We start from the raw sequence: 111,125 nt of genomic DNA on the forward strand, positions 1-111,125 counted from the left end.
GCAGTGCGGGCAGATAGCTCTCTCGCATGCATGCTCCGCTCCAAGACAGACAACGCACAAACTGTGTGTATCACTACCCGTAATGTATTGCGGACAGGGAGTAACACACCGCTGCCTTCCTTCGCCCTTTTGAATGTGCTTAGACTTATCTCGTGCTTTTGATATTTCAAGGGACAAACAACCCTAAATAAGACTCACAAATGAATATGGATCTGACACACACACAGAGGGCTTGCTGAATTACAGAAGGCTAAATGCCGGCTTTGCTACAAGTGCTTTTAAGCTTCTTGGTCTCTGACGTCACCCGCCTATGACATCTCGTCCATCCATTGGTCTGATTACACATGTGATTCAGAGCCGGTCATGCTGGAGGCGTTCCCAAAGCGTTCTCCGATGCAGCTCGAGTTCCTGCAGAGGAAATATATATATATATATATATATATATATATATATATATATATATATATATATATATATATATATATATATATAATCTGTCATGATGTCTTGTTAGAGTCATGGCAACAGGATTTAGTGGGTGGAAAATGAGATCTGACATTTATAATTTCATCTATTTAGTGCTTTATGCACTGCATGGAAATACAAAAATATAGATATATCACAATATAAATATACATTTATATTGCATATACACACAAATACTTTCTGAAAAAGAAAAAGAAAAAACAAAAGCTGTTATTACAGCAGTACCAGTTCAAAAGGTATTAGTATGTACCATTTAGATACTAATATGTAGTACAGTATGTTTTCAATACATGTGAAATAATGCAGTTAATATATTCATCATTAATAATAAAATATATTTTCATTTTGTAAGGGATTATTATTCTTGCTATTTTTTTTTGCCATCTCTGCTCATCTCTGTAGAAGCAGCGATCGTCAGATATGAGGTTGTGATGTTATAGTCAGCGAGGTGCCTGTTTAATAGAGTCAGCCGGATGGGCAGGACGCCAGCGGGAAAAACTCTGTCTGTGGAAGCTCAGGCCATTATAGCAGCAGCCTCTAAATGCCTGCTTATATTTAGCACCTACACAGATATAAGCTGTGGAAAGTCTCTGGCCGTTTGCTTTATTTCTTTGAAATTATTTGGCTAGGCTCATATTTATCTTCATACCCCAAATGCCTTGCAATAAAGGCCTTTGAATGATTTTCTTTGTCATATTATTTTATATCTTATTATTTAAAATATTTTACACAAATATACTGTAGGTCTCATTAGTATTTAAAGTGGTCATAGGATGCGATTTAAATTTTTCCTTTATCTTTGGAGTGTTACAAGCTCATGGTGCGTAAAGAAGATCTGTAAAGTTGCAAAGACTAAAGTCTCAAACCCAAAGAGATATTCTTTATAAAAGTTAAGAGTCAACCACACCCTCTTAAAACGCCTCGTTCTAACATGCCCCACATGTCTACATCACGATGTGGGAAGATTTGCATAACACCGTCCAAATGTTCACGCAAAAAAAGAAGGCATAACTTTTATTCTTGCTGTTAGCGCTGGTGCCATGTTGTGTTGTTTTCGCAGTGAAAGCAGACTACTACTTTGTTTGGCCTTCCAAAAGAGGACACAACTAGAAATCAGTGGTTAAGTTGTATTTACAACACTGTTCCAGAACAGTTCAACCCAAATATTTAGTGTGCAGCACATTTTATCGAGGACTGTTTCCTGATCCTGGGAGAGGCTACAATGCCGGCTGTTTTGACTCACAGTCTATACGTACATTTTCATATATTAAAGAATTTGCCACTGATGATTCAAACGCGAGTTTTGAGCAGTGTAGAGTAGTGCTTGTTGTTTGTCATTTCTCCAATCACAAATGCAGATATGGTTTTATATTTACGTAGCGCGATGCAACGCAACTCGTAAAAACACAGTATAAGTCATTATAATTCATAATTATGTCCCCACTAGCTCTTTTGTAATGGGATTTTTTGGTTTAGTCTCGTCGCACGGGAGTTCTGACAGGGACCAATCTGACCAATCAGAGCACACCTTGCTTTTAAGAATGATGGGCTTTGTAAATATCGACGTGTTTCAGAAAGGCGGGGCACAGAGGAGAAACAATAATGTACAGTATGTGAAAGATAATGTGTTTGTTGAACCTTAAACCACATAAACACATTTCATTACACCAAATACACCAAATAATGTTCTTTTCAGCAACATCATGTGACTCCTTTAAACAAGTAAATAAAAAAAACACTTTATATGGTCAGGGTACTAAGTGAGGTCTGGAACTCAGCAGTGTTATATATTTGTTATACATATTTGTTTGTTACAAATAAATTCAGTGTTTGTATATACAGTGTGTGTGTGTATATATATTTAATATATATTTAAGTAAATCAATAAATAAGAAACTTTGGTAACTTTGATCCTGATATTGAGTCAGGTTCTTTTCCTTCCGAGTCAGTTGCTGGTTGGAGAAACGTAGTAGCAGTGTATAATGTACACAGCTTCTGCATCTGAAGCGGTTTTGTGTTTGAGCGTGAGCTGATTTCAGGGGAATACGACGGACCCTCTGTGTGTTTCACTAGCATACATAAATCACCCTCACCGCAGTCAAGCCTCTCTCTCTCTGTTATGACTCTCTCTTTGTTATGGTTCAAGCCTCCGTTTGCTCTATTCTCTGAGGATTATCAGAACCAAACTGAATTGAACGCAGCTCAGCGGTATAATAAGGCATTCAGCTGGCCGGCCTGACACTTGGCGTGTAATTAAGGGCCTGGTGTTGCCGTTTGATGCCAAATGAAAGAAAATGGCCTCGCTCTCTCCCGCTGATTGCTGCCTGGCATCTTTCACCTGAATTTCCCGGCCCTCCCGCCATTGTGCAGACGATTGCGAGTATGTGGGTAATTGCATTGTGAGTGAATGACGGCTCCCGTGGACTGCGTGGCACCGCGTCACTGCTCAGGAAAAAGTACTGCAGTACACACAGGCATCGTGGTGTGCGACTTTTACAGTCAAAATAAGATTGACTTTAAGAGAATCAACACTGAGGGGGCTGATTATAAATGCTGTTTTTGAACAATTTGCAAGAACAGGATGCAATGCAAATGTGCTCCAGTGGAAATGTGCAAGAGTTAAAGCATCATTGGCTCACATTTGCTGTTCTGGGGTGTGTTTCTCAAAAGCATTGTTAGACAGCTATGGTCGTAAGCTCTATCATTACTAACGGAGTTCAACGATACAGTGTTACCCAAAACCACAGAGCGCAATAGCTGGATTCCGGATGTCAAAACTCCATTCATTTTCTCCATAGGGAAGTTGATCTTTAAAGATAACTTACAGACCCCTAAAGACAGACCTACTGTGAGCTCTGAGGTTGTTAATCAATAGTATGTGCTTTTGTTGAAGCCATCTGTTTATGTTATTTCAACTTTTTTTTTTTTTTGTAAATAAACATTTAAATGCAGAATCCATGGTTAAAAACTACATTACCCATGAAAATCCAACCAATCAGCGAGTCATGGTGAGCAAATTGCACATATAACATAATCGAGTAACCATTGAATGAAATTGTAATGTAGAAAGACTTAAACAGTATATTCTTGTAAAACATACTGAAACCTCAAAAAATCATTTTACAGTGTATTGAGGTAAAAGCTAAGTATAACTACAAATGATTATTTAATCTTTATACACTGTAGAATGTGGTGCAGTTGGAACCTTAAATAGCCATTTTTTTTCTCTTTTTTTTTGGTAAAAATGTATGTATTTAGGTTGAGTCAGTGATGGTAAATACTAATTTGGATTATAAAACCATAATTTATAACATTTATAATAAATGTTTACTTTTTTTTTTTTTTTGTGTAAAATTTCCATTACATTTTTATAATTTCAGTAATTTCCTTGACTTTTCCAGGTCTAGAAATCATAATTTTAAAATTTACTGAACTTTCCAGGCTTTGATGACTGTGGGAATCCTATTTAAACCAATGTTTTAGGCCTTCTGAAGAAAAACAAACCTATTGTGCGATACATTTCAGCAAAGGGATTCCCAAAGTATTATTCGAAAACAGCTTCTAATTAAGACAATTTCTACATGCCCCGTTTACACGGTATGATTTAGACAGACAATGTTTCCTTACATCCTCACATCAAAGAAACTCAGGTGTCTTAACAAATAAGACCCCCTAAATGCTGCTTCTTTAAACACTTTCCTCCCAGATAAAAAGTGTGCTTTCTCTGTGTGCTTATTATTATGTGTGTGTGTTGGTGTGTATGCATGCATGTGTGTATGTGTGTGTGTGTGTGTGTGTGTGTGTCAAGTCAAGTCAAGTCACCTTTATTTATATAGCGCTTTATACAAAACAGATTGTGTCAAAGCAATTGAACAGCATTAATTAGGAAAACAGTGTCAATAATGCAAAATGACAGTTAAAGGCAGTTCATCATTAAATTCAGTGATGTCATCATTCAGCTCAGTTCAGTTTAAATAGTATCTGTGCAATCATTTGCAGTCAAGTCAACGATATCGCTGTAAATGAAGTGTCCCGAACTAAGCAAGCCAGAGGCGACAGCGGCGAGGAACCAAAACTCCATCGGTGACAGAATGGAGAATAAACTTTGGGAGAAACCAGGCTCATTGGGGGGGCCAGTTCTCCTCTGGCCAGATGAAACCAGCAGTTCTGTTCCAGGCTGCAGCAAATTCAGATTGTGCAGAAGAATCATCTGTTTCCTGTGGTCTTGTCCCGGTAGTCGTCTGAGACAGGGTCTTTACTGGGTATCTGGGGCTCATCTAGTAGTCCTGTTCAGTTACGTACAGGTCAGACAGTCTAAATAACAAAATAATCAGAGAAAGAGATAACATAATGCTGAAAAAAGAGAAAAAAAAATCAGTTCTAGCCAGTAGTATGTCATGTTTACGTCGCTTCCATCATTTTATACTATTGCTGTCCAATACTGTATAAGAACCTGAACGAGTGAATGAAAACAAGTCCGTGAATTTAGACACTGTGTTCACCAGAAGGGCTGCAGCTTTTGCATAGTTTGTGCAGTTTGATGGTTAGTAATATTTCAAGATGTTTCACTTAATATTCCAATACTTTACTTTTTGGACTGAAGAAACTTAGGTTTAAACTGGATTATCCATGAAAAATGTGAACACACAAAGAAGTGCACTTCAAATATGCACTTATGTAACAGAAAAAAAGTAAAATGTTGTAAAAGTTGTAATATAATCTCCTAATACACTTTACAGTAGAGTACACAGGGCATACTTAAGTGCATACTGTAGAGCATGTCATTTTGGGCTCACATTTGTGTGATTCAACTAAAATTCATGTCATTCCAACCTAACAAGCGGGGATACACACAGTCTGTGCGTGGTCTGCTTGGGAGCGAAGCATGCTGAGTAGGTTCTTGAGGGAGCCGACTGTCCGCATTGCGAACGTATGCCAATGCGGACGCTTCACTCCCGGAAGGCTCTATTTCGCCAGCGTTCCCCGTGGGTCTGGCCCTGCTTCTTCCGAGGCAGAGTGGCAGCTGCACTCGTGGGGTTCACAGGTAGATCTGACAGAGGGAACGGAGACGGGCGAGTCTCTATCTCCTTCCTCATCTGCCAGATCTGGCGCCCAAACTCTGGGATCAGAAGCCCACTCCATGGTTTCTTCCTCCTGGGAGAGGGATCGACACTTTGCCTGTCTTCCTCCGAGGATGTTGATGTGGAGAGTGTCAAAGAGGATTCGCCACCTCAATTGCCCCAGTACGAGGAGCTCTTGGAGGTGGTAACTTGCGCGGTGGCCAAGCTTAACATCGACTGGGCCACCGAGAAACAATTTGAACCACAGAAAAGCAAGCCTGATGAATGCTTTCTGCGATCTCCAGATCGTGGAATCGGCCATTCTCAGGCCGCCTCTTCATCCCCAATTCTGATTATTACGGCAATGTGGCAGGGATGGAAGAGCGTGGTTACAGAGCGATGCGACGGGTTGAATAGACACTTGCAAGCTACCTGTCCCCCTGGGCTGCATCATCTCTGAAGGCTCCGGTGCTGCCTCCAAGCCACTTAGAACAACTTCGGCTTTGGTGGGCAAAGGGTATGCGGCAGCGGGTCAGGCTGGTGCATGTCTGCACACAATGGTTGTGTTACAAGCGTAACAAGCCGACCTGCTAAAAGAGCTTGACGAGGGAGAGGAGATCAAGTCCGATAACATCTCAGAGCTAAGGCGGACCACAGGAAGTGAATACCCTATTAAGGAAGGAGGCCATCGAGGTGGTCCCTCCTCACAAGAGGGAATTCGGGTTTTACAGCCGGTATTTCATAGTCCCAAAGAAGGATGCATCCGATCATAAATCTGCATCAGCTGAATCGCTCAGTCATGCGACTGAAGTTCAAGATGTTCACCATCAATCATGTTATACGCATACTTCCATAGCCGCGTTTCCACTGCAGGAACTTTACCCAGGAACTAGGGACTTTGGGCTGGTACTCGGTTTGTTTCCACCGCAGGAACCAGGATCTAAATAAAGTTCTGGGTAAAAAAAATGCCCCTCAGAAAGTCCCTGCTGGCGAGGTAGTACTTTTTCAAAGTTCCGGAACTTTTGGGGGTGGGACTTGGGTGCTAAACATGCTGATTGGTTGAGTTCACACAGCATTGTGATTTCAACCACCATTTATTCGGATAATTTTCAAAATATTACTGTTATTATGTCATGAAATGTTATTTTAAAAGTATTTCAGGTGAGAATATAGCTGCTTAAAACTCAAATCTGTGGTTTATTTATAGAGACAGCGCCTATTTAAAAATGTGTTTCGTCGATTTCGGAGGCGGTTAGCTCCACGCGATCAGCGGGAGCTCAGTGATCATGTATCTGTGGAGAGCAGCCTCACCTTAGCTAGTCTTTCTGATATGAGCCACTGGCTCTGATGTCTCTTTAGTGGTTATACATAAAATATAATTCGTTTTGAGTAAATCTAACAGGTAATCTTTGGTCTGTATTCAACTTATCTATATGTTAAAATGAAAATGAAAAAGGCAAATTGAAATAATATTTTGTTTCATTGTAATGGCTGTATATATACACATTTCCCTGAACTAAGCACATTTCTGCGGCTATTATTATCTTCAAATGAAAACAAAAGGAGGCAGTGGTATTTGATATCCTATTTCGTTTTATTGTAAATATACATTGAGGAAAATTGCAGTAGCCAAGGTGAGCTGACTGATGTTATCAAGTACAATGCTGTTTGCAGAATTACTGGATTTGCGTCGTTGTGGACATCACACTCCCGAGTCGAATGCGCAAAGTCTGAACTACCGAGGATGCAAGTCCAAAATTTGCTCACTTTGTATTGAGAAATGTGTGCAGACCTACGTCACCAGATTATTTGCCTAATCTTCCCGGTACTTGGAAACGCAAGACCGGGGGGTGGAAACACAGTTCCTGGGGCAAATGTTCCGGGTAATTTTTCGGTTGGAAAGCAACAGCACTCTCACCCTGCACGTTTACAAAGTGTGTGGATGCTGCTCTGGCTCCACTGCGACTCCAGGGCATCCGCATGTTAAATTGTATAGGAGGGTGGTTGGTTTTAGTTATGTCGTTGTTGAAGGCGTTTGGGAGCTTGAGACTGAATGCCAAAAAAAGTGTGCTTTCTGCATTACAGAGGACCACTTATCTAGGCGTGGTGTGGGATTCGACCACGATGAATGGCACATTTGTCCCCTGATCATATCGAGTCGATCTTCACGTCAGTCAAGAGAAGGCCAGTCACTCACTGTTAAGCAGTTTCAGAGATTGCTGGGTCTAATGGCAGCTGCGACCAATGTGATACCTTTTGGCCTGCTGTACATGAGACCCCTACAGTGGTGGCTCAAGACCAAGGGATTTTCCCCGAGGGGGAGTCCACTTCGAAATATCAAGGTCACGCAGCGATGCCTCCGTGCCTTAGACATGTGTAAGAAACCTTGATTCTTGAATCAGGGCCTGGTTCTGGGAGCTCTTTGTTGCTGTGTAACGCTAGCGACGGACGCGTCCCTCACTGGCTTGGGTGTGGTCATGAGTGGCCACCCTGCCCACGGTCTGTGGAGTGGACACCACCTGACATGGCATATCAACTGTCTTGAGATGCTGGCCATGTGTCGAGCATTAAAACACTTCCTCCCAGACCTAAAAGGTCACCATGTGTTGGTGCGCACCGACAACACATCAGTGGTCTCTTACATCAACCACCAGGGAGGTCTGCGTTCGCGACCCTTGTACAAGCTGGCACACCAGATCCTTGTGTGGTCCCAGGACAAACTCCTCTCACTCAGAGCAGTATATATTCCTGGACATCTCAATGTGGGAGCAGACGTCCTGTCGAGAAAGGGACTGAGGCCCGGGAAATGGATGCTTCACCCCGAGGTGGTGAAGCAGATATGGAGAATATTTGGCCAGGCTCAGGTGGACATTTTGTGACTCAGGAGACATCGCAATGTCCACTCTGGTTCTCTCTAGTTCATCCAGCTCCCCTGGGACTGGATGCTATGGTGCAGACTTGGCCAAGGACGCCGGGACGGGGTTCGGCTGTTATTAGTAGCCCCGTATTGGCCGGGCCAAGTATGGTTCTCAGGTCTGATCTTGCTCCTCGATGGCTCTCCATGGGAGATTCCAGTCAGTACGATAATTCACCCCCACCCGGAGTTGTGGAAACTGTGGGTGTGGCCCCTGAGGGGGCACAACTCATAGCATCCGGTCTCTCAACCGAGGTTGTTGAGACCACCCTCCTATCCAGAGCTCCCTCAACGAGGAAACTGTACACCATGAGGTGAAAACTCTTCACCTCATAGTGCAGAGACCGCCAGCTCAACCCAGCTAACTGCCCAGTTGGTACAGTTCTGGAGTTTTTACAAGCCAGGTTCTCTGCAGGGTTGTACTGCTCATGTGCTATGGTCCTCCCAAAAGGGGACTTCCTGCAACTAACCAGACCCTTAGCCAGTGGATAGTTGAGGCTATCAACCTAGCCTATGAGTCCTTTGACCTCGCCGATGGGAGTCAGGGCTCACTCCAAAAGGGGTATGGTGGCCTCCAAGGCCTTCTTAGCAGGTGTATCGATGCAGGACATCTGCAGCGCTGCGGGATGGTCCACGCCCTCCACTTTTGTGAGGTTCTATGACCTTGTCTCGAAGCCATGCTCCCAGCACCCCTGCTAGCACTTGCTTCTCTCCTTGAAGCTGATGCCAGCTGTGCTTTTATAGCTTCCTGGTCATTTACATCTCCCCACCCATGACGTCACGCCCTTCCATGATGTCACGCCCTTCCATTGGACAGATTGCACACGATATTCAGAGTCGCTCATGCTAAAGCCGTTCCCCCATAGCGTTCGACGCTCAGTATGTTTCAGGTCTTCTAAGCCTGAAGACATGATAATCGGTCACTTGACTCCTCTGCAATGCTAAGCTTGTTTTGTGTTATAGTAGTCATGTTTCTCACCCATTTCTGTCGGTGTTCTGCAGTGAAGTCACTACGGAAATATACTGTCTTTGTTGGCATAGAGTGACAATGGTTTTCTTTACAGATTATTTTCTTCATTCAGACTAAGAAGTTTGTGATTAAGAGGACACTTGTTTCTTTGATCGACACTAGTATTGCAGTTCTGTTTTTTTTTTTGTTTTTTTTTTACCGTTTTAGATATTTTTCATTTCAAAGACATTCATTTCACTGTTTTGTTCACTTATAATGGATATTAGCCTGATTCTGAATCTGATGGTTTTCTAGTTTATTTATTTTATTATTATTATTATTATTATTATTATTATTATTATTATTATTTTGTCAAATTCTGCATTCCACAAGTCTCAATTAGATATTTTCCCATTAGCCAAATCCTTGATTAGTTAGTGGACTCCACACCTCACTGGAATAAATGACATTTGGCTCATTAACTCATATGTGCATTCAAATTCTAATTGGAATTCCTAAAGGCATTTGTTTTGTTTTGTTTTTTAGCTTAGAAATTGTGCTCTCAGATCACTGAGGTTGTATTTGCAATTGATTATAAGGAAAATTATGTAGTATGATTGCTTATGAATGTTTTTTATTGATTGTTTATTTAATATGACAGTATTTATCATTCATTAATTCATTAATTCATTAATTCATTCGTTTCTTTGTTATATTACAACATTTTACAAAACAAAAGTATGCTTTTTTAAAGATTTTTTATTTTATTTTTTAAAGGAGACTTTTTTTGAAGAAAATTAATACTTTAATTCAGTAAGGATGCATTCAGTTGATCAAAAGTGACAGTAAAGACTATCCATATTTATTACAAAATAATTTACATTTACATTTAATCATTTAGCAGACGCTTTTATCCAAAGCGACTTACAAATGAGAACAGTAGAAACAATCAGATCAACGAGAAAACTGACAGTAAAGACTATCAAGTCTAGTTTCTAGTACAGAACAATAATTTTTGGAATATATAGAAAATAATAAGAAAAAGAAAAAATAATAATAATAGTTGGTTAATGCAGCTAATAACAACAATATATCTCTTTTTCTTTTTTCCACAAAATATTTATCATATTCCACAAATAAATAATAATTAATAAAACATAATGATAATAATAATAACATATAAATTTCCACAAAAATCTTGAGCTGCAACAAATCAGCATTTTATTGAGAAGCGTTTTCTTGAGCTGCAAATCAGCACATTTGACACGGCTGAAAATTCAGCTTTGATCACGGGAATAAACTAGATTTTAAAATTACAATAGAAAACAGTTCATTGTAATAATATTTCAAAATTTTACTGATTTTACTGTATTTTCTATCAAATAAATGTATCCTTGGTGAGCAGTAGAGACTCCAAAATCTCAAACTTGAGCCCGGAAGCCAAATATTTTGCTACATTGTTGATTCTCATAGAAAGCATTATCCAATTTCACCCTGAAATATAAGAAACAATATCATTATTTTATTTGAGAAAATGTTTTTCAATGAAGAGCTTAATTTTTTCTGTGTGTGTTTTTAGAGGGTTTTGACAGAGGAGCACTGGCAGAGAGCCCTGCAGCTCTGATATTAAGCGTGCTCTCAGGCTCCCGGAGGGGCCCTTCATTGTCCCACCACACTCCACTGCAGCACCACTAACACATCATTTGTTACCGCCTGCTTCACTGGTTTTAATTAGTGTCTCTGAATGCAGCCGCACAACAGAGGCTCGAAAAATCAAACACCACTGCTCCAAATTTGTTTGTATCTGCTCCAGTTTCACCACGCAAGTTCCTCCCTTCACACAGCCAAATACACAAGAGCTGTTTGAGCTTCTCATCTTCCCTTAAAATATTTCCTCTGTCAATATCATACTGTCTGCTTCACAACCTGGCAAACGACATGTTTTGTAGCAAACACAATGAAGAAGTTATATTTAATGTGCCTATCCCTTCTGATACAGAAAATGTAACGTAAGACAGCAATAGTGGGTGATTTGTGAAGTAATGAGATCTCATTACCTCATGTGGTCTATAATCATTTCCATTTATGTTGTGAACAAAAATATGAATCATATGGAACATCTTTCTTTTTTTAGTGGTTGTTTCTTTAAATAAATCCTATTAAAAACTGTAAGCGATCCTGATTGGAAAAACAGCATGAATGTGAAATAAAAGCAGTTCCTCCCTCTCAGCTGCGGTTTATTTCTCTTTAAATCAGAGCTGACAAAAATCCGTCATATTCTATATGAAGTGGGGAAATATATCTAATAAGCTAAAGAAAAATCCAAATTTACCATTGATTTTTCTTTTATTTATGGTAACTTGAAGCTTAGAGTGAGAAATGTATGTGGGGAAGATATTAAAACTGCTACGCTGCTGCATGCTTCCCAGTGTAAATTATGATTTGCATGCTCATTTATGTCTATAATTACAAGTTTCTATCTTTTTTTTGTTTTTGAGAATGTGATTTTGGAGGTGTTGTGGTGTCTTATCAGTCGTCTAACATAGAGGGCCGTGGGGCAAACAGAGGTCTGAACCAAAGAGTGATTACACCGGCAATTACATCAGGTACCACTTCACGTTATCTGTCTTTCTTTCTGTCTACACAGAGACGCCTACAGTACTTGATCTCATAGAATGCATAAACACAATCAAGTGTGTATTTTTGCTATTAGCAGACTTGAACACACCCCTTATCTGCCATTGGTTGGGCTAACAGATAGTCCTGCCCTACACTCACACCATTGGTTGAGTCACTGTTGCTGTTTTGAGCTGATCTAGACATGAACAAATCAACATTTTGAAATGAATGTTTTGTGCTACAACACCATTATGTTACATGTTTCAGGAAGACAACTTACCAATGACTTTTTTTACACATCAAGCTATCCACTTTATTTTTAATGCAATAGTGGGGGAAGCCATTTGTAACTTGAATATTTAAGGCCTCCTGTGTCATTTGATTCCACTGATTTTACTTTACCAGTTATTTTACAAAAATAGTCTGTTCTGCTTCTTGATGTTATTCAAATAATTTATAATTTATGTCATAATCATAAATGCTTCAGTTTGTAGTGCAAATACTTTTATCCTATCCTTTGTTATTAATAGTTATTTATCAGTAGTCACTAATGAATCGTAAGTTTTGCTCATTCACTGAAAATACAAAAATGAAAATATGCTAGAAACGTCTTCACCCTCAGGCCATCCTAGATGTAGATGAGTTTGTTTCTTCATCAGATTTGTAGAAATGCAGCATTGCATCAGTGTCTCAGTAATGGATGCTCTGCAGTGAATGGGTGCCGTCAGAATGAGAGTCCAAACAGCTGATAAAAACATCATAATAATCCACAAGTGATCCACTCCACTCTAGTCCAGCAGTTAACATCTGGAGAAAACCAAAGCTGCGTGTTTGCAAGAAAACAAATCAATAATTTTATTTTTAAAGGAATTAATAATCCATAATAACACCTTCTCCAGTTAAAAAGTGGTCTCATCTGAGTTAAGAGAGAAATCTGTACAGATTAAGCACTGTTTAACAAGCCAAAACAGTCCAAAACAGCTATAAACAAATATGTGGGTGGATTTCGATGTGAGAGGACAACAGGAGATTGACTATTTTTTACTGTGTTATAATGGATTATGGGCATGTATTTTGCTCAGAAGTAATGTTAAAATGCCTTAATGATTTGTTTATTACAAACATGTAGCTTTTCAAGTTACAAGACATTAACTGCTGGACTGGAGTGGTGTGGATTACTTGTGGATTATTTTGATGTTTTTATCAGCTGTTTGGACTCTCATTATGACGGCACCCATCCACTGCAGAGGATCCACTGCTGAGACACTGATGCAATGCTACATTTTTCCAAATCTGATGAAGAAACAAACTCATCTATGTTTTGGATTCTCCAAATCTGATGAAGAAACAAACTCATCTATGTTTTGGATGAAACTTAGTATTTTAACATAAAAAAAAGCACACTCTACTGTCGTTAATATATGGGCTTACGTTACAAATAAAAGTTTTTATTAAAACGTTGATTGTATTTGTGGCTCTCCGCAGATGGAGGTGGATGTAGCAGAGGAGAAGCGCCATTGCACACGCTCAAAAGGTATTCTCCTTTCCATCACTTACACATAACACACAGATGTAATGTGGCGATACGGTCAGACCGGCCTTTTGTCTGAGTGATAATCTAATCTTCCTCTGCCCTTTCAACTGACCTCTCACGTTCTCTGTCTTCTGTCTCTCTCTGTGCTTCTTCACAGTTCCCCTGGAGCCAGCCATACAAGAGTTGTTCAGGTCAGTGTTTTTACAGACTGAATCACACACACACACACACACACACACACACACACTTTCTCTGTCACACACACACACACACACACACTCACACACACACACACACACACACACACACACACAGACTCGAGCCCACAGGCTGGCAAAGAGGTCTTTACCTGGATAATGGCTGCCAATAAGCAGTGTTGAGATCACGCTTTCCTCTTCTCCTATTTTCTTTCCATCTGTCATATCCGTTTGGGTGATGATAAAATAGTGTCCCTTTGCTAAGCTGCAACTATTTCTCTCTACAATGACATATGGCCAGTTTCTTTCAGAGCCAAGTAATACAATAATTCAATACACACTCTTTTACAAACTTGAAGGTTGTTCTAGACTGATGTGACACTCTGCAGCATTTTCTCAAAATTATGTGAGAACTTTACACCCCTGGTTAGCATAAATTAACATGAATAAATATATTGGGTGCATATTGCCTACTATTATTTGTTTATAGAGCTGGAAAGGCTGGAATTTGGCAGCATATTTTTGCATTAAATTATGGATGCATCTTCTTTGTAGTATCAGAACTTCTCCAATCACTTGGCATCCTAAAAACGATAAGGCTCAACCTCAGTGTTTGGCGTGTCTCATGTCACATGTCTCGCGTGATTTTCTAAGTACAGTATATTCATGCAAACATAATCTGTTATACCTTAAGTGAATGTTTGGGAGACGTTTTTGGGGAAAACATCGGATGTGTAACATTTTATTAGATCCGTGCATTACACTATGTCTTAATATATAGGCCGTCTGTCGCATTAATGTTAATCAAATGATAGAAGACAAGAGGGAATCACTCGCTGCTCTCGATTGAACTGCTTTCGTAGTTTTAAGCAATTTATTTGTATTGAACACACTTAAATGATTTTTACATTTTACTATTTGCTTTTCTGACTTGAATGCTTTTGTTTAGATGTAAAATTATAAAAGTAATAGCCTACAATATACACTTGCTTCTTTCTTATATTTGTTCTTTTTTTGCAACAGTTCTCATTTATAACAACAAAGATAAAATAAAAAATAGCTATACTGTGATTATTAATTTAGTAATAATTGTTAATAAGAGAAGTGGGGGAAAGATGTAATGTTTGTAGGTGGTTTTGCTTTGGAACCTTTAGAAAATTTTAAAACAGTTTTTCTCTGAATTGACTTTGCTGACTCTATCGACTTCAAACAGGTGTAGCTCATTCATTTTTCATCCGATTTCAACAAATCATACATCAATTTGAAGGTATTTTAATGTTATAATGGAAAATGTAAATAACTCATTTTTGAAAATATGCTCATTGTGACTCATTTTACCAGTACAGGTCACAAATGATTTTATTCATATAATTACCTTGAATCAACTTTTTGTGTACCAACAAAACTATTTTGTGAGTTAAGTAAATTAAATAAAAATAAAAAAATGTTTTTTAAGGTAACAAATGCAGGTTGTTGTTTTTTTTTTCAGAGTGCAGCTTTACTGACTGCATATTTTTGTATTTATTTTTTTAAGTAGGCCTACACAACAGAAAATTTGATGCATATTTATTAAAAAAAAGAAAAAAAGAAAGACATGACAATAAACATTAAGCACTTTCAAAGTTGTTTTTGACTTGACAATGATTTTTAGTTTTTATTTTACGTGAAAATTTTACTTTAATATTATAGCTAGTTTAGCTTTTTATATTTTTGGGCTAAAATATTAAACTATTCCGAATACCTGCAGGGGAATAACTAATGTCAGAGTTTTCAGTGTATAAAAAAAAAAAAAAAAATAAAAAAAAATCTAGTTTTTATTAGTTTCAGCTTCTAAAAATGTCTTCATAATTGGAAAAGTCATAGAATCGAACCTTTTCATACAGTATTTTTAGTGTCTGTTGTCTGAATCATACCTGACTTCAGTATCTTACAGCTAGTTTGATTGTCACTGGACGTTTGATGGACAGCTGGTTCTCTGCTGTATTGATTGGCATATCGGAGAAGAAAGCCTGGGAATGAAAGGTGGCAAAAAAAGATGGAGGTGAAGATTGCATTACTGTGCACCTGCTCCCTCTCTTTGATGTCGCCTCCACCAGCAGCTTAAAGCAGATAATTAAAGATAAATAAAACAACAGTTCAGTCATTACTATCAGCCCCTCTCTCTCTCTATCTTTCTCTTTCACGCTTCAGATAATTTCTTCTAGAGCTGGTGGCTTCTCATTTGCATGCTTATCGAAGTGTTTTGACTATCCAACGGGAGCTGCAGTGCTAAGGTGGGATCATTAATATGTTAATTAGTCCTTTTGACACTTTGCTTAAGCATGTGTACAATGTGCTCCTCATCCGTGACTTCAGTCACATACTCGCTGGATGTGCGCACACTCCCTAAACCCATTCGCCTCTGTTTTATTGCCAATATAAATACTTACAACAGGCAGAAAAGCAACTAATCAAGCGGCCACTTGTGGGCTAATGGTCCAGCCTACAAAAAATATTGTAATTAGTCTAATTCTGTATTGCTTATATATTTAGGTCTTTTTGTTGGGGAGTAGCCAACTAAAAGCAGTGACACTAGTACCTGAAAGGGATAGTTCAGCCAAAAATGAACATTTGGTGTTCAAAAGAATGATTTCCGCTAGTGAACCTCTTGAGGCCAGGGAGCAAGGTCACTCGCACAGCTCTTAGAGTTACACACGCATGACTTGCAGGTCAGGGATGCCTTAAATAGCTGCAAATATTGCTGGCGAGTAAACAGACTTTCCTTGAATGGGACTTTAGAAAAGCAGCCAAACATTGGAGCTCACGTGATCATTCTGCTGTGAGATCAAGTTTCAGTGCAATGGAGAAGTTTTTCTGAGAGATGTATCTGTTCTGTTCTATCTGCCTACATACATTAGAAAACTATTCTGAGTTTGATTAATGCACTGGTAATCATTTATTCTGTTCATGATTTCCACTGCTGCAGTTTAAATACAAATGATATCCCTTCCAGGAAATTTTTGCTTACTTTTATTCAAAAAATATGTATTAAATGGATCAAAAGAGGCAAAAATGCATGTATAATGTTACTACAGATTTCTATTTCAAATAAGTGCTGTTCTTTTGAACTTTTTGTTTATTTGTGAATCCTGAAAAAATTACATGTATCAAGGTTTCCACAAAAAATATTCAGCAGCACACCTGTTTTTAACACTGATAATAATCAGAGATGTTCCTTGAGCAGCATATCAGCATATTAGAATGATTTCTGAAGATCATGTGACACTGAAGACTGGAGTAATGATGCTGAAAATTCCGCTTTTATCACAGAAATAAATAACATTTTAACAGATATTCAAAATGGTGCAGTTCTTTTTGATCATATAAATGTAGCCTTGGTGAGAATATGAGACTTCTTTAAAGACATTCATAAAAATGTACTAATTATCCCCATTTTATATATATATAGTATACTGGCAAAACATCCCATTTGTGATCAGATTGTCAAAATCTATGGTAATTTGTGCAGGTCTTTAAGGATCGCTCGTAAGGACAACCAACAGACAGCATGAAGGGCAACCAGCAAGCAACACAATGATCACAGTTTAGCACTGTGTATCTTACACATTTGTGCTGTACTTCCAAGCAGCTATAAAAGGGGCCATTAGAAACACGTAACACATATTTGACAAAGGCTCGCAGTGATCTAAACTCTCAGGTCTCCACTCAGACTCACAGTCCGCCTACTCAGGTTCTAGATTACTAGCTTCTCTTCCCCCATGTTCAGTTTACTCCCGGCTGAATGACTGACACAGCTTTGCTCTTGTAGCAGGCAATCAGTGCAGCCGTTTGAGGTGGCTGTGGAATTACAGGAGCCTGCAGACAAACGGCTCGTCTAGCAGACCTTTGGCTCTGTGATAAGATGAATGAGGAACTGATCTAAACTGAGAGGTGGGGGTGCTTACAGAAACAGGTAGTGATCATGAGGGAGATTAGTTACACCCTCCTGCCTGGCCCGACCCCAAAACCCACCTCATGTTCCTCATGAGAACAGACATGCAATTATACAGGCGGCGTGTAACCATGGTGACACAAAAATCTCCAATAATTGTGTGCAGAGTGATTGGCTTTCCTTCTTAACGAGATTCAAATCTGCATGCAAGTATAGATTCTTAAGAAGCAACACCACATTTATTTATATACATTTGTAGGTGAATTTTATGAAATATGTCAAGGTAACATTTCATGCCAAAATCAAGAAAATAAATTATATTTTTTATATTTTTATATTTACAGTAATTTTATACCTATTTTTATAATAATATTTTATACATTGTAACAATGCATTGCTGCCATAAAGCAAAAATGTATGCAATTTTACTGTAGTATAGTACGTAAAAATAACTATTACACAATGGAAATATAGTGGTAAAAAAACATTCAAAACATAAATAACTGCATTTATTAATGATTTAAAAACAATTTTGAGTAGAAAAATTGCTTAATTGTCATTAAAGTAATATCACGTAAAATTAATATTTAAGACTTTCAACTTAATGGTCTTAAAATAGAGACGATTTTCTAAAATAATAGATAACTTTCATTCATGTTTCATGAGAAGAAGGACAGGGATTTGTATTAGGTTTGGGATTTGAACCCCTCACTTAATATTTCACACCAAAATCCAAAATCGAGAAAAAGAAAATTATGCTTTATTAAAGAGAATATAGCCTATTTTATACTCAAAATATTGTGCATTGCAACATCACACTGGTACCATCAAGCAAAAATAAATAAATAAATATTTTAATTTTATTTTTACTGCAATACAGCAAAAATATAGTATTACACTAATAGACATTATTATGCCCCCCCCCCCAATAAATAAATAAATAAACAAAACAAATCAAAACAAAGAACATTGTAATATTGGTACCATAAAGCAAAATTGTATTTATTTTTACTGCAATTAAAAACATGAATGCTACACTAATGAAAATGTAGTGATAATTTAATTTAATGATAAAATAAAATGAAATAAAATAAAATATGCATTAAAGGGTAATTATTTAGTATATTATTAGTAGTATTAGTATTAATTTGCTTAAATGTCATGAACATAATGTCACAATGCAGAAACAAAGAACACACACACACACACACACACACACACACACACACACACACACATTTTAACATTATTTATTTATTTATTTATTTATTTATTATTATTATTATGTTGGGGTGAAATGTGACCTAGACATGTTGAATTTTTATTGGAAAAAGCACAGGAATTAGGATTAGGTTTAGGATTTGAACTGAGCAGCTGAAATTACAGGAATCACAATTCTCCTGTCTGGAGTTTCTGATGAAGACGGGGCAAGAAGACATTACACACCAACACACGAGACTAACACACATTATTCAGCGTTGATGGCGACCTCTCGCTAATGCACTCACACACATGCAAATAACTACAGCAACGTGTGACATCAATGTTTTGAGTGACATTTAGTATCTGGGTTGCACAAGATGCTCCATAAAAGAGTCATGAGCAAATCTGTGAAAGTTGAATAATTCATGTAGCGAGAGGTAAAAACAAAGCACTGCTGTTATTATTTGTTAATAAGATACCACAGCTAATGAGGGAGCCGCTGTTTACAGCCTGCCTTTGCTTTTTTAGGCAGTCTTTCAGAGAGCCAGAGTCGACTTTAAAGGAATTATTTTGCTTTATATAAGCACTGTTCCAAACCCTAGAGAGATGTCTACCTAGTCCTAGACAGTATATTAAGGCATTATGGACAGTAGGATATGAGGTATTTCTACTTGATATATCTGACTATTAATCATAATTCAGCTATTTCCTAACGTCTGGGAAGATAATTTACACTGCAATGCAGTGTTTTTATGTTTTCAGACATTTTATTGCATGTTAATTTAAAAAAAAAAAAGTTTAATTTTCAGGCTAGACCAGCCAGTGCACATGCGCAGATCTAAGCACACGTCTCAAAACACTGACTGTTTCTACAGAAACCGGGACTTCTAACGGCAGCTGCAATGGCGTGCTGACTTTATTGATTAGCAATTGGCTCTTTCATTCAGTAGGCGGGGCTTTGTTTGATAGAACGGCCATGTTGAGTGTTGCATTTTTCCCCATTCAAAACTATACGAGTGACACGTCCTGGGTATTCTATAGTCTTTGTTAATAAACAGAACTATGTACGTCTTGTGGAAGAACATTGTAGCCAGAACTACTTCTATCTGTTTATTAGGGGTTTAACGATACAAGTATTTGTATTGAACCATTCAGTACGAGGCTTTAGGTACGCATTACAAACCAAACGATTCGTTGGACTAATCCTATTACATATGGAAAATAAAAGAACTTAAAGTGTGTGAAATATAATGCTCTCAGTGCCACTGCGCTCAACAAGGCAGTCCGAACGATGTGACAGGTAGTGTGCTGATAGCTATCGATTACTTATTGATTTCTGATGTTTTCTAAAGCATGATAGGGACAAGGGCAATGAAGAAATACTTTTTGTGACAAAAGTCAGAACTCCTGTTATGGTGTAGATTTTTGAGCTCCACTCTAGTCATAAAATAATCTATTACTTTTCCTATATAATTTGTAATGTGTAAAACAGTGGTAAAATATCTATTTAGAAGTCTTAGACCTTTCCAATGATATTGTCATGATTTGATTAGGATGTATTTGCATTATAGTAAATGAAACTTAGGCGTCCCACTGGAGGGACTGGTGACAGAGGTAAAAATATACTGACGTAAAATGTAATACCAAAAAACACACAACAGTTGAAGTTATGATCAAGTACTTTACACATGCTTTAGTATAATAATCAATGTATCAAATTAAGTGTACTTTTTAAAGTACAAGAAGACATTCCCCCAGATTCTGGCATCCAAGTTGGATCTACGACATTAAGTGGCTATTTATTGCACTTTTCCATATCTATACAGTGTAGAATAACTTAAACAGAACGCAGAATTTGGCAAAATCCCATTTTGTAGGATAGCTGACGTGTTTTCTTACCAAACCAGAACCAATATCATCTTTACATCTGCATCTTCTATGTAGCTGTGACTTTTTGAATAACGGAGTGTCAGCCCATATTATAAATATCCCACTATACTGTCATTTATGGCTCATCTGCTGTTATATAAACTCATACGTAAACTAGCCAATGATGGATTGATACTCTACCCAACTGCCTGAACACAAAGTAATTATGGGAACAGTAAATAGATTATCGATATTACTTATATAGTGTGTGCTAGCAAAGCATTGGTGAAGGGGATAAGCAGAGCAAAACCAGATTAGGGCTGAATAATGTGTGTAGCTGAATAACTGCATAAATACTCTGTTGCAGTATTGATGTAAGGCAGATATGGGTGTGAGAAATCAGGTGCCTTATGCACAGACACAGCTTTCTGGGCAAATTTTATTGGTCAAGGTATTGACTGTTGTTGGAAAGGTCACTTAATGGATATTTAGACGTGATGCAGTGCTAATACTATGTATTTTGGATGTATACCATGTTAGTACCCTACTAGGCAAAGAACTTTGGAGGACAATGTAAATAGCAGGGTTAGGGTTAGGGTTATTTATGTATTTATTTTTGTGTTTTGTTTTAGTACTTTATTTTGCAGTCCTGTTCTGCATGTACATACTATGTTCTGACTATAGTGATTACAGTAATATGGTAATAACTAGACTGTAACTCTGAACCTTGAAGTCTGTAGTTACCTTATGTTACTCAGTGTTTTCTTGGTAAGTACACTCAAAAATAAATTATAAAAAATGTTGTATTAAGTAAAGTTTTTTTTGTTTTTGTTTTATTACACATTTAAGAACTGAGTAATATTAACTACATACTACTGTATATGGTTAGTGTTAGGGTTTGGCTTAGGGTCACTTGCATGTAATTATGCTTAATTAAGTGTTATTATAATAGTAAGTACAAGGACACCTTAAATAAAGTGTTACCAAAAATGCTATTTCATTCCTTCTACTTTACGTTAAATTCAGCATGCATACCAACATGCGCCATGTGTAACATTAAAACTCATTCAAAGCTGTATTTAGTGTCGCTGATATACTGTTATAGTTTTTATTAGTTTAAGTTTTTTAGTTGTTGTTAAAATTTTAGTAATTTTTTTTTTTTTTTAAATTTTTGCAATGTTTATGTATTTTTTTTGTATTGTTTTAATTATTTTAGTGTAACAAGTTAAACTAACTTAAACTAAAACAAAATTTTTTCCCCCCATGGCAACTAGGTGAAATAATATGTTACATTTTTATTTCACTTATTTTATTTGATGTAACAATTTATATATATATATATATATATATATATATATATATATATATATATATATATATATATATATATATATATATATATATATTATTTTTATTAACACTTTTAATTTGTTTTTATATTTATATTTAAAGTTTTTGTTTACATTTTTGTGAAGTTTTAGTAACTTTTAATTTGAAGTTTTGTATTATCTCTCAACATCATTTTATTAGTTTGTAGTTGAAGTTTTATTTTAATTTTTTTTTTTTTTTTTTTTTTTTTTTATAATGTCAAGTTATAAGTTATATAAATTATAAGTTGTATAAAATAGTTATATAAATATAAAAGTTATACAGTTTTTTCGCCCTTGGCAACTAGCTGAAATTATATGTTACATTTTTATTAGTTATTTTATTCAAGTGCAATTGTATAGCTTTAGTTTTTAGTAATATTTCAAATTAAATATTACTAAATAATATTTAGTAATAAGTCGGGGAAGTCATAATACATCCTTTTGTGTGAGACTTTGAGCTTTGTAACTCTGCAGATCTTTTATGCGCAAATAGCTACATTACACACTAAAGAAAAGGAAAAATAGAAATCGCATCATATGACCCCTTTAACTAAAAAAAATAAAATAAAATCAAACCATAAAAACATTTATGCTTGTGATATAATTAACGTTAAAGGGATACTCCACCCCAAAATTAAAATTTTGTCATTAATCACTTACCCCCATGTCATTCCAAACCTGTGAAAGCTTCTTTTGTCTTTGGAACACAATTTAAGATATTTTGGATGAAAACTGGGAGGCTTGTGACTGTCCCATTGACTGCCAAGTAAGTTACACTATCAAGGTCCAGAAAAGTATGAAAGACATCTTTAGAATAGCAGAGGCAGCGTACACTCTTCTGTGTCAGCCGTGCTGCACAGATGCGTTGTTTTCTTTCAAATCAAAGCATAAATATGGGTAGAAAACGTATCCTTGTGGCGCGGCTGACACAGAAGAGTGTACACTGCTTGTGTTCAGCTCATATTCTCCAAAATGGCGCTCAGCTGATGTGGAGAGACACAGAAGAGACAAATTGTTGAATAAAGTTGTTATTGTTGTTTTCCTTTGTGTACAAAAAGTATTATCGTTGCTTCATAATGTTACGGTTAAGCCACTAATGAGAAATGGACTATTCTGACGATGCTTTTCATACTTTCCTGGACCTTGACAGTGTAACTTACATGGCAGTCTATGTGACAGTCACAAGCCTCCCTGTTTTCATCCAAAATATCTTAAATTGTGTTTCGAAGATGAACAAAGATTTTACGGGTTTGGAACGACATGGGGGTAAGTGATTAATGACAAAAAAAAAATCTTTTTGGGGTGGAGTATCCCTTTAACGTTAATTATATCACAAGTATAAATGTTTTTATGGTTTGAATTTTTTATTTTTTATTTTTTTTTAGTTAAAGGGGTCATATGATGCAATTTCTATTTTTCCTTCTTTAGTGTGTTATGTAGCTATTTGTGAATGTATAAGATCTGCAGAGTTACAAAGAAAAAAAGTTCAAAGTCTCCCACGAAAGGGTCCTATCTAAAAGAAAAGGCTGATCCAGACTGGGCTAGGATGATGTGGATTAGGATAAAATGGCTCGTTTTTACATAACGATGTGTGTATATTTGAGTATTTGAAAATATTTGTTCACGCAAAGAAAGAAGGCGTGGTTTCAGGAAGCGCAGTAATGTTGATGCAGCCATGTCAGGGAGACGCTGTGTGTATCTGTGCCAAAGCAAAAGCACTTTATTTGGCCTCCCAAAAGTAGATGCAATGAGGAATCATTGATTAAGATTTATTTACAACAGAACAGCACAATCCATTGCAATGCATTTTATGGACGAGAGTTTTGTGAACATAGAGTAGCCTACAATGCTGGCTGTGCAAAGGCTATTTCTAAAAAAAAATAAAAATAAAAAGGGTCAATTCTGACTTTGCTATGACAATCTGGCACTTATTCTGAATCAGCTACTGTAAGTATGTTTTCTTTGCTATTGACTGTTCAAATAAAGAGTTTTGCGCATTGAAGAGTATCACGTTGTGTGTGTGTGTGCGTGAGAGAGAGACAGTATCACTCAGAGTGGAGTCAGCTTTCTTAACCGTCCGTGGCTTGTGTACTGCAAACACATACGAGCTTCATCACTGTGTCTGTCACACAGCTCTGTTTCCCTTTTGGGCTTGAATTGATTGAAAAACTAAGGACATTATTTACTGTCTTAACATTTATGTTGAAAGCTGAAGCTCACGATTATGGAAAGGGGCGTTATATTTCCGACGCATGCTTATGGTGTTCGGCCAATCACGATGCACTGGGTCAGCTGGCCATTCAGAGCAGACTGTGCTTGTCAGAAAAGAGGGGCTTTGTAGAAAACGACACATTTGAGAGAGGCGGGGCATAGGGGACCTACAATAATGTACAGTATTTGAAAAATAATGTGTTTTTGAACATTAAAGCATGTCAACATATTCTGTTACACCAAATACACCAAATAATGATCTTTAAAATAGCATCATGTGACTCCTTTAACTGTAATAACCCTGAATTGAAGTCAGTGGCGTGGCCCAGCACGTTCCCTGTTTGCTGGGTGCTCATGTGGCTAATCGTATTTCTGATGGACATTAGTGATTGTTTTATTGCAGGTCATTCTTTCTGAGCTGTTATTTAATTGTAGCTGTTGCTTTTTGTTATTTCTTTCTTTATTTACACAATTGTTGTTCTTTTTTCCTTGAGAGCATGAATATGGGTCCTTCTCATTTCCATAGCTGCAGCTGGGCTCAAATAATTGCCTTTTCTTGGCACGAGCGTGTTTGGGAGCTGAAGTAGAGCATTTTCCTCCTCCTTTGGATTCCGTGGATGGTCTCAGGGTTGTATTATTCATACCTTGACAGATAGCACTCGCTAAAAGCATTGGCACGCGGCCAGGCTGGCAGGGCGGGATTTCAGGTGGACAGGCGGACAGACTGGCACGATAGCCAAACACTGGACATTTCTAGCTGTGGCAGAAAGAAAGAATAAGCGTGAAAGAGAGAGACAGGACTTCCTAATGAACGCTGGGAGCAAGTTGGACTGACAAGCTGGCGCATCGTCACCCAAGCCCTCAATCTTAGCACACTATCAATAGAGCTAGTCAAGCAGCACTGCCTGGTGAGGTACATTAATCACTCGCAGCCCCTCCTGTGCTATCACAGCCCGACACTGCAAACCACATTTCCATATTTAATGGAGGCTTAATTTGATTGAATGACTGCATAGAGGAAACCAAATTGCATAGGGAGGTCTACCAACAATAGGCAGTGTGCGACGTCTAATCAAGTGCTATTGTCAGATACCTGCAATGGGGTCCACTTCACATGGTGCCCAAATGTGCCATACTTTCAAGGGAAGGCCACATTGTACCTTTCTGATTTCAATGCTTTTTTCATTTTCTGGGTTCATTTTGAAAATGTATTCATTTATATGTCTAGGCCTAAATTTGGAGATTTCAAATAAAAATTCAATTCACTTGGATTGCAGAGTTTTAGCATAGATAAGCTAGTAAACTTAAATACACAATAACCGGGTTTATATTTTTATCATTAAAATCCAATTTGTTTGAGTGTTTTAATATTGCTTGTTCCACAGATCTAAATCATATTCATGCTTTTAAACAGAGTTAATGTAATAGATTTAACAGTAAACAGATTTATGCTGATTCTAAGTAATTTCAATAAATGCATTTTGAAAATATGATTATTTAACAAACAGATGAACATGAACAATGTCATTTTTAATTTGAATTTATTTACATTTTATTTATTTGTTTGTTTTGCAATCTTACCCATTTCATTTATGTGTGACTGACAAATATGCATCAAATTGAAATGTGTTCAGTTTATTAGCAGATGGACTATTCTGATGATGTTTTTCATACTTTCCTGGACCTTGACACTGTTATTTATTTGGCAGTCTATGGGACAGTCACAAGCCTCCCTGTTTTCATCCAAAATATCTTAAATTGTGTTCCGAAGACGAACAAAGCTTTTACGGGTTTGGAACGACATGGGGTTAAGTGAATAATGACAAAATGTTCATTTTGGGATGGAGTATCCCTTTAATGAAATCTTGTTTGTGTATGACTGACTTTTAAAAAAGTTTATGATGTTTAAAACTATACAGTCAAATGGTTAGAAATTTCATTTCAAACACATAAATCTTAAATTTAGGCCTAAATATTAAGTGGGGTTTGTCAACCCCAGGGGTTCATCAGTTGAAAAGCTAATAATTATTTAAACCAAAACCCTTTGTTTACTTGCATGTCATATGTTTGTACAAATTTTAAATCTCAAGGGACTTTGCTTAAATACTTTGGGTCAAATGGGTTTAGTTAATAAATGAGATGATCCCTGAATGCATTGCAGTGAGCTCATTTAAGACATTCATGCAATATATTAGACATAGACAACCTATTTTATAGAACTTATTTTATTTTATACATTTTGTTGTTTTCTGTTATTGATAAGGTATGTTATGGTATATGGAACATTCTGCATTATTTTCATTTAGCAGTTATAGACCCACATGTTACTAGTTGCCTTCATTGTTGAAGCAGCAAATATGATTTTCTAAATTAAGCTATACAATTTATGTTGCTTAGTGATTAATCACCTGTCTTGATTAGTCAAAGTTTATAAGTTCAAATGCAGATGGTGGTGATTAAACACTAAATGGTGATTTATTACCACTGTGCCTCTGAGGTACCTTTACCTTGTTTTTGTGTAAATACATTGTATTTAGTAACAGTAATCCACAGGAATCAAATTTAAGCACATATTTTTAAACATAATAATATCATTAATACAACTGGGCACATATAGTTAAAAATAAGCAATTAATTTAAACAAAAGGCCAATGGGCAGAATTCCCATGAGCTGGTGTTTATTTAAATATCTGGTTTAGTCATGAAACTCTAGCCATCTAGCCCCTAGATACGTCCTTTGTACGATCTGCTTGCAATCAATTTATTTACAACAGGGCACAAGCTGATTTGGCTCATCAGAATCAGCAGCCAATAAGACTGCTTGTTCAACATTTAAATCTTCTGGTTTCAGTGTGTTTGCTGTAAGCGGATCCCCTTTTTGGGGGTTAAGTTTTTGGTGTGTGTGGATAGCATCGTCAGAATTGGATCTCCACCTGTCTGGGTCAGTTTTATGATGGGATTTATTATTCCCTTTCATGCAGCAGCATCTTAGACCAAATGCATTGTCATATCCATTAACACACTAAAACTATACCAAGAATTGAACCATGTTATGAGAACACTTGGTATTCATATACACCATCCCATGGGCACCAGATAGTAAATGCAAGTGTGTTCACAATGCTTTTGGGGCCATGTGTACACTGATGTATTACACCACACGAGATGTTTCCTGTGTGCAGGTGCAACTGTTTTCAAGAGTCGATACCCAAATGAGAATGAACAAATTTCCATTTTTGTTGAAAACCTTTATGCTGTCTTTATGCAGTTTCTAGTGGACAGCCAATGTGCTGCAGTTCATAGAGAGGTGAGTATGATAAAGTGCTTTTAGGTGCATTCAGCCAGGTTGGTTGCTGTATGAACGTCTTTCACCTTCATTGACCTTAACCATTCTCTGCAAGCTGTTTTAATGGTAGAGAAGTATGGATAAATACGCTCAATATGGGAACACTCAAGCTCTTTCTTTTGGCTTTTGTGTTTGAGTCATTTTGTAGCAGAATTTTGTTAGACCTAATGTGCTTCTCTCTACCTCTCTGCCTCTCTCCATCCTTCTGTATTCCAATCACTCCTGCTGGCTTCCTCGTTGTCTGCCTGCCAAGATGGCAAATCCCACTTGGATTTGAGCCGGAGATCACCATGGCGACGGCACTCTTGCCGCTCGCACATATAGATCGCAGTGTAGTGGCACAGCGAGAGATGCTTTTATACCAGCAGTCAGAACATGCACGAATTTCACAAATCTTTCATTCTAACGTCCTGGCTCCATTCTCATCACATCAAACATGCAGAGATATGCATATAATGCCAATGACCTGCTGAAGCTGAAATAGTCGGCGTTTAATTACAAAGCATGTGAATTTATGAAGCTCATTGTAAGTTAGAATCCTTCAGGTACACTTGCTGTGTCTCCTTTCACTATAATATATTGTGTGATCTTCATTTAGAGCTTTTTCTTCAGTATTAAATGAATCAAAGAAGTCCTAACGGTGGAATTGATGCACTGAAAAAAATGGCTGAATTGTTACACCCCTACAAATTTGTCTATTATAGTATAATACACATTGCTTTTTTGTTATATTTCAAAGGGCCTGTATGCACACATACTTAATGTGCTTACTTTCAGGTTGCTTGATGCAATAAACAATCTTTGTTTACCTTTTTCTAACCCAAGACACATCAGGATCATTTACTAGACATTATCATATGAATTCCCTTACAAATAGAGCCATTAGGTTCAATTAGATTCATTAATCAAACTGAATCAAATCTTATTGTGAACTGCACTGCATCAAATCAAATTGTTGAAATTCCAAATATTTTTTTCCAGAATTGAATCGAAAACTATGAATTGAAATGATTCTCTTTCTACCAAAAAAATCACACCCCTGCAAATTATACATCATCATAATGCTTTAATAGACTTGTTCATACTCTTCTGAGAGTAACATTTGCACTTTTTTTTCTCAAAAACATGTCCTAACTTTGTAATTCACTTGTGTTTAAGGTAGAATGTACAATCAGCCTTCATATTTGCAAAATAAACCACAACAGGGTGTTTAGAATGCCGGTGCAACATTGAGAAGTTGGTTTGGTTTTGCAATAATAACCAGCTGACTGTACATTATGCCTTACACATTTGAGCAGAGAATGATGCGATTGACTTGAGTCAAGTATTCCTGACAGCTGTGTAATAAGAAATATAACAGGATCCTGTCGTTCTCACAGTTCATCCCACATTGACTGCATTTGTTAGAAAGAATACCATGCTGCAACATTTATTATAACTGTCAGTTTAGTTCTCAGGCTGTTCGGGGCATCTTTGAAGGCCGCATGCGCAGCAAGGACTAAATTTCTCCATACATGACTGACATGAATGGAATAAGACAGACGGGTTATAACCTGTCGCACTACTAGCGCTCTCAGCCTCCACCCTCCACTCTTTCTGTCTGTCTGACCGCTCACACCAGGCCTGTGGGGAACAGCACCTGATTTATTTGGAAGGCAGTCAGACAGGATGAGTGGCATTTTAATGTGCTTTTGCGATGTTTGGTCACAAGCACTATTGATCACGGCACGGAGGAGTCATCCCTGAAGAGCTTGATGTCAGCCCTGGAAAGAGTTGCCGGTCATGGTCTCCCAAATGAAATAGTGCCCTGTTGGAAGGGTCAGCCCAATAAACGTACATTCTAGGGAGATGGAACCTGTCAATCGGCTAGACGGCTATCAGATGGACACTGGTTAATTTGGACCTGACCTGAGTTGTGCTGTCTGTCTATGTGACAAAACTGGCTAAACTGTGGTGGGGAGTCAAGATATACGTGGTGGGGTTTATGGCACTTTGGAAAGGCTATTTGAATGGATGGATTGATGGATGGATATATAGGTGATTGATGGATGTACAGACAGTTGGTTAAAAAGATGATAGATGGATGGACGGGTGACCAGTCAGATGGATGAAAGAAGATTGATGGATGGATGGATGAATTTAAAGATGATAGATGAGTGGATGGATATATAGAAAGAGGACTGATGGACTGATGGATGGATGAATGGATAGAAAGATGTATGTATTGATGTACTGTATGTATTGATGGATGGATGAATGGGTGGGTGGGTGATCAGTTGGATGGAAAGAAGATTGATGAAGGCATGGATGGATTGATGGATGGATGGATGGATGGACTCAAAGATGACTGATGGACAGATGGATAGATGAACTGATATAAAGAATATTAATGGATGCATCGATGGATGGATTGAAAGGTGACTTGATGGATGGATGATGGATAGAAAGATGACTGATGGACGTATGGGAAGATGGAAATGGGTGGGTGGGTGGATGGATGGATGGATGGATAGAAAGATGAATGGAAGGATGGATTGAAAGATGACTAATGGATAGATGTATGTATTGATGTATGTATTAATGGATGGGTGGATGGGTTGTTGGGTGGGTGGGTGGCCAGTTGGATGGAAAGAAGATTGATGGATGCATGCATGGATGGATGGATGGATGGATGACTGAAAGATGACTGATGATAGATGATGGATGAACGGATAGAAAGAAGATTATTGGGTGCATGGGTGGATGGATAGAAAGATGAATGGAAGGATGGATAGAAATATGACTGATGGATAGATGTATGTATTGATGTATGTATTGATGGATGGATGGATGAATGGATTGAAAGGTGACTGGATGGATGGATGGATGATGGATAGAAAGATGACTGATGGACGAAAGGAAAGATGACTGAAGGATGGATGGATGGGTGGGTGGATGGATGGACAGAAATATGAATGGAAGGATGGACTGAAAGATGAAAAATGGATAGATGTATGTACTGATGTATGTATTGATGGATGGGTTGGTGGGTGGGTGGGTGGGTGTTCAGTTGGATGCAAAGAAGACTGATGGATGCATGGATGGATGGATGGATGAATGAATAGATAGATAGATAGATAGATAGATAGATAGATAGATAGATAGATAGATAGATAGATGACTGATGGATGGGTGGGTGGACAGTTGGATGGATGGAAAGAAGATGAATGGATGGATGGATTGAAAAAGGACTGATGGATCAGTAAATTTAAAGTGATGTGTGAAGATTTTTATCAGTAAATCAGGCTACTACAGGACAACTATGTCATTATCAATAAGTGACCAATGTAACCTGATCACATTTTCTCTTGTTTTTTCTTGCCATAACAAACATTTTTTCTAAACACAGTTAAAGCAGTCAGAGACAGTGTTAATTTCGTTAACGAAGACGACGAAAAGTATTCGTTAACGAACATTTATTTCTGTGACTAAGATGAGACATTGACAAGCTAAAACTAATATCTGATGACGAAATTATGACAAAATTTATGACGCATCTTCGTTAACTAGACGAGACGGGACTATAATGTTATTTGAGGACTATCAGACATTCAAAATACATCCTATATGCTATGTCCTTCAAAATGTGTGTCCCTGTCATTGGATTGCAATCGGATAAGGGATCTATCCATATCTAGTCTCTGTATAGCAGTGGATGGAGAGGCTACCAAAACGCAAACTAGCGATCTGAAACAATGGCCTCAGCACCCGAAGGGGTGGGCATAAGGTGACCAGACGTCCCGATTAACTTAAAGTTAGTGAAGGCGGGATAGGCGGAATTGTGCTGATAGAAGTGCTCTATCTATTTCTCTCTCTCTCTCTCTCTCTCTCTCTCTCACGCACGCTCCAGCGCGATCAGTTCTCAGCGCTCATATACACACACAGCAGTCCAAATTTCTATCCTGTAGAGTCTCACGTAAAAACAGTCGGTTATGGATTAAGCGAACGTAAACAGGTGGGTGAAAACTGAACGTGTGTCAGTATTACATGCATGCCTTCCGTCTTAAAGGGACAGCATTCCTAATTAAATACCTATCTGTCATTAATTTTAATCAACAAAAGATTAAATGTATACATTAAGTAAACCTATTGTATCTGAAAAATGAGTTTAATTTGTATCTCTATTGTATTTGTCTTATTGTGTTTTTTTAAATATATATATACAGTATATATTAAATTTTTATAAGTTGCTCCTTTTTCACTGCTGTTAGAGGGATAGTTCACGAAAAAATTAAAATTATCATAATTTATTCAAGTTTTTCCAACTGTAATCCTTGATTCAAATTTCTCATAAGCTTAATTGATTTGGTCTAAAGAGAGAAGAATTAATGATTATTTTAGTTTGAAGACTACATATAAAATAGCTACCAAAATAAATTTTGGTAAATGCAGTTTGGCTAAAACTAATGACTTAAACTAATGACTAAAAGTTGACAAAAATGCAATGACCTTTTGTCCACTAAAACTAGACTAAAACTATGAAAGACTCAAATGACTAAAATGTGACTAATGTTAAGAATATTAAGCATTTTTTTCTCAAGATAAAGACTAAGACTAAATCAAAAATGCCTGCCAAAATTAACACTGATCAGAGAAAAACTTCTTTAAAAAAGATGACTGATGGATGGATTGAAAGATGACTGGGTGGATGGACAGAATTAACAGTGGACGACTGTTGTGTGTGTTTTGAGATAGAGTGGTGGACAGTTGCATGAATGGAAAGATGATTGATGGATGAATGGATAGAATGATGGTCAGTAGATTTTAATAGCATATTGACTGTTTATTAGTACTTATATTATAAGCATATATTCTGCATGACCATATTCTACATCCCTAATTCTACCCAATACCTGAATTTAAAAACTTCCTTACTAACTATTAATGAGCAGCAAATTAGGAGTTTAAGGCAAAAAAAAAAAAAAAAAAAAAAAAAAAACCTTCCTTAATGGTTTGTTAATAGCAAGAATTGGATTTTAAAATAAAGTTTGACCAAAAATGAACATTCTTTTATTATTTACTCAACCTCAAGTTTTTCCAAACATTTATGGGTTTGTATGAGTTCCAACATTCTTCAAAATATCTTCTTTTGTGTTCAGCAGAAGAAAGGAACTCATACAGGTTAGGAACAAAATGAGGGTAAGTAAATGATGACAGAATTTTTATTTTTGGGCAAGCTATCCCTTTAAAGGTAATGTGTTGTTGCTCACTCTCCTTGGCTCAAATGAAAAGAACTCATGTCTGCGGGTCTGAACACTGGATCAATACACTGATTATTGGATGATAAAATCACCTGCTCCTGCTGCTGGCTGGATCAATAAAATATAAATTTGCTGAAGGTATAAAATGCAATTAATCACATATTAATCTCACAGCTGCAAGGTGTTGTGTGTGTAACCTATGTGTGTACAGAACTGCTAAAGTTGACAGGGCATTTGTGATTTAATGCAGAGCCTGGACAATGCAATCCTAAGAGGACAAGAATTTAACACAAACTATTGTATAGTTTGGTTAGTCATCCAAATACTGCATTATTATCCAGTATTGTTCTACTGTATTTTGCATTATTTATCATGATGTGAATTGCTACCTATTAGATATCAGATTTATTTAATTTGTTAGTAGTCCTGCCGTTATTTTTGTGACTTTACTATCTTACACCTTTGCATGTTTATAACACTTTGGCAGGTGATTTGCTATGTCATAGAGATGCTGATTTTTCACTTGAAGCCAAAAACATTGTATGAACTTCCGATACTGACTCTATATGTTTGGGAAGGTTACTTTGGGAATGTAATATGTTACAGATTACAAGTTACCCTATTTGAAATTAAGTAAGAAGTGTAACTATTTTAATTACTTTATTATTAAAGTAATGTAACTGATTATATTTGATAATTTTTGGATAACTTTTACTTTTTTTGCTATGATACTGTTTGTGAAATCAAATTATTGCATAGTTATGACAGGAGACACTGGCATTTAACAATGCCTAGGAAAAAAAACTGTTAATTTAAAAAATAAATAAAAAAATAAAGCATATATTATCACATAAGTTACTGAATAATAATAACTTATTCAGTAATCAATCTGTGTGTGTTTGTGTTTAATAACTTAAGGGGACAATCAAATCTGTGTGTGAAAATATTCAGATGTAATCATCCTTTGTAATCGTTAACATTTTCATAAGTAACTAATTTAATTACACTTTGTTTTCTTAGTAACTGTAACATATCACAATTGTATTTATTTTGTAATTAAATTATGTAATTCCATTACATGTAACTAGTTACTCCCCCAACACTGAGATTATAATACTATTTACAGCTGCCCATGAAGCCTAGCTGAAACTCAATTTCCATTTCCATACACACATGCAGCAGACTGGAACAGTTGACCAATCAGAGCAGATTAGAAAGGCGGGATTTAAAGAGAAATTAACTAAAACAGAGCATTTCAGTCAGAAGATGAAAAAAGTGCTGCAGGATGAGTAAAAAATAATGTATATTTTGAGCTTTAAATCATGTAAATGTGTTCTAGCAGACCCCAGAAATAAAAATTTGAACTGAGCATAATGTGGGTACTTTCAATACTGTGCAGTTATGTCTTGTGGTTTTGTAAAATATGGTGTCTACCCTGACTAAGGTCTATTGATTGTTCCACTTGTGTAACCCATAAATGATTTGGCATGCAGCCTGCTGTATTTGTCCCAATTCAGAACTCCTTCAGCCTGTGCGGAGTAGATGATGAAGCCTGGTCTGGAGCGCAATGAACTGTACTAAACCACAGCAAATCGCAAGCCAGTTTGTTAATTGCCTTTTTCTTATCTCTCCATGTCCAGTGTGTATGGCTGTCCTGTCGCCAAGAAGAGAAAACCCCTGGACACTCATGCCCTGGAGCCCTCGCCCAAGAGGAAGGTCTTTCTTACAGTCGTAGAGCAGCCGTCAATGGAGAAATGCTACAAAACGCACAAAATGGAGGAGATGGATGAAAAAGAGGAGGAAGAGGAGGAGGAGCAGGAGGAGGAGGAGGAAGACGAAGAGGAACCGGAGGAGGAGTATACTGACAACGAGGACCAATATGATCAGGACGAGGTAGAAGTGATTAATGGAGAAGAGGAAGAGGTGGAGCAGGAAGAAGAGGAAGTGGTGGAGGAGGAAGAGGAAGAAGAAGTAGAAAGAGAGGGGGAGGATGATGAAGATGACGTGGAGGAAGATGAGCAAGAGGATGAGGAGCAAATTCAAGAAATAGGTGAGAGTCTGAATAAATCCACGAAAGATGGACTTTTGATTTATTATGCAGGCTTATTGGTTCATATACACTGATAAAATATTAACATCTAAATTAACCAAATGAATATCAAAACTATTATTTAGTATCAATGAATCAGTCTTAAATCCATTCATTTGTACCAGCAAAACTCATTTTTTTTGTTATTTTTTTGTGATGTAAATTTGATTATGATTTAATTATGATATGGAGATTCAGAGGGCCCAAACTGAGCAAAAATATGCATTTTGATGTAGATGTTGATATGCTGATCATGCATTATATATTTTTTTGTATGATTATTGTTTTATGTTTTTTAATATATTTGTATATTGATTGATTTACATTACTGCATTATATATTTTATAGCAAAAAAAAAGTAACATGAAATTCTGATAATTTGTAATGTTAATCAATCTTTATACCAATATATGTAAATCTAAATTTATACCAATATATGTAAAAAAAATATTAATTAGTATTATGATTGTATGATGAAATGACAAATGTTCCTCAAAAGCCAGATTATCATATATGAGACTCATATTTAAACATGATTTTTTCTAAAATGATTATCAAGTAAGGCTAAGTTGCTTTGGTTCAGTAAGTGTTCATCTTGCAATATTTCTAACAATATAAACTATTCTCACATTTACTTTATGAAATTAGTAAACATTTCACAGCAAAAAGACACATGAAGCATGAGCTACAATTGTACTAAATTGTACCTTTTACTTGAAGGCATGTAGTAGATTGTATACAACATGTTTAACAGCAAAGTTTTTATCATGTTGATTTAGACCATAGAAATTTGCATATCACATATAATACAGTAGGCTTTAAAAGGTTAATCCGGCACCAGAATGTTTTATTTTTGGGTTTAGAAACAAAACCAGAGCTGAATGTGAAGTGAGTATTTCAGCCTCCAGAGGGGTAGAGGAGGTAATTTGGCAGTTAGGCATATTTGGAAGAAGGTCACCGTAATTTGAGGTGCAGTTGGATGATTTTGCTGTGACCTTCAGCACGGTCTCAGTATCAGGCTAAAAACAGCCGTCTCAAAACAGAGGTGCTCAGTTCATCGACACACACAGCCTACTGAAGGTGAGCTTTGAAGTGCAGCGCTCAAATATTACCAACAGTCTGATTGTTTCAAAAAGTTACAAAACTTTAAGGAAACTTGTTTAGTTAAATATATATGTTTCCATTATTTAAACTGAACAACAAATAGGTTCTTAAACTAATACCCCGAATCTAAAAGCTGTGTGTGGTTACAGTTTTGCAGAGAGTATTACCGTATTTATTGCTACTAATCTTAACATGCACATACATCGTTGCAGCCATAACACAGTAAGTGTCGAATTCATATTCTCAATAATATGTTTAAAACATTCAAGATTATCATTTCAACAGAAAGATTAAAATTAAACAATATATTTAAAATATTCACGAAAATATCAAATTAAGGATTTTAATTTTAGAAGAAAGTTCTGGTAATATAATGTGTGCATGCTTTGTATTATTATTATTATTAAAGCAATAAGCCCCGTGAAGCCGTGGTTTACAGTGAATTTATAACAGCTAAGGGGCGTTGTTAGGCATGCAGAGTCACTAAAACCCTCTTAGCTGTCATAAAGTAAGTGTTGGTTTTGGGTTAATTTTTAATATTTATTTTTCGTTGTTAGGCATGCAGTGTATGAAGTAAGATTTCACAAAATAAAACAGAGCAAATAAAGTGTAATGATACTAATAAAAACAATATTCTTCCACCGAACAATGTAGTTCCTCAGAATCAGTCGTGGTTGCAACAAAGTGGTTGCCAAGCAACAGACAAACATAAGCAAAGGTTTAACAGCTTTGAACGTGGCTCAGCCAATCAGAATCAAGGACCGGAACTATCCGTTTTGTAATATTTCTTTACAAATGATCCCATTATCTTGTGTGCAATTACTGTTCAGCCTTGCTGTTTTCAGTGTTATATGGTGGTAACTGCTAAACTAAATGTCATTATCACTCAATCAATATTGTTGAGAAAATGTTTTAAGAAATCTATAAAGAAAAGTACAGTTATATATTACATTATTACAGTATTACAGCCATTCTTGTATATCTAGCATCCATGTTGTCTGATTCATGAGACAACAACAAATGTTTCAGTATTCAGTGGGTCGATTCTGGTGGTCTGTGGATGTCTGCTAAATCAGAGAGTAGGCGTGAGATGTGTCTCAGACATGTCTCATCCACTTCAGACAGCTCAGCCAGCCGCACAAGGCAGGACAACGCTCTGCAATCAGACCTGACAGAGCCTTCTAGTCTAATTAACAATCAAACTCCCACATGTATTGGCATTAACCCTGTTTTCTGTGCTGTGTTTTCTTACCTAAGATATTGGCTTTGTCTCAAAACCTAGTGAGCTGACTGCATGAGCAGTTGTCGACAGCGTGTAAATTGAATTTGAACCTTATAAGTAACTGATTTGGCTCTTCACAGGCATAGCTTCATTAACATCATCACATGCTGCAGTTTGCACTTGACTAACATTCTATTGTAAGCATGAAGCTAAGCTAATGACATTAGCACACTTAAATATTGTGAAAATAATTAGATGAAATTAATATGCATCTTCTATTGACACTTTTGAATCTGCAAAAAAAAAAAAAAAAGGTTATGTTATTCATCAGCTCTTCAGAACACAAAAGTGTCATTATTCAGTTAAATTGAGTTCAGTGTTGATTCGGTTCAGTTCATTTACAGTGCCAATGTTGCAAAGCTCATCAGTTATGAAACAACTGAAACCGTAAAGCAGTTCTTCAGAAGACAATAGTTTTTATACAGCTCAATTCAGTTCAATGTTGATTCAATTAATTTCAATAACAGTTTCACAATTTCTGAGTTTGGAATGCAAACATAAAAGTTTGATTATACAACCAGCCTATCATTATTACAAAGTAAACTTTAAAAGTAACTTAAAAAATCATTTTGCAATAATGACCAGCTGATTTTACACTATGCCTGGTTTTATACCTACAAAACCTTTATGAAATATTGATTGGGCTATTATGTTGTTGATTTAATATAAATTTTAACTTAATTATATTACAATATGTTCAATATCACACAGGAGTGCTTATGTTTTGAAAGTCAGCATGGGACATGTAATCTAAGATTGGTTGATATTTAGGTACAGTAAATGTTTATTTATTTATTTAATTATTCTGTAAATCTTATTGTCCCTATTTTAAGTTCCATGCATCTCTTTCTTTCATATTGAGTCATGGTTCTTCTGAGTTTTAGTTCTTAATCAAGTATTGTCAGTGCATGGACAGTCTATACCAAGAATGTTTGGGTTTCACACTAGATATTTTGCTGCAAAACAAGTCAATCAAAGTTTGTTTGATTAGTGTGAAAGCTTTTTTTATACTTGGTTTTGCACTGAGGACACCTTTAAATGGCATCTTGGTTATGGTCATGTGTAAAATTTGCATCACAACAATCAGATCTAATTAGAGTGTTTCTTTATTCATCACGCATCTTGCTGTGCATCCACGGCAGGTTTTGTAATGTGGAAAACTTTATGTGTTATATTTTTTATGGTCATGTAAAAAAAAAAAAAAAATTTTGAGAAAAAAATATGTTTTGAGAGGGAAGTGAACAACTTTACCTCATTACAATATTAAAATAATAATGGACTTAATAGAAATTGCATCACTGGATATTACTTATTAATATTTCTACAGTAACACAGATGTCAAATATTAAATGTTCAGTTACTTGCAACTTATAGTCTTTCACTGTTAAAACGGAAGCATTGCGTTGACTTCTATGAACAGTAAAGCCCATCTTGATTCGATTGGCCTTATCAAACAGTTTGACATTGATGATTGCTGTTAGACTGTTGAACTGGACCAACCTAAAAATATAACTCTGTCATCCTAAAAACAAAAAGAGCAGCAACAAGAATAGAAAATATTGAGAGGGACAATCAGGCCATTTCTAATTTATGGGGGGAACAATGTTAAATCATACAGACTTAAAACTAAATCAAAGAATGAACAGGTGGTATGTTATTTTGAATGAAATCAGACCAAAAAAAATTTTTTTTTAGGAGCTCAGAACAACTTTCTAGAAAAGTTCTGCTCTGGCTTGTCACCTTCGAACTCCCATAGGTCTGTGATGATGATGCAATAGGTAGGTGTGGCTCTGGGGCTCCGCCCTCTTTGACATGGAAATCTCCTCTGGTTCATTTCCTTTGTTCAGTTTGTTGAGGTCAGATGTTACTCACTGGGGAGCCGCTTTATAGTATAAACAACAGACAATAACTTGAATATATCTGAGCCTTGAGGTGCTTATGGCCAGCGGCATAGCCATCATTTCAGAAGTGAGGGGGACAGAAATGTTATATATATATATATATATATATATATATAAAAATATATATATATATATTTTTTTTTAAATATATAAAACATTACAGCATAACATTTCTGTAATCTACTGCATATACCAGTCAACAGTTTTTGAACAGTAAGATTTTTAATATTTTATATAGAAGTCTCTGCTGCTCACCAAGCCTGCATTTATTTGATCCAAAGTACAGCAAAAGTAGTAATGTTGTGAAATATTTTTTGCTATTTAAAATAACTGCTTTCTATTTGAATATACTGTATTTTTAAATGTAATTGATTGCTGTGATCAAAGCTGAATTTTCAGCATCATTACTCCAGTCTTTAGTGTCACATCCTTCAGAAATCATTCTAATATGCCGATATTCTGCTCAAGAAACCTTTTTTAATTATTCTTATTATTGATATTTAAAACATTTTTTTTCAGGATTCTTTGATGAATAGAAAGATCCAAAGATCAGCATTTATGTGAAATAAAAAGCTTTTGTAACATAATACACTATACCATTCGAAAGCTTAGAGTCATTATATTTTGAAAAAAAAAAAATTCTATTTCAGATAAATGCTGTTTTTCTGAACTTTCTATTCATCAAAGAAACATGGAAAAAAAATGTACTCAGATGTTTTCAACATCATCATAATAATAAATGTTTTTTTTTTTAGCAGCAAGTCAGAATATCAGCATGATTTCTGAAGGATCATGTGACTGGAGTAATGATGCTAAAAATGTAGCTTTGAAATCACAATAAATTACATTTTAGAATATATTCAAATAGAAACGTTTTTTTTTTTTTTAAATACTAAAAATATTTCAAAATTGTTTTGCTGTACTTTGGATCAAATAAATTCAGGCTTGGTGAACAGAAGAGACTTTAAAAAACATGAACAATCTTACTGTTCAAAAACTTTTGACTGGTAGTGTATAGGCAACTTTATTTTTTCTCTAATTTCTTGCTTTTCATTGGCTTAAATAGATAACTGCTGGACAATAATCAATAATAATCAATAATAATGATTTGTTAATGTTTATATACTACTACAAACACTTTATTATCACATAATAAGGCAGAATAGTTCCTATACGGTAATAAATGCTATGTAAATTAGCACTGGATTATTCATATACTTTATTTATTAGTTGGAGATGACTTGAAAAACACAAATAAACCATATGTTGTCATATGTTTAATGTCTTCATGTTTCCAAACGTTTCTGTTTTTCTGTGAAGACAATTGTTTTCATACAGCCATAGCTGGATGCTGTTGTCCATTTCCTGGTTTGACTTTCTGCGCGAGAGCACCCTCCGGCTTTAAGTATGAATGAAACACACACTGCATGAGTGTTTAGCGCTCCGTGATGTTCATCTCGCCTTATTCTGGGTCCAAATAAAATATCAGGTCATGTGCAGACTATCTTGTCTCTTTGAGTTTAAATCAATATTTATACACACCAGCTCTTGAAAACCTCTATGTGAACACACTTGCCCGAAAATGTGTGGGGGACGAATTTACGTGATGTTAAAAGTGCATCCCCTGTGTAATCTACGCCCCTGCTTATGGCCATGATACAAGGATGGTTCAGAGTCAAACAAGTGGTTGAGAATGGAATTAAACTTTGTGTTGGATAACGCAGTTGAACCAAGAGTTATCTGTTGAGCTGCTACAGCTGGTATAACATCATCTGTTTGTCTTTCACAGAGAGTGACCATATGAATTGCAGTCCCAGCAGAACAAGCCCCTCCATGGAGAAGGACAACAACAACAATGATGAATATGACAACTACGATGAACTGGTGGCCAAATCTCTGCTTAACCTGGGCAAGATCGCAGAGGACGCCGCTTATCGGGCCATGACCGAGTCCGAGATGAACAGCAACTCTTCAAACAGTGCAGAAGAGGAGGAAGAGGAGGAGGAAGAGGAAGAAGAAGAAGATGAAGAAGATGAGGATGAGGAGGGCTCAAGGAAAGGTGAACTGAGTCTAGACGTCAACAGTGATGTGGTAAGGGAGACTGTGGACTCTCTAAAGCTCCTGGCACAGGGTCACGGAGTCACGCTCTCAGAAAACCTCCATGAAAAGCCATTTCATGATGATGGGAGTGAGAACACGGACTGCGATTTAATCGGAAATGGATCCATGGGTAATGGACTCAGTGGTAAACCCACCACTAATGGTCAGATGGCAGAGAAAAGTGATGAGGAAGTTTGTCTGAGCAGTTTGGAGTGTCTTCGCAACCAGTGCTTTGATTTGGCACGCAAGCTAAGTGAGACCAAACCAGCCGAGAGGCTCATCAATAACCAGCAGGTAGGGATGACTGGTTTTGAATTATTTACGTTAACCCAACTAACTGGGAATGTTTCAGAGCTTTGGGGAATGTTCTGGCATGGGTCTCTTTTTTTTTTACTAACAAGCGTTCTTCCAGTAACATTAATAGAGCGCTTTGTTATCTGGTCTTTCATAAAGTTCCAAAAAATTTCTTTATGTATCATCCAAGTGACGTTTTTTCTGAAATGTTTTTATTTAGATGTTCTAACTACCAACTACTTTACCATGTTAAGAGAACATTCAAAATTAATGTTTCCATAATGAGTTTATTTTTACATGCACAAATAGCATTGTTACAGACCGTGATGTGTTTCGTTTGTGCTTACTCTTGTAGTGTTGCCATGTTCACCTTTTATAAGCGTCTTTAGGCTTGTTGTTTGGACTATTCTCATAAAGTGAGCCACTGTATGGAGCTTATAAGGTGGCCAGCTGCGGCTTGTGATTTTATTTTATTTAATTTATTAAATACAGCATTTTTTAAGGTTTATTTTGGGCTTGTTTTTCCTTGCAACATCTGGCAACACAGCCTTTTTAGGCCCTGTGGGCTGGTGAGTGAGTGCAACTGTGGAACGAGACAGACCTGTGTTGAAATATGCAAACAAGTAAAAATTTTAATTCTTAAAGATTGAATGTGGTTGTCACTCCTGTAAATTGCAGCATCTATGTGGCCATTTCCTTTTTAAATTTAAATAAAAGCAATGTACAGACTGTAAAATTTCAGAAATGACAGTCAGCCACATTTAAATACAGGAGTGAGTCCCCTAAATTATCTTTTTCTTGTGTGTACAGAACAGAACTCACTCGCAAAATTGATTGACATCACAGCAACATTCTGGCGTCTTGCGTGTTTGCTATATTTGACCAAATTAATATTACAGGGACCAAAGACTCTTATGTTTGCCATTAACTAAACCACCACCGACAAAAGCGTTGTGTTTTATTTACATTTGAAAGGCTACTCAGCAAAGTACTTTCTTTCACTGTTGCCATGTCCACTTATTATAAATGTCTTTGGACTTGGCTCATACAGCAATCTTGTTTATGGGGTTATTAAAGTCTTATTTCCAATATAAAGCATTTATTTGTTTATTATGGGCTTGTTCTTATTTACTGTTTTTTTTTGTAACAAGATCTGGCAACACAAATGAGTCAAGGCTTTTACCTCATTCTCCGCATTCTCTTGTTTTTTCTCTGCACAGAACAGAGACACATCTCTGATGCATGTTTAAATACATCAATACATGCATCATTTTTGTAAATGGGGTTCAATTCAAGATTCAAGATTTTTATTTGTCACATAGATTGTTATATGGAGAGCATATGACCAGCAGTGAAATGTAAGTCAGGTCCGCACCATGGACAGTGCAATTATTAAAGAATACAAACACAAGAAAATTATATATAAATATGGTATGGAAAAAGTAAGATAAAAAAAAAAGAATAAAATAAAATTCTTATAAAATAAAATGTGCAGGATATTATACTGTAGACTTAATAAATATTAAGTGTTAATATTTATTATTAATGTTGCCACTACCTTAAATTTTCAGGAGCTACACTGTGTTCAATTTACCTCGGAATTCAGATACCGGAGTTGAGAATGATGTCACACAAGTCGTAAAACCAAGATGGACGAGTCCAACTGATTGCAATACCAGTAATTTTGCGAACACATAAAAAGCTGTATTTTGCACAAACATATTGAAATATCATGTCCACAGAAGTGGCAATAAAAATATATATTACTAGTGTTTCACTCATGTTGATGTGCTGAGCCGCCATGTTGGATTCTGAAATCAGGGTTGTTGCAGTTAGTCCAACTTGAGATGTTCCAATAAAAAGTTCCTCTGAGAATTGGAATTTCCGATTTTTAATTTGGTTATAGAATGCGAGTGCCGCTTGTATAAACTGTGTGTACAGAACTGGATCACATGACTAAAATGAATTGACAACCAAATTTAGCTGCAGTGTATACGTGGCATGTAATTACTTTTAAACAGATTAAACAAATTACTTTTAAAACAAATTACTTTTTTTATTACTTTTGAACAGATACAGAAAAATTCATTGGTCAAAAATCTTACTGTCAGTTACCAGTTTACCAGTTAATTAAAGTATATGCATCCCTACCAGGAGATTCATCAGGTTTATCAAGAGGCCCAGCAGCAGCAGCAGCAGCAGCATCCGAGTCCTGAGGAGTCCAACGTCCTCGAGCGGAATTACTCTGACATGGTCAACCTGATGAAGCTTGAGGAGCAGCTCAGCCCATGCTCCAAGACTTTCTCCAGCTGTGCCGCAGACCACAGGGGCTTCCAGGACTGCGATGAAGACACCACCTCCGTCACGTCGGACCGCTCAGAGGACGTTTTCGACATGACCAAAGGCAACCTGTCACTGCTGGAGAAGGCCATAGCGCTGGAAACGGAGCGGACCAAAGCTTTGCGGGAAAAAATGGCTTCTGAAGCAGTCAGGAGAGATAGACTGCATGTGCATGAGGATGGTTTGAGGCACAGATATGTGGAGGAGCGGAAGGCGCGTCTGCACCATGATGGCCTAAAGAAGCCCTACTACCTTAAAGGTAATCTCATATTACATAACACACAACCAGCACTTGAAATGATTTGTCTGTATTTCTTTGCTCTTAGAGGGGATCCCGTACTGACCCTGAGACAAGCTTTCTCAAACATCTCCATGCCTGCAGTGCAAACAGCAGTGGCTTAATGTTGTTCAAACAGGCCTGCACGGCCACATCACAGGCCAAGCTTGTCAGGCATAAGTAATGGCGATCTGCATGGCCGGGAGAACAGCAAATCTCATCCCAGGGACACAGTCTGTGCTCACACTGCCTATTTATAAACCCAGAGAGGAGCTCTGCTTGGAAATATAGCTGTGGCACTGGAGACACAGGGAAATTAGTCAGTGCTGCATATTCAGAGGAGGTTTCAATCCAATTCCTGGTTTATTTCTATTTCTCCAGGGACAGAGGAGCCAGATTGACGGATTGTCTTATCCATAAAACAGTGAAAATATTGCTCTGACTTTTACAAGCAGAAAAGATCAGTTTTCAAAGAGAATAATTCATAAACATAAAGCAGATATTTGGAAATTGCTAAGTCAGTGTTCTTTTAGTAGCACTAAGATAATATTATAGTTTTATCAATATTTAGAATCAGCTTTTATGGTTTCTGTAGTCATTTTTAGTTAGTTTTGGTTTCAGTTTTTTTTTTCTCTATAATTATAGTAACTATAACAACACTGATTCAAAATGATGACAGTGATGGTCACTATACTGTTTGTAGTTTGTCGAAATCGAGACTAAGTCTGAGACCAAGACCAGACTAAGAATTTGAAGGTTGAAACCAAAAGAGACAGAGTCAAGACCGAGACCAGACTAGCTCTTCTCAAATTAAGCTGAAAGATGCACATTTACTGCCTGAGAAATGTCTTGACCAAATAATAAAAGATCACTGCAGAGGAAAATTTTATTTGTAGAAATTATAAACAAATAAATAAAACACAAGGGAGCTGAAATTAACTTAACCATCTTTATTCAACAAAATATAAAATTTTACATATAGAAATATGATGGGAAAAAAAATATACGTTAATATATGAAACTAAAGCAAATCAATAAATGAGGGAGTTACAGAATAATTTAATCAACCGATTTGTTCAAATCAGCTGATTCACAACAGTTCTGCTGTGGATTTGTTTGGAACTATTTTCAGTAAAATGATGTCTAAAATGCAAGACACTTAACATTAACTTCAAAAAAACTAAAATTCAAAATCACTTTTGCATCCATGATCATATTTTTAAAACATCTTTCTTGTGATATTGCTAATTATAATATAAAAAGAAACAAGTACTTTGTTTGCAATCATATCTTGAATTAAGTGGGAATTTGTGTACATTTTGATGGCATATATGACACAATCCACCTTTAGTGGTTGAAATGGATACTGCAGTCCAAATTCAAAATATTGGAGAAAGTTGTTTCTCCTGCCACCTCCTCCTCAGGTTCACACGGGTTGCCAGATTGAGGACATGCAACAGGAATGAGGACATTTGACAATGAAAAGCAACAAGCTTTACACTGTAACTTGATGAGCTGATTTATCTGTGTTTTGGTCATAGAGTTTTTTAGATGGATGTCGAGACTTTTAAGGTCAAGTAGAAGCTGCGATCTCAGACCCAGTTCGTTTGCTGGCTTCCATGGCTGCAATACACTGTGTTTTCCGCCAACTGACAATTCGGGGATTTGAAATCCTATTGGGTAAACTGGCAGTGGGCGGAGTCACACAGATCAAAACAAAAACAGACATTCTGACACAGAATGTACATTTCAAAGTTGAATAACTCTCTGTAGCATTGTTTTTTAAGGGACCAAGAGCAGTAAATTATGTCAGAAGTGTCATTTTTAGGTGAACAAACCCTTAAAAACCCATGAGAACTTTCATCCACTGCTCTCCAGATGAGGAAGGGATGACAGCACGCATGAAAGGACGTTTGAACAGCATGCATGGCGGACACTATCTCTCTAATGGCAGAATAATGAGGGACGCTCGGCCATTACACCGCGATAACATCTCGCCACAGCAGAGACAGCAGCAGACACTGCCTAACCAGGGGGCATTATGATTTATAAAAAGTGTGGAGGCCTGACAGTTATGGAAGGAGCTCTTCCTTAAAGAAGGCACGAGGTGGAGATGGAAATTGAACAGTATCAGTATGACCGATAACAAATGACAGGACCACTGACTGCACATTAATTATCCACAGACGCTATGGTAATGGGGGCCATTTGCTTTGCAAAGCATGGCTTGTCCAGAGCCACAATCAATATCCAGCACTTTCTAATATGTATTCCGCTCAGCTCAGCTCGGCTGCGCTCTCTCCCTCTCGTTTGTTTTCTCTCTTTTTGAAATGGCTGCAAAGTAGTCTGAGGATTCAGGCTTTATTAAACGGTTAGAATTTTAAAGAAATCATGCATAAAGGTGAATCTCACAGCACCTGTCAAGAACATGTCTGGCTCGTATTTTACAAAATCAACAGTATTAAAAAATACTCCTGTGAAAAAAATGCATGGTTCCAATTTCCATTAGGTGGCTTTAAATGTACTTACATAAAAAAAAAAAATACAATGTATTTATTATGTTCACATTGTATTGCAAAACACGTTTGCTGCAATTACGGGTAAGTATGGGTTAACATTGCAGTTATAAATGTAAATAAAGCTGCAAGCAGCAATTATGGGGCCAAGCACTCCAGCGGCAAAATTAGGAGTTAAGCATGGCATGGAGCATGAGACCAAATGCAACAATGAGTAATAAAAGTAATTTTAGGATGATTGTAATTGAAATGGCTGAAAAATCATAAACTGCACCCGGGGAGCAGTTGGGTGTTCGGTGCCTTGCTCAAGGGCACCTCAGTCATGGTATTGAAGGTGGAGAGAGCACTCCCCCCACCTACAATTCCTGCCGGCCCAAGACTCGAACTCCCAACCCTTGGATTGCAAGTCCAACACTCTAACCATTAGGCCAGGACATCCCCACAGTAATATGATTAAATTAATACTTTTGGTGTGTTCTGTGTGAGGTGACAATGGCAGATACAAAGTTTGTTGTCATTATGTCAAAGCTTTGCAAAGATATAGCCTCAGACTCATTTTGGCACCATGCCTAAAATTTGTAACGGTGCTGTACGAAAACAGTTTTGTCAATTGACACGAAATGCATAAGTTTCTGTCAGCACAGTCTGAAAATGATCTGACTCTATTTTGGTGAAAATCGGACCAACAGTTGAGCAGGAGTTAGAAAAAGTAGGTTTTAACATAAATCAAAATGGCGGACCAGTAGTTCAGATTTCCTAAGCGATGTTGTTGGCACGACCCAAGTAATATTTTGAGACTAGTTTCATAACAATAGGCTAATGCAATAATCAAAAGTTATTAGCATTTTTGAAAATGTCATAATTAAAGGTTAATGAATGGATTATTACTCTTGGCCAATAGGTGGCGCTGTTACCAAATTGATGTGTCATGGTCAGAGTGAGGTGACAATGGCACATACAAAGTTTGGTGTAAATATGTCAAACCTTTGCAAAGATACAGCCCTCAGATGCATTCTGGCATCTTTTCAGCAAATTCTTTCATGCGCTAAACGAAAACCATTTTGTGTATCCACACGAAATCCATAACTTTTTGCCAGCTTGGTTTGAAGATGATCTGAGCCAAATTTGGTGAAAATCGGACCAACGATCTAGGAGGAGTTTGAAAAAGTAGGTTTTCAACATGAATCAAAATGGTGGACAGGAAGTTCAGCTAATATTGGCAAAATTGATATTGGTGTTCTCGTTATGATCCAAGGAATCTATCAACATCAGTCTCATTACAATTGATTAATGTAAGCAAATGTTATTAGCATTTTTCTAAATTTCATTATAACTTTTGACCACAAGGTTGCCCCAAAACTTTTTGAGTACCATGAGGTTATTGAGCTGAAGATTTTTGTAATTAGTTCCGTAATGATACGCTAATGCATTCATAAAATTCAGCATTTTGAAAGTGAAAGTGACATACAGTACAGCCAAGTATGGTGAATTTGTGCTCTGCATTTAACCCATCCAATGTGCACACACACAGCAGTGAACACACACCCAGAGCAGTGGGCAGCCATTTATGCTGCGGCACCCGGGGAGCAGTCAGTGCACCTCAGTCGTGGTATTGCCGGTCCGAGACTCGAACCCACAACCTTAGGGTTAGGAGTCAAACTCTCTAACCACTAAGCCATGACTTCTCTGACATAATTAGAACATAACATAATTCAAAATGGCAGACGCCCAAAATGGCTGACATGGGCAAACTGGAAATCATTCGATTCGACATGATGCACCAAATCTGAAGAGACCAGTTCTTTGATTTTTGGCCAAACCATTCAGAAGTTATGAGCAAAAATATGCATTTTTCATATCTCCTGACCACTAGGGGGCACAGTTCCAAAACACAAAAGTAGTCTCAGGTCATGCTTGTTACAACACACACCAAGTTTGGTCGCAATACGCCAAACTTTTGCAGAGATATAGCCTCATATCCATTTTTGCATGTTTTTCGTAGCATTTGTTCGCAAGCTATTCCAGAACTGTTTGACTAATCAACTTGAATTCCATAAATTTTTGACAGCATGGTCCGAAGATGATCTGGTTCAAATTTCGTGACAATCAGTTCAACGGCCTAGGACGAGTTTGAAAAAGTAGGTTTTATGAAAAATTTAAAATAACAATTTGGTGTCAATTTGACTCGGCATGAGCCAAGGAATCAGAGAAAAAAAGAATTTTACTTTTGTGGTTTACAGTTGAAATTGAAATTTTTGGAAAAGTGGTGGCACTAAAGAGTTTGAGTTAGAGACTCCAAATTTGCTATGGTTAATGTTGGGACTGTCCTCTATCAGTGTGCCAAATTTCTCAACTTTCATGCAAGTGGTTCTATGGACTGCCATAGACTTGCGGCGGAAGAAGAAGAAGAAGAAAATCATGCTAACGGATACAATAGGTGCCTAAGCACCTTCGGTGCTTGGCCCCTAATTACAGAAATTAATTACAGATGCAATTAATATGCAGGTATTTTTTTTTTATATAAGTAAATTGTAAAACACAGTGCATTGTATCAAAATATTAATTTAAATGTAAGTACATAATAGTTTATGCCACTTAATATAAAGTGGGACCTTTGTTGTATTGCAATTTATTGTATTGAATGTGCACTTGTAGTGTACTTCAAATCTTAATAGTGTAATTTTTAAATACTACTACTGTACTTGCACTTACAATATATGTGTATTGTATGAATGCAATCTGGATGTGCTACATTTGTCATGTTGTCACTTTCAAGTGAGCTTCCAGCGTCAGTTGCGTCGCTTCACTGCCATTCATAAATCCTGTGTCATGGATTTGCAAAGTGTCCAGTGGATGTGCATTTCAGGATTTTGCTGGGGATTTTTTAATACAGTTTTATGAATAGTATATTCAGATATATTACTCTGTTCAAAATGATACAAAAATTTTTAAGGTAAGTGGTTGCAAACAATTAAATTTGTTTATTTAAATGTATCTAAAATAAATTGATTGCAACCACATACCTTTAAAAATTTAGTAAATTCAATTAACCATTTTTTTCAGTGCATTCGTCAACTATATTGTAGACAAGTGCACAAATTCGGATACGACCCACACCATAAAACACTTCATGCACACCATTCAGATGACTCTTCCCCATAACACACACACACACACAAAATCCTTAATGTTTAAAAATAAAACCAAAAACAACTGAATTCATCATCATAAAGACAAAAAAAAATTGAGCTACAGTAAATTATGACCTGCACATTTCATAATATTCACCCTGATTTATGAGTGTTTGTTACCAGTTGCAAAGCATTAGTAGTTGTTGTTTAAAGCACATATTCCCAAAAAATTGAGTAGCTCTACAAACTATTTTCAAACTCACCAAAACTGAGCCCACGTCTCTCACATGATCGCGTGCTATTCCTGTCTGTTCTGTGCTTACTTTGATACAGGAGGCAACTTGATGCCAGTTACTAAGTTACTCCATCCTTAAAATTTTAATCAGTGGTAACAGTAGCATACTTGCTCGCTCGCTCGCTCACTCACTCACTCTCTTGTGACCTCTCTGTTTGAAACATAGCCAGTAGCTCTGGATAGCTATCTGGAAGAGATGCACTCTTCAGTCAAAACACAGATCCAGGATAGTCACTGCCTGTGCAAACTACACTAACACTAACAAGGACACAAGATCACAGCTATACCACTGTTCAAATTACAATTCAAAATGACTGTTTTCTATTGTAATATATTGTAAAATGTAAATTATTTCTGTGATCAAAGCTGAATTTTCAGCATCATTACTCCAGTCTTCAGTGTCACATGATCCTTCAGAAAACATTCTAATATGCTGATTTTCTGCACAATAAACATTTCTGATTATTATCACTGTTGAAAATATTTGTGCTGCTTCATGTTTTTGTGCAAACCATGCTATAGTTGAAATATGAATTAAAAGAACAGCATTTATTTGAACTATATATATTTTGTAATATTATAAATGTCTTTACTGTCACTTTTAATGCATCTTTTATAATTTTTTTAAATATATTTTTATATATTACTGACCCCATCTATTAATGAACGATGCAACACAGAATAAACTGATAAAAAAAATGATTCTGTGGTTAAATAAATACTGTAAAAAAAAATGTAGTTCAGGCACGTTTTTTTTCTTTTTTTTCTTATTTATATATTTTTTTAAAGCAAATTCTAAATAATCAATTCAAGTTAGTAGAAATTAAAGTTTAAACTTATAAATATATTGTACTCGTAATTGTTTGTTACGTTTACAATGATTGTTTGAGTAAGAATCACAGCTATAAAATTAAGTAAAACCTACTCAACTTATTAATACTGGTATTCCCATCATGCCCTGAGAACACTAGTATCAAATCATTTCCAGGTTTATGGAATCAAACCTTGAAGCATATGGTAGCAAATAAACAAAAATGATTTAAAAATGATCAAAGATGGAATGTGCTTATTTTTGGAAGGTCAAATCTACATGCATTTGCACTGTTGCAGATATTTCAGACAGGACCACTTTGGCAAGTTACTTGAGTTTATTGAAACACAATTTATCTTTGGCGGTATGGTTCCTTATGGGGGTTCTTGCTCCAAAATTAATTGAACATACAAGATCTTTAACATTAGTGCTCTGAAACAAAAGAAGACAACCAGAGGGTGCACAGTAATATGCTCATGCTTATAATGTGGAGGGAGGGAGGGTTGTGAGCAGTTTGAGCATACTTACAGAGCAGTAATGCCATGTATATATGTCCCGTGCCTAATAGGAGAATGGTAGTGATTGGAGCGATTTGACAGCTGACCGCATCAGCTGGTCACAGCACTATGCCTACGTGGGCTGACTGAACTAACGCTGCACTCGATTTATTTTTTTATTTGTTTGTTTGTTGTATTCTTTCCCCCATGCTGAGCTATCATTGTGGTATCAATGATTTCAGATTTGTTCATCCTCAGTTGGTGCCAAAACAACTTCGCTTTTTGCTTTGCCTATTGGTCAATGTTATTTTCTTGTCTAAGTGGGCAGTTGTTGGACAGAATGAGACATTATCAGACCCCTTAAAAATGTATTTACAGTATAAACAAATTAATCAGTAATTAATCCTATGTGTGTGTGTGTGTGTGTGTGTGTGTGTGTGTGTGTGTTCAGATTCTTCACGGTCGGGGAAAAAGGAGAGCCGGTGTCCAACGCCTGGGTGTGACAGCACAGGTCATGTGACGGGTTTGTACCCACACCATCGCAGCTTATCTGGATGCCCTCATAAAGACAGAGTCCCACCAGAAAGTAAGCACTCTACACACTCTTTCTATACTTCAGTGCCACATGTGCTTGTGTTCGTCCTTTAAACCTTTGCCATTGTTCATGCTGGCATTTATGAAAAGAGGTCATAATCATTGGTTGACTGTGGGTCTGTATGTGTTTGTCTGTGGGACCCAGCCTTCTGTTCATTCTGCATGTTGTCCTCTTCAACACACACACAGACACACACACACAACCATTCCTGTACATTCCTATGCAATACTTTTTCAGCGCTATAACCTTTCGATAATTTTAGCAATTTGAAATTAAAAAAAAACTACCTACTTCCAATTTCAAAATACTTCAAAATGCTACTTTTTAAACGTTCATTTTATGTACAGTACATGACTATTAAAACATTAAAATCTACCTTTTTCTGTTGATTAGCATTTATGGCAAAATTTACAGTAAGTAAAGCATATTTTGGTGTCCCTGGAACATAATTCAGGTCTGAAGGTATTAACATGTTATATTATGTGGACATGAAAGCGTACTGCATAGTAGGAAATGACCCATCTACCCTTCAGCTTACGAGAAAACTTCTCACAATGGAGGAGCAGTCATCACAATATAGAGGAACAGCCATCGCAATTTCTGTTTCTGTTGATAATTACAACGCTATCTTAATGGAGGCCAGTTTAATAAGCTGGTTAGATTTCTCATTTTGTTTTAGATGCTCAATTAAATCCAGTTGAATAAACTGTAATAATTATAATCTGATGAAAGAGTTACAGACAGGAAGAAGGAGTAAGATTTCCCTCATTCACCTTGATCAAACCTCTTTCATGCAATTTATTAAAATGCATACAACTATTGTGTGTTTTATTCACCAATGACCAGATGGCACATCAAACTAACTGAAGGCTTTGACTACAGACTGGAATTAGTTAACAAAAAGATTTGCTTTTAAAGTGTCCAGATGGCAAGACAGTTTGTGAGCTGGCACAGCAAGGGCGTTTTTAGATGGCCATCACTTTAGTGTGGACGGTGACATATGACACATGCTTACTGAATGATTGGAGTCACTTGGTGGCTGTTCTTTCTTTATAATCCTCTTAGTATCTTCAGGTTCTGTTAAAAACGTCTCGGTTACGTATGTAACCCTGGTTCCCTGAAGGAGGGAATGGAGACGTTACGTCAGTGACTGACGGATTGGGATCTCGCTAGAGAGATGAATCACCTTAGAGTGTTAACAAAACAAGCCAATGAATGTTTGCGTGCGAGATTTGCATTGTGCACGCCACCCCACAGTGTAGGTATATATTGAGAGCGTGTTCAGTCGCACATTCAGTTTTTTGCTGAGGAGCCGAGACGGTGTGCCTCAGCCGTACAGCGGTGGTACAGCAACTGTGGCCTGATAGGACAGGGCTTAGGCTGAGGAACCCGCCACTGCTGTTCCGTACAGTGGGGAATTGGATAACACTGGGAAAGCGTACCCAAGTAGGGGAACGCTACGGAAACCACATCCTGCACATAGGAGGTAACATGTGGAAATTACACATATGGACTGGCCATAGGGCAGTGCTACATATGGAAGTTCCTGCGGTAGACTCAGCCCACCTGGTGTGAGATCACTATGCAGCAGAGAAATCTCTGCCAGGGCTGACCTTGGGCATACACACGAGTGCTGGACTGGGCGTCTGGTGGGCGGCGCTCTGCCACGCCTGACTGCCGAGGGTGCAGGAGGAACTTCAACAGGGTTCACCAAGAGGGAAACTGAACTGAGAAGCACTGAAGCGCACATATCCGGTGCGTAGAGAGGAATGGCGCAGCAAGCATGATTGACACAGACCAGGTCCAGCATTACCGGCCATCTGAGGTGAGTATATGAGAGGACACAGGCTGTACACGGAGATTATAGAATCTCGCAAATGTGTTAGGTGGCGCCCAGCCGGTAGGCTCTACAGATGACTGCTATCGAAGTGCCCCGTGCCAACGCCCAGGGGGAAGCCACACCTCTTTGTAGAGTGCTCTCTCACTTCGAGGGGGCATGGCAAGCGATGGGCCTGATATTTCTTAGACTATAGCCTCAACTATCCAGTGGGTAAGTCAATGTTTGGAGACAGCCTTTCCCTTCTGCTGTCCTCCGAAGCAGACAAAGAGCCGGTCTGAGGTCCTGAAGCTCTGTCTGCAGTCCACGTAAATGCACAAGGCGCAAACAGGACAGAGCAGAGTGACAGCTGGGTCTGCCTCCTCCCGGGGGCGCACTTGCAAGATCACCACCTGATCCCTGAAAGGTGTGGTGGGAACTTTGGGCACATATCCAGGCCTGGGTCTTCCCGGCGGGAAGAACACCAATCAACGAACAGGTTCCACTTCAGTGCATAGGCGTGCCTCTAGAGGGTGCTCTAGCTGAAGTGATGGTGTTTACTATCACTGGAGGTAAAACACCTAGAACCTCCGCATCCCATCCAGAGACCACACGTGGAGATTCCACAGGTCTGGGCGCGGGTGCCAGAGGGTGTCCCCTCACTGAGAAAGGAGATCCTTCCTCAGAGGAATACGCCAAGGAAGGGCTGTTGTGAGGAGCATCAGTTCTGGGAACCAAGTCCAACTGGGCCAGCATGGCACTACTAAGAGGACCTGCTCTTTGTCCTCCCTGACCTTGCACAGTGCCTGTGCGAGAAGGCTCACTGGGGGAAACGCATACTTGTGTAGGCCCGAGGCCAGCTGTGTGCCAGCGCATCCATGCCGAGGGTACTTCTACAGGAAGTAGAACAGCTGGCAGTGGGACGTGTCCGGAGAGGCAAACAGGTCTACCTGAGCATCCCCGAAGCATCTCTAGATCAGCAGGACTGTCTCGGGGTGGAGTCACCATTCTCCCGGAAGGGCGGGCTGACGTGAGAGCTTGCCGGCTGCACGATTGAGCTTGCCTGGGACATGAACGGCATGAAGCGACCTCAGATGCTTCTGACTCCAAAGGAGGAGATGCCAGGCAAGTTGCGACATGCGACAGGAGCGTAGACTGCCTTGGTTGTTGATGTATGCAACGGTTGCAGTATTGTCCGTCCGGACCAGTACGTGCCTGTTGCGAAGCCTCAGTTTGAAGTGGTGCAGAGCAAGCCATACCACCAGCAACTCGAGGCAATTGACATGCCACTGCAGACAAGGCCCTGTCTAGGTGTCTGATGCTGCATGCCCGTTGCACATGGCACCCCAGCCGATGGCAGAGGCATCTGTTGAAACAACAACATGCCTGGACACTTGCACAAGGGGAACCCCTGCCCGTAGAAAACCAAGGTACGACCACGGGCTGAAGGTTTGGCGGCAGGACCGGGTAACCAAGACTGCGTGTCGCGTTGCCCTGCCCATCTCGGGACTCAATCATGAAACCAACACTGAAGCGGTCTCATATGAAGCAATCTGAGCGGCGTGAAAGCGGCAGGGGATGCCATATGCCCCAGGAGCCTCTGAAACTGTTTCAGTGGAACCGCCTTCCTGCCCTACTCCATACCGAGAAAAGAGATCCTCTGCACAGGGGAGAGTTTGCTCTTTTCCCAGTTGACCCAAAGCCCCGACCGGCTGAGGTGGCTGAGTACCACGTCCCTGTGTTCGCACAACTGAGCTCGGGACTGGGCCAATATGAGCCTGTCGTCAAGGTAGTCTGCCTGCTGGCGAAAGAAGAGGGGGACGGGAGTGTAGAGGCTGCGCCTCATGCACCACCATCCTGGCCCTCTTGAGACCCAGAGAAACAGGAAACTGCTCTTTTATTAAATGTTGGGGAGCAGAACAAAACCAAAAGTAAACAAAAAATTCTCCACACAGCCCTCCTCCGGGGAAAGGAGCGGTGCCCTCACCATCTCCTGAAGAGCAGGATCCTGAGACTCCAGGTCGCCCATCTCAGGGGGGGTGCTTGCCCTGGCGCTTTATGGGCCGGGCCGGGGCAGAGGCAGGCTGCGCCGCTTTCCTGGTGCCAGTTCCACGCCATGGCCATGAAGGCTGCTGCTGAGGCCGGGCTGGAGCGGAGGTGGAGCCAGCAGGAGGGCACCCTCAGTGATGAGCAGGTGGAGGGGCTGCGGCTGGGAGCAAGGTGACGAGCAGGAGGAGGAGCTGGGGCAGGATGTGTTTAATGGAGTAGTTGTGGTTGTGGGGGGAGGATGTGTTTTGTGAGATGCTCTCCACCGCATTGTGTAAGGGGCTGTCGTGGGTGATCGGAGAGTCCAAGAAGCGGTGCTTGTCGGACTCCCTCATATCTGCCAGGGTAAGCCAACGGTGGCATTTCTGGACCACTAACGCGGATATTCTCTGACCCAGGGACCGCGCCGTGACTTTTGTCGCCTGTAGCCCATAGCGATGGTCAAGTTCCCGCTATGAGAACATGACTTGAGGTCCAGGCACGTGATGCAGCAATCGTGACCATCAGATGGAGCCAGAGGCGACCACATCCAGAAACGCACTAGTGGAAAGACATCTTTAAAAAGATGCCACTTCACTCATGGAGCTCTTTTAGTTAATTGCTCTTTTTGAATGCTCTTTTGTGAAAACACAGAAGTGTTGAAGCACCCAGGAGGAGTTGCAGCGTGACCGCAGAATGGGAGGCTGCAGCACGCTGAGATCAAAGCAGCAGCACTGGCAACCCCTACTGATGCGCCGTAACACCAACAGGCATAAGAGAAGGCTGTCTTGATGACACTCTTGCTTGGTAGCTGAAAGGCTCGGCTCTGAAGCGAAAAGTTGAATGTGCGACTCCACGCACTCTCCTTACATATCCGCACTGTGGGGTGGGGTGCACGATGCAAATCTCGCACACCAACTTTCATTGGCTTGTTTTGTTTACACTCGAAGGTGATTCGTCTCTCTAGCGAGATCCCAATTCGTCAGTCACTGACGTAATGTCAAACGTGACTGACCGAAAGGGAACCATGTTTTGTTGTCTTATGTCATGTCAGTATTGTTGGAGTTTTAATTATTTCATTAATAATAGTACAAATTTCAAAAAAAATATGTAAAAAAGAAAATTCACTGTAAATTATACAGTGACAATATCTTGATATATCATCATGATGATAAAGGTGGCACATTAGAAAATCACATGGTCAATCAGAGTTCATTGTAAATGGTCTTTCTTGATATTTGTGTGTCAAGTGTTAAGGTCTTTGTACAACCTTCCCTGATGTTTTTGATTTGTAAGGTGATTGCAGGAACAATAATAGCATAGTTGACTTTACATATTAACATGTCTTATAAAACTAGTTCTATATATAACTACTAAAATGAGAGATCAGGTTATTGTGTTAATAACTAAATATTTGCTGAACAAGTTGATTCTGTGTGAATTTATTGGCTGAATGAGACATTTTAAATTTTGTAAACAAACCAATTCAAATAAATTAAAGGGATAGTTCACCCAAACATGTGACAAGCACAGTTGACAGTAGCCATTGACTACCAAAAATAAATCAATAAATAAATAATAATAATGATGATAAAAACTATGGATGTCAGTGGCTACCATCAAATGATTGGTTGCCAACATTCTTCAAAATATTTTCTTTTGTGTTCAGCAGAAGAAAGAGATTCGTACAGGTCTTGAACAACTTGAGGGTGAGTAAATGATGACAGAATGTGCATTTTTTGGGTGATCTGTCCCTTTAAGTGTTACTTTTGAAATTTTTAAGACAATAGTCAAGAGAATGTAAAAATCTGAAAGCATCAAGTTGTACTGATTTATTTTTTATTTTTTTTGTATTAAGTAAAACCACTCACCTTTACAAAATGGCAAAACTTAAAATAAGCTGTACTTGCTTTGAGACACACAAAGACATTTGTCTAAGTCAGTGGAGGTAGCGGATGCTGCTTGCTGCTCGGTAATGAACATGTCAGGTATGTTGAAGATGAGGGTGAAGGATTAAGGAGCTGATAATGATGAAGATGAGCACCGGAAGAGTGCTGGTCTGCTCACCTTACCCCACGCTCTCTGTCCCCACTCCAGTGTCCTAATGAACAGTAATCTAATTGCTGTCGGCAGGGAGTGTAGACGGCCATGGACAGAGGAAACAAAGGCATATACAGATGAATAATAGAGTTTGGGATCAGAGAGAGGCAGTGTTTGGGCGGTGATTTCATTGATTGCTAACGTGTATCTACTGCAAATGAAAGACAAATACAGAGCTTAGACGATCACGAGCGGCAGCGCCTAACAGCAGATGACTGTGTGCTTGAGCTAACGTTAGCTGACGGCTTCAGCTAGTGATGAGAATGCAGTCAGGGTCAGAGCTCTCTGTGAAAGCGTCTTTCTGCATCACTCACCATCCACCGCACTGCTGTGTTAAGCTAAGCATCAGATTTTAGCAGCAGGAAATTCAGTTATAGAATAGAATAGAATAGAATAGAATAGAATAGAATAGAATAGAATAGAATAGAATTTGAAGAGCCACTTCCAGGTACTTTACCATATTAGGTATTGCTTTGTTAGGAATTAAGCATTATTGTTAACCATTATAGAATATATTTCTTTTCTAATGCACTTTTTGCAGTAAATATACTAAAATCAATATACTAGTAGTATAGTTGCATGTATACCATTGCAATACTTCTTGTGACTGTGACTGAATTGGCCCATTAGTAGTTTTTAAAACTTTGCTTTTAAGGGCACTTTAAGTGTAATTGTGTTAAACACAACTAAAAGTGAACTGACTGTATATCTATAGTGTTAGTTTGCTAGTTGTTTACTTTTCTTTTAGCCCACTTTTTAGTTCATAGAAGTACACTTTGAAGATACTTTCAGTAAAATATAGTTTGTAAAGGTTTTGATACTGCAAGTAAGTTTTGAGCTTTACTATTTCCTATATATTGTTTTTGCACTTTGATCATACTACTAGCTTCCTATTCAGGTATTATTTTTTATACTTGATGTATACCTTTTAACTATATGGCTATAATAGAATAGAATAGAATAGAATAGTATACTTGATGTATACCTTTTAACTATATGGCTAGGTTCTTTAAACAGTTATTCAGTTTACAGTACGTGGTGTGTTAAGCATTGAAGAATGTTAGAATGTTTGCTAAACTTATTGAAAGTTTTTATAAAATGATACCTGAAATTTGTCATTTTAAATGTATTATGCATATAATGCATTAAAAAAATTGCTTAAATACGTAAATAATAATATCTAACATTGTTATTAACTACATACAAGTATGGTAAGCTTTCTTAGGCTTTAATTAACATTCATTGTTAAGTTGAGTTCCTGTTTGTCCTTTTAGATCCTCTATAGTGCTTATAACCTTGCAAAAAAGAAATACATTTTATTAGGTTAATTTAACCAAAGTTTAAGTATATCTTTCAAGTATGCTCACCATCTTCAATTATGTAGTAATCTGTGTACTGGTAGTATACTTGTAAGAGTACTAATCAACACTTCCAGACTGGCCCACTCTTTAGATTATAAAAGTTTACTGTTTAATGTAATTTGAGTGTAACTGTGATCAACTTTGAGTACACAAATACTGTAGTTAATTTTTAAGTGTTATTTTTGTAATTCAATACTGTGAATTATACTACAAGTGAACATATATGCATAGTGTTAAATTAATAGCTGTATAATTACTAGCTCACTTTTTAGTTTATGGAAGCTATTCTAAGTAAACCACTTTTTTGTTTTATTATTTCTGCTATGGTTGTAAGCTTTGAAATAAACATCATACTGCCTTTATAGATATTTTGTACTATTTATATATTCTTTTAGCATTTTAAATATCTACTAATAGGTTCCTATTTAAGTATTATTTTTTAAACATGAAATATGCAGAGAATAGAATAGAATAGAATAGAATAGAATAGAATAGAATAGAATAGAATAGAATAGAATAGAATGCTATTTGTCGCGCTGCATGGTGCATGTGCATGCCACTGTTCTTCCATTAGCAGTTCTTTGCATGCCGCTGTTTGATGTCTCTGGTTCTGAGCGTGCTGGAGATAATGATAAGTGTTTCACACTAATGCAGATGACTAAATGTGGGCCTCTAACTCCTAATCTTCCACCCTATTTCTCTCGCCTGCTGTCGTTCTTGCAATTTATGAAAATGTTCTTAAGTGCCCTACGCCTGGCTGCACGGGCCGGGGTCACGTCAACAGCAACAGGAACTCTCACAGGAGGTGAGTTCCTCTCTGTCTGGATGGGAGAAACACTTCTGTGTTCATTCTTAGCATCTTTATTTACTATGTCAAAAATCACAGTGCTGACTACTTTTTCACTTTCCCTCAGGAAATGTTTCAGTTTTATCTTTGGTTTCTGGTGGTACACAGCATTTATTTCTGATTGAATGCATCCAGATTTATAGTTAAGGTTCTTAAATATTAAATGTGAATTATTTTTATTTGTTTTATGTTACAATACTTTACTACTACTTGAATGTGCAGAGGCTACAAGTAAGCTTGACTGTCTGAAGTATATACTGTAAATAATTTATTTATTTATCAGTCTCGACCAAAGGTGTGACCAGTGCTTCCAGTACTTCTAATTACAAATTACATGATGAAAATTGTAATTAGTAATGTAATCTATTACATTATATGTTTTAGGTATTCTTATCAGACTATTTTGATTACATGTATATTTATTTTAAAGTAACATCACTTTGATTTGTAAAGCATTGTTTTGAATAACATTAATATAAAAATGCATTTACATTTACATACACAAGAGAAAGAAAAAATATATTCCATTCTTTTTTAATCAACAACATGAAGTGCATTAAACACCACATTGCGTCTGTCAAACTTGTGTTCCTGTTTGTGTGTGTGTTTTTCTCCCCATGTGCTCCATGACCTAGTTTTCCCTCTTGTTTGATAAGTCATTTGGTTCAGGTGTGTCCAGTTCATTACCCTCATTTAGTTCTGTATTTAAAGGGGTGCTATTATGCTTTTTCACTTTTTCAACTTTAGTAAGTCTGTAATGTTGCTGTTTGAGCATAAACAAGATCTGCAAATTTACAAAGCTCAAAGTCCTCTTCAAGAGGAGATATTTAATTTAACAGAAATCACTTTTCAGAAACTACAACGAACGACTCGTTTGGACTACAACGTATATTTTCCGGGATTTGTGATATCACAAATACCGACAAATGGGATAAGATCTGGTTGAGCTGCACTAGAGAGAAGGCAACGAGTGTTATCACTATGTCAGAGACACGCTAACTTTCCCAAGGCAGACAAACTTAGAGTGGTTACAATCATCTGGGTTTAAATCGCACTCAAATTGATTTGATTTTGATGAAATATTTACACTAAAGCTGGCAGGCCGCTATGGCAAGGGGCATGACATTTCCCGACCAGGCGCCGAGTGCTGCCAATCACAACACAGACTGGCCCAGCTAACCAATCACAGCACATTTCATATTTCAGAAGGCCCGCCTTCATTTGATACAGGAACTATTCGAGCCGTTCATGCCAGACTGGGGAGAGAGGTGTTGTAATAATGTAAAATATGTGAAAAGTAATGTGTTTTGTGTGTTTTTCATGTGTTTTCTGAGCAACCTAGTATGAGAGCCTGTTCTAGTACACCCCCAAAACAAAATCAAGACTTTGTAAAAGAGCATAATAGGACCCCTTTAAACTGTTGTCTGTTCCTTGGTTCCTTTGTCCAGTGCCGTCTATGTAATGTGGTTGTCTTCCTAGTACTCTGAGTTCTATTTGTTAGAGTTATAATAAATATGTGGTTTCCGGATCCTGCTCCTGCGTCATGCTCTTCACCGCAGCCACATGTGACAGAACACTGGACCAAGCAAAGTATGACCTGGGCTGAGGAATTAATCTGGAACATCCAGTAGGATGGACGGCCTTTGGAGCGATATGTGGAGGAGTTCCTAAATGTGTTGTACATCTGTTGAGCTGGAGCGATCACATGGTTAATGCATGCTTCCGAATGGGACTCGATGATAATAATTTGTTTTGATTCCTGTCTTCTGACGATTGTTATAGACCCATAGCTGACTTTATTGATTATGTCCTCGATTGAAATGGCTCTGAGTTCCTTGTTGATGTGGAGGATAGTCGTCCTGTTCCCATTTGGAAGCAAGTGGGTGCTTCAGCTCACCATCTACCATCACCTTCCACATACTGTTCCAAAGAGCCCACTCCCTCGGTTCCACCCACGCTTCCCCCGAGCATATAGGTGGGCATCCACAAGTACTGGGATGCACCTAGGCATTTACATCTGTCCTCTCAATGCTCAAAGCTGCCTCTATTCGTCCATCTCGAACACCCGAGTCTCTACCAGTCCTCAGTACAGTGTTAACGCAGGACACAAAGCCATCCTCCAGAGCACATGTGATGCTGGCCGCTCCACCGACAAGCCCTAGGATGACAGCAGCTCCTTCACCTCAGCCCAGAAGAGGAGAATGAGGAGGAGAAGACTGATGACTCTAGCCCCTGACCAGTGTCGAGAGATGGCTCGAGTCCTTGACCAGAGTTGAGAGATGGCTCTATCCCCTGACCAGAGTCAAGAGAAGGCTCCTGTTCCCACGTCAAGCCCAGAGAGGGCCTTAGGTCCCGAGTCAAGTCCAGGGAGAGATCCTGTTCCCATGTCTGTCCCAGAGAGGGCCTTAGATCCCGAGTCTAGCCCAAAGAGGGCTCTTGTCCCCACGTCTAGCCCAGAGAGGGCTCCTGTTCCTGAGTTTAGCCCAGAGTGGACTCCTGGGCCCAGCCCAGTGCCTGTTCCTGCCCGGGGACCCAGAGTCTTCCCCAAGCTAAACTTCCCCGGGGGTTGGGGGCTATATGTCTCCAGCTGTAGTGGCCAGGCCAATTGCTGAGGCCAAGGCCTGTCCCCATGTCCCCTTGGACTGCCTGTTCCGCTATGATTCCCGGAACTGGTAACCCCCTGGAGGCAGCCCGTCCCGGGGCAAGCCTAGTATGATAGGTCTCTAGGGTGCCCAGGTAATGTCAGACTTGTGTTCCTGTTTGTGTGTGTGTTTTTCTCCCCATGTGCTCCATGACCTTGTTTTCCCTCTTGTTTGATTAGTCATTTGGTTCAAGTTTGTCCAGTTCATTACCCTCGTTTAGTTCTGTATTTAAAGTGTTGTCTGTTCCATGGTTCCTTTGTCCAGTGCCGTCTATGTAATATGGTTGTCTTCCTAGTACTCTGAGTTCTGTGTTAGAGTTATAATAAATATGTGGTTTCCCGATCCTGCTCCTGCATCATGGTCTTTACCGCAGCCACATGTGACAACATCAGGGTTTCCCTAACTGAGGTTTATGAAATAGCTGCAGGTGTTTCATTAGTAGATGATAAACTGATACTTAAAAATAAATCCTTTATTTATTTATTGTTTACCTGCATGTTGATGTAAAGCGAATATAAAATTTATTATTATTTGAATTAGGGATCATCCAAAAATTATGAATAATATGTAATGTAATCAGTAAAAAGTAACTGATCTGATAATTTTAAAATGCAATATAATCTAATTAAAAGTACTTAATTTTGGGAATATGTTTACGTAATCCAGGTTAAATCTAGTCACTCAAGTCACCTTTATTTTTATAGCACTTTATACAATAAATATTGTTTCAAAGCTGCTTTACAGTGTTAAACAAGAAAGTTCCAGGAACCAATGATGCAAACTGCAAAAATTACATAAATCCAAAATCTTGTCATTTTTCAGCTCAAGTCAGTTCAGTTGGTTCAGTTCAATGACTGTGTAAAGTTCATTCATTATGAAACATGTTTGATTGAGCAATAAGCAGCTCTACTAACTCTACTATGTTGTTATTCAGCTCAAGTCGGTTCAGTGTTGAGATTCTGTATAATCAGTTACATATAATCTATACTCAGCACTGTGCGGGACTACCCATCTACCTCAAAACGTCCCAGACATGGATGTGTGTTTGAGAAACCAGTTTGGAAATAAACATTTTTTTTGTTTGATGTTGCTAGTAATGTCTGACGTCAATGCAGGACTTTATTCATTCATGGAATAGATTGACAGTGATGAAAAATATAGAATACAACAAATGCACATTGCAGGTTTTAATGCAGCACATTTTTCTGTGGAAGGCATTGCATGTGGCTTGTAGTGGGCTGATGAAATGGTGGATGCAGATATTTGGAGAGGGTGCTGCAGTAATTGTCTCAGCAGCTGCTGTGTGGAGCGTCAGCCATTAGCACCTCACTGACACCTCACCAGGGGAGACGGCCCGCTCCAGACGGCCGCCACAGACCCCTGAACCACACACACACACACACACACACACACACACACACACACACACACACACACACACACAAACGCCATGCTTGTACTTGCAAGAGTGAAATTACATTTCTTATGGCCCAATAGAAACCTGGAAGCTTGCTTCATGTCTTGAATACTCACACACAGCTTCAGCTACCACATCTCTGTGATCTATGATTATAGCACTACCTAGAGGAGCCTTGTATTGCTCTCAGGTTACTTTTTTTGTACACTGGAAAAAAATAATATTTTCTTATTCAGTATTGTTTTGTCTTTGAATTCAGTTTATTGTTCATACCCCACTGACATATTTTTCTTCTTTTAAGTGTGAACTTAAAACTTAAAATTAAACTTAATCAAGCTTAATTTTGATATTAGCTAGTTAACAGTGAGAATAGGTCCCTACACTAAAGTGTTACCCAAAATACTAAGTAAACAAAACATTCATTCTTTGCATTGTGGCTTGTGAAAATTAATAGAGTTAGTAATGTATGAACTTTTTCTGTAAATTTTTATGGAGACAAAAAAAAAATAGTCAGTTAACATTTATGTACGGAAAAAAAAGTATAAAGCAATAAAATAAAGTTTATTAGTGTAAATAAAGCTGATAATTTGAACTCAAATGGAAAATTTCTAAATGAAATATTTAGCTTACAATAGCAGACATTTGTATGTGGTTTTACGCCAGAACCCAATGGCTGGCTGCACATAATTCTTAGAATAGTCTTACATGTTAGAATTTGGTGGGGTTTTTTTTTGGTTTTTTTTTGTTTTTTACGCCAGTTGCATAAAATGTATTTGTCTAATTTGAATCTGAATCTGAAAAATAATAACTGCTAGTTGGTCAGACTAGCTCTTAAGATGCAGTTTTAACATACTGTAGATGTTTATGTAACTGGTCCCAGATTTTACAATTGTGACCCAACAGTACCAAACCTAACCTTAGTTTAATGTGGTCTGGGTCTTATTTTCTTGCATAGATTTGCTGAAGTGCCCAACCAAGTTTATCATATCACTGTTAATTTTCAACCAAAATATTATATGGTTGAAACAATATGGAAAGTGTTTTCTATTGCCTTTTTCTCAGGAGGCAGATCTGAGAAGCAGAAGAGTTTCTACAGAGAAATCTTTTTTTCCCCCCTTTTTTAATCTTTATGATTGTTTTTAATGCATAATCCACTGTTGTGCACAAGAAACAACTGAGACATAAGAGAGCTCAATCTTTTTAATTATATTTTCTTTTTTACAGATCACGGTTTTGACCTTCAGTATTCTAATTCTGACTTCATACTGTATAAAGCAGATTATAATAGACGCATATCACTGATGAGTCTAAAATGCACAGAAATGAATCTGACTTGTCACATGTTGTCATGTCTTTTTAAAGACGTTTCTGACAGTTCTTTCTGTTCATCCAGCCTGTCTGGCTGTCCAATAGCGGCTGCAGAGAAACTGGCCAAAGCCCACGAGAAACATCAGTCGTGTGATGGAGGCAAATCAAACCAGGCTTCAGATCGTGTGCTCAGGTAACTGCTCCTCATTGCTTACGCTGACACAACAGATCAAGCAGTGAATTTGCTTCTTGGCTGGAAACTGAGTACCTTAAATAGGCAACAATTCTTGTTGAATTTTCTGTGCAAAGTTCATGAAATGGATAGTATGCACGCATTCATATGATACACCATAAACTGCTGGTTGTGTCTGTTCCAGGCCCATGTGCTTCGTCAAACAGCTGGAGATTCCACAGTATGGCTATAAAAACCACGTGCCCACTTCAACCCCACGATCCAACCTGGCCAAAGAGTTGGAGAAATACTCCAAAACCAGCTTTGACTACAACAGCTATGACAACACCAACGTCTACAGCAAACGGCACACTGCTGTACCCAAAGTCCACAGTCGGGACACACTGCCCAAAACTGATGATGGTAAGACCACAGCATTCACACGTCTGTGCTATCATATCAATATACACCACTGTTCAAAAGTTTGGGGAAATCATTCTAATATGATGATATGGTGCTGAGTTATTATTAGTTAGCAATTATTAATAATGGTTCTTATTATCAATGTTGAAAACAGTTGTGCTATTTCATATTTTTAGGGAAACTGATACTTTTTTTTTTCTTTCAGTATTTTTTGAATTGAAAGTACATTTATTTGAAATAGACATCTTTTGTGAATTTTATAAATGTCTTTACTATCACTTTAATATTTTTAAAATGTCATTGCCAACTTTTGTTATTGGTTATTGTTAACTAAAACTAAAACCATAAGAAAATAAATTGCTGAAAAATATTGAAATAAAATAGAATATTATATATAAAATAGAATATTATATGCTATATTATAACTAAATAGTCTAAAACAAATTACTAAAAAAAAAATTTTTATGACAAAAACAACAAAATTACTAAAACAGAAATATAACAAAAAAGTCTATCTGGACTAATAAGTTACTGTTTAAAATGTCTAAATGTTACTGCATTAAATGATAGCAAAATATCAAAGTAAATGTTCTCTCAATTTCTGCTGGAGCTTTTCTCAGAATTAACTTTACCTTGCTTGAGCCATTTTTGTAATGACTTTTGACCAACAGAACCCCCCAAAGAACAGTTGTACAGTGACACTTTTTTTTTTTTTTAATTAAACTGCAGGAAGTAAGGAAATATGTGTTCTGTGGTGACAGAGGTGGATGGCCTGTCAAGGAAAATTGCAAAGATCTTATAACACCATAATTTATTCTAACAACCTGAACATTTATAGACATGTGTTACAGATTTCAGTTTAATAAAAAGGTTATTCCCAGGTATCTGATTAAGACTCAAATCTGTAAAAGACTTTGCAGAGTTTATTATTGAGCTCATTAATTAATTTTTTTTTTTTTTTTTTTTTTTTTTTCTGGATTACATATACCAGAACTATAACATGTAAGATGATAAACAATGGGGGAAAAAAACACTGAAAGATGTTCCACCAAATCCATCGAATATAATTTTATTTTGCACCAGATGTTAAAAGCCAAGTGTGTAGCAGTTTATTTTATTTTAGTATCATTAAGATACTATTGTTTTTTTTTTTTTTTTCATTTACATTTTTGTAAAATATTTAATAGATGTTCTTGTCATTTTTATTGGATTTTTTTTTTTTTGTCCACTGTTTTTTTTTTTTTTTTTTCTTTTTATTATTATTATTATTTTATTTTTTTTTGGCTCTAGTTATAGTTTTAGTTATTAATGCTTTTAATTGTTTCAGTTTTAGGGTAGTTATTATTAGTGAAAGTATGATGTCAGTTCTCTATAACTTCACACAGCAGAGGAACCACAGCTGTAGTTTATCACTTGGACTATAAGCTAAAAACTACAGTGTATGTCGTCTTTTGCTAGATAAATAAATGTCAAGGTGGTTTGATATTATTTTGTCCAGTAAAGCAAAGAGTAAGTCTTAAGCATCCAAATACTTTCTGTAGCTGATGTATGATCATTATTATCACTATGACTCCTGAACATATGACAATGTTAAGGTCTGAGAAAACTATAATGCTCGGTGAGGAACTAAACCCTGTTAGAAAAGCCTCCGAGATCTTCCTTCACTGTATTTCTGAGGTATGGAAATGTATGGAAATGATCTGGAGGCAGATGTATAATGAATGAGGAGGTTTAGGCAAATCACAGTCTGGATTTAGGGCTGCTGCTAATTGCAATTCTGTGCGTAAGACTGTGAGATCCCCGGCCATGCTTTAATGACCAGACTGGGGGGAGAAGATAGAGTAAAAGGAATGCAGAAGAGAGAGATAGCGAGCAATGGCAGCAGGACGCCCGGTGGGAGATGTCACTTTGATGCCCAGCTGGTGGTTGTGGCTCATTGTGTCTTTTGTCAAATTGCAGTGTCTCTCCGTCTCTCACCTACATCCGGACACCCCCCTCAACACCCCATCATTTAAAATCTCCTCATAATAATCAAAAGCATCATAATAAACAAGCCTTTCTTCAGGGATTTGACTACAGGACACAATCTAACATACTGAGTTTCCATGCACTGTATTTTACAGTACGTTCAGTGTACTTACTTGCCCCAGAAAGTACTGAGTACATAATATAAGCTACACTGTAAAAAACATAAAAAATAAAGCAAAGATTTTACATACATTTTGCAAGAAAATACGATCTTTCTACTTCCAAATTTCATGCTTAATTCAGTGTGTAACTTGCCAATTATTTATGAAATTTACCAGAAATTTCAAAATAAATCTTACGCAGTCTTTTATGGGTTACTGTTAGGTTTAGGGTAGGCTTTGAGTTAGTACCTAGGTATTAGCTATATATTGCAGCAACTACAGTAAGTACATGCATTTTATTTAACACTTTATTTTAGATGTCCTTGTTACATTGTAATTACTCAAAAATGTACTCTGTAATATTAATTAAGAACATGCACTTACATGAGTCATGCCATTTCTTATACAAGGCTGAAAAATGAATCCTTTCCAATATAATTTTTATTTATTATCGGCATTTCCTGAATTTTTACTGTGCATTTTGGAATTGCATCAATAGCATGCCAGTGATATATATATATATATATATATATATATATATATACACACACACACACACACACACACACACACACACACACACACACAGTACTAATAAACAGCCAATATGCTTATAATATGCATGCTAATAAGCAACTACTTAGAACTGGTCCCTAAACTGAAGTACAACTGAAGTACTGTACTACTTTTTTCAAAAACTTATTCAACCTATTAATAAAAACAATAAAAATATCTCAATAATAGTATCAGTAGTTCCCAGATCTAAACTAAGATGCAGGATGATCGTGCTTTAGCTGCAGCAGCTCTGAAAATGTGGAACAATTAATTAGAACTAAATTAGAACTGTGCCAACTATTTCTTTTGTTTTAAATGTAAGCTATAAACATATTTCCTTTCGCAGGCTTTTAACCAACCCTAGATGTGTTGTGTGTGTGTGTGTCATATCTTTTGTTTTATGGATTGTAGAGCACATTGGTTTTAATTTCAAATAATTGTGAAATTAAATCCTAATACAACAAAATGTAGACCAGAAGTGTATTTTTTTCCCTTATGTCTGCACATATGGGGCTTATGTTAAAGTCACTGCTCTGTATGTCCCGTCAGTGAAGCACTACTGCAAGAGCTCCAGTTCGGCGAGCAGCACCACCAGCAGCTACGGGCCCAGCAGCAGCAGCATGAGCTGTGGAGGAGGAGGAGGAGCGAGCAGCGCCAGCAGCACCTGCAGCAAGAGCAGCTTCGACTACACACACGACATGGAGGCGGCGCACATGGCTGCTACCGCCATCCTCAACCTCTCCACCCGCTGCAGAGAGATGCCCCAGAGCCTGAGCGGGAAACCCCTGGAGATCTGCACGCAGGTACACATACAATATCAAACCCCTTTTATACTCGCTCAGACATTTTTACTTTATCATTATACATTACATTATTACACATTATTAATTCTTAATATATATCTAATCTGGAGACCAAGCATATAGTAGAGCTCATCTCTGAGATGTCAACACTGAAATAACAATTTAATGTCAAGATGACAGAAACGTAAGAAATATATAATATAATATAATATAATATAATATAATATAATATAATATAATATTAATTAAAAATAAAAAAATAAAAAGTTCAGCACATGCACAAGTCATTTGTCTATAATATATATCAGAAAGCTTGTTCTAATCAACCGATAAATGTAAATGCCAGACATGCGTTAGGATTTGACCCAGTATGTGCAGTTTTTCATTTGTAACTTCATATTTGCATGAGGTTTTCGTCCTCATTGGACTTTGTCATGAAATGTTTGATGTTTACCTCAGTGTTTCTGTATGGTTTCTGGGTGGATGCTGCAGTAGGTGGTTGATGCTGTGGTGGTGTAGTTGGACACTCATTGACACAACATTATATACTGGTTTCTGAATATCATTCAGGATGGAGTCTGTGGGATTGTAAGTCTATTTGCTAAATAGTAATAAATAGTAACTATTACTATTACAAATACTAGCAATTATACTAGAAAACAAAGGGAGTTTTTGCTGCATACCAGTTAAAGACACAACCTCCTGCTAACACTCAGCCTGAAGAAAAATTGGAGAAAAAGCAGCACTGAACACAATGAATGTTATTTGTGTGGGATATAGGAGCTATATCCTCAGATTAAGCACAGGCACTCATCCAGCATGAAATAGGAGGAAAGGAGAGTTGATAATGTGGTGTGTGTGTGTGTGTGTGCGTGTGCGTGTGCGTGTGCGTGTGTGTGTGTGTGTGTGTGTGTGTGTGTGTGTGTGTGTGTGTGTGTGTGTGTGTGTGTGTGTGTGTGTGTGTGTGTGTGTGTGTGTGTGTGTGTGTGTGAAACATGGTGTGTGTTTGTGTGTGTGTTGGCTGGCTTCTCTCTCTCTCATTTCATCTGCTGTCATTCTGCAGTCAAGGATGGGCTGAGCTGCCTGCAGCAATGCTCTTCTCTTGCTGTCATAGGTTCAGCGGATGATGCTTCCTCTCCATCTCCATCTCTGCTCAACACATTTATTTCAGTAGTGCAGTGTCCATGCAGCTCCTCGTCTCTCAGCGGAGCCGAAGCACTTGTTAAGCATGACTTCTCAGCTGCGTTTGCTTCAGGACTCCTGCTTTACATTGGCCATTAACTGGTGACTCAATATAGCACCAGAATCAAATGTTGCTGCAAAAAAAAAAAAAAAAAATCTTATGTTGTTCGTCTTAGTGTAGTACAAATATCTAAAATTTCTTGAATCAAAATTCATTTGCTAAAGAAGCACAATATTTTCTGAGAAATCTACATTCTCCGAAACTATCAAAATTAAGTGAGTTGCTGAGAACAAGAAGAGAACTATCTACTGAAAATAAACAAGATTATACCAATATACTCTATTGGTAGATATATTTTCTGGCTTTAAGAAAAAAATTAAAAAGACTTTACATTTTATGTAATTTGGCTTGATTTGAAGAAAATGTAAATATTTGTATACTGGTAAACAAGACAAAAATATTGAGTTTGAAAATCATTATTTGCAGAGATGTTGTTTCTTTTTGTCATGTTCCAGCCGTCCATCCCTCTGTCTCTCATTCTCGCTGTCTAATTGGAGCAGCTTTAGTCGAGGCTACAGCAGGAAGTGTCATGGGATGTGACCTCTTAGCTTGGCTGTCACTTCCTCCAGGGTTCCTGTAGTAACAGAGGTCAGGCTGACTGTAGATAGAGAGCACCTCCTCATCCCTCACTAATTATGGCTCTGAATGTGCTGAGATGTGTTTAGATGAATCGTATACATACTAACTACATTCATAATGTTCATCCTCTTCTTCATTTTTCATTTACTTTCTCCATCTCCTGACTCAGCTATGGACATGGTGAAGTGTCAAAATACTAGATATGTTGTTTTATCCCTTCAAACTCAACAAACTGAAGAAATCTTTGTTACAAACCTTTTTGCATTTTTTTCCAGTTTAATTAAGACATTATTTGTATGTTTATTGAGCCATTTTACTCATGAGGATTGTTGGCTGCTCCCTACAATATATAATTTTACGAGAATTTACAATACATGTGGGGACAATCGGTGCCTGCAATATGGGCAAAACCTGACCTACACACACACTCATACCTCAGCCACATCAGCAGAGAGGAGCTTAGGACCTTCTATATAAGCCAGCTCACACTGAAACGAGAGAGAGAGAGAGATAATTTTTAAATTTTAAGCATCTTTATTTAACAAAAAGATTAGTCACATAAAATCATATAACATAAATTTTTCAACATTTTTAAACCATTTTATAAAAAGAGTGCAAAATGAAGTTCATTTTCAATAACAGAACACAAAGCTTTTTACAGTTTTAAACCATTTTATAAAAAGAGTGCAAAATGAACCTTGATTTGATCATAGCTAAACACCCTTTCAACATTATAATCAATTATTTGCTCAATTTTATCTCTTCTGCTAATGTAAGTGGCCATTTTGGCTTTACCCAAAATAAAATTAAGCAATTGACACTTATTCTTTCTTTTTTGAACATATTTAAACCCAAAATAAAAGTTTCCCCAAAAAACTTCTCATTAAAACAATTAAAAAGATTTTGCAAAACATCAAATAAAAGCTTAAGTCTTGAACAATACAAAAAGGTATGAAAAACGGTCTCTCTCTGACAACAAAAACGACATTCATTGCTATCATCTGGATGTAAAATAGAAATAAAAGCATTAACATCAATAATGCCATGCAGAATTCACCATATAGATCTCCAGTTCTGTTAGTTAACTGTGGCTTGTACAGTGCACTTCACTCCGGTCTAACATTATTCCTCACCTTAAAAACAGTACGCCACGGTGTGTCAACTCTTTCATGTAGTCCCTATTTGTTGAAAGATTTTATACAAGCTTTATATCATTTTTTTCCATTTCTTTCATACAAATCCATATCTGACACCTTTTCAGATTCCAGAAAAAAATCCTGTACAATCACCTAAATTTTGTGAAAGTTTTGGAAACTGGTCCTTCTTGTTATAAATTCCTCTTCACTTTAACCTTGAAGTGTTTTTATTTCTTCTGTTGTAAAACCTGATTTTAATTCCAGTAGTACTTGTGTAACTATTCGAATGGATTTCACTCCTAAAAGAACACCTACATCCCCAGCTTTTCCAAGACTTGGGCCAGCCACTTTAACTAAACGTCCAATTGTTATAATCTTGGATTTAATGAACGCTGCAGTCATTGTCCCACATTCACCCAAAATGTCCAAATGTGATCCATAGATCAGGGGTTCCTTCAACAGCCAGAATAAAGATGATGTAGGACCAGTTCTTTTCTCTTGAAAGAGGTCCCATACTTTAAAAAGATTCCTTTAAAACTCTGGCATTCTGGATATGTTGACTTTTTTTGGGGGATCTATAAAGATGATGTAGTTATAGTTATTTTGTCTTTAAGCAGTCTTTAAAATCATACTGTCCACTGGCCACTGGGCTCCAGCTTAGGTTCTCTGGGCCAGTAAGGAATCACTTTATAAACTGTGAGCGAAAAGCTGCAGTCCTACTTTGTAAATGTACAAGTCCTTGTCCTCCTTCTTCCTTTGGTAAATACAATACTTTATGGGGTACCCATCTATCTATTAAAATGCATTGGATTTTCCCTAGTAAATATGCAGGTTGGTCTATACAAGCCAGTCAGTGTGATAAAGAAGAGGCCACCAAATTATTAAAGGGATACTCCACCCCAAAATGAAAATTTTTTCATTAATCACTTACCCCCATGTCATTCCTAACCCGTAAAAGCTCAGTTCGTCTTCGGAACACAATTTAAGATATTTTGGATGACAACCTGGAGGCTTGAGACTGTCCCATAGACTGCCAAATAAATAACAGTGTCAAGGTCCATAAAAGGTATGAAAGATGTCATCAGAATACTCCATCTGCCATCAGATGTGCAATCTGGGTTGTATTAAGCGACGGGAACACTTTTTGTAAGCGAAGAAACAAAAATAACGACTTTATTAAATAATTCCTTTGTCAACAGTCTCCTTTGTGTCTCTCCATATCACCGTATGCGTGTATGCTCTTCTGTGTCACCCACACCACAAGGATTCGCTGTTTCTAAAAATATTTAACTTTGATTATAAATAAAACAGCGCATCCTTGTGGTGCAGATAATATTCTTTCTAAAGAGGTATTTTCAAAATCCCTTAATGTTTTTATAACGTGTCCACATCATTTTGCTTATTAAGTATTATACTGTTAGACATAAAGTGGTTTTACAGGCTTGTACAGATACCCCTTCTAAAACTCTTCTCAGTTCATTTAAAAGTGGTTCAATTGCCAACGTGTAGAGTATCCCAGACAGAGAACAGCCCTGTCTTACCCCACGACACACTTTAAAAGGAGCACATAAGCCACCATTAACTCTCAATACACTCTCAATGTCATTGTATAGAACTTTTATATATCCAATAATATCAGAACTAAAACCAAATGCATGTAAAGTTTTCCACAGATCAAACTCTTTCTCCTGATCTAAGGAAATCAAACCCATATCTATACCCATAATTTTAGAAACATCCAATAAATCTAAATCCTAAATGGATATTATCCAATAATTGATCGTCCAGGTACACAGTAGGACTGACTAGAATGGATTACCTCCTCCAAAACCCTTCCTAATCTAATAGCTAAAACTTTTTAGATCAATTTATAGTCACAGCACAACAAAGATGTAAGTCACCAGTTTTTTATGTCTCTCATGTCCCCTTTTTTTGGCAAAAGGGTAAGGACCACTCTTCTACATCTCAGTGGCAGAAGTCCTCCAACTAGACTGTCACTGAGAACTGCCAGCATATCCTCCCTTATCACAGGCCAAAACGCTTTATAATCTTAACTGGTATTCCATCTATCCCAGGAGCCTTGGCATTCTCCATACTTTGGAGAGCTTCATGCAGTTCTCCTAGGCGTAAAGCCCTCTTGAGTGCTGCATTAGAGTCTTCAGAGACTTTAGGCAGTTCCTCAAAGAAACTGTTCAACAACCTGATCTTCCTTGTGTTCATAAAAAAACATTTGCTCTTTTCCGAATTTCAATAGGGTCTGATATCAGAGAATCAGTCTCAGAAAATGAAGAATATATAACACGTTTTTGATTGCTCTTTTTTTCTAGACTAAAGAAGAATTTTGACAGCACATCCATCTGGTCTATATCTTTAAACCGTGACCGAACTAGCGCCCCCTGTGCTTTTACTCTTTGCATGTAAGACAAAGCTTCAATATGTGTTTGATTTCTACTTGACTGTGCCACTTCTTGAAATTTCAGAATTTTATCTTCTAAAACATTAATAGATTTAATTATATATTTTGTGACATTGTGAGTGTACTGTTGACATAGTTACTTGATTTGGGTTTTACCAAACCCCCACCATGTTTGTAAAGACTGAAAGAACCAAAATAATTTAAACGTGTCCTTAAAATGTGCAACAATTAATAGATTTGTATTAAAATGCCAGTAAGCACTTTTCAGCTTGACAGAGTTTAAAGTTACTGTACATATAACTAGACTATGATCAGAAAACCAGTTTCAGAAAAGCAGTTCTTAAAAATACTAAGATGCTGCTTAAAACAATAGAATCTGTCTAATCTCGCTAATGGCAACATGTTATCACGGGCATGTGCCCATGTATACTGCTTTAAATTCCCATTTAAACTCCACCATACGTCATATAAATCATTAGCTTCAATCATCTGAGTAAGTCATTGTAAGTCATCTTATTTCTCCTAGTAATATAGACAGCATATTTTGCTTGTCCCACAATAAAATGAATAACATGACATTTTGACTTTTGTTTTGGACTATAAAAAAAGCCAAGAATAAAATCCTGCTTTGTAAAACAAATATAAAAAAAAAAACATTTAACAAGTCAAAAAGAGGGTTAAGTCGATTACCTTCCATAAAACAATGAAATATGGTCTCTTGTCCCAAACAAAAAGGACATTTGTCACTTACAGTGGAATTTAAAATAGATACAAAGGCATTCACAGCAATAGCTCTATGTAAAATTTGCCATTTTAAATAACCAAGTTTTTTTGTTAATGGTGGTTTGTAAATTGCTCTCCAAACAGACTTAATTTCAGAATGAATCCCTAATTTTTCTCTCCATATGTATCTGTTTTAATACTTAAATTAAGTTGATGAATAACTTTCACAATGCATTTATATGGCATTTTTTCTTCTACTGTACAAAAATCAATATGTTTATTAATTCCTAGGTTTAACAGAGGGCTAGTTAAACAAGACTCATCTATAGCGGTAGATGTTTTCTTTAATGTATTGGATTAAATTCACTGAACTATTCTATTAGTATCTTCTCTTCATCAGTTAAAACCTCAGTCAATTTATCAAGAAACCTCTTAAAGGTTGCAATTTGTTCAGGTCTCTGTAAATCATATCATGATTCATTTATAATTCCAGTTAAATTAAATCTTTTATGATCCATTAAAAACAATGTTAAGTCCATTTCCATATTACCCACTCTTCTCAAGATGCTTAATGCCAGTGGTCTCCATGCAAGTGAGTAAGGTCTCATTAAAAGTCTCTGTATATACTGGAGACGGTAGGTCGCTCTTCTGCTTACGAGATTTACTAATCCTTGACCTCCTTCCTCCTTGGGCAAAAACAGAATGCTTTGAGGAGTCCAATGATAATTGTCCCAAAAAAGTTTACCAGCTCTCTTTGTTCATCCTGTTTGGGCAAAAACAGAATGCTTTGAGGAGTATGCCATAATGAAGTCCGCCACAAGATTATTAATAATACGCCCTCTATAAGAACATCTGAGGGGAGTAACCATTTCCATTTTTCCAATCGACCTTTTATTTTCTCAAATAACCCTTGCCATTTTTTTTTAATGAAACTCTCATTTCCCAGATAGACCCCAAGATATTTTAACCCTCCTCTTTTCCAACACAATCCTCCAGGTAAAGTGAGAAGATCTCCATTCCAATTTCCCACTAATAGAGCTTCACTTTTTCCCCAAGTGACTTTAGCAGAAGAAATACATTTAAAATCATTAACAATTTTTTCTGACTTATATACATCATCCTTTCCGTTTATAAAAACAATAACATCATCAGCATAGGCAGAACGATATAAAGGATTATTACAAGCAGGGAAAACCAGACCTTTTAAATGATCTTGTAACTTTTGAAGTAAAGGTTCAATGGCTAGGGAATACAGCATACCAGACATGGCACATCCCTGCCTAACTCCACTCTGAACTTTGAATGGAGCATTCAAACCACCATTAATCTTAAGAACACTCTCAATGTTACAGTATATAGCCTTAATCACTGGTATAAATGAAGGGCTTAAACCAAAAGCCTCTGAAGTATTCCATAAAAACAGATTTTCAACTCTGTCAAAAGCTTTGTCTTGATCGAGAGAAATCAAACCAGAGTTAATTCCTAAGATATTAGAAACATCCAAAACATCTCTAATTAAAGCAATGTTATCCAAAATAGACCTGTTAAGGATACAATAAGACTGATCAGAATTAATCAATTGGCTTAAAACTTTACTTAATCTTATGGCCAAAGCTTTAGACAAAATTTTATATTCTGAACATAACAGTGAAACAGGGTGCCAATTGCTGATAAACTGAAGGTCACCTTTTGTAGGCAAAAATGTGATGACTGCTCTTCTGCAGCTCAGTGGCAATAGTACTCTTTTCAGACTGTCATTAAGAACTGCCAGCAAATCCTCTCCTATGACGGGCCATAGAGCTTTATAGAACTCAACAGTTAGCCCATCAATTCCTGGAGATTTACCATTCTCTATGCTCATCATGGCAGTATGAAGTTCTTGGAATGACAAAGTATGTTGTAATTCATTGTTTGACTCTTCATCCACCTTTGGCAGTCCCTCCAAAAAATGATCAGCATCTGCACCCCATTCCACAAGTTCAGATTTATAAAGGTCAGAATTAAAGTCTACAACACAGCAACATATATCAGCAGGCTCAGTGAATTCTTGTCCTGCAGCTGACCGTAAGGAATGAATAATTTTACTCTGACCTTTTTTCATTTCCAAATTAAAAAAGAATTTTGAAGGAGCATCCATTTAAGCCACAGATTGAAAACGTGAGCAAACTAAAGCTCCTTGTGCTTTAACTCCCAACAGGTCTATTAACATTGCTTTTTTCCTCTTAGCTCCTTGTGCTTTAACTCCCAACAGGTCTATTAACATTGCTTTTTTCCTCTTCTTTGTCTCGAGTAACATCCCCCCCTCCGAAAAAAAAAATCTAAAATCATCTATACATTTTTTATCACTTAATAATGAAGTATTAAAGATCCAGTATGCACTCTTAAACTGTACACACTTAATTAAAACACTGCACAAAACTAAGCTGTGATCAGAAAACCCCACTGGAATAATTTTACAAAATCTGAAAAGATTACGTTGATACTGAACACTATATTCTGTCAAGTCATGCCAAAGAGATAGAATGTTCAGTGCTATGAGTCCAAGTATACTGTCTGACATCTTGATTCATATTTCTCCATATGTCACATAAATCATGAGTTTCAATTAGTTGTACTAGTGATTTCTGAGAAGCAATATGTGGTTCTATATGATTCCTATCCAACTTATCATTAACAGTACAATTAAAATCTCCACCTATGAATAACAACTCTTCTAGATTTAAACCTTTCAAAACAGCATCTACCTTTTTTTTTACTCTTTCTAATCCTTTATTAGGTGCATATAAATTCATAAGCACCATAGTAGTTTTCTCAAATTTTACTTTAATTTTTAAAAACCGACCTCCAATTATTTCATCAACTACACAAGGTAAACATGTAGGTAAAAAATTAAAATTAAAATGAAACAGCTACACTTATAGTGGTTTTGGATTTATGACTTACCTATTCTTTTCTCCAGTCTGTCTCATTTTTAAAATCACTATGTTTTTGATGTAGAATATCAATTTGCTTTTGTCTAATAAACTCAAATAACATCATTCTTTTATGACCGTCTCTGGCACCATTTAATTTTAAAGTTCTGATTTTAAAATTTGTCATATTTATTTTAGAGACCAGAGCAAAAAAAAAAAAAAAAAAAAACAACGAAAAGTTGCCAAAATAACTATTTTTGGCAGATTTTTAGAAATTAACAGCTTCATCATCCTTGTTTTTTTTTTTTTTTTTTTGAGTTTGTTCACAAGTTTCCTAAGACGGTAAACCTTTACATCTTGAAAAGTACCTTCTTTCATTAGATACCTTACATAATTTATGAACTGTTTACAATCAGGGAAAAAAATCTTCAAATCTTCACTCCTTTCACTCCCTTTGTATGTCCTCAGCTCTATACAAGCAAATCAAGTTTTCATTTTGAGAACTAACAGACAGATTAGAACACTGAGACATATTTGAATCAGAGGAATCTCTATCACTGTCTGAACCCTCATTCTCACTACCACCATAATTTTTCTTAACTTGTTTGAAAGCCTTTCCACAGCTTTTTTTTTTCTTTCTTTTAACTGGGATTTTAAAGACAGATTCTACTTCCTCAAAATCAACATCATTGTCTTTGACATCCATTTCATCAGCGTCTGCCACTGCCACACAAACGTTTTCAAGATGTTCAGACTGCTCATTGGACATCAGAAGAGTATCATTTTTGTTAGACATCTCTGTTTTATCAGATTCAATCTCCGCAACTGCAATCGGCTCGTATTCGGCAGCTTATACTGCAGACGCACCGGCAGTCACCGAATCACTCACGATCTCAGCCGGAGCAGAACCTGCTTGTTCTTAGTTTGTGCTTGTACCTGTACTGTCCTTTTTATTAGGAAAATCACAAACGAGATGTCCAATTTTACCACAATTAAAACACTTAATTGTAGTATCAGATGTTGCAAACACTGTGTAGTAGAAACCATCAATTTAGAACTTGAAAATCAAATCAATCTCATCACTTCCATTTTTCAGCACCATGAAAACGTGTCTTCTAAATGAGACTAGATGTTTTACTAATGGTGACTTGCACTAAAGAGGGATTTTTTGATAGGGGAAACCAGTTTTCCATAACGAGATCATTCCTGTATCAATACTTCGTCTTTGATAAATGGAGGTATGTTGGACAGTATAACCTTTTTAGATGGGCTACTCAAAGGCAAAACAGGCTGAGTTAACCATTCAACACTTTGCCGCTTTGTACAGCTTCATTTGCCTTTTCAACTGATTAAAAAAAAAAATAACAACTGCACTGTTCATCCGCAATGCGGAAACAATATTATCATGTCCCACAATCTCTCCCACCGCTAAACAACACTGTTCCACGTTGATTTAAGACTCCACCTTCACTCCATGGCGGTGGATTAAATGATCAAAACTCATTGTGTTTTGGTTCATCATGCCTCCCAGCAACGCTGGTTGCAGACGCAAAACACCCCTAAATCCTAAACAGCCAAACAATTCAACACATAAAAGACAAACACACACAAAAAAAAGATAGAAAATAGAAAAGTTTTTAGCACACTGCTACAAACGCATTCACCCTCACCACACTCCTTCCACTCCCAGCATGCACTCCGACAGGGAGAGCGAGAGAGAGAGAGAGAGAGAGAGAGAGAGAGAGAGAGAGAGAGAACAAGCACTTGTGCTTTTAATGGTCAAATCTGAGTAAAATCTCACTACACTGTCACTACACTGCCATCTAGTGTATGGCAGCACTCTGATTTCCGTCCCCACCTATTTCTGCTTTATCTTCATACAAGTAAAGTCTGGCTGTAAATCATGCTGTTCTAGGCATTTGTTGAGATCTAAAAGTCTCAGTGATTTTTTGAGATTTAAAGGTATCTTTGTTGGGGATTTGTTTGGATGTAAATCATGCTAGTTCTAATCTATCTGTTCTATCTATTCTATCTATCTATCTATCTATCTATCTATCTATCTATCTATCTATCTATCTATCTATCTATCTGTGCATAAGTATTGGGACACCAGACTATTAAACCAACAGGACTTTCATGACATTGGATTCTAAATATATAAACATTAAGTCGATTCCCCCTTTACAGCTATAACAACTTCCATTCTTCTGGGAAGGCTTTCCTCAAGATTTTGGAGATTTTTTTGCCCATTCTACCAGTAGAGCATTTGTGAGGCAGGCACTGATGTTGGAGGAAAAGTCTGGCAATCTCTGTTCCAGTTAATCTCAAAGGTGTTTGAAGAAGTTGAGCCAAACTCATCCAACCATGTCTTTATGGATCTTGCTTTATGCACTGGAGGATAGTCATGCTGAAATAGAAAAGGGCCTACCCCAAACAAAAAATGTCATAAGCATAGTATTGTCCAAATTGTGTCAGTATGCTGAAGCATTAAGATCTTCCTTCACTGGAATAATGTAAATAGCCTGATACCATTTTCCCTCCTCCACTAAACTTTACGTTTTGGCATAATGCAATCAGTCAGGTAGCATTCTCCTAGCATCTGCCAGACTCAGATTCTCTCGGACTGCCAAACAGAGAAGTGTGATTCGTCACTCCACAGAACAGGTTTCCACTGCTCCAGAGTCCAGTGTCAGTGTGCTCGACTCCACTCCATCCGATGCTTGACATTGTACTTGGTGAAGTGAGGCTTGCATGCATCCACTTGGCCATTGAAACCTATTCCATGAAGCTCCTGCCACACAGATAGTGTGCTTATATTAATGCCAGTGGACATTTGGAACTCTTCAGCTATGGAACTGGGAGAGTGCTGACAACTTTTACACACAATGCACTGGGCTAGGTGCTTGATTTTATACACCTGTGGCAATGGGTCTGACTGAAACTACTGAATTCAATTATTAGGAGGTGTAACCCATACTTCTGTCCATATTGGTTTTACTGAAACTACTGAATTCAATTATTAGGAGGTGTAACCTATATATATATATATATCACATATATATATATATATAGTACACACATATATATATATATATCACACACACATATATATATATATATATCTTCTGTCCTATATATATATGAGTAATATGAGCAGGGGTGTGATATGGGGATACAAGGTGTTGTTGAAAGAAAAAATTATCTCCTTGTTTACAACCTTATTTCGCTCCCTTTCAATAAAAAAGTCTTTGCTACTGACTCATGAAGAGTCTTGTCGCCATCTAATCATGTAACAATGTAACCAAAATCACCATCACTAACACTAAGACTGTTTCTCAATACCAAATACTATTATTTAATACTACTATTATTTATATCAAATATTATTCATTGTTTCTCTAATTGTCTGCTTTTATGTTCCATAGTTTATGTTAGGCCGTTAAAGCCTAAAGGTTTATGTGTAATACAATTAATGTTGAATCAAATAAAATAGTTTCTAAAGCTACAGTTTGTAATTTCTACTTGATACTTGATAAATAATCTTTTGTGGGTATTTTCAGTCAAAGTAATTTTGCGATTAACTGTGATTAATTAGATTAATCAAAACATCATGTAATTAGTTCAATTAAATATTTTAATCGACTGACAGCACTAATATATATGTATATAGGGAGTTTGCTTCCTCCGTGATTTTGCCCTGTTGCAGGTTATTGCTGTGCCTCTTTGCTGGTATAAATGAGTATGCATTGATGTTTGGCAGCTGGTGTTGAAAAGAAAGTGGAAGTGGGGGAAAAAAAGTTACAAAACGCAGCTATCAAACACACCTAACTATGTTCAGAATAGCATACTATCACACTGTTACTATTTCTGCAGTGAGCACATTTTCTTTATGGGTAAAATACAAGGATGACCTACATCATAATGTGTACCTTACCACAAAGAAAACTGTGCAAAAATACTCAATCCCACAGTGCAAAGCACTCAGTTTCACCTTCTTTTTTTAATGTGACAAATGAACCTGATGCGAAACATCAGCTGGGGTTCATTCTTGGTCAAGACATCCAAAATTTAAGCCATGGCAGATAACTTTCTCATGGAAACCAGTTTCTGTTACTGATAACTGGATGGTGATTCTTCAAATAGATAAGCAATGTGATGAGGTCACATGACAACAATGTATCATAATAATAATACATTATTGTAAACAATATTGTACATTTTTATCATATCATCTGTTGCATTTCACATATAGAGTGCATTAAATTAATCAAAAATTACAGAAAAGACATGTATAATGTTACAAAAAAAATCTGTTTGAAATAAATGCTGTTCTTTTCTATTAATCAAAAAACAAAATGGAAGCAGCATAAGTGTTTTCAACAATCATAGCAAATCAGCACATTAGCATGATTTCTGAAGGATCATGTGACACTGAAGACTGCAGTAATGATGCTGAAAATTCAGCTTTGCATCAAGGGAATAAAATACATTTTAAAATGCAATCAAAAAAAAGTTGTTTTATAGTGTAATAATATTTCACAATATACTCTGAGTAGTAGCCATCATTTGGAGATCATTGGAGGTTCTCAGGGTTTGAAACATGTGTCAAAACAATTTGAATTGACCCTAAAAATTATACCGAAATGAAAAAATTCTAAGTGGTTCAAAATTATTTTCTAATGCAAGAGATTTTGGTGAAGAAAAAAAACAAAAACTAACAGGTCTCTTTCTTTCTGGCTTTGCTGTTACAGTCTGATGATCTGGATCCCTTCCAGGACATTTTAGAGGACAGCGCGTACACTACTGATGTCGGCATTCCCAGTCCCAAACCAAAATTTTCTCCTTGCAAAGAAAGCAAAAAGGACCTGATAACGTAAGCACCACGGGGGAATGATGTGATCACCCACAGCACCTGTCTTCACCCGTCTCTTCCCATTCCTCTTCTCCTCTTTATCTTCTCTTGCTCTCAACTTTAGAGCTCAGCACTACTGCATGCCACATGATCGAACATAAACGTAGAGTCAGGACGCCGAGTACACTTATTTTTTGAATGCTTTATCAATTTAAAACATAATTTCATTTAAGCAATCCATTGCTCAGCTTCTCTCTAGGATGTGATGAGATTTAGGACTCGCACACTCTTGCAGACAGTGAAGCTAAACTGGAAACAATGAACTAGAAACAAAAACGATAAAATCAACATCATAGATATTTTGGCAACACTTTGCGTTAACAACCAATCAGAGTTCAGGTTCAACTAGGCACCAATGCATAGACTGTTACTGGACCAAAAAGCTAATCGAATTAGGGCTGTCAATTTAACAGATTCATTTAATGGTTTAAAGATAAACAAATTAAAAAGGAGTGCATTTAATAATGCATCAAATCCATTTAAATTTATTTTTGTTAGGTCTCAAAAAGCATCAATAAAGAAATGATTCAGTTCAATTAAAAAAAAATAAAAATAAATAGCCAGTTGTCAAAGCCTGATTTGATTTTCCCAACTTAAATTACCAGTCATTTAGGCAACAATGTAGAGAAATATAGGCAGTATGACTAATTTTTGCAAGTAGCATTTAGAATTACTAAAATGTGACAGCTTCCTTATTGTGGTTGATTGTTAGTTATATCGCAGTATAGATTTTTCCCATTATTGGAGCATGCTTGAGGTATAGCACATTCATGTTTTTGTGAATTTGAAGGAATTGTGATTAATTTGATTCATTAATCAACATATCATATAATTAATCTGATAGAAAATGTAAACCAATTGGCAGCCCTAATAAAAACATTTCAGGTCTTTTAATATTTCTTCATGTGCCCCTGTAATGCACACAGAGGTGTTGTAATGCTCATGTGGGGACTCCCTTGAAGTGTTGCCACTTTTGACCAGGCTTTTTCTTTTACATTTGGTAATATAATATTTTGTTTCCTTTATTATATTTTGGATTTTGGCCTTTCATTCTGTCTATTTTTTCTGGAGACAGATGTCCAACACCAGGGTGTGATGGGAGTGGTCACGTAACCGGTAATTACGCCTCACACAGAAGGTGTGACTCCATTTTCTAATGGTGGATTCAGTCCAATGAAGTTATTGTTTTCAGCTTACTTCTACTATGCTGTCGAAAAAATCTTTGAGACTGCCTCTCCATGTTAACCCTTTGAATATTTCACCAGGGATAAGTGCTAAATTTAAGAGAGAGATAAAAAAAAATGCTTTACTATTCAGAGGGTTAAAATATAGAGCAAAAATCCCATCCACTTACACCATGGCTTTATTGCATTTGCAGTGTTTTCTGAGTGGATTATGTCTGTATGTGTTTGTTGTTTAGTATTAGTAGCAAGTCCGACCTCCGTTTTGTTTCACTGACATCTGCGTGTGCAATCTTTTAGTCTTTCAGGCTGTCCTTTAGCAGATAAAAGCATTCGGAGTATGATGGCCACCAACTCACAAGAACTCAAGTAAGGATCAAACTGTTGTTTTCAAAAAAAATAATGTTATCCCACTTCAGACCTAAAGCAACAGGTCCATAGCTGCCATAGATAATGAGATACAACAACAGGGAAATGAACCAAAAATTCTGATTAGTGATCAACAAATGTGAGTTTATCAATAGTTTATTCTTGAAATATTACTTTAATCATTATGTGATTACAGCTTACTAAGCGCCAATAGTTATTCATCATGTCTACCGTGCTTGATATTTTTTTCAACAGAGACAGTGAGTCACAGTAAGTTTGAAATTTGACTTTTATTCTTTAAAAAAAAAGGTTGTCCCACCCGTTAAATGGATAATAATTGCATTAGTTGACACATATTATCACGTCACACCATCATTTTTTACAGGGAATACATTTTGTACTATAAAAAAAATACAAATAAAAAATTTGCAAAACTGATAACTGTTGTTTTTATCCCCACAATAGAGTTGAACTGTTGAGCTTCCCTTATAAAAAAGGAAGTACACTTAAACATAAACATCCTTAAACACAAAACAGGGCAAACAAGACAGAAGTAATATAACAAATAATAATGGTAGTCAAATAATAAAAGTGGTTAAAAAGAAGCTTACAGCAGTTTTGTATGTGATTACTGAACACTTTTTATTTTATTGTGAATGTAATGAATGCACTGCCTCAGGCTATGAAGTTTCTTTCCTACATTTCAATAAGCTTTACCTTTATTTAACAAATCATGAAGACTTTTATTTGGAAGGTTTGTAGAAAGGCTGTTGTGTGAGGTAATATTGATTTTTCTGAAGATGCTACATCAATGTGTTTGCATTAGGGCTGCTCTTTTGCATGCTGGACAGTAACAGGGTGTATTTCTGTCCCAGGTGCCCGACCCCGGGCTGTGACGGCTCGGGACATAACACTGGCAACTACGCTTCACACAGAAGGTAATGTGCACGCAGACCCTTGTTATTTGCAGATAATATAATATTGATGAAATAAAAAAGCCAATTACTGTAACTGTACTAATGAGAGTTCACTTTCATGACTATGCAAATAAATGTAAGGGTTCACTTTGCAAAAATGTCATGTAAAAAGTCAGTACATGTAAAAGCAAATAAGTACACTTAAGCACATGTAAAATATTTGATAATAATTTAAACTGTAGTTTTATTTGATATTGCATTTAAAGATAATATATTTTAATGTACTAAATCACAACTTTGGCATTACAAATATGTAATTGCAAATAGATTTAAATACGAGTTATAATAGAAATGACATTAAAGTATATTTTAGTTTACCATAAATCTTTGTCAGTACATTCAGCAGTTCGCTTTAACTATAAGACAATAATTAAATGTAAAAAATTTACTTAAGTCCTACTTAAGTATGTCAAAAGCACTCAAAAGTTCAGCTAAATACATTTATTATAAGTTAAAACCATAATATATTTTTAACAACATGCAGCTAAGTGTCTGAAAACCTTGCATTTAGTTCTCTGTTTTGTTTATTTTATTTAGATATGAAATTCTTTTTTTTTTTAGTATGAAGTGAACTTACTTTTCATAATGGCTGAGGTAACAACAGTTTTTCCTCAGTTTGTCAGGATGTCCACGGGCTCGGAAGACTGGAATGAAGATAACACACAGTAAAGAGGACAAGGAAGACCAGGAGCCGATCAGGTACCGACTCACTGCCTTTAAAAAGCAATAACTAAATCTGCATTCACCTCTGCTATGAAGTGACATCAAGAACATAATTCTTTCCATTCCCAGATGTGAATATTTAATATAGTGCTTACCAACTCCATTTAATTAACTACATTCACAGCAAAAGTTCAATAGAAACAAATGTTTAAAATTTAATTTAGTGATTTAATTTTAAATTTAATTTTATAGATTTTATATGAGAGTGTTAAATGAGTAGGTAACGCTTCACAGTAAAGTTCCATTAGTGCTAAACATTAACTAACATTGAGCAATATTGTTTTTTCTATAGTATTTATACATCTTTGTTAATGTTAGTTACTAAAAATACAAGTATTAACATAAAACTATAACCTAGGTTACAATTAGGTTAACCTAAGGAAGTACTTAGGTAGTAAAATGCACTATTCAGGTGTAAAATGCTCTTTTAGGATGCTAAAGTGACACATTCCATTTGCTAGACAATAAGAAGGCAAAAAGTTATGTTGAAATATATTGAGGGTACCATAAACCAGCTTCTGCTAGGTGGCGCTAAGCAGTGTTATTCTAGTTTTGTATTTTGTATGAAAGTGATCCCAGTACAGTGAAACAGTAGATTATGTTTATGTTTTCAGGTGTCCAGTCCCTGGTTGTGACGGTCAGGGTCACATAACGGGCAAATATGCATCACACCGCAGCGCATCAGGCTGCCCTCTAGCGGCCAAACGACAGAAGGACGGGTATATCAATGGCCCCCAGTTCACATGGAAGGCTGGGAAGACGGATGGCATGTCGTGTCCCACTCCAGGCTGTGACGGCTCTGGACACGTCAGCGGCAGTTTCCTAACCCACAGAAGGTTAAACAAAAACATATAATTTATTTTGAATGTAGTTAAGGATGGGGTGTAGTTTCCCATTAGGGGATGTTAGGCGACTGCCTTGGGCCCCCAAAAGCCAGGGGCCCCCTAATGCTTTTCATATAGGAGATGCGCATTAAGCCCGGACACGCGAAGAAAACGGTTACTGTTTACGGTTGTTTATGCACGACAATCGTCCACCTGCGCGTCCGAGTTTGAACGTGCTTCTTGTGTATCCAGCTTGTACAAAAATAAAATTTTATGCATGAGCTGACCGAGCGCGAGGTCCCTCTTTCCCAGCGCGCGCGCACACACTTCTCTCTCTGCGTTCAGCGCGCGGCTGAAAGGAGCTGCGCTTTCAGTTAAAACACTGATATGTTGCTTCTCTAAATTTTAACATAAGTATAACTGAAATCACAGCACAGTATGGTCTTCAAGCTATTCTTTAGCCTATTTGATTTTTATCAGACGACGGCAGGATATAAATCAGATTTTTTTTTTTTGCTGCATACTGTGTTGCTGAAGGCATACTTGGGTTATTATTAATGGGTCGCATAGCGTTTCAGTACTATACATATTATCCGGTTGTCTACAATGTGTACAGTCCATATTTATTTGAAAACACTTTGAGAATTTAGCTGCATGCATACAGTATTTGTGCTACATGCATACAGAAAATGCATACTGTGCAAGCGAACAGTATACATACTGCAGAAAGATTGGCATCGTGAAACAATCGTGGCGATTTCTGCGATCGTGGCTCCTAATCGGTTGTCCTATGTCATACATTTAGAGAGGTTCAAAGATGGCCTGATGATGAGAGGTTCAAAGATTCAGCATGATCATCGCACAATGTGTTTGCAGTTACGATCCACGTTTACTGACCAACCAGTAAAAATGTGACATGAAATCAACGCAACATGGCGCTAAAACATAAAACTGCTTACCTCAAGCTCTTATTTCTTCCACTTTCGCTGATTCCACTTTTTTCAGCACACATAAAAACTACAACTGTCAAAGTGGGATTCATTATGCTCTTTTTGTTTACCACTAGCACATAATGTTTTATTCTTCTATAGAAACGTGCGTCGTAGCCTACGAGTCAATAGGTGTAATAAACATATACTTTTACTGTCAAAATTAAATGTGTTATTGCTGAATAAAAACATTCATCTATTAAATTAAAAAAAAAAATCACACTGAATGTATACAAACTTTTTAGACATCAGACTTGTCAATAATTCATTTTTAATGATCTCTTATTTTTACAGTCTCTCTGGTTGCCCACGTGCCACAGCAGCGATGAAGAAAGCCAGACTATCAGGAGTGGAGATGCTCACAATAAAACAGCAAACAAGCAATGGTAAAAGAAAAAAAGTTTAAAGTCTCACATTACACTGTAGAGTTTGTATGGTTACCACCAGTAATATATATATATATATATATTTTTTATAATAATTAAGAGCTCAGTCACCAGTAACCAATATATATATATTTTTTTATTTAATTAAAAAAATGCAGCTTGATGACATTCTTGGAAATAATTCAAACCAACTGAGAGTTTATGCGAGCACAATTAGTTAGCCTGCATTAAAACAAAACAGTGTTTTTATGTGCAGGTATGTATCTTATTCTGTTAGAAATTGTGTTTGTCTGTTCTCACTCCAGGTTTAGACTGTGACACAGATGTTAAACAGCTGGATGAAGACATTAAAGATTTCAATGAATCAAATTCACAGGTGGAAGCGGATATGATCAAACTTAGAACACAGGTAAGGGTATTTACAGAATGAGTTTTGTACTCCATATATGAGTATTACCATAGTACGTTACCAGTCAATGTTTGGAATAATAAGGTTTTTTTTTTTTTTTTTTGTTTTTTTTTTTTTTTTTTTTTTTTTTGAAAAAAGTATCTTATGCTGACCAAGGCTGCATGTATATATGTATATAAAAAGTAAAAACAGTAATATTGTAAATTTTATTTCAATTTTAAATAACTGTCTTCTATTTGAAAATGTTTTAGAAATGTAATTTATTTCTGTGATGCACAGCTGTATTTTCAGCATCATTACTCCAGTCTTCAGTGTCACATGATCCTTCAGAAATCATTTTGATATGCTGATTTGCTGTGTTTCTGATTATTATCAATATTGAAAACAATTCAAATACAGCTGTATTTTCAGCATCATTACTCCGCTTGGTTTTCTATAATATAATACTGAATAAAATATGCTTAATATAATATCATATAATATAATATAATATAATATAATATAATAAATATAATATAATATAATATAATATAATATAAAACTGAACACCAATAATATTTGAACAGCATACCAGCAAATTAGAATGATTTCTGAAGGATCATGTGACACTGAAAACTGGAGTAATGATCTATTTGATCAAATAAATAAATTACAGTTTACAATATATACAAATAGAAAACATGTATTTTAAATTGTAATAATATTTCACTATATTGCTATTTTTACTGTGTAATTTGATCACACAAATGCAGCCTTAGTGAGCAGAAGAGGCATCTTTCAAAAGAAAAATAATTTTTCCAAACTTTTGACCAGTAAAGTATAAACATTTCTCATTTACTCAAGTGCATGTACCATGATTTGGAACATTTTTTGTTTGAATCATACTCAAATTTTTACATATTTACATTGTCATCTAGTTATATATCTGTTGTTCTAATTGAAACACTTGTATCCATTGCTGTTTGGCATTCAGTAGAATATGTCTAGACTGAAATCATGACTTGGCGCTCAGGTGAAGTTAGTGAATGCATGGGAATTCCTACAGAAATCATGGAGGGCAGACAAAGTCAAAAGATTGATTTATTGATTTATTATTGATTTATTGATTTATTTATCTTAAAGGATTGATTAATATATCTGTAGGGGGATACTATTCAACTGTGCAAGTATTACAGGGATGTCTATGACTGTATCTATGACGACATGTATAATGAGCATTCAGTGGTACAGTAATGCTCCTGTAAAATGCACTTCCTGTTCAATATGCTCGTCTTGCCAGGGTATTAATAAGAGATGAGCGTTATTAAAAATGTCTTTATTTTTTACTGTTATGTTGATTAAATAATCAAATTAATCACAAACAATCACATATCATAATTTGTGGAAAATCTCCCAAATGAAAATAATTTAAGACTTTACATTATTGTAGCAGACAAGTAAATTATCTGAATGCACAACAAATGAAAAAGTGTCTGAGATGTCAGTATCATTACAGTCAACTTTGACTTGTCACTTGTCGCATCTTTGTCAACACAAAAGCGCATTCTGTATAAACAGCACCTAGTGATTTATTTATTTATTTATTTATTTATTTTTAATGGCACCTAGTGATATACTTTTGGTCCTTCACAGAGCTGGTCACACATGAGCGGTTAATCACGTGCACCGACACGCGGTTAGATAATTCTTTTCTCTTAACTGTTATCATTGGCATATTGTCAAAGTGTCTTATTGTAACTGTCTTACTGTTATGAAAAGACCCAATCGCAGAATGACAAAGTACAAGGGTTTATTGACAAAACAGGGCATTTGAAGGGCACGTGCATATGAAAAGTCCAACAGGAGGGGATACTGTGGTAATGACGGGATAGCTGAGGGTGACCACTGGAACCAGCATAGGGGGTAAGCTAGGACCACTGCTGAGGAGATGGCAAGACCAAACAGAACTTAGATGATTAGCAGGCAAGGCACAAAGGAGCAGAGAACTGCAGCTTGAAGTTCACTTGCAAAAGAACCAATACAGCTGCCATTCGTTTTTTGAACCAGCAGGCAGGGAACCATAGTATGCTTTACCGGGCAGAGCTGGAGGGGGAGAAACAAAAGACACCACAAGACATTACAAAACAACTAGCACACTAGACAACACACGTGTAAGACAGGGAACAATTGTGTTCACCCTTCCCAAAAATCAGAAAAGCAAGAAAAATGCTAAAAGTCTTCAAAATGAGAGAAAGTAGAAAAAAAAATAAAAAAAAATTAAAATTAGATAACCAGTCTTTGTTCTGTTTGGAGAACAGAAAAGCAAACTCCTAGAACTAGAAAAATTTAATAAAAACAGAAAAAAGATAAATTTAGGACCAAGAAAAAAAGGGAGGCAAAAAAAAAAAAAAAAACAATCAAGGAAATAAAGAGCTAGACCCATACGGTAAATGCTAGGGAAATGCTAAGGGAAAAAAACTAAACTAGACTAGACACTTGAATCTAGCAAAAGACTAGAGGGATAACGCTTAGATAATAGGTGAGAAAAAACAAACTAAAAAGGAACTAATAAGAGAAAACCTAGGGGAAAAATAACTCTCGAAGAAACAAGTAGCTGGACTCAACAGGAAAAACCAAAAAAACAAAACGAAAACTAGACTTGACTAGAAGAACTCGAAACTGCAAAACACACGTTAGGCAAACATACAGCCAAAACGAAGTCTGAACGACTACCAGAGGTCAAAGAGCACAATAAGAAGGGTACAGTGACACGAGGGACAGGTGACAACACTCTGACTAATGAGGACTAAACAAGGGGGCGTGACCTGGGGAAACAAGTAGGTGGGACAAGAGGAGCACGTGGCAGACACAAGAGACACAACCATGTGCTCAGACACAAAATAAACAAGTACACATTGAACAAAGACAGTACAAACAAGACTGTCAGGGCAGGATCCTGACAGTAACATTTAGTAATATACTCATAAATTAGACTCATCAATTTGTAAAAAAAAAAAAAAATTGTGGCAAACCAGTAATTTTGAATAAATTGATAAAATCTAAAAAATCACCCAGCCCTAATTGTGATAGAGAATGTGAAGCTATGTCTCGCTGTATTGTAAACTGTGGCTTTTTTTCTCTTAAGTTTGTAGAGTTTTGCTTACTTTGATCTGATTAGCATAAAAACAGTGTCGCACACTGAATGTTTATATTTATTTTAAAAAAACAGACAGTATTTAAAATTCATATTTTGAGTTCATCAGTTTTTCTACAGATATTATGCTTTATTAGTAAGGTGTGTACAGAATGTGGTCTTTTATTACCACTATCTCAGTACATTAAGCATTTTTTATATGAGAGGAAAACACTGAACGTGTAAATAAACGCGTTGTGTTCACATTTTTGGGCCTTTGTGCATATCTGCACTTAGTATATGCTTAATTGTCTTTATCACTGTCTAGGTACATTAATCCACATGAAGCGTTATTTGTGTTTAGTGTTTTAATGTCCCTGTTCAAGTTCTGCTAATTCACAAGCCGAGTGAAACTTGCAAATGGATGTTAGTTATTAAACCAAACAAAATCAAAACTTTCAAAAACACGCATCAATATGACTTTTTTTATTGAGTGACAGGCAGTGGGTTTATTTGGTGACATTATTAATAGATTTAGTACACGGCATCTTCTTGTCATCTCTGCGACTGCTTCCCTTTGAGTTTTCAGACACAGAAAAAGTGAAAAAAAAAATACACTGCACTGTCCAATTCCCTTTCGATACTACACTCATACTGCATCTTGGTAGACGCATATGGAAAAAAGCCTTTTTTTTCCCCCTGAACTGAAGCCATTTTTATTCACGTAGTGAAACTGCACGGCCATTGGTTCGTGCAGTGAATTAAAAACAAACCAATGGCTAGGCAGTGGAGCTGCATCAGCCTATGGCGACGAAGCCCGCTAAGCCTGCCAAAGCCCACCAGAATGGGCAGGGCATCTGACTATATAAGTGGACGTTCGCCACAGGATTCTCAGATTTCTTCTCCTTCAGAGATGACGCTACGTCTCTATGATGAGCCGAAGCCACTCACAGTTGACACACCTTCGCGGTCGCCGTGTTTTTGCCAAGTAAGGCATGTTCCTGGATCAACATCTTTTGATGATCCTGGATCAACATTATTGTCCAAAAATATAGTCTTAACCCAGAACCTACCCCTAAACCTAACCCTACCCATAATTTATTCCTAAAATCAGTGGGAAATGATAGCTGATTAACAAGGGTGTAGAAGCACCTAACCCTGATTGTAAGCCTAAAACAGATATTTCCTGAAAAGTTATATCTCAATTCTGATTGGTTGATTGGAATGTTGTTCCAGCATCAACAAGGATGTTGATCCAGAAACATGTTGTACTTGGTAAAATCATGCTCTCCTGCCTTCGCAGCTGGAATCACAGTACGGCTGACTTCAGTGATGGAGCAGTTCCGGTCCGTTTCCCCTGTAGCCATCCAGCGATCCTTTTCTCCCAGTCTGATCAGCATCCCTCTGCTGGTGCGAGTGGAGTGTTATGATGCGAGTGATCTCATGTCGGCCCAGATCCCGCGTGCTGGGCATTAACAGCACCAGATGCAGAGGAGCTGTTGGGCTCTCCGACTGACCCCACCCCCTCACCATCATCTGCACCCAGTGCCACCAAATACGGGATGGATGCCAAGCTTCTCTGTATCCTCTCGAAAGCAGTTGAAGAGCTGGGTTTAAAGTGGTGTCCGCCAGAGGAGCCCTCCTGCAGCTGTCTGGATGAGTGGTTCCTGTCGGGGCGCCCACTAAGCCCCTAGTCAGTACCCCTCTCCGTTCTTTCCGGAGGTCCATGATGAGCTCACCAAATCGTGGCGCACTCCCTACTCCACCCGCCTTTGTGCCTCTGCTTCATCCGCCCTCACTTCCATCGACAGCGCTGCAGAGAAGGGGTATGACAAGTTACCTCCCCTGGATTAGTTGGTTGCGGTTCGGTTGTGGTTGACCTCTGCATTCGGTTGGAAATCGGTTAAAGAGCAAAGGCCGCTAACCTGTCCAAGCTGTGTAAGACCACTTCAGCTCTCGTTGGACGCTCCTACACTTCAGCTGGACAAGCAGATTCGGCTCTTCATTCAATGGCAGTCCTCGAAGTCTTCCAGATCATAATCCTCATTTCCTCTGACGAGTCTTGCCTGTACCCTGGCATCCTCAGGGAGCTGAGGAGAGCAACCGACCTGGTTCTGCGTGCCACCAAGACCACCACTCAGGCAATTGGGAGATCAATGGCCAGCCTTGTGGTGCTTGAACGCCGTTTGCGGCTGACATTAACAGAGAGATTAACAATGCCCCCGCCGTTCAGCCCGCTAAGATGCTGCAGACACGGGGTAGCTCTCGCTCGGCCAAAAGCTACCCTCTTCCTAAGCACCAGGTACCCCGACCCAAGACTGCGTTGGACCCAGTGCCTCAGGCATCATCCTGATCTGCGAGACAGGAAGAGGAGGGGGCCAGTTCTCACTACGGCCGGACCGCCCCCTAAGCAGCCTTTCTTAGACCTCTTGACACCTCGTTCTACGAGGGAGATGTATTTTGTGCAAACAACGGGTCCGATTATGCACCCAAGCACCTCGTTCAACTCTGGGTACAGAGGGAGATGTGTTTTGTGCAAACAACGGGTCCGGTTATGCACCCAAGCATTCAGCCACTATTATAGCGGGAAAAATGTGCTAATCCAACATGTCTGTGGTGTCCTACATAAATCGCCAGGGAGGCCTCTCCTCAAAGCATCTCTTCACTCTGGTAGAGTACCTCCTGGGATGAGCTCAACTGAACCAGCGCTCGCTGAAAGCAGCGCATATACTGTGCAAATTGAACCAAGGAGCGGACATCCTATCAAGGAGCAATGTTCCCTCAGGGGAGTGGACGCTCCATCCACAGACGGTTCAGAGGATCTGGGAGATCTTCGGCGAGGCTGAGGTGGACGTCTTTGCTTCAGAAGACAACTCTCACTGCCCAATTTATTTCTCCAAGTCCAGGAACACATTGGTAAGGAAAAAAAAACACAAGGTTCTCCTGGTGGCCCCCATTTGGACGAACCAGCCATGGCTATCAGAGCTAACTCAGCTGTTGATTGTGGCCCCTTGGCCCATTCTGCTGTGACAGGATCTCCTCTCTCAAGTGAGCAGGACAATATGGCATGAGAATTTTAGACCACAATGTTACAAAACTTGGTGACTTTTATGGCACTTGGTGTGTGAACACACACACATGTTTTTTTTTGAAAAATGACTGACCACACATGAATGGGAAATACAGAAAAAAATCGAAAATACAGAAAAGTTTAATGTGTACAATCTACAAATCCCCCACAATGCAGAAAAAATATTGCACAATGAAGGGGTGAAACTCTGAAACACCTAGAGTGCAAAATCAACACACCAACTCTCATATGCGTGGACACACACTTGTGTACACACACACACACACACACACACACACACACAAACACACCTATGAACTGGTGTGACTGTAACACTGCAAATTTGTAAAATAAAATCAATCATTAGACTACAATGCAGTAAAAAAGTGGACAGCACGGAAGGGATTAAATTTTAAAACATCAAGAGTGTAAAACAGATACATCCACTCACACACATTCACTTACACTCCCAGACACACACATACAGAATTATACATACTCAAATGAATTTGTATGGCTATAACCATATAGCCAAAATGAGTCAGAAGACTGCAATAAGAGATTAAAATCAGATCAGACGGACTTAGCTCTGATAAAGCATTCTTGTTAATTTTTGTTACATTTTTATAGAATTTTAATGTTTTGTGTAACAAACTGCTTTCTATGTTCAGGTTTGAATGTAGTAATAATAATACTAGTGATAATAATAAACTACACTTCAAATCAACATTTAAAACAACAAAAAAATATAAACCTTGACAAAAAGTAATCTTTGAGAATGCCTTAATATACATTTAAATCCACAACCTAATAAAAGTAATCAATTATGCATAAAAACAATTAGGGAATTTACAAGCCTCTCTATAGAGTCCTATACAGGAATCTAGTGGCTACACCATGATATACAGGTTTTTCTTTTCTTTTCTTTTGCTCTCACCAGTAGGTGCTATTCTGCCTTCAAAAATTTGATTTTAAAGGCCTAGTCTCTATTTTAATCTGAAATGCTGCATTAATTGAAAAAATAATAAAAATAAAATAAATAATTTTTTTTTACTATTTTCAGTGGGGGAAATTTATCATAATTATTACATAAATATTAATTAGTACCATGAAATTCTCTCAAAATACAAAATAAAATATATTACTGAACCAAAAAAAATTAGATTGATTTTACTGAAGAAAATCAAAACTCAATCTCCTTGTTTCCTCAGGCCTGTGCTCCAGCATATTGTGACAGAACACCCGACCGAATACAGTTACCTCCGTGTGTCTCCCTCTATTTTTGTTTCCATTTTTTCTCTCAGTGTTTTTATTTCCGTTGTGTTTCCCCTTATGGATCCTTTCACCCGTCTGGAATTCCTCCTTCTCCTGCGGAGTAGGGGGACAGATCTCTCGAGGACCATACAAGACTGTTCACGCTGTTAACTAGCACCAATAGCTATCCGTGCCCTGCTCATTCTATGACGTGAGCTTGAACACCGCGAGCAGTTCATCTCTCCAGCTCCACTTTGGTCCTCATTCGCTCCGGCTCCGCCACGGATCACCAGATCTTCACCTCGGTTGCCAGAGCCCTCGGCTCCACCCTGCCCCCCCGATCCTCAGCATTAATATTTTTAAAAATGGGATCTATTACTAAAAATAATTGGAATAATTTACTAAACATGGCAAATAAGCGCAAGAGAGCAATTCCAAAACAGCGCCGATTTAAACTGTATCACAGTTTCTACAAAATTATGAAGCAGCACAACAGTATTATACATTGATAATAATCTGAAATGTTTCTTGAGCAGCAAATCTGAAGAATCATGTGACTAACTATATTATTATTATTATTATTATTATTATTATTTAAATGCAGCATCAGTGAACATAGGAGTCTTCTTTTAAAAGCATTACTGACCAAAACTTTTGAACTCTAGTGTTTATTTGAACAATAAAATACAGTACATTAGGTCTTGCAGTATAAATGCAGAATTTGTGTGAAAAAGAGCTGAGTGAGACATTTCTTCCCATAAATCGTTTAATAAATAATTTCATTTCAAGCATTTCAACCACAATTAGGGGTGCTCCGATCAGGATTTTTGAGGCCGATCACCAATCACTGATCACAGAAAGCAGTATCTACCGATACGATCACTGATACCGATCTTTTTTAAAGCCTTCTTTTTAGCATGTAGTATTATTAGTAAGACTCCAATCAGGAATTTTAGACATTTATTCAAGGCCTGAATTTCATTTTTGAAAATGGATGTCGAGGGGTGTTTTTTTTTTTTTTTTTTTTTTTTTTTGTTTCAAAATATATATTTATCTCACCTAAATGGATGCACTGAGGTTTTTTTGCAATTGTTTTTTTCATGAACTGTATGTGAGGTGCCTTTTCAAAAATGTCTGCAGTGTGTATTTAGGTGCTCATTGTGCTTTCACACCTGCAACTGATCTGTGATGTTTGATACAAGCACAAACATTCATCCATTATTTTGATTTCAAATCCAAACATTTTTACTTAAAAAGCTTTTTATGTGATTATTTTTTACACAGTGCAATAGCTAATATAATATTTCATAAACATGTTTAAATGCAATAAATATAAGAAACACATTATTCAATGTTTTTTACCTTTGCATTTACTTCTAGATTGATATATTAAATTGCTCAAGCAAGTAAAACATTTAAACTACTTTTCTTACATGATCACAAACATTCTAAATTTAAACTTACCATTGACAGAAACAAGCAGCTCTACTGCCTTATCTATTGCATTTAATTTTTTTATTACAAGCAGTCCTGCGGTTCATAAAGCAATTTGTTTTACTACCTCCATGAGTGCCATCTATTATATTGCCTAGTTTATCTAAAAGTGCTCTTTTCCTTTAAACCTAGCCAAAAACCTATGTTGACTGTGAAACACAGTAGACTTTAATTATATGCATTTATGGTGTAATTACTACATTTTTGTGTGTGTAAATGTTTATATTTTAATTATATGATTTTATGTTGTTTTTATTAAGTTTATGCAGGCGAAGCAAAAGTAGACTTGGTGTGGAAACGATCTCTTCACTGCTGCAGACGCACCACTATTGAACACACTGCCGGACCGCAACAGTGTGCAGTGTGAACGTGTTATGAGCGCGGAACAAAATACGCACCATGTATGCACTACAAATGGAGGATTTATACTTTAGCCTGGCTCCTTTTCGTGAGCCTCCGCTGACTGCGCGCGCACCTGCCCAAACAGACAAAGCTTTTATACTTGTCGTGTTCGCCAGAGTACTATTCTTTGAATCGACAGGGGGCGACGAGGAGTAATTGTCCTCTAAAACCATCTGGAATCAATGGTGAGAAGAAGACATTTGAGTTGAATGAGTTGATGAATTAATAATTTCTTTATGTACAAACTTAAACGATTGGCTTTATTTCGCATCAAACACAAGAAAACTTAATTTTAAGCAAATAGTGTATAATTAGTATCTAAATGAATTCTAATTTTATTTTATACAATAAGAGTTTGTATTTAAAAATGGACAAACTATATGCAAAAAAAAAAAAAAAAAAAAAAAAAAAAAAATATATATATATATTATATTATATATATATATATATATATATATATATATATAATACACACACACACACAAACACACACACACAAACACAAAAAATTGCAGTGCACACCGCTACCCAAAATGCGCACTCAAAGTGAACTTCCTGCAACACCACGATTACGTCATATTTTCCGCGTGCACCCAAGCAAACTTGTGGATGCGTCGAGTATAAATCAGCCTTCAAGCTCCAGGAGAGCATGCGAGTGCTGAATGGTTTAAACACTGGCAATAATTAAAAAGATATGCAATTTGTAAACTTTAGTGATGATGTGACAAGCCTTGATTGTGCAGGTGAGCTTTGTGGTGCTGGATTGTTTAAAGACGCAATATGATTTGAAGCCATTTGCACATTTTGAGAGAAAGAAAGCATGCGCGCTGATTCACTCATGCTGTTTGTAAAATTATGTCTAACAAGTTTTCAAATTAGTTATTTAATGAAGAAATATGAATTGTACCTCACCTTCAGCATTACAATTATTTCACCATTTCACACTTCCAGTGTTGCCAACTAATTTTCAGTGGTAGTTGATAAAGGAAGGTCGATTTGTTGCTGAAAGTTGCTAAATGACATTGTGATGTCATTGCGGGATGACATTACGTAATAACGACACAAAAATGTCCCTACATCAAATTTTAGCAAAAAATATGTTTTATGTTAATTTAGATTTGAGACAATTATTATACAATAATTTAGACAATAATTTTTATTATTATTATTAGCTAATAAACTAATATTATTACACATTCTGAACAATTATAGCTTTAAGCAGTGTATTAGTAGTTATTTAGTATGCTACACTCTAAGAAAATATCTGTAAAAAATAGAGCACAATCTACTATGTTAATATGAAGGAATTTTCCATATTGATTTTTCAAGGGTTTTTTTACCTGCATTTTAAATTACACATTGTATTTTGTGTTTTCGGGTTACAGGGTTTACAATGGATAATGGATAACACAATGTCCTGAAAAATTACTAGTACCTTTTCCATTTTTCTCAATATTTTTCTTACAGTGTACTAACTGATCAATAATCACAGGTACAAGCTAAGGTGTATCATAAATTAACAATTAATCAATTATTATTATTACATTTGAACAATTGCAAATAGCAGCTAACTTAATTCACGTGATGTGTGTACTGCTAGACATCTTTGGTTTCCTCATTTTGTGTAATTTAGATAGAAATTGTGTGTCTTTTTATCGTTTGAGTCGCTTATCAAAAGTTGCTAAAAATTGCCAAATAAATTTTTAAAATAGCTAAATTTGTTGCTAGGTGCTTTTGGGAGAAAAAGTTGCTAGGGTAGAGTGAAAAGTTGCTAAATTTAGCAACTAAATTACTAAATTGGCAACACTGCGCATGTCTAACCAAACCTCTGATGGCAGGCATGTCATCAACTTAAGATTGGTTTATGAGATCGGCCTTTATATAGACCACGGATCAATCGGAGCTCCCCTACCCACAATATACTTACTGCAGTCTTAATTAAAACAAACAAGATAATAATTCATTGTGCTATTCTATGAAGACTTTATCACAATAGATTTAACACATCTGCCGATTCATGTCCCACAGATTACCACAATGGAGTCTAGCCTGAAGTCCTTAAAGGGGGAAAACAAGGTTTTTGAACAGCAAAATGAATATCTCCTGCATGAGCTGGCCAGCCTCAGCCATTCACTGATAAACAGTTTAGCTAATATCCAGCTACCTCATATGGTAAGGGCCACCATCCCCAACCAATAGAGGACAAGTCGTGGACAAAGAGCATATTACTTTATTCTGTTCATTTAGAAAAAGAAAAAGAACTTTATTGGGCTTGAGGCCGCTGTTCTTGGTACATTCAGCAAATTTAGCATAGTAGTCTGTGCTCCAAACTAGTCCATAGGTGGAAAATTGTAGGAGTCAATTGGTGTAATCTGAATTTGTGCATTTATTGAATGGTTGTTAAGTTTTACCAACTCTGCTTAAACAAATTGCATAAACCAACCTAAGATGCTTTGCTGATCTAAGCTGATCTCCCAGTCAGGCTGGTTTTATCTTAAACAAGACTTTAACAAGTTACCTTGAAAACATGTTCTTCAAATCAGTCCCACAAATTTAGAAGCATATACAGTACATCCTGATCAAAACTTTCATTCATCTCATCTCAACTTGGTAAATAAATATTTCAGTTAAAATCTTATTTGAATCTCCACAGCTTGCTCACTGATTGTCATAATTTGTCAAACTCAGTGGCAAACCACTGAACTGATTTGAGTTTGTGGTAATATTTGAGTTGCTGTGGCTTATATTATTTTATGTCTATTTCATTAATTTCACACATTGTTGATTATTGTTTATATGGTTTTAAGCTGCATGGCTCATTCATTTTGTGTTCGGTTTCTTCAACAATGCTGATTCCTTGTTTCTTAAAAGGTTTAGATGAAGCTTATTGTCAGGAAACAATGCCATGTGACTTTTTTCTCTCTTTTTTCAATTTCCACGTAATTTGGAAAGTTTACTGCTGACCTTAAAGAAGTCACATTTTCCCACCTAAATCCATTGTGAAAATAGAAGTGTACTTGATTATATTGAATGTGTACTTGTAGTGTACTTCAGATCTTAAAATATATATTTAAAACAAAAAATAATAAAAACTGTACTTGCATGTAATATAATATTAATGAAATAAAAGGCCACTTAAGTGCACTTAAAGAAATATATGGTGACACTTTATTTTAAGGTGTCCTTGTACACTTTACGTGTATTTACTATTATAATAACAATTAATTATGCGTAATTGCCAAACCCAAATCCTAACCCTATCCATATAGTAAGTACATGTAGTTAATTAATATTACACAGTTCTTAAATGTATAATTACACTGTAACAAGGACACCATAAAATGAAGTGTAACCAAAGACACTTTCATGACTTACCAATGTCAAACTGAAGGTTATGTATTTTAAGTAATTTGAAGTATATTTTAAATACTTATATTTTAGTAATCTTTTGTCATGATTTAAAGAAGTACACTTTGACTAACATACTAAAGCACAAGTACTTGATTATAATTTAAACTGTAGTTTGTTACTAAATATTACATTTAAAGTTAATATAATTTAAATGTACTAAATTGCACAAGACAATAGAAATGATGATGAAATGACATTTAAGATGAACTTCATAGTTGAGTGGGTCAAAAAACATGTTTAAGATAACTGCATTTAATTTAATTTAAATTGAAACTATACATTTTCATTAAATTGTAAATAATATTTTCAACAAAATAGGTTGTAAATGTATATGCTTATAACTTGAATAGTTAACCGTTTGTGTATTATTCAAGGGTGAATTCTCTGAACTTGTGCCACTTTTACTAAATAGGAATAACCAGTGGCTTATCCTTTTTACATACATACAAACAATGCAAAACTGTCTACTAGCTGCTTTAACTAGCAGATGTCATTATATAGCATCACATTACATCACATTAGTCAACATCTTTGCAACATCTAAAAATCTTGCAAAAAGCTTTTCCAGATGTGTCTTAGGTGTTTAGACAGAAGTTATTTGCTGTAAGCTAATACATTTTTGTTTTTTTTTTATATATATAAATTAATTAAGAGGGTGGATTTAGTTATAAATGATGTTTGTATCAGAGAGTAAGACCACAGTTTAACTCCTACCCTTTCCATGATTATTTGTATGCTGTGAATACTATATTGTTTATGTCAGTCAATTTTCAAGTGGCTGAGCGCATGCAGTTGGTGTTAGTCATGCTGAAAGTCATTAATGATTTGTTCTTTCATTCATGTCCACATGAATAGATTTTTTTGTTCATGCTTACCAACTTTTCACTGAATCAGTTTTTAATAACCATTCAGTCAGCTTTAGTCCTTCATTACTGAATTCTACCAAATCCAACAATTTCCATTTAGACTGAATTGAATAAATTATGTTTACCTGTGTTGCTGTTTACATTGTGTATCTTCTGCAACAAGTTGTTTGAAGCTAAATAATTCATATCAGGGTTTGCAAAATTTGTCATTTGAGAATTGGCTTCCCTTCAGTTCACAACTGTCAGTCTGAACTGAATTAAATCCACACGCCGGATGCAATGAAAATTTTAGACTTGAAATTAAAGTCACACAAAAGTTTTATGACAAAAACATTTGCCTCATAGTTTTGACAAATTATGCTATTATTATATTTCCCTGATACTCATTATGTGCCGGGGGGTCTTTATGTGATGTTTTTTTTTTAATTTTTTTTATGTTTGTTGTTTATGAAAACTAACTTGATTGTTAATCGTTGAATGTTTCTGCAAATAGCCCATATGTTGTTGCCCATTTATACTGACAGTAAACTGCATTTACTGTTACATTCATTTCTTTGAATTCAATCCATTTGAAATCTCTCTTCTTGAATTCTTACTACAATTTTGCATCCTGTGAATTGTATACAGGAACAACAATAAATTAAAGAACTTATGACGTAATTAGAATTAGAATGTATGACTTAATCCTCAAAGGTGTATTACCCAAACTCTTGTTTTGTCGTCATCTTCTACATACTGTATTTTATCTGACAGGAGCTTTCCTCTGTGTTTGACAGGAGCCGATGAGCGAACAGAACTTTGACGCATACGTGACCACGCTAACGGACATGTACACGAATCAAGATCACTATCAGAGTCCAGAGAACAAGGCCCTGCTAGAAAATATAAAACAAGCGGTACAAGGCATTCAAGTCTAGCATTTCAGAACATTCCTAAAACAAAGGAATACTGAGGAAAGAAGACACTTCCAGAAAAAAAAAAATGATAATACTCATATGGGGTGTCATTTGATTTGATGTTGTATTTTATTTAAGTTTGTTTGATTTTTGTTTTTTTCTATGTAGTTTTATGATGATTTGATGTTATTTTTATTTGGGTTTATTTTTCTGGCCTTGCTTTAAACAAGAAATGATCTGCAAAATAGTTTTTGAAAGTATTCACATTTTGTACGTTTTCATATTGGCTAATGTAATGTGTCTCATCCTTCTCGCTGCTCATTGGTGCACCTTTTTAGTGTATATTTTTAAACAGTAATGCACCCAATAGTGAACATTAGTTGATGCTTGCTGTAAGAGTGTAACAAACTGGAAAAAGGTAGCCACTAAACATTTCTGCTCATCATAAAGGTGTTTTGTGCCATTCATGAAATGGCAAGAGTTTCTGTTTATCATTAAAGGAATAGTTCTCCCCAAAAATGAAAATATGATGAAAATGTACTCATCCTCAGACATCCAAGATGTAGATGAGTTTATTTCTTCATCAGATTTGGAGAAATGTAGCATTACATCACTTGCTCATCAATGGATGCTCTGCAGTGAATGGGTGCCATCAGAATAAGAGTCCAAAAAGCTGATAAAAACATCACAATAATCCACAAGTAACCCACACCACTCCAGTCCATCAGTTAACATCTAGTGAAGCCAAAGTCTACAGAGCTTCACAAGACACAAACACTTCAGCTTGTCTGAATCATGAGAGAAATAATGCAGAGATCAAGCACCATTTAAAAGCCATATAAGTCATAATTCTAAACCCACAGTTCTAAACAAATATGTGGGTGGATTTTGATGCGATCAAACCCAACAAAAGGAGAGAACTTTAATTTTTTTTTCCTAAGTGGTATGGATAATTTGTGGATTATTGTGAGCTGTTTGGACTCTCATTCTGACGGCACACATTCACTGCAGAGCATCCATTGGTGAAAGAGTGATGAAATGACACATATCTCCAAATCTGTTCTGGTTAACAAACAAGCTCATCTAACATCTTGGAAGGCCTTAAGGTGGGTACATTTTCAGCAAATGTTCATTTTTGGGTGAATAATTACTTTGATATCAACTATCAATGATGTGGAAAAAAGGGTTGGGGTTAAAAACAAAGATCATAGAAATGAAAGCTTATGGTGGAGACCCTGTTACTGCTTAAAAATGCAAAAGGAAATGCTTTGATTATTTGTGGCTTCCTCATTTAATCTGCATCAATGTAATGCAATAGCGGCTCCAAACATCACGTCGTGATTTGGTCTCTTCTTGAAATAACAGTAGCCAGAATGGAACTGTCTCAGCAATATATGACTTAACCATGTGTATAAAAAAGAGATGCAATCTATGTGGTGGGTATATGCAATTTCATGTTTGTAAACAGTGGAAGCTACAAAATCTTTTTACTATATGTAAATGATTGATTTTTATATAAATCTTTTAATACAAATGTTTTAAAGGGACAGAAAGGTGAAAATTAGGTTTAGAGACGTACAATGCTCTATGAGTTTCATTTTGTTCCTGTATACAGTGCTGCGCAGGGACACATTTGTTTCCATGCTTGGATGTTTGTACAGTATGGAAACTAAAGCAGAAGGAATCTGTAAAGAATATAGACAATGAAAACGGGACCTACAGGGTTTTTGCCCCCCACTTTTGTGCCAGAAGACTATTTGCACTTATCCCACCTTCGGTCGATGTGCAATCTCCAAGTGTCTCTTTGGCAAGAGGAAGACATGATGACAGGCGTTCAGTGGTTTGAGGAGATCAGAGATTACAGGGATTTGAAATATTAATGAGGACAATATCTTTCCGAGAAATATTGTGCATTTTTAATTAACAATGCTAGTTCGTTGAGTATGTTCTATATCATACAAAATAATCCCCAGCAGCACTTTATGTCTAATCACTGTACAAAATCATTAAAGAGTAGTCAAACGAAATAAAGCGTTTTAAGAAAAAAATCTCCCACTGCAATGGGATCGGTTGTTCAAGTCAGTGGTAGAGTTCGGGGGTGTTGCGGCATTACGTGAACCCCTAATTTCCATTGTACTATTAGTTGTAGCAACCTTGTTAATACCTTATTGAGAGCTAATGCAAAGGTGCTTGTACTTCACTGGATCTCATCCATTGTACTAATCAGTCCTTTTTAGGGCTTCATCATTCATGCGCACCATCACATCTGCAGCTTTTTGCCAATATAGTAATGCTTTCGATAAAGAAATAGCTAGTATAAGTTTTTGAATCGATTATCATCATCGGTACAATGGAAATGGGAATTTAAGCACAAACATGCTGCTCATTTACTGTCGGTGCATAATACTTTTTTTAAACATATATGTGACTAATTACTCAATGTAAGATGTAAGGAGTCACATATTCTGATGAATGCTGATTTTTCATATGAATTATTGTGAATTCATGAGTTCATTTATCTAAAATTCTTCATTTCAAGGCTGATTTGTTTAATCATCAATGAAGACAGGATTTTGTATAAACTATTGTGCTCTCTGTGGAACTGGAGTTTGATTTATTTTTGTACGATACAGCATGAATTTGTTTTCATTTTACTATAAATGTGTGAGATCACAAGTTACAGTGATTTTTCAGTTTTAAATTGTGAAATTTGTACAATATTTGTCATGCTGGATGTTGACACATCGTACTCTGAATAAAGAAAATGGTGTTGCCACAGACTTGACTAGACATCTTCTATGACTGCAATATACGTTGACAATATAGGCTACATGAATTAATGTCTCATGTAAATCATGATGAGAAGCATACTATTTTCTTTGATGAAGTTATTTTCCTGTATTTCTGGTTTTGTTATTCATTTCAATTAAGCTGACAGCCATGAATCAATAAAAGAGTATACCAGAAAGGCATACAAACTTTTATTTATTATATTTTTTTTTAAGGTTTTTTTTTTTTTTTTTTTTAAGTTTGTTTGTTTGTTTTTGCATGGATTTGAATTGGACAACTATTAAATGTGCTTTTGTGTCACGGTTCACAGATCTGTGTGTTTATTCCTGCATGTTGTTGTCACATGTCTGATTGCTTGTTAGCATTGCTCCGGCAACCTTCTTGAAGCCAACAAGGAAGTGACTAAAACTGCAATTCATCGACTGGCCGCTAGAGACTGGCTGCAAAAGAGAGTCAGTCCTATAGACTCCCCATGTTAAAATGCCCAACTTCACAGCAGAAAAAACATGTTTACAGCCTGGTTCAAAAATTATTTTAGTCTATGTAGCTAATTTTGCCCTTCATGACAACTGTTAGGGGGTGAATTTTTTTATAACTCATCCGTTTATATTAAGCCTTAAAGTTCTGCATAATTAAGTGCGTGGCCACATGTGTGACAGGTGGATTGATGCTGCTCACACTGCCGTTGAACTAGGTGGGCATGGCTTCAGCAACCAGCTCCCACTTTTTTGCCCATTTTCGATTATCCGGGAGAGTCACGCGGAGACGCGCTGCCAAGATGGCGACGGCCTGCTCTGCACACTTTGAGCTTCAAAAACGCTCTTCAGGAGTCTATGGGTGACGTCACGGACACTACGTCCATGTTTTTATACAGTCTATGGTGCTGACAAGCTAATCAGCGTGGCTCCATCTGTTGTGCATTTTCCGCTGCCTTTATCTGTCTCGCGTTTGCTTTGCATGTTGTCAGATCGTTGTTTGCTCATGCTTATTGTTTCTCCTGTGTCTCTGTTAGGGGTGTGTCGGTACTAGTACCGGTACCGTGACCCCCCCTAGTCTCTGTTGTTCCCACTTAGTTTCTGCCTGGGATTACATTTACCTTTGTGGAGATTACCAAGCTGTTGTTGGATATCTCTTCTGTGTTGGATCGGTTCAGTGTCTTGCAGTCTCCGTTCATCTGAAATCTACTCATCTGCGTGGCCACATCTGTTCCATTGTCTTGCTTTCTTTCACCATTGTTGTAAATAAACTGTGCTTCACTTGCAACTGGATTTTGAGTTATTATTCCATAACAGAACAATCTGACCAAGGATGGTTCCAGCAAGTGTGGCGGAACTTAGAGACATTCTTACCAGCAGCAATGCTCGTATGGAAAAGCAGGAAGAACAGATCATGGCTACTGGGTATGCCATTCAGGCCCTAGTAACACATGTCTCAGATCTAACCACTCAGTTCTTACAGTTAAAGACAGAATCTGCCCAACAGCCCACTGCGCTCAACCCCCTTACTGTTCCACCTGTGGATTACACCAGCTGGCGTGCCGAACCCCGTCTACTGCCTCCAACTGCCTACTCTGGTGAGCCCCTGTTATGTGATTCATTTCTGGCTACATGTTCTCTTCACATTCCTCTCCAGCCTTCATCTTTTCCCACAGAGGAATCCAAAGTGGCCTTTGTGATCACGCTGCTATTGGGATGAGCGGCTCTCTGGGGAACAGTGGTATGGGATCAAAAACACTACTTCTGTTCATCGTTTCAGTCCTTCTCGGAGGAACTCAAGAAGGTGTTTGATCGGGCTGCATCTGGCAGGGAGGCGGCGCGGGAGTTGGCTGAGTTACGTTGAGGAAATCGACTGGTGACTGATTACTCCACTGGATTTCGCACATTGGCGGCAGAATGCAAATGGAACATGGAAGCGCAGTGGGACATGTTTAGGCATGGGCTGGCTTACCATATCATCAATGAAAATTATACTTTTAGAAATACCCACCTCTCTAGATGGGTTGATTGATCTGGCGATCAGAGTGGATGCTAGATTGCGACGTCAAGATCAATGAGCTCTACAGATTCCTGTGGTCAATGCTGAAGACCAATTCTCCGGTACTGTTAAGAATACATCCGGTCATTTTTTCCATCCTGAGCCCATGCAGGTGGGCAGAAGTCATCTTTCAAAGGAGAAGAATGAGAGACACAGGATCCAGGGACCAGTGCCTCTCTGCCAGATGCAGCCCGATCAAACACCTTCTTGAGTTCCTCCGAGAAGGACTGAAACGATGAACAGCAGTAGTGTTTTTGATCCCATACCAATGTTCCCCAGAGAGCCGCTCATCCCAATAGCAGCGTGATCACAAAGGCCACTTTGGATTCCTCTGTGGGAAAAGCCAAAGCCTGTCAGTAGGGAGGAGGTTACTGAAGGGTGGAGTCACCTTAGAGAAATCCTTTTTCTACTGCTACTCTTCTCCTAGTTCAATTGCAGGTGGGCCATGCTGCATTCACGTGTAAAGCCTTGATTGACTCTGGAGCAGAGAGTAATTTTTTGTACTGTAAGACGGCGCTTAAGTTAGGAGTTCCTGTGGTTCCACTCAGCCCTCCCATCTCTGTCAGCGTTCTCTGCGGTCAGTCCCTCCCACCCGTTACCCATGCCACGGAGGTGGTGAGTCTCGTCATTTCTAGCAACCACACTGAAACTATCTCCTTTCTCTTGACTGACTCCCCTTTGTCTCCTGTGGTCTTGGGTCACCCCTGGCATTCACGCCATAATCCCAACATAAATTAGTGCCAGAACACTGTTTCTTCCTGCAGTGAATTTTGTCATGCCTCGTGTTTTTCTGCCTGTTCTTCTGTTTCTTGTTCTGTGTTACAGGATGAAAATATGGATCTGTCAAACGTGCCCATTGAGTATCTTGACCTGAAGGGAGTGTTCATTAAGTCTCAGGCTGCTTCTCTTCCTCCTCATCATCCTTATGACTGTGCAATAGAATTATTATCAGGTATTTTTACCTGATAAAAAAAGAAAGATGGTTCCCTTTGTCCTTGTATTGACTATCAGGGGTTGAACAGCATCACAGTAAAGAATACTTATCCTTTGCAGGTGATGTCTTCGGCTTTCGGGAGTCTGCAGTTTGCTTTCTTTTTCACCACGTTAGATCTTCGTAATGCCTATTATTTGGTTTGAATAAGGGAGGGGGATTAGTGGAAGACCACTTTTAATACCCCCATGGGGGCACTTTGAGTATCTTCGTTCAGGCTGTCTAATGCTCCCGCAGTCTTCCAGGCACTGGTCAATAGGTACGTTTAGATGGACACTTTTTGCTTCCATCGGAATTAATTCATTCTGATTGATGAATCAGAACGTAGTGTTTACATGAATGCTAAATAAAGTGATCCGGTTGATGTGTGCATTTATATGTCACAAGCTTCTGATCGGATTTAATCTTTTAACATGCACACACGGCATGAATATACAGAGTTTCCAGCTGTTGTCGCATACAGTTTTAAAAAGCACTGGTACAATTTATCTACATAGGGTACTAATTAGGCAACGACCAGCACATGAACTGTTGTGCAGTGCTGCTTAGGCTATTTTGATGAGGGTCTTTTGGGAAGTTGTGGTGGTACGTTTTACTGATGCTGTTTGAAGGGGTTGTTTTATAGTGGAGTTTTATTATTTTATGACACTCATTTATGATAATTATTTTATGATGATTATGTCGTTCAGGGAGTGCTCGTTCCGAGCGTCATACATCATAAATGAACAGGCCAATGAGCAAGGCACTGAACCCCCTGTTGCTCCCCGGGCACTAGATATATAGCTGCCCACAGCTCTGGGTGTGTGTTCAAGGTGTGTTCACTTTTCACTGCTGTGTGTGTGCACTTGGATGGGTTAAATGCTGAGCACCAATTCTGAGTATGGGTTACCATACTTGGCAAATGTCACGACTTTCACTTTTCTTTTTTCACTGCGCATGCGCAGTACTTTGCAGTTTCGATCAAGTGTTTACATGTCCTCTTGCTTGGATTACAATCCGACAATCCGATCGAAATTTTAGGTGGATCTGGCCAATTCAATCCGATTGACCTGTTTACATGTGACTTTTTTTTTTTATTCTGATTGTGCTTCTAGTCCTATTACGATCAGATTAGTAGGGTCCATGTAAACGCAGCTAATGATGTCATGGTCGATCAGTTTATTTATGTTTACCTGGATGACATATTACTTTTTTCTTGCTCTCTCCATGAACATGTTCAGTACGTCAGATTAGTGCTTCAGAGGCTGCTAGAGAATGGGCTTTTTTA

General features: G+C 37.1%; 1 protein-coding gene across 4 annotated transcripts; it reads left to right on the forward strand.

Annotated features, from left to right (window-relative positions):
• Positions 1–11,911: 11,911 nt before the first annotated feature.
• Positions 11,912–104,141, forward strand: LOC122140192 (myelin transcription factor 1-like protein). Of its 4 annotated transcripts, none has more exons than XM_042742877.1 (19): positions 11,912–12,015; positions 13,514–13,562; positions 13,720–13,753; positions 34,570–34,979; positions 41,095–41,699; positions 43,854–44,298; positions 52,018–52,152; positions 60,178–60,268; positions 65,763–65,870; positions 66,055–66,272; positions 69,506–69,759; positions 83,520–83,641; positions 85,162–85,230; positions 86,106–86,168; positions 86,823–86,906; positions 87,545–87,766; positions 89,038–89,129; positions 89,435–89,538; positions 103,924–104,141. In XM_042742877.1, exons 2-19 carry the CDS (start codon positions 13,514–13,516, stop codon positions 104,062–104,064), a joined length of 3,246 nt encoding a protein of 1,081 aa, XP_042598811.1. In that variant the 5' UTR covers positions 11,912–12,015; the 3' UTR covers positions 104,065–104,141. The 4 variants fall into 4 exon arrangements, with proteins under 4 accessions (XP_042598811.1, XP_042598812.1, XP_042598810.1 ...); XM_042742878.1 differs by lacking the exon at positions 103,924–104,141 and adding an exon at positions 100,899–101,641 and having other exon boundaries at positions 86,166–86,168; XM_042742876.1 differs by lacking the exon at positions 103,924–104,141 and adding an exon at positions 100,899–101,638.
• Positions 104,142–111,125: the final 6,984 nt, after the last annotated feature.

This window comes from Cyprinus carpio, chromosome B17 (assembly GCF_018340385.1).
Source record: "Cyprinus carpio isolate SPL01 chromosome B17, ASM1834038v1, whole genome shotgun sequence".
In the NCBI taxonomy this organism is placed as follows: Eukaryota; Metazoa; Chordata; class Actinopteri; order Cypriniformes; family Cyprinidae; genus Cyprinus; species Cyprinus carpio.

Bases quoted from the DNA above. Each gene is read 5' to 3' on its own strand.
- LOC122140192 (XM_042742876.1), top strand. From the start codon at position 13,514: ATGGAGGTGGATGTAGCAGAGGAGAAGCGCCATTGCACACGCTCAAAA. The intron at 41,700-43,853 runs GTAGGGATGACT...CATCCCTACCAG, and splicing joins GGCTCATCAATAACCAGCAG to GAGATTCATCAGGTTTATCA. The intron at 87,767-89,037 runs GTTAAACAAAAA...TTATTTTTACAG, and splicing joins AGTTTCCTAACCCACAGAAG to TCTCTCTGGTTGCCCACGTG.